The 135,809-nt window shown below is 36.2% G+C and overlaps 2 protein-coding genes and 1 non-coding gene across 4 annotated transcripts; all 3 read right to left on the reverse strand.

Annotated features, from left to right (window-relative positions):
• Positions 1-4,903: 4,903 nt before the first annotated feature.
• Positions 4,904-60,956, reverse strand: LOC122674020 (platelet glycoprotein 4-like). Its single transcript, XM_043872006.1, is given in 15 exon segments — positions 4,904-6,077; positions 8,620-8,782; positions 9,632-9,686; positions 13,300-13,325; positions 13,327-13,374; positions 14,390-14,508; positions 15,669-15,856; positions 17,084-17,153; positions 25,259-25,305; positions 27,525-27,616; positions 29,165-29,344; positions 30,138-30,285; positions 36,542-36,702; positions 46,023-46,227; positions 60,939-60,956. Coding segments are annotated over 13 exon segments (1,413 nt in total). The 5' UTR covers positions 46,143-46,227; positions 60,939-60,956; the 3' UTR covers positions 4,904-6,077; positions 8,620-8,623.
• Positions 60,957-79,714: 18,758 nt separating this feature from the next.
• Positions 79,715-119,305, reverse strand: LOC122674019 (platelet glycoprotein 4-like). 2 transcript variants are annotated; one of them, XM_043872004.1, is made up of 14 exons: positions 119,229-119,305; positions 109,387-109,544; positions 102,494-102,654; positions 99,291-99,438; positions 98,545-98,724; positions 95,447-95,538; positions 93,410-93,456; positions 89,709-89,778; positions 86,825-87,012; positions 85,712-85,830; positions 84,413-84,486; positions 83,759-83,813; positions 82,765-82,929; positions 79,715-80,333 (listed from the first exon to the last, which is right to left on the reverse strand). In XM_043872004.1, the coding sequence occupies exons 2-13, from the start codon at positions 109,504-109,506 to the stop codon at positions 82,765-82,767; spliced, it is 1,419 nt and encodes a 472-aa protein (XP_043727939.1). In that variant the 5' UTR covers positions 109,507-109,544; positions 119,229-119,305; the 3' UTR covers positions 79,715-80,333. The 2 variants fall into 2 exon arrangements, with proteins under 2 accessions (XP_043727939.1, XP_043727940.1); XM_043872005.1 differs by lacking the exon at positions 119,229-119,305 and adding an exon at positions 115,899-116,168.
• Positions 99,980-100,086, reverse strand: LOC122674931. The gene has a single exon (XR_006335095.1). It is a non-coding gene; the product is annotated as a U6 spliceosomal RNA (small nuclear RNA).
• Positions 119,306-135,809: the final 16,504 nt, after the last annotated feature.

Consider the following 135,809-nt stretch of genomic DNA (forward strand, 5'->3'; position numbering starts at 1 on the left):
AAGGAAATGCTTCAATTCAAACCCTTTTGCTGGCATTCTGGCTTGTTTGATAAATGTGTAATTTCATTGCACAAAATGCTCATGATTGTTCTAAACATCCTAAGCACAGTACGCTAACAAAAGAAACCATTAAGCATAGGCCCCTTCTCGGGGTGAGAAAAGCTCCACAAATATTATAGCCACAAATGTGCCTAATAGAAAATAGTTTAGATAGAGATTAGCTGGCGACTTCTTGCAGGTAATTAACTTTTAGACTAAGAGCCTGTTTTGTGCCATATCTGCTGTTTTTGCAATCCTTTGCATTTCTGTTCTGTAAAAATGTAATCCTATCTAGTTCTCATGGAGATGACACCTAATAGAAAGAAAATAGATTAACCACAAAAAATATAGGGTTGGCTACTGAAGTTGCTTAAAGTTGCACCAGGTGCAAGCCATAAATTGTCAACAGGCCTGAAAGCCAAAAGATATTATACATAGAGATTAACCATTAAAAAGGCCCTAATAGGCACAGAGCCCTTTGGGGGGGTGAGGAAGCCCTATTAAAAAATACAAAAGATATTGTTTTAAAAGTGGTTATTAGATCAACGTTTGATTGATGTTAATGTGCTGAGGTTGTGCAGTGGAAACTATTGTTAATATAGTTAAAGATACAGTAAAATAAGAATTTAGCCCTAGTGTAAAAACAATAAGATAATTGTTAATTTTAACCAGGAGTGCGAAACAGGGGCTGCCTCTCCAGAGCCACAGAGTCTGTGTATGTTAAACCTTTTAGATAAATTTAGCTGAGAATTTCTGCAAAAAGACTGACTTTTATGTTAACGAGATTATATTTCTATTATGTTGCAACTTGCTGTACCATGAGACTGCCAATTTTCTGTTTTCTGCTAACCTCAAGGCCAGAAGATAATGTACAAAAAATCTATGGGAAAAGACTCTCGTAAACAAAAAATATACAGAGCACACCTGGTTTCGTGAAGGACAAGCTGATATAATGTTAAACTAAGTCTGTATGCTTATCTGCCCCTTAGAAATGTACCAACTTAGGGTATAAAGGCTACGGTGAAAAATAAAGCAACTGCCAGACTCTGCCGCACATTCCTGGTCTGGTCTCTTTCTCTCTCTGTCTCTCCCTAGCAGACTTGACCCTATCAAGGCGGTTCCTACGTGTCTCTCGCCAACGCCGTTCATCCTGAGGGTTCCTCTGGATCCTGCTGGGGCTGGACCCCGGCAGCCATCTATATGTCTTCTTTAGAGAAGTATCTGTTTAGATATTCTGCCCATATTTGATTGGATTGTTCGTTTTTTTGATGTTGAGCTACATGTGCTGTTTGTACATTTTGGATATTAATTCCTTGATAATTGCTTCACTTACAAGTATTTTCTCTCATTTTGTGAGTTGTCTTTTTATTTATGGTTTTCTTTGCTGTGAAAAGTCTTCAAGTTTAATTAGGTCCCTTTTTTTTTTCATTACTCTAGGAAGTGAATCCAAGAAGATAATGCTGTGATTTATGTCAGAGAGTGTTCTGCTTACGTTTGCCTCTAAGAGTTTTATAGTATCTGGTCTTACATTTAGGTCTTTTAACCATTTTGAATATCTTTTTGTGTGTAGTGTTAGAGAATGATCCGATTTCATCCTTTTACATGTAGCTGTCCAGTTTTCCCAGCACCACTTATTGAAGAGACTGTCTTTTCTCCATTGCATATTCTTTCTTCTTTTGTCCTAGATTAATTGACCATAGGTTCATGGGTTTATTTCTGGGCATTCTGTCCTCTTCCACTGATCGATATTTCTGGTTTTGTGCCAATACCGCACTGATGTGTTGCTGTAGCTTAGGAAAATAGCTTTTAAACCCTCCTAGTTAAGACGTTTTGTCAGTATGTTCTGAGTATCTTTGGATTTTTTAAAGATCCTTCAGAAACAATGATATCTCAGTTTGAGGTGTTCAGTGTTCACTGTGGCACCTAATGTGAGGAGACTGAATTACTCTTGGATTTTAGTAGGAAACAAAGCAATTAAAATTTGTTAATCACTCAGTTGTGTCTGATTCTTTGTGACTCCCAAGGCTTCCCTGTCCTTCACCATATCCTGGAGTTTACTCAAACTTATGTCCATCAATTCAGTGGACTTGATGCCATCCAACCATCTCATCCTTTGTTGTTCCCTTCTCCTCCTGCCCTCAATCGTTCTCAGCTCAGAGGCTTTTCCAATGGGTCAGCTCTTCACATAAGGTGGCCAAAGTATGGGAGCTTCAGCATCAGTCCTTCCAATGATCATTCAGGGTTGATTTCCTTTAGGATTGACTGGTTTGATCTCCTGGCAATCCAAGGGACCCTCAAGAGTCTTCTCCAATGCCATAATTCGAAAGCATTAATTCTTTAACGCTCAACCTTCTTTATGGTCCAACTCTCTCATCCATACAAGACTACTGAAAAAAAAAAACAAAACAAAACGTAGCTTTGACTGTACAGACCTTTGTTGGCAAAGTAATGTCTCTGCTTTTTAATACACTATCTAGGTTTGTCATAGCTTTTCTGCCAAGGATCAAGCAATCTTCTCATTTCATGGCTGCAGTCAACGTCTGCAGTGATTTTGGAGTCCAAGAAAATAAAGTCTGTCACTATTTCCATTGCTTCCCAATGTATTTGCCATGGAGTGCTGGGACCCACTGCCATGATCTTCATTTTTTGAATGTAGAGTTTTAAACCAGCTTTTTCACTCTGTGCTTTCACCTTCATCAAGAGGCTCTTTAGTTCCTCTTCGCTTTCTTCCATAAAGGTGATGTCATCTGCATATCTGAGGTTATTGCCATTTCTCCCAGTTGTGTTGATTCCAGCTTGTGCTTCATCCATCCCAGCATTTTGCATGATATACTCTGCATATTAGTTAAATAAGTGTGTGACAATATACAGCCTTGACATACTCCTTTCCCAATTTGGAACCAGTCCATTGTTCATATCTGGTTCTACCTGTTGCTTCTTGACCTGCATATAAGTTTCTCAGGAGGCAGGTAAGGTGCTCTGGTATCCCCATCTCTTGAAGAATTTTCCACAATTTGTGTGATTCACACACTCAAAGGCTTTAGGATAGTCAATGAAACAGAAGTAGATGTTTTCCTGGAAATCTTTTTCTCTGATCCAACAGATGTTAGCAATTTGATCTCTGGCTTCTCTGCCTTTTCAAAATCTAGCTTGAACATCTGGAAGTTCTCAGTTCACATGCTGTTGAAGCCTAGCTTGAAGTATTTTAAACATTACTTTGCTAGCACATGAAATGAATGCAACTGTGCAGTAGTTTGAGCATTCTTTGGCATTTCCCTTCTTTGGGATGGGAATGAAAACTTACCTTTTCCAGTCGTGTGGCCACTGCTGAGTTATCCAAATTTGCTGGCATATTGAGTGCAGAAGTTTCACAGCATCATCTTTTAGGATTTGAAATAGTTCAGCTGGAATTCCATCACCTCCACTAGATTTGTTTGTGGTGATGCTTCCTAAGGCCCACTTGACTTTGCATTCCAGTATGTCTGGCTCTAGGTGAGTGATCACAGCATCGTGGATATCTGGGTCATTAAGGTTTTTTCTGAGTAGTTCTTCTGTGTATTCTTCCCAACTCTTCTTAATCTCTTCTGCTTCTGTTAGGTCCATACCATTTCTATCCTTTATTGTGCCCATATTTGCATGAAATAATCCCTTGATGTCTCTGATTTTCTCGAAGAGATCTCTAGTCCCTTATGATTATGCAGTGGATGTGACAAATAGATTCAAGGAATTAGATCTGATAGACGAAGTGCCTGAAGAATTATAGATGGAGATTCATAACATTGTACAAGAGGTAGTGATCAAAACCATCCCCATGAAAAAGAAATGCAAAAAGGTAAAATGGTCTGAGAAAGCCTTACAAATAGCTGAGAAAAGAAGAGAAGTGAAAGGCAAAGGAGAAAAGGAAAGATTACCTATCTGAATGCAGAGTTCCAAAAAATAGAAAGGAGAGATAAGAGAGCCTTCTAAGTGAACACCGCAGTTACTAATACTTTGTCCTATAAACTTCTTTGGGTAAAGCACAGACAGAGTGTGGCCTGTCTTCCCTTTCTGTGGAAGGCTGTTTTAGGGGGAGCTCGTGCTCTCTGCCATAAATGAACCCCTGCTAAGGAAAGCGGGGTTACCTAACAATATGTATTCTAGTAAAAAGTAAAGATCCTTCACAGTCTAGAACTTAAGTCCTGTTGCTGAAAAAGATGAAACCAAGTATCCTTTCCTTTTCTTCCAACTTGCTTTAAAAATTAACTTAGAACTGGAGTTCCCTGGTGTTTAAGAATCCACCTGCCACTGCAGGGGACATGAGTTCAATCCCTGGTCTGGGAAGATTGTACAAGCCGCGGGGCAACCAAGGCCATGTGCTGCAACTACCGGGCCCCCACACAGCAACTGTTGAAACATACATGCCCTAGAGCCCAAGCTAGTGGTGAGCAGGGGCTACTGGTTGTGATATGTGGGCTTCTCCTTGTGGCTTCTCTTGCTGCAGACAAGCTCCGCAACAAGAGAAGCTACCGCAAGGAGAAGCCCACACATGACAACTTTAGCCCCTGCTCACCGCAACTAGACAAAGCCTGTGGGCGGCAGTGAAGACCCAGTGCAGCCAAAGATAAATAAATGAATAAATGTTTTAAAAAAATAGTTCAAGAAATGCATTTTAAAAAGGAAAAGAAAATTAAAAACCTTATAAAAATTAATTTAGGAAAATGGGGCCAAGATTGAATTTAGAAAAAATGTTTCAGAAAAAAATACAGATGCATAAAGAAATAAAAATTCAAATAGACGACTTCAGACAGAACATAAGACTAAATGTTTTGTGATACAACAGGAACTAGAAAAAGCACAGGTATAAGAATGGACATCTTTTAATGAATGAAACCAGTCTTTCTGCAGTGACTGTGAAAGCCAGAAATATTACAACAAGTAACTATTAACGCACATTCTACTCCTTGTACCGTTTCACACAATGCTTTTTATTTTCATTTACATCTCTTAACACTAACACAGAATTCTTTTTATTTTTATTTCTTTGTTTTTTGGCTGTGCTGGGTCTTCATTGCTATGTGCAGGCTCTCTCTAGTAGTGGTGAGCAGGGGCTCCTTGTTGTATTACGTGGGCTTCTCCTTGTGGCTTCTCTTGCCGCAGAGCATGGTCTTTAGGTGCGTGGGTGTCAGTGATTGTAGCACTTGGGTTTAGCTGTCTTGCTGTATGTGGGATCTTCCTGGGCCAGAGTTCAAACCTGGGTCCCCTGCATTGGCTGGTAGATTCTTAACCACTGGACCACCAGAGAATTCCTAGCACAGCATTCTGAAATTGCCAAGCATAAGTTGTATGCGGCTGAGTGAAAAGATCAAAATGTACTCAGTTTTCCAGAAGAGCTGATGATCATGGAAAATGACAAAGTCCTTTTACATGTCCATTTACATTATCATTGACAAAAATATAAACATATATTGTTAAAGAGAGCATGATAACAAATAATTCCATAAAGAAAGAAACTGAAGTAATGTATAATAAATGGTTCAGAGGCCAAGCACTTGGTTATCATTCTTAAATGCCTTTCAAAATAGTTGATCCTCATGAAATGCAATGTACCAACAGTCTTGGGGTCTGTGTTGCTGCAGGGACACTGATAAGGGTAATGATATTTCCTCTCTGAGGAAGACAAGTGTTCACGATCCAGGATTTGCTTAGGTTGTCCACTCCCCTGCCATATGTACACCAGGGGACCAATTAGTAAATCAATACCAAATAAAAATGATTGTATCATGAGTAAGTGAAGTCTGTAGAAACTTAAGTGAATTGTGTGTATATGTTGACTTTTAAAAGGTACCTATTTTTGTTCAAAGTGTGAATGGCATCTTAGTAATCCTTCAGAAATGTGCTTATGCTCAGTGCAAAACAAAAACAAAAAATGGCACTAGTTCTTCAACTATAAGATAAGGTGTGCTTGCGAATATAAAGCATATCAAATCTTCATTTTGTAGGTCAGTATTAAGAATGATCCTGATGTAGCTGATGCATGAATGTGAAGACTCATTTGCTCCCTGGAAAGAAGAAAGGTAAGTACTTAGTATTTATCAGAAAGTTGTGAAAAAATAGGTAATTCTGACATTCTTTATATTGAAGATGTCATATTTTTTAGTAATTAGCCCAGCTTCTCAAGCTGGAGAGAAAAATTCTCTGATGCACTTCATGGATAAGACAGATATTTTCCCATTCCAGGGAACATGGAAGGCTCCTTCCCAGCTCTCAAGAGCTGCATGCAGTCAGATAAGGACGGTCACCCATTAAATCTGCTCTGCATGGGCATTCCCACTCTTTTCTGTCCTTTCAGACCATCCTCCATTTAGTGGTGTATGTACTGCTACTTTCAAAAAGACTTGGTTTATTCTTTCTGTGAGTAAAACCACACCATAGCTCTACCATCTTTGCTTTATTCCCTCCTGTACATCCATCTTCTTATTTTTTAATTGTTTATAAATCTGCCCACAGGGATAATTATTACAATATTCAACATGAGGCCTGTTTAAGGAAATCTATATCTGTGATTCTTCTAAATCAAGTAAATCAAGTAACCTATAGAGAACAGTGTTCTCTCTTGTAAAGAATGGCAAAACCACGAAATATTGTAAAGTTATTAGACTCCAATTAAAATAAATAAATTTATATTTAAAAAAAAGACATTGTTGTGTAAAGAGCAGTAGCTTCTCACTGCAACAGTCAGATGTTTAAGAAAAGTCAGTGTACTTGTTGACAGTGGCACATTAGAGAGTTCTCCATCTTTCACCTTAATTTACCCAGGGTATTCAGGGTTCATTAAGCATTGATGAAGTATATCATGTAACAGGTACAGGGAAGAGTACAGAGAAATTTACAACTATTACACTTCATTTTGAAAAGCATATTTTCCCACTAGAACAAGTTTGTTGTAATATGGCTTTTAAGTAGATAATCTTTCTGTCTATTATGTAAATGGTCATGTGCCTTACTTTGTTTAATCATAAGCTGTTTGTTACTTGACTAATGACAGGTCTTAAAGGTGATGCAATATTTCCTTCATTACAATGTGAATATATTAGATTAGCGTTTTGAATATTCTGTTCAGATGGATTATAGGCAGAAGTATTCAGTCTTTTTAGTGAATAAATATAGGCAGAAAGCATCAGAACAAAAGATTGAGTGGTCTTCCTAGGCCCAAGTTCTCATTCTTACATACAGAAAATACTGTTCCCTGTCCTGTTTTACTTTTTTTTAATAATTCAATTTGACTGATGTCACATTTAGAAAATGAACGGATTTGCACTTTTAAAATTTTCTGTAATGTCTCAAAAAGATAGATAGAGTGAATGCTGGTGAATCCCTGGCTACTGGAAATATACAATTTTTTTAGAGATTAGTTGTGATAAGTCATGTAAAATGGTTATCATATTTTGGTGCTTAATAGAAGGTCAGTCATTATCAGTGGCAGCTCCAGAATTTCTGTATAAGACAGCACACAGTCAATCTGATTGAAAATAGGGTGAGAAGACTTGTTTTGAAGTTGTAATTTTTCATAGCAAGTATATTGCTTTTATTTTGATTGTATGTATTTTTTGGTTTTCCTGGGAAGAAGGGTGGAGGGAACCCTATGGGTAAGTGGAAAATCCTCCCCACACCCTACCAGGCCATACCAATGCCACATATGATTATTAAAGGTGTCCATTTAGGGAAGATTGAGTCAGATGCTCCTCTATTTACAAGGGGGCATAGGCGCTAACAACTGAAACACAGACGCCTGAGCCACCTCTTCAGTTTTGCTTAAACTCCTACTGTCCGCATTTACCTGATTTTTCCTGTAAACTCTGAGTAATTTGGTTTTACTGTATTGGCTTGTTTTTCTTCTATTTTTTATACTATTGTATTCAATTTTAGTTAATGAACTGTAATAATTCATCAAGGCTTCAACATTAAACATGTAGGGTACACATTGTGATTTTGTACTATGATTATAGCATATTTTTATGCTACAGTCTTTTATATTAATATGCTATCTTGATCTTAAAATAGCATATTTATCCTATTTTCTTACTATCATTTATTGAGTTTCTGTTTCTCCTTAATTCCTAGCTTATTTAACAATTTTTTCTATTTTCTTTTCTCTTGTAAATTTCAGTCTCCCCAAATATGTATCATTTTCATTTATATATAAACTTTCCTTGTCTGTGATTATATTAATTATTTGTGATTTTAAAATAATTAGCTAGAAATAACCAAGTAATGAAAAGTTAGAACACATTTAGCTTTTGTGCAACATTTCAACTTTTCAAAAGTGATGATTTCGTATTTTAGCCCATTCCTCTCAAAAGAAAGATGTAATGTAGTGATCTGCTTGGTATTACTAGGGCTTATTATTCATTCAGCCTTCTTTTATGTTTTAATTTACATTAAACATCTCAAAACTTCAAAGATATATTAAAAACAATTGTTGACTAGACAGATCCAGAAATATTTGTAGCCTAATTTATAACCTCTTTTTGATAAAATGAAAACAAGTAATATATAAACTAATGTTATAGAAGCTGTATGTAATTTTTATTATATACTTACTTATTTAACACTTCACTTGGCATACACAGTATGAAATCATAAAAGCAAGAAACATCACTGTACCAATACTCCGTAAAATGATTTGTACCAGGCGAAACAGGTTTATTTTTCCAGTGACTTGATCTATGAACATTGCTGCCTTCTCATCACCAATGGTGGCAGTCTGTAATAAAGTTAATAGTGTTTTCGGGGTAGTTTAGTGAAGCAAAATACTCAAAACCCTCAATTTATGTTTCAGTTTTTTTTTCAAAACACTGTATAAGTTTTAGTTATTTTTTTCTATAAAACAAGCTAATGGAAGTCTCTTTGCATGTCAAAGAAGGTAATAAATGCCACGGTGGAATATTTAGAGAAATATAATCATTTCCCTTTAGACATATTATATAGCATTCTTCAATACACTGACTTCTTTGTTCAATACAGTGGTCTTACAGAAATATTTTCCAGTTTCCCAAAGAATCTTAGTGACAGAGGGAAATACCAAGGGTCAGCAGTTTCCTTCCTCTAAAGGCTTATACAATGCATTTCCTAATTCTGTGGCTAATCCATTCCATGATTTTTACACTAAAAATATCTTGTCAGGAGATAAACTGCCTACATTTACTATAATCTCACCTTTATAAACTTGTTTGGCTTTTATTAACACTACAGTATTCACACAATGAGTTATTTGGAATTTCATGTTTGCATGACTCTTCCCCATGACAAGCACTGTGGCAAGAGATAGTGTTTAATAGATGCATTATGGAAATAATATTAGAAGAGAGGAAGTACTTTGTCTTTCTAAAACAAAAACACTGAAATCTAACGTAATCCTGCTATTTCTGCATGGCTTAGTTCTCTCACAGTAATTGATTATATAATTAATAATGTATAAACTTGCCCACATGAGTAATGGAAACTCACACAACTTCAAATACTGTGAACACTTATTCAATTTTCAATCATCCAAGTTTTTTCTATATACAAAGATGTTTGCTATTTTTAGTGACTAATAGATAAAAATACTAACCTCATTAAGCCAAAGAATAGGCACCAAATAGTTGTGCTCCAGATTCTTTAATGCTCTGTAATATACATTGAAAATAATTATAAAATATTAAATAATTATGGAAATAATTATGTATTATACATGCATAACAGAAATGTTTTAATTATCTGTATAAATTAATGTTCAGAAACTAATTGCTGTTGTGTCTTGGTTAAATTCCTTGATTTTTGTTCCATGTGATGAATCATTTAAATTTTAATGTCTGTTTCTGAGATTTATAATCACTCTTAGGAAACTTTCTAATATATATTTCTAATTAGATTCACTTTTTCTAATCATTTATTTTCCCTTTCAACAAGTGATGCTCAGGAAACAGAGAGTCAATTCCTAGGCAGGTTGATAAGTCCGGAGGTCCCCAGGGAGAGAGGGGTCTGGAATTCTCAAGGAGGAGGAAAGGACAAACTTTTTTCCTCTACATTCCTTAGGATTATATAACAATAATGTATCCTGCATGAGGACAGTTTCTGGAAAAAAAGCTTCTGGCTAATCCTGTTACCTTAAAATGTAAATTACGGGAGTTCGTCTAGTAAGGTCTTTGCAACCTCCAGACATTCTTTTGATTCACTGTAATAACTAATTAAAAGTATATAACTCCATTGCTAGCACTAGTGAGGGGGCACTCCTTCTGCCCCCATCTGATGTCTGTCAGAAGCTTTCTCTACCTCTTTTATACTTTAATAAAACCATATTACACAAAAGCTCTGAGCGATCAAGCCTTGTCTCTGGCCCTGGATTGAATTCTTCTCCTCCAGAGGCCAAGAATCCCGGCATCTTTTGTGGTTCGGCAACAACTTTTCAAAACTAAACTTTGAATTCTGGAAACTACTGTCGTAGAAATATTTGGATAGCTAGTGGAATGAGCAATACCACCATACACTCATTCCAAAATGTATGTAAATGCCATTTCAATACAAACTAGATATAATTCTGAATTGCAAATGAAAGTTAAAAGCATTTAACGATTTAATGAATTAAGACAAGTTGAAATTTTATTTTGTATATGTTTTTTCATCATATTGGATTATTGCTGCATGAGTTTATTTGAGAAAACTAAGAAGAAGTGGCAAGAATATACAGAAGAACTATACAAAAAAGATCTTCATGACCAAGATAATCACGATGGTGTGATCACTCACCTAGAGCCAGGCATCCTGGAATGTGAAGTCAAGTGGGCACTATGAACAAAGCTAGTAGAGGTGATGGAATTCCAGTTGAGCTAAATCCTAAAAGATGATGCTGTTAAAGTGCTGCACTCAATATGCCAGCAAATTTGGAAAACTCAGCAGTGGACACAGGACTGGAAAAGGTCCGTTTTCATTCCAATCCCAAAGAAAGACAATGCCAAAGAATGCTCAAGCTACCGAACAGTTGCACTCATCTCACATGCTAGCAAAGTAATGCTCAAAATTCTCCAAGCCGGGCTTCAACAGTATGTGAACCATGAACTTCCAGATGTTCAAGCTGGATTTAGAAAAGGCAGAGGAACCAGAGATCAAAATGCCAACATCTGCTGGATCATCGAAAAAGCAAGAGAGTTCCAGAAAAACATCTATTTCTGCTTTATTGGCTATGCCAAAGCCTTTGACTCTGTGGATCATGACAAATTGTGGAAAATTTTAAGAAATGGGAATACCAGACCACCTGACCTGCCTCCTGAGAAATCTGTTTGCAGGTCAGGAAGCAACAGTTAGAACTGGACATAAAACAGACTGGTTCCAAATAGGAAAAGGAGGACATCAAGGCTGTATATTGTCACCCTGCTTATTTAACTTATATGCAGAATACATCATGAGACACTGGGCTGGATGAAGCACAAGCTGGAATCAAGATTGCCAGGAGAAATATCAATAACCTCAGATATTCAGGTAACACCCTTATGGCAGAAAACAAAGAACTAAAGAGCCTCTTGATGAAAGTGAAAGAGGACAGTGAAAAAGTTGGCTTAAAACTCAGCATTCAGAAAACTAAGATCATGGCATCTGGTCCCATCACTTCATGGCAAATATATGGGGGAACTGTGGAAATAGTGACACTTTATTTTTTTAGACTCCAGAATAACTGCAGATCGTTATTGCAACCGTGTAATTAAAAGACACTTGCTGCTTGGAAGAAAAGTTATAACCAACCTATACAGCATATTAAAAAGCAGAGACATTACTTTGCCAACAAAGGTCCATCTAATCAAAGCTATGGTCTTTCCAGTGGTCATGTATGGATGTGAGAGTAGGACTATAAAGAAAGCTGAGCACCGAAGAATTGATGCTTTTGGACTGTGGTGTTGGAGAAGACTCTTGAGAGACCCTTGGACTGCAAGGAGATCCAACCAGTGAATCTTAAAGGAAATCAGTCCTGAATATTCATTGGAAGGACTGATGCTAAAGCTGAAACTCCAATACTTTGGCCACCTGATGCAAAGAACTGACTCTAGAAAAGACCCTGATGCTGAGGAAGATTGAAGGTGGCTGGAGAAAGGGAAGACAGAGGATGAGATGGTTGGATGGCATCACCAACTCAATGGACATGGGTTTGAGTAAACTCTGGGAGTTGGTGATGGACAGGGAGGCCTGGCATGCTGCACTTCATGGGCTTTCAAAGAGTTGGACATGACTGAGGGACTGAACTGAACTGAACTGATGGTGACAAAGAATATATTAATCCACAGCTTACAGTTTCTTCAGTCAGAAATTCTTGGAGATAGGTCCTCAAATTATTTGATGGTCATACTTTTCTTTAGTAGCCTGTTTTGGCATTCCTAAAGGGGCGGATATTCTAACTTTATGTAGAAATTAGAAAAAATTCTTATCTCTAAATCTTTTAAGAGTAGCAATAATAAAGCTGGTAGCAAGAGTTGAGCTGCAAACCTCTTACAGTGCCAACATGGAAAGATATAACCATGCTTATACAATTTTTCATATCTCCTTTTACATTTTTTTTCTGTGCATATATATTTTCCTTATACAGATTTGTTTATGCAGTCCATTCATTGCCTGTCTTCCTAGTCCAGCTACCTAAATTTCAGTAGACGTTCTTTTATTTCTATTTACCAACATTTTGTTTTATAGAGGTACAGGTAGATTTTTACTTTCATGACTCCTATTGTTATCAGTGCCTTGGGCTAAATAACTCTGATCATCTACATTAGTTTAAAACACAGATTTTTTTTTTTTTTTTACATTGGAGTATAATTGCTTTCCAATGTTGTGTTAGTTTGTACGACAGCATGCATCAGTTGTAAGTATACATAAATCCCCTCCATCTGCAGCCCCCTGCCCCCCGTCTCTGTAATCACAGAGCGCTGAGCTGAGCTCCTCGTGTGATACAGCGGCCCCCCACCACCTGCTTTACACACGGTCCTGTATCCATGTCAGCCCTGCTCTCTGAGTTCATTCTACCCTCTCTTCCCTCGCTGTGTCCACACGTCCGTTCTTACATCCTCATCCCTATCCCAGCCCTGCAAATAGGTTCCTCAGTGTCCCTTTTCTAGATTGCATATGTATGTGTTAATATATGATATTCTTCTGACTTAGAGAAGTTGAATTTAATATTCTTCCCCCTTCTTTTCATAGATATACTCTCATTCTTACAAGAAAATACTAAAAATCATAATGAAACTTGTTCAAGAGACTCACTCAATTTTTTTTTGCTGGTTTAACCAGTATATTGATCTGCAGCCGTCTTGCAAACTGTAAAGTGAATCCAGTTATCCAAAGACAGAACAAACTAAATTAATTATCAATTTCCTTAAAAAAAAAGTATAAATCCAAAATTTATTTTTACTGTTACATAGAACCTAAGGTGAAACTCTACTACTTGAAATTTATTAAATAACTAATTGGACATATTGCATAGTGCACACGTAATTCTCCATAATTAAATTTTGTGTGTACATTAATGGCTGTATACAGATGTATATGCCCATGCATTTACATACACACAAAATTCCTTTGCCCATACTAATGCCTAGGCTTTATTTAAATTTATAATATTTATTTGAACTGGTTTTGAGGTATCCACAACAGTACTGAAACCCAGAACTCATATACTGTCTATAAATCCTGGACTTTGCGTGATTAAGTATGTATCAGTCAGAACCCATATATCATCCTTATAATTATACTACTACTTATTATTCCTTAAACTGAAATGTGACTCCTAAAATTCTGGCATATCATTTAAACTTTGAAAAGGAGAATATTAAATGAAAAGTTGAAAACTGTTACTCTATAGAAAATTTAATAGATTTTTCCCTACACTGAGTATAATGAATCTTACCTCAAATGCATATATACCTGTAAAATCTTTTAATTGCTTGTAATCAATGTCCCTTCATGTGAGCAGTACTTGCAGTTAAGTTATAAAATGATCATAAAATCGTATTTTATACCAAATTGTTTTAAGTAGAATCATTTCTATCATTGCTTTCCCTGACCTATGAACAATTAAAAAGGTCTATAAAATTCCACATGCTAAAAACTAAAACAGAATTACTTCATCTCATAAGCAACAATAGGAAAAAGATAAATTTTCATTGATATAAAAGTAATTTATCAAGATAAATATATGCAATAAATGTGCAATAAATAAATATGCAATAAATGTGCAAAAAATGATGCAATAAATATAACCAATAAATGTGATCGAGAAAATGGAGAGAATTTAATTTTTCTTTCATTAAAAAAATAATGGTAAACCAAATAGGTCAATAATGCAGTTGCTTACAGGTTCAACATCTAAGTACGTGCTATGTTCTTCTTCATTTGGACTTAAGCCTTCAATAGGTTCTGCAATTTCTGGGCTTGCATGTAGAAAATGAGGAAGTGAAATGTACACAGGTTTTCCTGAAAGCAAGTTTTAAAAGACATATGGGATAAATACTTTTTCTTATTATATATCCCTCTCAGAAAAGATTTCGTTGAAGATAAAGCTTTTTAAGTTAAAAATGAAATGCAGAGTTTCCTTTGAATACTAATTGGATGGTGAGGGTTAGAGACGATTACATCATCTAATCACTTTTGAACAATAACAAAAAGAAATGTAACCAGTCATCCCTTATGTGTTTATTTCCTATAAGTAAGGTTTAGCTGGCCTTCCCTGGTAGCTCAGTGGTAAAGAATCCACCTGCCAATACAGGAGATGCAGGTTTGATCTCTGGAGCAGGAAGATCCCCTGGAGGAGGAAATGGCAACCCACTACATTTTCTTGACTGGGAAATTCCATGAAAAGGAGTCTGGCGGGCTACAATCCATGAGGTCGAAAAGAGTCAGATATGACTTAGCAACTATGCAACAACAGCAAAGCTTAGCTGCTGAACACAAAGTTACAACTATATGCCTTCATGTTTCAGGTAGTAATGTGTCTATGGACTGATAATTCTTTAAAGAGATTCTTCTTTCTTTCTTCACACCTACTCCAATATGAAATAGGTGAGCAAAATATGATAAATTGCAAATTTTGAGTCATTTCTTGTTTTGGAGACTTCCTGAAATACACTTATTTTTATTTACCATTTTCTAGGGTAGAAAAGTTAGAAAAATGTTAGATAAGTTGGGATGTCTAACGTATTTTGGTAACTATTTTAATTTTATCCTAAATCTAAAATGAGCACAGAGATTCTGCATAGCAGAGGGCACCATCAAAAATAAAAAGGCTTACCTATGTGATGGGAAAAAATATTTTCAGAACTTGTATCCCATAAGTAAGTAACATCCAAAATATACAAGGAATTCACATAACTCAAAAAAAATAATCAGTTAAAAAATGAGCAAAGGACCTTAAGATTTATTTTCCAAAGTAGCACAGGAAAATATCAGGGTGGTTTTATCTAATAACAACTAACTTTTGCAACAGTGAAAATCAGAACAAAAACAGCTTACCACCTTCTGCCATTGTTGCTTTCTTACTTTAAATTTCTTGCAGAAAGGGATCCTGGGTGAAGTTTACATTTTAAAGAATAATGCAAATTATGCCATGGATTGTGACATTGAGAACTTGAACTCACCTTCTTTGCATTTGCTAATGTCTAGCACACCATATAAGGTACAGTCTTTTGAGATAATTTTTTCTGTGCAGAAACAGTGGTTGTCTGGATTTTGAAGTGGAGATGCAAAAGCCAAGGATGGAAGAGTAAATCTATACACAGGGATTCCTTTCAGATTCATTTCAGCTGTGAACACAGCATAGATAGACCTGAACACAGATACGAAAGAGCTTCATTCTGGGAAACTGAACTTTGTTCTGGAGATCCATTTTCTCCTATTTTAAATTTATGTTATTGCTTTAACTTAGGAAAATTATGTAATCTTGTTAGAATTCCTGCTTAATTCTTAGGGAAAAAAAATCTTGAGAGATTTTAAGGTATACCAGAACTCAATACTTAGATATTCTTACCTTTGTTTTCAAAAGCTTCTGAGATTAATTTCTGTTTGTGAACTGCAATAGAGTATTTATCCCCTGAGATGGGAATGGCAACCATTCTAGTTTTGTTGCCTGGAGAATCGCCCTGATAGAGGAGCCTGGCGGGCTGCAGAGCTGCAGTCCAGAGTCACAAAGAGTTGGGCATGACTGAGCGACTGACCACAGACATTTCTCATAGTTCATTTCTTCTGTGGATTAATTATCGATGCCTCTCTCAAATCCTTAATTTGTGCCCAGTTTAGGTGAGGTAAAAATAAATTTTCAACCCTCTAAAACTTAATCATGGAGAGAAATTCTGCTTGAGTGTGTGCATGCTGGTGTTTAATACGTGCCTTGTACACGCCCATCATTTTCAGCTATCCACCATAACCTCGGCAATGTACTGGAACCCACTATATACTTACTTTCTTTTGATACCCTGATGACCTTATTTGAAGAAATTCTGCTCTCTTCAGTTTTACAGATAAGAAAAGTTTCAGAGATCTTCAAAGCTTTCTCACACCACACAGAATTTAGACACGAAAGGATTCAAGCGTATCCAGTGCCCAGCGTGGGTGTTGATGCTTGTCTGATAGCTACTGCGCCCTGCCAACTTGAATGGGTGCTGCAGTGTCAGCAGAGCACATTAACACAGATCTGTTTCTGGAATATCGTCATTTTAGACATTTTAAGAAAGATTGGGCATGTCTTTCTTGACTGTTACTAAGCATACTACTACTTCAGTAAAAGAGAGGAACAAATAGCTCTTGCCTGGAAATGGCAAAGAAGAAAATGATTTGCATTGTGCAAAATATCCTTCTACATCTTTCAGGTTTCAGAAATGTAATAAACACATTATGCATTCTATATGGTATGTATTCTTAATACATCAAAACATTTCCTTAAATTTATTTTATTTTTTCTAATATACTATTATTGAGTGTGGTCTTCTTGATTTATCTTTTGTCACTTGGGGAAATAATTCTGACTTAGAGAAATACATCAATGTCTTTGTCTTACCTGCAAATGTCCGAGGAGAAGAATTGTAATACCCGGGTCTTCTCAATAAAAGGTGGAAATAAAGCTGCATCTGTTTAAAAGTTGAGCCAGTGGCAAGGGATTAGATGCAGTTTGTGTCTTAAATCAAGAAATCTTGATTTAAACATGCTTGATAGAAATATAATATGAACTGTAGCCGTTGTACATGTAATTTTTTAAACAAATTTATTTTTCTCTTTGCTTTCTCTTTTATTAAATTTTATGTTGGATCAGTTGATTAACCATGTTTTGTTAGTTTCAGGAGTATAGCAAAATGATTCAGTCATACATAAACATGTATCTGTTCTTTTTCAATTTCTTTTCCCATCTAGGTTAGAAAAGAATATTGAGTAGCGTTCTTTGTGCTATACAGTAAGTCCTTGTGGGTTATCTGTTTTAAACATTAATAGTGTATATATGTCAATCCCAAATTCCAAATCTATCTCCCCCTCCAACTTTTCCCTCAGTCACTATAGTTCATTGTCAGTCTGTGAGTCTGTTTAGTAAGTTCATTTGTATCACTTTTTTTAAGATTCTGCATAAAAGCAGTATCACATGATCCATGTATTTCTCTGTCTGATTTACTTCACTTAGTATGATTATCTCCAGGTCCATTCATATGGCTGCAAATGGCATTATTTCATCCTTTTTAATAGCTGTGTAATATTCTGTTTCATATATGTACCACATTTTCTTTATCTGTTCATCTGTTGATGGACATTTAGGTTGCTTCCATGTCTTGGCTATGGTAAGCAGCACTGCAGTGAATCCTGGGGTGTATATAACCTTTTGAAGTACACTTTTATCCAGATACATGCCCAGGAATGGGATTGCTAGATCATATGGTAGCTCTACTTTTAGTTTCTTAAGAAACCTCCATACTGTTCTCCATTGTGACTGTTACCAATTTAAATTCCTACCACAGTATAGAAAGATTTCCTTTTCTGCACATCCTCTCCAGCATTTATTGTTAGTGGATTTTGGGGTGATGGAATCTGACCATTGTTAAGTAATATCTCACTGTAGTTTTGATTTGCATTTCTCTAGTAAATAGTGATTTTGAGCACATTTTTATGTACTTCTTGGCCATATGTATGTCTTCTTTAGAGAAATGTCAACTTAGGTCTTTTGCCTATTTTTTGATTTTTTTAATATAGAGAGAGCATGAGCTGTTGAAAACTTTGGAAATTAATCCCTCATTGGTTGCATTGTTTGAAAGTATTTTCTCCCATTGTGAGTTATCTTTTAATTTTGTTTATGGTTTACTTTGCTGTGCTAAAGGTTTTGAGTTCACTTATGTCCTATTTGTTTATATTTCTTCTTATTTCTATTTCTTTAAGAGGTGGCTCAGAAGAGAGACTGCAGTGATTTATGTCAGAGAGTGTTCTGCTTATGCATTCCACCTATGTGTTCCTCTAAGAGGTTTAGAGTATTCAGTCTTTAGTTATTTAATTTAGTTATTTAATCCATTTTGAGTTTGTGTATGGTGTTAAAGAGTGTTCAGTTTCATTTTTTACATGTACTTGTCCCATTTTCCCAGCACCATTTATTGAGGAGACTGTCTTTTCTCAGTTGTACACTCTTATCCACCTTGTTGTACATTAATTGGCCATATGTGTGTCGGCTGTTTCTGGGCTTCCTTCCCTGCTCCATGATCTGCATTTCTGTTTTGGTGACACTACCATACTGTTTTGCTGACTGTAACTTTGTAGTACAGTCTGAAGTCAGGGAGCCGTGATTCCTCCAACTTTGTTTTCTTTCTCAAGATTGCTTTGGCTAGTCAAGGTCTTTCATGTCTCCATACACATTTAAAATTTTTTGTTCTAGTTCTATGAAAAATGCAGGGATTTCATTGAGTCTTTAGATTGTGTTGGATAATATAGTCATTTTAATAGTGTTGATCTTTGAATACAATAATGTGATGTATCTTTCCATCTGTTTGTGTCATCTTTGATTTCTTTCTTCATCATATAGTTTCAGAGTATAGGTCTTTTGTTTCCTTAGGCAAGTTTATTTCCAGGTGTTTTATTCTTTATGATACAGTGGCAAATGGGATTGTTTCTTTAATTCATCTTTCTGATCTTCATTGTTAGTGTACAGAAATGGAATAGATTTCTGTGTAATAATTTTGTAATAATAATAGTTACATATTTAGTTATCCTGCAACTTTACTGTGCTCAGATGCTCAATTGTGTCTGACTCTTTGTGACCCCATGGACTGTAGACCACCAGGCGCCTCTGTCCATGGGATTCTCCTGGCAAGAATAGTGGAGTGGGTTGCCATTTCCTCCTCCAGCAACTATATTAGAGCTCTTCAATGAATTCAGTGGTTTTCTGATAGCATCTTTAGGATTCTTTATGTATAGTATTGTGTCATTTGCAAGCAATGACAGTTTTATTTCTTTTCCAAAGTAGATTCCTTTTATTTCTTTTTCTTCTATGATTGCCATGACTAGTACTTCCAAAACTATGTTGAATAATAGTGGTGAGAGTCAACATCCTTTCTTGTTCCTGGTCTTAGAGGAAATGCTTTTATCTTTTAACTGTTGAATATGATGTTAACTATATTTTTTATCATATATGGCCTTTATTATGTTCAGATAGGCCCCCTATGTACCCACTTTCTAGAGTTTTTTTTTTTTAATCTTAATGGATGTTGAATTCTGTTAAAAGCTTTTTCTACCATCTATTGAGATGGTCATATAATTTTATTCTTTAATATTCTTTGATGTCATATACCACACAGATTCATGTCCAGATATTGCAAAATCCTTGTATCCATGGTATAAATCCAACTTTATCATGTTGTGTGATCCTTTAATGTATTGTTTGATTTGGTTTGCTAGTAGTTTGTTGAAATTTTTCACATCTGTATTCATCACTGATATTGACCCATGGTTTCCTTTTTTGTCTGGTTTTGGTATCAGGGTGATGGTATACTCATAGAATGAGTTTGAGAATATTCCTTCTTCTGCAGATTTTTCAATAGTCTCAGAAGGATAGGTTTAACCCTTCTGTAAGTTTTCAATAGAATTCACCTGTGAAGCCATCTAGTCCTGGATTTTTTTCTGTTAGAAGTTTTTAAAGCGCAGTTTCAATTTCATTACTTGTGATTGGTATGTTCATATTTTCTATTTCTTCTTAGTTCATTCATGGGAGAGTATACCTTTCTAAGAATTTGTACATTTCTTCCAGGTTTTCCATTTCATTGACATACAGTTGCTTGTAGTTGTCTCTTATGATCCTTTGTATTTCTGTGGTGTTTGTTGTAACTTCTGTTCTTTTTCATTCCTAATTTTATTGATTTGAACTCTCTCCCTTTTTTCCCCTTGATGAGTTTGGCTACAGGTTTATCCATTTGATTATTTTTAAAGAACAAGCTTTTAGTTTTATTGATCTTTTCTTTTTTTTTTCATTTTGATTCTGCTCTGATTTTTATGATTTGTTTTCTTCTACTAACTTTGGGTGTTGTTTGTTCTTCTTTTTCTATTGCTTTACATGTACGGTTAGGTTGTTAATTTAAAAATTTTCTTGCTTCCTGAGATAAGATTGTTTTGCTATAAACTTCATTCTTACAACTGCTTTTGCTTCTTCCCATAGGTTTTGGATCATCATGCTTTTATTTTCATTTGTCTCTAGGTGTTTTTTTTTAATTCTTTGATTTATTCAGTGATCTATTGGTTTCTTAATAACATGCTGTTTACTCTCAACCCGTTTGTGTTTTTTAGTGTTTTTTTTTTTTTGTAGTTGAATTCTAATCTTATAGCGTTGTGGTCAGAAAAGATTCTTGATATGATTTCAGTTTTCCTAAACTTACCAAGGCTCACTTTGTGGCCCAGCCTGTGATCAATCCTGGAGAATGTTCCATGTGAACTTGAAAGGAATGTATATCTGCTGCTTTTGGATGGAGTGCGCTATAAAGTCCATCTAGTCTGTCTTTTAAGGCCTGTATTTCCTTTCATCTTCTGTCTGGATGACCTGTCCATTGATGAAAGTGGGATGTTAAAGTCCCCCAGTATTATTGTGTTACTGTTGATTTGTCTTTTTATAGCTTTAGTATTTGACTTATATATGAGGATCCTCCTATTTTGGGTGCATGTACATTTGCAGCTATTACATCTTCCTCTTGGATTGATCCCTTGATCATTATCTAGTGTCCTTCTCTGTCTCTTGTAAAAGTCTTTATTTAAAGTCTGTTTTGTCTGATGAATGTTGCTACTCCAGCTTTCTTCTGACTTCCATTTGCATGGAATACCTTTTTCCATACTCTGAATTTCATTGTGTATGTGTACTTAGATATGAAGTGGATCTCCTGTAGACAGCATATATACAAGACTTGCTTTTGTATCCATTTAGCTAGTCTGTGTCTTTGGTTGGAGCATTTAATCCATTTACATTTAAGCTAATTAGCAGTGTCTGTTCCTACTTCTATATTCTTTATTGTTTTGGATTTGTTTTTGTAGGTCTTTTTTCTTCCCTTTCTCTTTTGTTCTGTTCTCTTGTGATTTGATGACTAGCTTCAGTGTTGAATTTATTTTTCTTTTTTGTGTTTGTATCTATTGTAGATTTTCAGTTTGCTATTACCAAGAGGATTTGATAAAGCAGTCCATATATAATAAGGTTGTTTTAAGTTGCTGATGTTTTAATTTCAAGTGCATTTCCAATATCCTGCATTTGTGCTCCCTTATTCTCATAGTTACTGGTTTTGATATCATATTTTGCCTTTTTTTGTGCAGATGATTTCCTTTCTTACTTTTTTTTGCCTTTACTGGTAAGGTTTTCCGTTCTTAATTTATTTGTCTCTAGTAGTGACCTTTTCTTTTCTAGGATTTGTTGCAGATCTGGTCTGGTGATAATGAGTTCTCTGTAAAGCTTTTGATTTCTCTGTTGCATCTGAACTATAGTCTTCTTAGGGTATTCTTGGTTGTAGGTCCTTCCCTTTCATCACCTTGGATATATCATGCCACTCCCTTCTGGCCTGCTGAATTTCTACTGAGAAATCAGATGATAATCTTATGGGAGTTACCTTATATGTTATTTGTTGTTTTCCCCTAGTTGCTTTTAATGTTTTTCTTTGTCTTAAATAGTTGTCCATTTAATTACTGTGTGTCTTGGCATATTCCTCCTTGGGTTTATCTTGCCTGAGACTCTCTGCACTTCCTGTACTACACTCACTGTTTTCTTTCCCATGTTAGGGAAATTTTCAGCTATTTACATTCATTTTTCTCTCTCTTTTCCTTCTGAAACTCATATAAATGTGAATATTGGTGTGTTTAACTTTATCCCAGACTTTTAGACTGTCTTCATTTCTTTTTATTATTATTTTTTTCTTTATTCTGTTCTGCAGCAGTGGTTTCCACCATTCTTTTAGTTCACTTAGCCATTCTGCCTCAGGTACGCTGCTGTTGCTTGCTTATAGTGAATTTTTCATTTCAGCTACTGAATTGTTCATCTCTTTTTGTTCTTTTGTTTTTCTAGGTCTATTGTTAAACATTTCTTACATCTTCTTGATCTTTTTATGAGATCTTGTATCATCTTCACTTTCATTACTCTGAATTCTTTTTTTGAGTAGATCACCTATCTCCATTTCACTAAGATGTTATTCCACGTTTTATCTTGTTCCCTCATCTGGGACATATTCTTCTGCAACCTCATTTTGTCTAATTTTCTGTGGTTGTGATTTCTTTTCTGGAGGCTTCAGGATTGTAGTTCTTTTTGCTTCTGCTGTCTGTCCCCTTGGACAAGGCTATCTGAGTCTGAGAGGCTTGCACAGGCTTGCTGGTGGAGGATTTTGTTCCTGCCCACTGGCAGGCAGAGCTGGGTCTAGTTCTTTTGGAGGGCAGGGCTGTACTCAGAAAGCCTGTGTGCTGAGGGATGGGGCTGTGTTCCTGCCTTGCTTGTTTTGCATGAGGTGTCCCGGCACTGGCGCCTACAGGATGTTGGCTGGCGCTAGATCTTGGGGAGGAAATGGTATTCACCAGAACTTCCACTACTAGTTTGTTTGTTTGTTTTCCCATTTTGGGGAAAATAATTATACCACCTGGCAGGTATGGAATTTGGTTTCATTGTGATTGTGATTTTGCCCCTCCTCTGTCTTGTTGTGGTTTCTTCTTTGTCTTTGGATGTAGGGTATTTTTTTAGATGATTCTAGCATTTTGCTAATGTTGTTGTGGATGGTTGTTGAGCAGTTAGTTGTGATTTGGGTGTTTCTGAAAGAAGGGGTGAACTCACATTCTTCTGCCTTGCCATCTTACTGGCCAGTTGATTCAGAAATTTGTATACATGTAATTTTTAAATCCTCCAATAGCCACATTTTAAAATGATAAAAGTCGGTTATATTTAACCCAGTATATCCAAAAAACATCATTTTACACATAATCAATGTAAAATTAACAAAATCTCAAGATCCTGTGTGTACTTAATACGTATGGCACATTTTGGTTTGTACTAACCCTTTTTCAAGTGCTTAATACTGACAAGTGACTAGCTGCTGTCTTATTCAACAAGTCTGTATACTGTACACATTCATTGGTATTCACTTTTGTATTAAATTTTCCACTGTTTAAAAATAAATGAAAGTTTGTTTAAAAAATGGCCAAATCACCTGTTGTTAAAACTGTGATTGTGTTTTCCTACCCTATGAGTAGAGTGGCAATTCCGTTATGTTGAGGTTCCTTTACATGTCCTTTTGGTAAATGTTGTTCTTACTTTTGATTGTGATTCATTCACCTACCCTTATGGCTGATTAATATTTTTTAAATCATTTTTTGAAGTTCTCTCTCTAAGCAGAATTTCATGCAAATAGTTTGAAAATGTATACATCAAAACATAAAAGGCATTTGTTGAGCTTATTGAACCCCTACAGTGATTATTATCCATGGCACACAGTGGATATAAGAAGAAATAACTAGATAATTTCTTCCATTTACTCCACAAATGAGTATCAGCAAAATGAGCTGCTGCTGAATGTGTTTGTTCAAAACAGTAAGACCTAGCCTTCAGTTATGAATACCACATTCTTTTTCTAGTAACAACACAAACTTTGGAATCTTCTTACATTTCACTTATAACAGAAAATCAGTAAACTCGATCCTGCCTTTAAGATAATGGGCTATTGAAGATTAGCTGAAGTGCCCAGATGGGTCTCTGAATGGGCATTGCCTACAACTGCCTTCCCAACACCTTAAACATTAAAGGAAAAGAATACATTGAAATGCTTTAAATATCATCAAAGATTCTGTCATAATGATACCAGCGGTTACCATGTGTCATAACCCTAGGATTGTGCATACTTGCAGGACCCTTTTTTTTAAAAATACATTCAAGTGCAAATCAGTATTTTAATTTTATACCTCTTTAAGCTTATTGGAGAAGGTATGGTAAGTACTTCTATCATGCTAACAACATTGGAATCTATTCTGTTTCTTTACACTGTTTTCCTAGTGTGTAACCAACAATCTCTCTCAAAGGGATTCCGTCAGAATCCTTGGTCTGCCCAATATACCGTTACTCCTAGTATTTTTACTTCTGTTTTTCTCTTAGATACTTTTAACTTCATGCTTTGTTCCCATCTCTAGTTTAGAATGTTCGTTTTTGCATGTTTTTTCATGGTTAGTAACAATATCCAGTACAGGTATGTATTAGTTAACACATATGTAACCTTGATTTTGTTGCTACTGTTGTTCTTTTCTCTGTAATTATGATCATCTTATTCAAAATAGATGGCTCCCCTTGCAAGGTTACTGATTCTTCTTCATACTGAAACCTCCACTTGGATATATGTTTTACCTTTCATAATTATGTTGATGTTAAATTCTTTCAGTTTTAAATTATTATCTATACAGTATGTACAATAGATGTGAACAGTAACTACTAACCTCTTTACTTCTGTGACCAGTAAGTCAGTTAATTAGTCTTTACAAAGCAAACATTTCCCTAGGAATGCAGTAATGGTTTATCCTTAGTGGTTAATCTTGAGACATTCCACCAAATTAGGTAGTTACTAAGACTGTATAGGAATAGAGACCTGAATTATGTTGTAGGGATACAAAGGTAGGTAAAAGCATACCTATTGAGAACATTGTTGGTATGATGATAGATTTGTGGGAGAAAAGAGGGGGTTTCGTTGTGGTGTTATTACAAAACAAATACCCTTACCTGTACCATTAATCATGTCACAGTAACTTGCCCAATAGGAGAGACGCCTTAGGGACAAAAAGAAAAAGGAAAGGAAATTAACATTCACATTCCAAGAGAACCACCTCACATTAATTTGTCTTTTATGGTTCAAGTGGTGGGGTGGTGGTTTAATTGCTAAGTTGTGTCTGACTCTTACAGGAGTCTGTAGCCCACCAGGCTCTTTTGTCCATGGGATTTTCCAGGCAGGAATACTGGAGTGAGTTGCCATTTCCTTCTCCTGGCAATCTTCCTGACCCAGGGCTTGAACTTGTGTCTCCTGCATTGCAGAGAGTTTCCTACATTGCAGGTGGATTCTTTACCGACTGAGCCACCAGGAAAGCCCTACTTCTGCTAAAGTAGTAAATATTGATTAGACTAGATGTGACAAATGCTAAATTTAAGAAATATTCTAAATCATTTGGTCTATGTTTTGTTCGAAGTTTTCATCTTGCTGAGGTAATGAAGTGCCTGATACCATTAAGTGGCCAGATTATAAAATAAAAACTGATAAATGTTGTTAGGAACAACTTGGAACAGACCGAGTTCTTAAACATTTTTTGAGAAATATTTATCAGAAATTTAGATGTCTGTTTAGGATTAAGTTTCTGTGTTCCAGTGAGAGAAGTGGATTGTTGCATAGTATATTGAGTGTTCAACTGAGTAGGAGGAAAATATTAAGTAGGTAACTGATGAAAACTCAGTATGAGGGAGAAGAGGGGAGTGTGGAGGAGCAAAGAAGCAGATGTTTGATTAGTAGTGACTGGAAATGTAGATAATCAATTGATACTTTTCCCCTCTTTTAACTTTGCATGAACTGACATTAAAGTAAAATGGAGTTTATTAATTTATACTCTGGTATCTTCATGAGATATACATATATCTGGAAACAATACAAACAATGGTAGTGATAGTTTCTCTGCAGTCTCAGAAACTTTTTCGTGATAGAAAATGGGTTTTTCACTCTCCTAACATATCATGCCCTAAGATGTCAAGGCAAGCTGTTGCTGCTTTTTGAAACAGAATAAGCTGTCAATCATGCTCAGTCTTGCCATGGTCAGTTAAATTAACCTTATCTTAACCTTAAACTCATGTGAAATTCTTATTCCAATTAGGAGCACTCAGTAACTCCTCAAAACCTCTCTGTAATATTGAAATTAAAGAAATGCTCACTGTACTCAATATATGAACACTGCGATGATATCCCATAAGATGAGCATTTAGATGTGTTTTGTTCCCTCCATTAGATTTTCCTGTAAAAAAAAATGTGACTTTGGACTCTGTAGATGAAAAAGGAATATGAGTAACTATTTAACTGTTTTATGCAAATTTTATATAGGAACTCAGTGTGAGGTAATGCTTGCTTAATTAATAAAAATATTTCATCTCTTGATTTTGATTATTCTTTGTTAGGAAATCATTGATCTAAAACTCATCTTAACTTTGAGGAGAACAGTCTTTTTGCCCTTGGTATTTATTGGGGTTCTTCCTATTTTAGACATACGACAGATTAGATGTACTCCAGATAAGCAGGCAGGAGCTAGAGAAAAGTAGGAAATTGTGGCTATGTGAACATATCTCATTTTACTACTACTTCACAGGATATGTGCTCTTTATTTTCAAGTTCAATATGTCAGTTTTAGAACAGGAAATATTAATTCCATTTTTATATTGATAGGCTTTTTTTTTTAAAGCTGAGTTATTTTAAGAACATTTGAAAGGGGAAAGTCACAAAAGTTGTGGCATGGATTCGTTAAGCTTCCATCTTTATAGACATGTTTAGTCATGTCACTGGAAAGAATGATATTTTTATTTCATGCTCAGTAAAAAAACAATAAAACAACAGTATATTTTCCTAGCTCCTGGATGATGAGTTGACATATTGATATTCTTCCTTTTAATTTGCTGTTATGTAATTGAAGTGTGCATGAAAACTCTGGTTATGCAACACAGATAAAAGCAGCCCCTTTAGATTTCTGTGTATAAGAGACCTATTCATAAAGGTGAACCCTCCAGTGGGGCTGATACTCAGCGGCTATGTACCAGTGTGACTTTTAGTCATCACAACTAAAGGGTTAATGCCTGGTAGACCAGGAGTTTCTAAGGGCTGAGATACAGGCAACTCTGTTCCACAGATTGGTGCCTGTGCCTTACCAGTTGGTAAATAAGTTTCTTGCCTGCCTTAAAGCATCCTAGTGACACACACACACACACACACACACACAACTTACTTTGCCTGTATACTTACTTTTTGCCTTTGTATGTGTCAATTATGCCAACTTTGCTTATGTCATCTTTCCCATTGAAAACTTTATAAACTCCATCTACAGTGTTGTTGTACTGAAGAAACACATACAAGAAAAAACTGCTTCTAAAACAAGCCATGCTTTCCAAATTATAGTATGTAATTAACTGACTTTTGCATTTCTCAGACACTGGCTGTTCACAGTTATTTTATATGATTTGAAATATATAAGTGACGAATTTTTAAATTACTGATTTTTAATATTTTATAAAAGCAAGATATAAAAGGTGCCTAGAAATAAGTGCTAGATGCTGAGAATAAAGGAAGAAAACAACTATCAGAAGCTGACACGATCCAACTCTAGTATTCTCTTGTAATTAAGCCAGAAAGGCCATTTGATCACTAGTCCTGTTTTATTGGGGTGAAGGGATAGTTAACAAAACCTATGAGAAAAATGACAGCTTTCCTGAAGTTTTCTCAATGTTATGATCTCTAATATGTGGTTACTAAAATTTAGGTACACAAAATTAAAAACAGAAATAGCCAAGGAAAGAATTGAGTATTTTAGGTAAATAATAATTGAATGTATTATCCTTTAAGGCTTCTATACTTAAATTTAATTGATATATAACCTTGCAATCCTAAAAATCATCTCAAGTAAAATAATTAAAGAATATTACTGATATCTAATAAAATGCCAAATGAATTCATACTCAATTTTAAAATGCAGTAGTTGTTCTTTTCATGGCTCAAAAAATTAACTAAGTATATCACCAAGTTCACATCTTCTTAAATTTCCTATATGTGATTTCATGACATTTGTAGATGTTTTTATCAACTAACTCTATGAACATATGATATTGCTGATTTATCCTTCTGGTTGTGTGGAATTTCAGGTAACTTTTAAATTTATGTTAAAACAAACTTGTAGGAGGGCTAGAGAAGGAAGAATGGTATGATGAATACATTTCATATAAAAATAGGGATTCAACCTGATTGTTCATAGATAGAAAACCGAAGTCAAAACTGTATTCAAAGTTTTTCCACCCTACAATTTAATTTTAGACAGTTTATATATTTGTCAAAGAATGGAAACTTGATTAAATGCTAGTTGAATTTTAATTAGTAAATTCAGAGAAGTAAATTTTCCCAGCTAGGAAAGATGAAACTATGTGAGATAGACTTTGAAATAGTGAGAATATTTATTAGGGCTAATAAACTAATAGGGTTAAGAAATAGGGTTAACACACTAAATAATAAAACTGTGAATTGCCAATGCCATTATATTTATCTGGTTAAAGTCTAATAATATTGACATTCATATTGTTACTCACGGGATAGAATGAACCAACTGCATTAGTAGGGTGTAGAACCAAATTCAAGAATGGATCCTTGTAGGCCCACTAGTATTTATAGTTCTTTCAAAGTTCTCTTTTGAAACATGAGAATTTGACTTTTTGATAAGTGAATTGAGTATTAAATTTACTTTTTAAACAAAAGTGACTTTTAAGAACTTAGAGTATGTACTCTGAGATCAGAAATATGGTTGACACATTAAATGATAAAAAAATTATGAACTGTCAATATGATTATATTTATCCAGTTAAAGTCTAACAGTATCAACATTTATAATTGTTACTCACAGGATAAAACACACCAACTGTAGTAGCAACAGTATATGGAACCAAATTCAAGAATGGATCTGTATAGCCCCACAATAGTTCTTTCAAAGTTCTGTTTTGAAACATAGAAGATTTTGACTTTTTGATAAGTGAGTTGACTATTACTTGAATAAATGAACTTGTATAGAGATGTGGTACAGCCTGCAAAAAAAAAAAAAAAAATCAGGGTTTAAGACACCGACTGCAGTATCACTTTCTTGACAAATAAATATGAATATAAGAATTAAACTGAATAAAACAAGTTCCAGCTATCTTTAAAATGACTGCCAAATCTAGCCAGGGCTAAAAGTATATTATTTCTTCATCTCTTCATGAGTACATTTCTCTGTGGTTGTGTGGGCCACAGGAAGAAGAGTTTCAAAGTTAAGTCCTACTTTTGGACACATTTTATTTGTTTCTCTCATTGGCTGTTGATTTTGGCTGTGCTGAGTCTTCACTGCTCTGCAGGCTTCTCTCTGGCTGCCTTGAGCAGGGCCAGTCTCTCACTGTGGTGCGTGGGCTTCTCCTGACGCAGAGCATGGGCTCTAGGGTGTGCAGACTTCAGAAGCTGGGGCGTGTGGGCTCAGCAGTTGCGGCTCCTTGGCTCTAGGACACATGCTCAACAGCACAGGCTTAGCTGCTCTGAGGCATGTGGGATCTTCCTGGACCAGGGACTGAACTCACGTCTCCTGCATTATCAGGTTCTTTATCACTGAGTCACAGGGGAAGCCCCATAAATCCTACTTTTTAAAATGATACACATTAAGTGGTCTTCTAATCAGTCTTCAGTTGATTATTCTATGAACTTGTCATCTTTCCAAATGATCATAATTAAAAATAATAGCATAAGAAAGCATTTTTATAAAAGTGAAAAAAAAAGATATCTAATGGTAGTTTTAATCATGAGATTATTTACAGTTGGATTCTAGAGTAATTTTGCTGTTTGTCTACTCACGGCTACAGCCAGGTTGAGAATGGTGAACGTGTCATCCTCAGTTCCAACTGATAGCGAGGGTTCGAAGATGGCACCATTGGGCTGTAGGAAAGAGACCGTGTGGTTCTCAGAGTCCTGGGTTATATTTTCCTTGGCTAGATAACGAACTCTGAAACACAAGAGAAACTAAAACTCAAAACAGTTGTTTCAAATGAATGTCATTCATTTTAACAGAAGTTAAAATTCAAAATAGTTATTTCAAATGAACATTAATTCTCAAATGCCATTCATTTAAGCAGTGATTATTGAGTACAAAGATTATGTCAGAGATTAGACTAAACAAGTAGGTTAAAATGAATAATAGGCCAATGCGGAGCCTCCAGCAAATTAGAGAATCTTAGGTGTGCATAGCAGAGGAGAAGGAATATGTGTCATTGTAGGAGTTTACACAGATTCTGTGGGAAAACATAGAACAGGTACAAAGTCAGGCTAGGGATTATGGTGGGAATAATGGACAGGATACAATTATATTTTAAGTGTTCTGAGTGACAAATAGAAGCTTAGTTAGGTAAAATGGGCTAGAAAATAGCATGTGTTAGGTAAATGTGTTATTTTAGTAATTCAGATGTTTCAATATGGTTGGTTTAAGGAGTAAGGAGAGTGGTGGAAATAAAGTGATTAAAATAGGTTAAGATCTGGACCTTAAAAGGGCTGCATCCCATACTGAAATGTTTAGCTTTTATCCTGAGGGCGAGGAGAAGAAAGAGAGTTTTAAACAAGGGAATAGTAAGAGCATGTTTTCATATAAGAAAAAGACTGTTCAAAGTGCACAGACTTTCCTGTATTGGCTTTTCCATATTTTCCAATGTTTTAATGAGAAATAAAGATGCTAGTGAAATATACTTTCCACTTTACAGATCATTTCCCCTCAATACCTACCCCATATATTGTTAAACTTATTACATCTAGGCTTCTCACTCTAAACACCTCTAGGCAAAGTACCATCTACCTTTAGGAAAGAGGTGAAGGGTGGTTTTATGGGGAAAAAATCTTTTGGAAGTAAAAGACATTTAGTGAGATGAAATAAGGTATACATTATTCATTGCTCTATCATTTATCTGAATATCTATTATGTGAGGTTATGGTGGATATCTGTTGTTATCTGACTAAGGTAAACACTGAGAAAACATGAAACAAGTGTGGAAACAAAAAACAAACCAAAGAAAACCTGAAGTGATTTCAATCAGGTATAATAAAATTGTAAATTCCTGTAGGATAGGTATTATGTGTGTTTTGTATGCCCAAGCAGTATCTGGTAAATGGTAATTTCTTGGTAAATATTTTAGAATAAGTAAATAATGGTTCATATTCTTTAAAAAGTGAATTAACAAAAATATAGAAATATATCTTATTTCCAATATAATTTCATTAAAGCTTTATTGTTCACTATTCTTGGAGTACTGCAGACACATAGAATACAAAAATCGAAAACAGCAGCCAGGATAGTCTATTACTACTCAATTATTATTCCCTCTTAGAAAATTATATTTTAAACATATTACATATCATTAACATTATAATGTTAAAATGCTTTAATTTTCAGGAGATTTATATATATATATATATAATAATTGAAATAATAGCAAAATAGTTTTGACCCTGTTTTCTTAGTTGTAGTTACAACACTATACCAGTAGATGGCAATCACTAAGAGAAAAATCCTTTAAACTGAGGTCTGTGTTTAAAATGTACTTTTAAAAAGAGAACATAATCACTCAATTTTGGTTTAAAAATTAGACTACATACAGGTCCTAGAAAGTGTTGGTTAATGAGATCAAAGGGAGGAGTTCCCCTCTACTTTAGCCCAAGATTGGTTTCTGTGTACTCCTATCAAAGCAGAGGAACTTAAAAAAATTATATTGGATCTGAGAATATTTTGAAGGAATTAACCAGGTCTTCAAAGAATTGGCATAGGTTAGAATAGACATAAGTAAGATCTCAAACAAGATAATTTTATTCTTTGACCCATGTCACATCCTGCCAGAGTTTCATCAACCTCACATTAGCAGCCAAAGCTAAATAAGCCTGTGCTTCTCTTTGAGGAGGGACATCCTTCTCCACTGGAAAAGGTTGGTTTCCATTCCAATCCCAAAGAAGGGCAATGCCAGAGAATGTTCAGACTACCACACGATTGCACTCATTTCACATGCTAGCAAGGTAATTCTCAAAATCCTTTAGGCTTCAACAGTGTGTAAAACCAAGAACTTCCAGGTGTACAAGCTGGATTTAGAAAAGGAAGAGGAACCAGAGATCAAATTGCCAACGTCCATTGGATCATACAAAAAGCAAGGGAATTCCAGAAAAACATCTACTTTTCTTCATTGATTACACTAAAGCCTTTGGCTGTGGATCACAACTAACTGTGGAAAATTCTTCAAAAGATGGGAATACCAAACCACCTTACTTACCTCCTGAGAAACCTGTATGCAGGTCAAGAAGCAACAGTAAAAACTCGGCATGGCAAAAACTGATTGTTTTAAAATTGGGAAAGGAGTACATCAAGGTTGTTTATAGTCACCCTGCTTATTTAACTTATATCACAGCACATCATGCAAATGCTAGGCTGGATGAATCACAAGCTGGAATCAAGATTGCTGGGAGAAATAGCAATAACCTCAGAGATGCAGATGACACCACCTAATGGTAGAAAGTGAAGAAGAACTAAAGAGCCTCTTTATGAAGGTGAAAGAGGAGAGTGAAAAAAAAGCTGGCTTAAAGCTTAACATTCAGAAAACTAAGATCATGGCATCTGGTCCCGTCACTTCATGGTGAAATAGATGGGGAAAAAATGGAAACAGTGACAGACTATTTTCTTGGGCTCCAAAATCACTGTGGAAGGTGACTGCAGCCATGACAGTGACACTTGATCCTTGGAAGAAAAGCTCTGACAAACCCAGACAGCATATTAAAAAGCAGACACGTTACTTTGCCAGCGAAGGTCGCCCTAGTCAAAGCTATGGTTTTACCAGTAGTCATGTTTGGATGTGAGAGCTGGACCCATAAAGGAGGCCGAGTGCCGAAGAATTGGTGCTTTCGAACAGAGATGCTGGAAAAGGCTCTTGAGTGTCCCTTAGACAGCAAGGAGATCAAACCAGTCAATCCTAAATAAATCAACCCTGAATACTCATTGGAAGGTCTGATGCTGAAGCTCCAATACTTTGGCCACCTGATGTGAACAGCTGACTCATTGGAAAAGGCCCTGAGCCGAGAAAGATTGAGGACAGGAGGAGAAGGGGGCGACAGAGGATGAGATGGTGGGATGGCATCATTGACTCAATGGACTTGAGTTTGAGCAAACTCTGGGAGATAGTGAAGGACAGGGAAGCCTGGCTTGCTGCACTCCATGGGGTCACAAAGAGTTGGACATAACTGAGAGACTAAACAACAGTTTTCCTCCACTTCCAGTTTCAACTGAATTCAGGAAATTGTTGGGAAAAGCTATTAACTTTTCCTGAAATGTAGCCAGTCATTTTCCTATTATTTAAGACATCTAATCAGGCACTAAGAACTCCATTTTATTGACCTAATGAGACAAAATAACTCAGTTAATCATAAATTCCTTTAATATTGTTATATATATACAAATTAATTGTTTGTGTGCTTTAGTTGCAAATCTAACTTCTCTTTCCAACCCTCACCTCTTTGCTTCTCCAGGTAAATCAATTACATCTTACTCATTTCACTTTTATACCTTAGAGAGGTTCACACCTCTAAGAATAAAATATATATTAACTGTCACCTATCAGAGCAGGACTAGGAGAGGAGTCAGTATTGAGTTTTTCTGTGCCACCGTTAGTATCCTTAAAAGTTAAAACATAACCTCCAAACAAACAAAAAATTAAACAAAAATCATGGTAAGTTCTCAGATTCGTTATTCTCTTTTCTTACATGCCATCAGTTCACTCAGTTCTGATTTTTAAAGTTATGCTTAGATTCTTATTAGGTCATATGTGAATTCTAGATTTTCAGATGCACACATCATAGCTACAACATTTTTTTTTGAAATAAGATATTCACATAGGCTTTTGATAATGCCATAAGAACTGTAAGACTCTGAAAAAGATAAAACTTTATTTGAAGGTAAGATTTTTTTCTGTAACAATGAAAACCAGGTAATCTCTGAGAGAGTTGTGAATAGTCATAGGCGTATGCCTGGAGCTGGGACACATGGGGATAATTGCTAGGACAGAGTAACACCGCGGCACTCCACAGCTTACATTATGTGTTATGGCAGCAGGCATCCCCTCCCAACTACTCTTATTTCATTATAATTGAGTGTGAGTTGTTGATATAGAAATATATTAATGCACAGAAAGGAAAGAAATTATGTATTTACAGACTAAAACAAGTAAGAAAGTAAAACTATGAATTAGAAGAAACTATTGAAAATATGATATTTTTTACTTGACCATGGCATATAACTAGTTTTAATTATTCTTGAGGAACAATAAAAATTTTTATAACAAATGATACAACAGGACTTTGTTCCCGTATGGGCACCATAAATATATTCCTAATATCATGATAAAGTTAGTGTTTTTGGCACCTCTGTCCCTCCTTTTCTTACTTTGATAGTTAGAAAAAGCATAGTCTATAATTTAGATAGGAGAAATTTACTCAACAGTGTAAGAGTTACTAATTCCCAAGTTTGTATAAATCACTACATATCCCCTGGTTTCAGTTTGTTTAATTTAAAATGGAAATGTTCTGGTTAATTATTTTCCCCTAGTTCTAATAGTCACCCTGCTTATTTAACTTATATGCAGAGGACATCATGAGAAACGCTGGGCTGGAAGAAGCACAAGCTGGAATCAAGATTGCTGGGAGAAATATCAATAACCTCAAATATGCAGATGACACCACCCTTAGGGCAGAAAGTGAAGAGGAACTAAAAAGCCTCTTGATGACATTGAAGGAGGAAAGTGAAAAAGTTGGCTTAAAGCTCAGCATTCAGAAAACTAAGATCATGGCATCCGGTCCCATCACTTCATGGGAAAGAGATGGAGAAACAGTGGAAACAGTGTCAGACTTTATTTCTTTGGGCTCCAAAATCACTGCAGGTGGTGACTGCAGCCATGAAATTAAAAGACGCTTACTCCTTGGAAGGAAAGCTATGACCAACCTAGATAGCATATTAAAAAGCAGAGACATTACTTTGCCAACAAAGGTCCGTCTGGTTAAGGCTGTGGTTTTTCCAGTGGTCATGTATGGATGTGAGAGTTGGACTGTGAAGAAAGCTGAGCACTGAAAAAATTGATGCTTTTGAACTGTGGTATTGGAGAAGACTCTTGAGAGTCCCTTGGACTGCAAGGAGATCCAACCAGTCGATCCTAAAAGAGATCAGTCCTGGGTGTTCATTGGAAGAACTGATGCTGAAGCTGAAACTCCAATACTTTGGCCACCTGATACGAAGAGCTGACTCATTGGAAAAGACCCTGATGCTGGGAGGGGTTGGGGGCAGGAGGAGAAGGGGACAACAGAGGATGAGATGGCTGGATGGCATCACCGACTCGATGGACATGAGTTTGAGTAAATTCCGGGAGTTGGTGATGGACAGGGAGTCCTGGTGTGCTGTGATTCACGGGGTCGCAAAAAGTCGGACACAACTGAGCGACTGAACTGAACTGAGTTCTAATAGTCTAATGTTTGGTTCAGAAGTATGTTGAATTATTAAGGCATATAAGATATTTAGTCTCAATAGTGGATAAATTATAAAAATGAAACTACTGAATAAGTAAAAACACCCTTAAGACCTGGAAAATAGTTTGAAAAGAAATCCTTAGCAGGTTTTGTGGTTATGTAAAATCAGTTTAATGTTGTGGTTCTCAAAATTGAGTATATGTTGAAATCCTCCAGGGTATTTGTACAATTCATCACTGGGGCCAAAACTCAGAGTCTCTATACATTTGGTCTAAGGTGGGACCTGAGAATTTGCATTTCTCCCTAGTTCCCAGGCGATGCTGATGTTACTGGTCCAGGAATCACACTTTAAGAACACTCTTATAACCCACACTTTCAATTTTAGGATTTTAAAATACTCTGATTTTACATATTTTGGATAGATTTTTTTCCTATTTAACCTGCAGGTTTTAGAGGTATTTAGAATATACGTCACAAGTAAAATTCCTATAACTTCTTAAAAGTATGGCAGTTAATTGATGCTGGTAAACTCATAATAAAGTATGTATTTCTTATCATCATTACATATTTAGGGTTTTAAATAGGGAGAAACAAATATTTCAATGTATATTAATGGCAAGAAAGTAACGAGTATGTTCAATACAGCAACAAGTGTCAAGTGAAAGCTTTTTCAGAAATACATATGATCAAGGGAAGAGTGCCACTTACTGTGGGGACTCACTCACCTGTATGTGTAAGGACCCCTTTGCTTAACTTTAATTTTGCTGCTGTGAACTGCCACTTCCTCTGGATTCTGTACATCGAATATCCAGAACTGTCTATAAACACGTGTGTCTGTTTTAACCCAGTTTTTAAAAGCAATTGTACCTTCTTCAAGGACAGCTTCCTGTGAAAAAGAAAACAACTTTGGGTTATTTCTTTGTGGTCAGTATAGGCATTTGTGGGAGTTGCAAACCTTTAATTATCCAGTAAAAGGGCTAAACTCAAGTATCTTGTTCATGAGAACCTTGGCAACCTGCCACATGCTTGCAACAGAAATGTTTTCAGCACTTTATGATAGCAGTCTCTTTTAGTCAAGATTTTACAAAGAGAATCATGTGATATTGCAGACATGTCTGGTTATTGTAAGGCCAACCATTGGCAAGCTTTAGAGTGACCTTATGAAAGTATTGTGAAAGCTTATAATACAATTTATTAAGAAATTTTTATTAAAACTTTTCTAAAAAGTTCTTATCAGGTCAAACATTAACTTCTCTTTTGCCCTCTGTGAGTTGCACTGAGGAAGGAAAGGAAAAAAATCCAATGGTATTGAAGCTTTTTCACTTTTCTACAGAAGCTGGATAATTCAGGAAGAAATCACTTAACATTTGTTAAATTAAGGAAAACACAAATCTGACTTCTCCCTTCAAAATCCTGCTCAGTGTGGCTCCCCTAATTCTCAATATATTTACAGCAACATATTAGTACATATTTCCAGAAATAATGACAGTCTAATTCATTATATTTAGGTTACTACATTTTAGATAAAAGGGCACATGAAGGTTTCTTATTATTCTTTGTGAAGTCCATAAAGAATGTTAAGAATCATGGATGTTCCTTGTAGTAACAATACACAAATAGAGAAAATACCAATGACAGAATCAGAAAACCCTGCATTAGAAATCTCTACCATACTTCAGGAGTTGATACTATAGAGAGTCACCAAACCCTTGTGGGTCAACTTCATTATTTGTAAAAGGAGGGAGTTGTCATAGATGCTCTCCCAGTTTCCTTCCAAGGCTTTCACTCTCTGAGCAGGAAGCCCATGAAGCTCTAGTAGCTAATGCATACAAAGATGACTTTGTAGCAGACAGTGTTTCCAGTTAAGTACCTTGGAAGGAATACTATGGAGGTGAAAAGCTTCAGTTTACCTTAGTCCTGGAGGAAGAGGGAGAACAGTGTTTCACAGAAAACGAGCCTAAAAACACCCGTGAACTCAAGGACAATCTGACTTTTTCATTCACCAGGAAGCATCGGTTCATAGAAAGAGGGATCAGGACAGGACACTGAACATTATTAGCATGTTTTCTGGGAGAGCATGCTGAGGCTGAGAAACCTGGTGTCTGGCCCAAGGGTCACCGAGGCAAGTGCCTGGAGGTAGAATCATGACAAGGATCCTAGGCTCTGGCCCTTTGTTTACTATACTTTTACTCTGTGCTTTTGCTATTTTTTTTTTTGTTGTTGTTTCTGTCATCTCTGCACTTAGTTGATAGTAGTCAAATTAAGTTTCGTATCTTCAGGATACTTTACTTATTGCTTAATGGAGAGAATAGGGAATTCCTTAGAGATGAACAGGGTATTAGCTAAAATACCAGTACAAACACCTGTGCTATCAATCCTTTTACACTGGGTACGTTGCAGCCGCTAAAGCTTTGTGAGACTGTCTTACTTTTTACAAGCAATTGTCCTTGAAGAACTTTTTCTTTGCTCCTAAAAAGTGTTTATTTCCATAGCAAACCCAAAATTAAGACAAAATTACTGCTATTCTTCTAAATGTAAAGATGTTTACCCTAAATGATCAGGGTGTCATAGCTGGAACCTATATGGAAACTGAAAGCTATGTCCAGTTCAGTTCAGTCGCTCAGTCGTGTCCGACCCTTTGCGACCTCATGAATCATAGCTCGCCAGGCCTCCCTGTCCATCACCAACTCCCGGAATTTACTCAAACTCATGTCCATCGAGTGGCTGATGCCATCCAGCCACCTCATCCTCTGTCGTCCTCTTCTCCTATCCCCAATCCTGCCCAGCATCAGGATCTTTTCCAATGAGTCAACTCTTCGCATGAGGTGGCCAAAGTATTGGAGTTTCAGCTTCAGCATCAGCCCTTCCAATGAACACCCGGGACTGATCTCCTTTAGGATGGACTGGTTGGATCTCCTTGCAGTCCAGGGGACTCTCAAGAGTCTTCTCCAACACCACAGTTCAAAAGCATCAATTTTTCAGTGCTCAGCTTTCTTCACAGTCCAACTCTCACGTCCATACATGACCACTGGAAAAACCATAGCCTTGACTAGACAGACCTTTGTTGGCAAAGTAATGTCTCTGCTTTTTAATATGCTCTCTAGGTTGGTCATAACTTTCCTTCCAAGGAGTAAGCGTCTTTTAATTTCATGGCTGCAGTCACCATCTGCAGTGATTTTGGAGCCCCCCAAAATGAAGTCTGACACTGTTTCCACTGTCTCCCCATCTATTTCCCATGAGGTGATGGGACCGGATGCCATGATCTTAGTTTTCTGAATGTTGAGCTTTAAGCCAACTTTTTCACTCTCTTCTTTCACTCTCATCAAGAGGCTTTTTAGTTCCTCTTCACTTTCTGCCATAAGGGTGATGTCATCTGCATATTTGAGGTTATTGATATTTCTCCCGATCATTTTAGGCTATTTCAAATGCTCATGTCAGGGTGATACCTTATAGTGAACGATGTTGGATTTGTGATTTCTGAAGAAGATGTAGCTTAGAGACCAGGGACCAAGCTTCAGACACTCAGAATTTTGTGTGGCAAAGTTTTATTACAATGAAAAAGGACAGAGGAAGCTTCTGACATAGACATCAGGAGAGGAACGGAGGCTGCCCCACTTGCTACTCTTATCAAGGCCTTATATACTTTTTCAGTTGGTTACTAACAATAGAATGATCTTACCAGACTCACTCCCACCATATCCATCTTAAGATAATAGGACTAACAGTAGAAAAGTCTTACCAGACCCCAAAGATGATGTCCTTTTCATCATAGGGGACTGGAATGCAAAAGTAAGAAGTCAAGAGATAACTAGACTAACAGGCAAGCTTGGCCTTGGAGTACAAAATGAAGCAGGGCAAAAGCTAATAGAGTTTTGCCAAGAGAATGCACTGGTATAGCATACACCCTCTTGTAACAAGACAAGAGAAGACTATGCATGGACATCACCAGATGGTCAATACCAAAATCACATCGATTATATGCTGTGATACGAGACTCACTTCAGGTCTAAAAATGCACAGACTAAATTAGAGATGGAAAAGGGTATTTCATGCAAATGAAATGCAAAAGAAAGCCAGAATAGCAATACTTACATTAGACAAAATGGATTTAAAAATATAGACTGTTACAAGAGAGAAAGATATTCCATAATGATCAAGGGATCAATCTAAGAAGATATAATACTTGTAAATATATATTTGCCCAACATAGGAGCACACAAACATATAAGGCACATATTAATGGACATAAAAGGAGAAATCAACAATAACACAATAATAATAGAGGACTTTAACAACCCTCTTACATCACCTCTTACATCATATAGATCATCCATATAGAAAATCAATCAGTAAACACTGGCTGTAAATTACACATTAGACCAAATGGGCTTAATTGATATACGTATGTGTGTATACATATATGTATATACATATATGATATATATATATATATAAACATTCCACTTGAAAACAGAATACACTTTCATTTCAGTTGCATCTGGAACACTGTCTAGGAGAAATTCCATACTAGGTTATAAAAGAAACCTTGATAAATGTAAGAAAATTTAAATACTATTAAGCACCTCTCCCAACAATGTGATGAGACTTGAAATAAACTGAAAGAAAAAAAAACTGCAGAAATTAAGAAAAAAATCACAGAGAAGCTAAACAGTACGATACTAAACAGCCAATGAATCACTGAAAAAATCTAAGAGGAAATAAAAATTACCTAGAGACAAATGAAAAGGAAAACATGATCCAAAACCAGTGGTTTTTAGCAAAGGCTGTTCTAAGAGGAAAGTTTACAAGTTTACCTCAGGAAACAAGAAAAAAATCTCAAACAGCCTAAACTTACACCTAAAGAAACTAGAGAAAGAACGAAAAGTAGAAGTGAAGGAATCATAAACATCAGAAATAGAAACTTAAAATATACAGGTAAAAAAATATATATATACAGGTCAATGGAACTAAAAGCTGATTCTTTGAAAAGATAAAGTTGATAATCCTTTAGTCATACTCATCAAGAAAAAAACAGAAATGATCTAAATCAGTAAAATTAGAAATGTAAAAGTGGAAGTTATCACTGACACCATAGAAGTACAAAAGATCATAAGAGGCTACTGTGAACAACTGTGTGCCAATAAAATGAACAGCCTAATCTAAGAAATAGACAAATTCTAAGATACAGTATCTCAAGACTAAATCAGGAAGAAATAGAAAATATGAACAGACCAATTACCAGTAATGAATTGAATCAGCAAGTTAAAAGCTCCCAACAATAAAAGTATAGGATCAGATGGCCTTGCAGTTGAACTCTGCTAAACACTTAGAGCCATGATAATTACCTCTCCTTCTGAGACTAGTCCCAAAAATTTCAGAGGAAGGAATATTTCTGAACTAATTCTATGAGGCCAGCATCACCCTGATACCAAAACCAGAGAAACCAAGTAAAAGAAAAAAAAGGGAAACAAAAGTCGATCTCACTGATGAACATAGATGTAAACACCCTTAACAATATAGTAATGGAATGCAACAGTACATTAAAAGGATCATCCATGATGATCAAGTGGAATTTATTCTGGTGATGGAAGGATTTTTAGTATCCTCAAATCAACCAATGTGATATGTCATATTAACTAATGAAGAATGAAAACCATATGATAATCTTAATAGTTGTAGGAAACTCTTTAGATAAAATTTGACATCCATTTATGATAAAAATTCTCCAGGAGGTAGGCATAGAGGTAACTTCCTCAACATAATAAAGGCATGATCCATCACAGCTAACATTATACTCAATAAAGAGAAGCTGAAAGTATTTCCTCTAAGATAAAGAACAAGACAAAGGCACACACTATTTCCAATTTTGTTCAATGTAGCTGTACCAATCAAGAAGAAAAGGAAAGAAAAGGAATCAAAATTAGAAAGGAAGAAGTAAAACTGTTACTTTTACAGATGACATATGTTACACATAGAAAATCCTAAACGTGCCATCAGGAAAACTACGAGAGTTCATCAGTGTATTCAGTAAACATTCAGGATAGAAAATTACAGAAATCTGTTGCATTTCTGTACACTTAACAGTGAACTATCAGAAAGGGAAATTAAGGAAACAGTCCTATTTACCATTGCATCAAAAAAGACATAATACCCTGAAATAAATCTACCTCAGGAGATAACAGACCTGTACTTGGAAAGCTGTAAGATAAAGAACACACAAGCAGATACAAAGATACTGTGTTCTTGGATTGGAAGCAGTAACATTATTAAAATAACCATACTACCCAAGGCAGACCAGAGATTCAGTGTAATCCCTGCTAAGTAGCAATGGCAATTTTCAGAGTAGTACAACAAATAATTTAAAAATTTGTATGGAAAGAAGAAGTTCCCAAATAGCCAAAACAATATTAACAAAAAAAAAAAAATGGAGCTGGAATTATTAAGCTTCCTGAGTTCAGAGAATTATACAAAGCTGCAATAATGAAAACAGTATTGTAGTGTCACAAAAACAGACGTACAGATGAAAGGAGCAGAATAGAGAACCCAGAAATAAATCCACACATCTATGATCAATCAGTCTTCAACAGAGGAGGCAAGAACATACAATGAAAGTGTTAGTCGCTCAGTTATGTCCAGCTCTTTGCAACCCCATGGACTGTAGTCCTCTAAGATCTCTGTCCATGGGATTTCCCAGACAAGAATACTGGAGTGGGTAGCCATTCCTTTCTCCAGAGGATCTTCATGACCCAGGAAGGGTCAGGAAGGGACCAACGCAGGGTTGCCTGCTTTGCAGGCAAATTATTTACCGTCTGAGTCACCAGGAAAAGAAGATAGTTTCTTCACCAAGTGATGCTGGGAAAGCTGGATAGTCTCATTGTAAATCAATGAAATTAGAACACTCCTTCATACCATATACAAAAGTAAGCTCAAAATGGATTAACAACTTAAATTTACAGCTGTATACCTATGAAACTTCTAGAAGGAAAGGTAGATAGGACACTCTGTGACATAAATCCCTTTAGCTCTGTCTTCAAAAGCAAAGGGAATAAAAATGAAGATAAACAAATGAGACCCAGTTTTCTTAAAAGCTTTGGCACAGCAAAGAAAAGATTGTTGAAGAGAGTTTACTGAATGGGAGAAAATATTTAAAAATGATAAGACCATGGGTAAGAGGTTAATGTAAAAAATATATAGATATCTCATGCAACTCAACAACAAAAAAAGAAAAAACAGAACAATCCATTTTAAAAATAGGCAAAATAACAGTATATTTTTAAAAATTTATTTATTTTTGCTGAAGTATGGTTGATTTATAATGTTGTTAATTCCTATATAAAGCATGTGTATGTTAGTCACTCATTCATGTCAGACTCTCTGCAGTCCCATGGACTGCAGCCCATTAGGTTCCTCTGTCCATGGGATTCTCCAGGCAAGAATATTGGAGTGGGTTGCCATTTCCTTCTCCATGTAGAGCATAGTGATTCAGTTATACCTCGATATACATTCTTTTTAAATATTCTTTTCCATTATTACTTATCATAGGACTTTTTTTTTCATTTATTTTTATTAGTTGGAGGCTAATTACTTTACAATATTGTAGTGGTTTTTGCCATACATTGACATGAATCAGCCATGGAGTTACATGTATTCCCCATCCCGATCCTCCCTCCCACCTCCCTCTCCACCCGATTCCTCTGGGTCTTCCCAGTGCACCAGGCCCGAGCACTTGTCTCATGCATCCCACCTGGGCTGGTGATCTGTTTCACCCTTGATAATATAGATGTTTCGATGCTGTTCTCTCAAAACATCCCACCCTTGCCTTCTCCCACAGAGTTCAAAAGTCTGTTCTGTACATTTGTGTCTCTTTTTCTGTTTTGCATATAGGGTTATCATTACCATCTTTCTAAATTCCATATATATGTGTTAGTATGCTGTAATGGTCTTTATCTTTCTGGCTTACTTCACTCTGTATAATGGGACATTTTTTAACATTGGATGGTGCTTGCCTTAGAATGTTGTATTAGTTTCTCCTGTACAATAATGTTAATCAGCTATATACATCTGTCCTCTCCCTCCCACTGCCACCCCCATCCCACCCCTCTAGATCCTCACTGGGCACCATACTGAGTTCCCTGTGTTACACAGCAGCTTCCCACTAGCTAGCTGTTTTATACATGATAAAATATATAGATATATGTATATATATCACTGCTACTCTCTCAGTTTGTCCTGCCTTCTCCTTCCTCCACCATAGCCGCAAGTCTCCTCTCTACATCTGCATCTTTATTCCTGCCCTGCAAATAGATTCATCAGTACAATTTGTCTAGATTCCATATATATATGTGTGTGTGTGTTAACATTTGTTTTCTCTTTCTGACTTACTTCACTCTGAATGACAGACTCTAGATTCATCCACATCATTGCAAATGTCCCAGTTTCACTTCTCTTTATGGCTATGTAATATTCCATGGTATATGTGTACCGTGACTTTTTTATCCATTAATCTCTCAATGGACGTCTAGGTTGTTTCCATGTCCTGGCTATTGTAAATAGTGCTGCAGTGAACATTGGTATACATGTGTCTTTTTTTTTTAATTTATTTTTAATTGGAGAATAACTGCTTTACAGTGTTGGGTTGGTTTCTGCCATATATCAACATGAATCAGCTACAGGTATACATATGTCCCTTCCCTCTTCAACCTCCCTCCCACCTTTTCCCCTTCTAGTTTATCACAGAGCGACTTCACGTTAACTATCTGTTTTACATATGGTAATACATATATTTCAGTGCTCCTCTCTGTCCCATATTCTCCTTCCCCTGCTGTGTCCATAAGTCTGTTCTCTATGTCTGAGTCTCTCTTCCTGCCCTGTAAATAGGTTCATCAGTATCATTTTTCTAGATTCTACATATATGCGTTAATATACAATACTTGTTTTTCTCTTTCTGACTTACTTCACTCCGTGTAGCAGGCTCTAGATTCATCCACCTCACTAGAACTGACTCAAATCTGTTGTTTTTTATGGCTGAGTAATATTTCATTGTATATATGTATCACAACTTCTTTATCTGTCAACGAGCATCTAGGTGTTTCCATGTCCTGGCTATTGTAAATAGTGCTTCAGTGAACACTGGGGTACACATGTCTGTTTCATTTATGGTTTCCTCGGTATATATGCCCAGTAGTGGGATTGCTGGATCGTGTGGTAGTTTTTGCCTAGTTTTTAAAAAAATGTCCTACTGTTCGCCATAGTAGCTGTATCAATTTACATTCTCACCAACGGTGCTAGAGGGTTCCCTTTTCTCCACATTCTCTCCAGCATTTATTGTTTGGAGAGGAAATACAGATGGCCAACATCACATAAGATGCTCAACCTTATTAATCATCAAGAAAATACAAATCAAAACCACAATGATATATCACCTCACACCTGTCAAAATGGCTATCAGTAAAAAAGCACAAATAGCTTAATGTTGGTGAGAAAAGGGAACCCTAATTCATTATTGCTGATAATGTAAATTGGTTCAGTCACTGTAGAAAACAGTGTGGAGTTTTCTTACAAAACTGAGAATAGAACTATCATATGACTCAAAAATTATACTCCTGGATATATAGATGAAAAAAAAAACCCACTAATTTGAGAACATACATGCACCCTAATATTCATAGCTGCATTATTTTCAGCTGCCAAGATATGGAAGCATCTTCAGTGTCTATCAACAGATAAATGGATAAAGAAGAAGTGGTATATATGCACAAAGGAATAGTTCTCAGTTACTAAAAAAAAAAGTAATTTAGCCATTTTCAGCATAGATGGACTTGGAGGGCCTTAAGCTAAGTGAAATAAGACAGAGAAAGACAAATACTGTATGATGTCACTTATATGTGGAGTTTTAAAAAATGCAGCAAATCTTGGCGGGGAGGAACAGAAAAGAAAAAACAAAAAAAGAAGACTCACAGATACAGAGAACAAACTAGCGGTTACCAGTGAGGAGAAGGAAGGAGAGGGACAATACAGAAATAGGTGGAAAATGGTTACTATGAGATTATATGAAATCATGTATGTGAAACTTGAAAATTTCAAAGCACAATAGAATTTAAGAATCTTTCAATAAAAATGGTATATATCTATACAAAAAAAAAAGCTTATCAACATATTCTTTGGACATACTTAAAAGCAGTGACATGTTCTTGATACCACTTGTACCTTTTTAACTGTCTTCTCAACAAGCATGTCTCCAACTGTCACTAGAATCCCACCAAACACAGCCAGGACTGCGCCAATGGCAGCACCGGTGATGAGCCCACAGCTGGGGTCGCAGCCCATGCTTCTTGTTCAGGGGAAGCTAAGGCTCAGCACCTGCTTCCTTCAAACTCCCGGGTCTGATGAAGGTGGTTTCCAAGTAGTCCGGCTGTATCATTGGAAGGAGATCATAAAAGAGAAGCATAAATATCAGTACAATTATCAAAGTACGAGGAAAACATACAACTGAAACAGATCATTTTGCTAGTTATAAATAAACAATTTTTTTTTAAAGAAAACTTTCTAGGTCTTACCCTTTTCTTGATTTGAGCTACCTACCAGTGGTAGAAATAATAAATATTGTCACATACAGCGTTTCTTTATACTTTTTAAAAATTTTCCTCCTTTGAATGGTTCACATACTGAAATCTTACCTAAGGAGATCATGCTTACTGTACGCTCACCTTTTGCCTTCTTCTGTCAGCCTGGGACACTTATAGGTAACCTCAGCCTTTATCTGCTTCTACACCCTACCTGGAGTTTTCCTGCAAACTGAATGTGGGTGTACTGATGTGTTTTCCTTCTAAATGCTAAGCAAGTGTGGTGACAAATGTTTTCTTTACTATACATTTTTCACAAGTAGAAAGATATAGATTTTACAAGCAATGATATGATGAGTCTCAGAAGGAATCAATTCTTCTAATAATTGTAAGCTATCAGTTAAAACAAAAATGCATCTGTAAACTGGGAAAGTACATTGTCCAGAAAATTAATACTAGATTGCTCTCTACTATCATCAAAATTGTAAACATTATTTAAAGGAAATTTCATTTTCACGAATATTTAGTTCATACTTGAATTCTTTCTTACACTTGAAAATATTGCAGTTTTAAGAAGACTACTTTATTTTCAATTTCATTTTTAATAATGACTTTTAGATAGTCTAAAGGTGAAAAGAATTTCAAGAGAATATGTAAGTTAGCTGTTGCCGACTTTCTGTGACAGCCTTGTTTTCTTACTAATCTCAGGTGTGCATGTGTGTGTAACACATTTGAGTGGAATATAGTTCTTTTTGTCATGGGCAACTAATTTGTACCAATTCTGTTAAAATCAACTAGATGGTGTCAGTATGTGTTTTACCTAGTCAGGCTATCTTTGGTACATTTATATGATATATGCCTATTTCATAAAAATTGCAAGAAAATACTTATTGGAATGAATAGGTCCTATTGTAACAAATAATTTATTATTCTAACATTTGAAAACATACTCATTTGAGCTATTTTGTATACAGAAGAATTTTTTTAAATCGAGTTGACCTGACATTGATAAACAAGGTGTAGTTTGTAACTTTTAATCAACTATTCCCTACTTCAAAATGCCCCAGCCAAGAAAAACAAAAGTGTCAATAGAATGAAGGCTATAGACAAAAAAAGAGGTACATATAGTATTTTTGTCAAGCTTATAAATATGATATTAATTATATTTTTGTTGTTGTCTTACCTTTTCCCTTCCATAGCTTTGTTGTGGTAGTATGATTCTTATGAATTTATTAGTATTTTTTCCACTTTAGTAATCAGTTTTTTTTCATAATTATTACATATGTGGCTAAGAAAATAATGGTAAGAAAATAAGGGAAATTAGACTTTCCCCAAAATGTGGACAGAAAAAATATTATAAAAATTTTCATGGTAATGTGTTAATTCTTTGCTCTTATTATCTATTAAGGTCTTCCTTTACCTGTCTTAGAATACTCCTACTGTAAATCAGGATGAACAGACTGATTCACACTGATGTCCTGGTGGCTAAGAAGCTTACATGGTTATTAGTGTCATTTTTTTTTTCGAATGTAAATGAAAAACACACAAGCCTAAACAAGTGACTTATTTTTTCCTGCGGAAATTATGTGTCACTAAGCAAGTAGGGTGGGCTTTTTACTAATTTTAGGGTTGAAAGATGAAGAGCAACATGCTGTCTCCTGTGACTTTAGCCAGGGTTATCATAATGCAATGGAATGAGTTTTGTAAACCTGATAATAATGACTATATATTCTCAGGTAGAATCTCCTTTGTAAAGTCTAATTTTACAGCCACTTAAAATGTTCATGGAACATAATCTCTTAAACAGTCATTGTCATTGCTAAATAGAGAACATCATCCAGATATTCTGTACAGATACAAGTGGGATCATATTTGGAGGGGTTATTAAATAATATTTTATTGAATACCCATTTCATAGACTATTCCCCATTTCTCAAATTCATGTTTTACCTAAAGTAGTCAAAAAATAACAAGAATTTTATATTTGGTGTGAGTGAAACTGGTGGACTAACAATGAAACCAGAGCCTGGTTTGCCACCACTGAATCTCTCTATGCCTCTTAATTCCTTATGTGTAACATAAGATGCTAACATATCTGTAGTTTTTAATATAAGCAGCTGAACTGGTTCTTCACTCAAATTCTTACATGGAAGACCAGGCAAAGTGACTTTGATTACAGCAGTGGTGGGAACCCAAGACCTCCATGTTCTTTGCAGGTCTGACAGATGGAATACAAGTGATTTAAAAATTTTTATTATGTCACTGCTAAAAATGGATATATGTGTGTTTATTTGCCCCTTTTCAGATTTTATGCCATCACCTAGTTGAGAATCTATTTTTCCTAGAATCATTCTCCTTTATTCACACAGCCCATGGGCTACAGGGAAGAGTCCCAAGGGAAAAAAAGATCCCAAGAAAGTCCACTGGATGACACAGGGGGCACATGTTCTTCCTTGCCCCCCTCTCTAAACCTAACAGCTCATTGCTAGATATCCAAGGACCCTGAGTCCAGAGATGTCAAGTCATGGGCAGACCTGGGTACTGCCTAGACTCTGTCTGCTTTGAACTTAAAATTGAAGTGAGATAGTGCACACAGCTCACTACTGTTGAGTCAAGTTCATCAGAAAAGAGAAGTGTCAATAATTTATTCTTTTGAATTGCATAGTTAGCTACAAGTCTAATACTGGTCTGGACGATATATAAGCCACAATATAAGTGTTACACTAACATTCCTGCATAGTGTTAGTCACTCAGTAGTGTCCAACTCGAGACCCTATGGACTGTAGTCCACCAGGCTGCTCTGTCCATGGGATTTTCCAGGCAAGAATGCTGGAGTGGGTTGCCACTCCCTTCTCCAGGGGATCTTCCTGACCCAGAAGTTGAACCCGGGTCTCCTGCATTGCAGGCAGATTCTTTACTGTCTGCGCCACCAGGGAAGCCCAATATTCCTGAATACGTGTACTGATATTTTTGACAGAAATAAATTGAGTTTATGTACTTTTTCAAATTTTGAATTGCCTGAGTCACTCTTGTCACCTTGATGTAAGTTTTCCATTTTTTTTTCCTTCTAAGAATATGCGGCATATTTCACATGAGTGTATTCCTCCTTTATCACATCAGTAGCTTTGCTTTCTGTGGTTTCAGGTACCCACACTTAAATAAGGTCAACTGAGGGTAACTGAAACTGCAAAGCAAAATCTTGAATAACGGGGGACTACTTAGGGTTTGGTGCTATCCGTGGTTTCATGCACAAGCTGAAGGTGGTGGAGTGTATCCCCCACACCCGTGGGTAAAGGAGGGATTACTGTACTTGGGTTCATTTATCATGCTTCAGTGCCTGGTCACCATGAGTAAATATTGCTGTCATAGTCATACTTTAAACCTGTGTTCATACTATAAATTCCAAATAGAGTTGATTGACCCTTGAATATCACAGAGGGGTTACAGGCACGGATCCTGTGCACAGTAGAAAATCTAGGTTATAACTATACAACCAGTTCTTCTTATCTGTGGTCCTGCATGCATGGATTCAACCAATCAACCATTGTAGATTGGGCAGTGATGTAGCTTTTATTGAAAAAAATCTGCATAAAATTGGAACCATGAAGTTTAAATCTTTTTTTTTTTTCCCCCAAAGGTCAATTGTAGTTTTATTCATTCAAGCAGTGCAGGAACAAGGTATTATGCCAGACATGCACTGGATACATAAGAGAAAAGTTCAGGTTACTCAGAAGATTCTATTCAACAGCTTTTTCACTTATGTTCATCTTCAAAAAAATGTGGTTTGTCCCCACTCTTCTCTCAAATGTAGCTATTTGTAGCAGGTAAAAAAATGTTCTTGCTTACTTGGTTTTCTTAATAATGCAGTTTCTTGTTAGAAACCATATTTATCATTTCACATACAAATTTTACTCTAACTCCTCTGTGGAAAGTTTATAATCATTTTATAGATACATGTCTTAGAGTATCTACTACACAGTTACCAGTAATGAGGTTACAGTAGATGAAAATATCTGGTGTTTTGTGAAGATGGCTTATTAAAAGAAGAATGATAGTTGCTAAATAGAATGGTATTCAACATAGGAGCCAAAATGTATATTCTATTCTGTTAATTTTTTATTTTGTGTGTTAGTCGCTCAGTCCTGTCCAACTCTTTGTGACCCTGTGGACTGTAGCCTGCCAGGCTGTTCTGCCCATGGAAATCTCCAGGGAAGATAACTTGAGTGGGTAGCCATTCTCTTCTCCAGAGAATCTTCCCAACCCAGGGATCAAACCCAGGTCTCCCAAATTGCAGGCAGATTCTTTACTGTCTGAGTTTCCAGGGAAGCCCTGTTGTTTTATTTTACATATTATGAAAATGAAAAAGAAGAGATAAATACACAGATACTTGAAGATGGTTTCGAGATCAACAAATGAGGAAAATGAGGTCCTGAGAGGGATAATAGTTGTGCAGTGTATTACACAACTATTCTAGAACAACAACAAAAAATTTTTGGTTTTTTTTCCTATCTTGTTCATAGGATAGAAATTATTATTTATACATACAAACATATCAAGAGAGTTAATAACAGAATATTGCAATTTCTTACATGTTAAAATTTTATTTGCTAATTTAGATTAAATTTTGTTGTTTGTTTCATTTTAATAAATGGACAAAATATCGATGTCTCTGGTAATTTATTGCTTGCTTAAAGTACTGAAGTTTAGAAAACAAAGGGGCAGGAAAGAAAACTAATTATTGGGAGTTAACATCAAGAACAGAAAATAAAAAATGTGTCTTAAGATAGCACTAATCACATACTTCTCTTGAATCTGTAGGGAGATCAGCTGTATCCTATCAGTTCATAGATCATAAATTCTATTCCTTTTGTAGAATTCAGGATGTATCTATACGTGGGCTTTCTTTGAAAAAAAGAATATAATTTTTATGTTTCTTCTTCACAATCATATCTACAGAGTGTTTCTAAGATGAACATATAAGTGCTATGCCTTTGCACAATGTTGGCAGCATGGTGGTGGGAACTAAGGCTGAGCTACATGAAGTGTCTCCAATAAGTAGTTCAGAAAATCAGAGAAAGTTCCCAAAGAATCTGTAATTATTCCCATGTGTGAATAGAGCTACAGTCCCTGGGAGACTCCACCTAGAAAAGGCATTGCCCAAAGGTAGAATTTCCTGGGATGTGAACTATGACACTTTAAAACAGTTTTAGATTGCAAGAGTGCATGCTTCTCCCATAATGAATTTATTTTATAATTTATCCCATGTGCCACTGGATCTCTACATAAAAGATTTTTTTTTTAGAGTGAGCTACCTTTGATTTTTTTTCCATTTATTTTTATTAGTTGGAGGCTAATTACTTTACAATATTGTAGTGGTTTTTGCCATACATTGACATGAATCAGCCATGGATTTACATGTATTCCCCATCCCGATCCACCTCCCTCTCCACCTCATCCCTCTGGGTCTTCCCAGTGCACCAGCCCCGAGCACTTGTCTCATGCATCCAACCTGGGCTGGTGATCTGTTTCACCCTTGATAATATACATGTTTCAATGCTGTTCTCTCAAAACATCCCACCCTTGCCTTCTCCCACAGAGTTCAAAAGTCTGTTCTGTACATTTGTGTCTCTTTTTCTGTTTTGCATATAGGGTTATCATTACCATCTTTCTAAATTCCATATATATGCGTTAGTATACTGTATTGGTCTTTATCTTTCTGGCTTACTTCACTCTGTATAGTGGGCTCCAGTTTCATCCATCTCATTAGAACTGATTCAAATGAGTTCTTTTTAATGGCTGAGTAATATTCCATGGTGTATATGTACCACAGCTTCCTTATCCATTCATCTGCTGATGGGCATCTAGGTTGCTTCCATGTCCTGGCTATTATAAACAGTGTGCGATGAACATTGGGGTGCACGTGTCTCTTTCAGATCTGGTTTCCTCGGTGTGTATGCCCAGAAGTGGGATTTTTAAAAATATATTTGTTGGTTTACTTTTGGATGAGTATTTTAAAACAAATGTTTCTTTTACTAGTTTATATAGCAAAGAATTGAAAAAAGTACATGCAAAGATTTTAATAACATCTTTCAGTATGTTACTTGACAGTTCCAGAAGCTATTTGAAATTTTCTCTAGAGAATTTATTATTTACAGTATGTATGAATTTACTTACTATAAGTAAATTAAAACTTTTTCTATAGAATGATTTGTCTTTATTTAAACTTGGTATCATTATTCAAGAAAGTAATTTGCTTTTGTCTGTAATTAGGTTCCTAAATATCCCAAAATATAAATTTTGGTTTATTTTTATTCTACCAAATTGTATATAATTTATACAATTTATTTAAATCAGAATCATTATTTTGAATTAATATAATTCACTATATCCAGTAGCAATTAAAGTGCCCGTGTTCATTAAAAAATGCATAATAATAGCATTTCCAAAATAGACATTGCGTTACTGTGTGGACAAAGTCAAGTTCACCAAAATCTGTGCAATTAAGATAGAAGATTAAACAAACTAATGACTCCCTAAAATAATAATTAGTTAACAATTACATATTGCAAAGCATATTGGTATAAGCATGGCAAGTTATTTGTAGGAACTAATCCTACTATAATGATTTTATTTTCATTATGGTTCTTTTCATTCATAATTTAAATTAAATGTCATGTATAAATAGCCTAAGTAGACAATGAAAATTCCCCAGTAATAAAAATGAATATTACATCATTTTAAATGTTAACAATAAATGTTTACAGATAAACATATGACTTTAAACATCAAAGTGAAGTAACATTGACATTGTCATTGGACAAAGTTTCAATATTTTTAAACATGAAAGGTAAGATTGAGAACTTGGAAAACACAAAACCTAATTTTTAAAAAAAACCCCAATAACTTCAAGACAACATGTCCTGCTTGCTGCTGCTGTTCTATAACTCCTTAAGAGTATTTATATAGTAGTGTCATCTCCTATCATTTGGGAGGTAGAAATCTTTTTATTTAAAAAAATCTTTATGACTTACTTTTAAAAAGGCTAAGAAGGATTTTTCAAACAAATGGCCCAATATTTAAATAGACAGTTATTCTTTGGACCAAATGTTATTCTGCAGAAAATCTCTACAGTGAAGTCCTTATTACCAAAAAAAAAAAAAAAGTGTGAGTTTAAATATACTTAAAAAAATATGTCAGTTCCCAGTGAGTGATCTGTTGCAAAAGAAATTTAAAAAAGAGAAGATAGAAACTTGCATCCTGCTACTGACATTGTTTCTCAAGGTCTGTTTTTCTATTCTGGTGATGACCCATTACTCCATCTGAGATCCTTCAGCAGCACTTTTTCTTTTTTTTTTTTTCCTAACCATTTTTCCAAATAAGTCAGAGGCCAGAGAGATGTAAGGAAATCACTTGCTGAGTGGGCTCTAATATGCTCTGTTTTACTACACAGTCGTTATTCCAGATGATAAACTGGGTCTGTGCTTCTGGGAAAGATTGAAGGCAGGAGCAGAAGGAGACGACAGAGGATGAGATGGTTGGATGGCGTCACTGTTAATGGACATGAGTTTGAGCAAGATTCGGGAGATGGTGAAGGATAGGGAAGCCTGGCGTGCGGCAGTCCATGGGGTCACAAAGAGTTGGTCACAACTGAGCAACTGAACGGCAACAGCAAAATTGGCTCCAGGGGATCAGAAGTACAGATTAGGGAGAATTAGCAAGAGTCTCACTTCCCTGTGTGATTTAGCTTCCAGAACTCATTTCATGAAGTTTAAATAAAATGCACTTTTCCATACAGCACTAATCTAAAATGTTGTGCCTAACACTTGTGAAAATAATTGGGGGCTCTCAGTCATAAAGGAAATAACCTATTTTTCCAACTGGAATCCAGTTCTAACTGGAATTTTTCTGTTAGTTTTACAAAAGTTTCATGACCACAGCAAAATTCTTCTGTGAAAACCAAAAAATATTATTTCTCTCAGATTTTTTAGATAAGAAAACAACTATTAAATAACATTTAAATAGAATTACTATTTAGGATGATATTTTAATATAAAAAGTATTTTCTTAAGTTAACTTTAAAAGGCATTGCACTTGGAGAGGAAAAAAAAGACCCTCCATATTAAAAATACATTTTTTTTACAAAGAAGTTCTCAGAATCATACAAGCAAAATAAAAATCTTCAGAGGTTAAGTTTTCATCTGACAGACAGACCAGCTGAATAAATGCTTCTCAATCAGCCTTGAAAGACAACCTGACAATAATAGGCAGAAATGCATTTAGTTCTTTAGATCATATTTAAACCATGTGTAAGCTCCTTGCATTTGCTAGCTGTGCAACATAGCTGGGAAGGAGCCCAAAGCACTTTTTTCCCTCGAGAATTGTTTTCTTTTTCCAGGGTATTTTGACTACACCTTTATGTAAAAGTTAGTAAGTTATAAAAAAAAATTATATATATTGGGATTTTTTTTTCCAATGTCAGACCACTTAATTATGACAAACTAGAAATGGGCTGTGTAAGCTCATTATACTTTTCATCTAAGAATAACTTACAGAAACTTTACATATTTTAAAAAGATAATTCCCTTATAACTGGGACCTTGTATCTTTGTTGTATTGGTAAGACGGTAGTATAAAGGCTAATTTAACAATTATTTTGATTAAGAAAGTCTATTTTATTGTGTTTAAGCTGCTTTGATACTTTTCCTTCTCAGCCTTAATTCTCACAGATACTCACACCATACACACCCTCCCATTAGCCCACTAACACAGAATCAGCTATTTTAAAACAGCATATCTTAGATATATTGAAAGGTTAATTAAATTATAATGAAAATATGAGCACTAATAGAGGAAGATAATTCAGAAAAATACATGCAAATAGATGCCTAAATTGACAGTGAAGTTACTTGGATCACTGTTTAATCAGTAGCCCGTGCACGCTAAGTCTCTTCAGTCGTGTCGTGTCCCACTCTATGACCCCATGGACTGTAGCCCATCAGGCTCCTCTGTCCATGGGATTCTCCAGGCAAGAATACTGGGACTGCCATGCCCTTCTCCAGGGGATCTTCCAGAACCAGTAATTGAGCTGGTATCTCTTAGGTCTCTTGCATTGGCAGGCTGGTTCTTAACTGCTAGCGCCACCTGGGAAGCCCAATCAGTAGCCTAATGCCATCCAAATTCTCTGTCTCTGGGGAGAAAAATGTCACACGATTCTGTGAGCAGCCCAAAAAATTGTATTTCCATTCCCAGAGACAGCTCTTAAGTGTTTAGTCCCACAAACAAAGTTCTTGAATAGCTTAGCATACAAGACCTGGAAAATGCAGAGCTATGTAAAATCTGCAACCATATATTTATATTTTGAGCAAAATACTCATCTGAAACAGTAAGTCAGAAAATTGCCATATCCATTTCTGAGTAATGTATGTTGAGGTTTCCATTTTAAAAAGATTATGTAAGTATAATATTTTGAAGGGTATGTGTCAGCAGATAATAGGGAGAGTCTAAGAGAACCCTTCCTCCTGGGCCTTGGTTCTTGATAAAGACACAAAGAAGAATCTGAGGTCTTACCCATAGCAGAAATAAGTTTATTGCAGAAAGAACAGAAAGAACACCTCAAAGAAGTGGGAAAACCAAGAAAGGCACTGTCCTGGAATGATGAGGGATGGGGTTTTTCAAGTCAGGGCTTTTGTGTATTCATCTAGGTAGGCGTGGATTGACATTTTTGATTGACAGTTGCAGCTTACATAACAACAGGCTCTATTGTGCATGTCTTCCCCATACTTGAGGACACAGCTCTGCATTAAGGAAGCATGTGGTGGAGTTGGAGAAGTCCCTGTGGTTAGTTTGTCTCTACTGTGCCCTGGGTCACATAACCTGGGTGGAGTTGGAAACATTTCTGTGGTTATTTGTAGCATATCTGTGAATTCTTCCTCAGCCTCACCAGGCCTGTCTGGATGGGGTTTAGAGATTAGCTTGAAACTTTTTCAGCTAGGCCACCCCTCTGTTGCTCATGCCTAACTTTCTACCTAACAATATGTTTTATATGAGGGTAAACCTTCAGTTCAGTTCAGTTCAGTCACTCAGTGGTGTCCGACTCTTTACGACCCCGTGAATCACAGCACGCCAGGCCTCCCTGTCCATCACCAATGCCTGGAGTTTACTCAAACTTATGTCCATTGAGTCGGTGATGCCATCCAACCATCTCATCCTCTGTCATCCCCTTCTCCTCCTGCCCCCAATCCCTCCCAGCATCAGGGTCTTTTCCAGTGAGTCAACTCTTCGCATGAGGTGGCCAAAGTATTGGAGTTTCAGCTTCAATATCAGTCTCCCCAGTGAACACCCAGGACTGACCTCCTTTAGGATGGACTGGTTGGATCTCCTTGCAGTCCAACCTTAACCTTGTGTAAACCCATTGCAGGGGTCCCCGACCCTTGGGCCGTCTACAGGTGCGGGACCTGTTAGGAATGGGGTGCGCAGCAGAAGGTGAGCCGCAGGGGGCAAAAAGGTTGGGGTCCACTGCAGAGCACTGGACAAATTTAGTAGAATGAAAGCTAAAATTGTCTATATGCCTAAGACACCTTGAGAACAGTGCTTTGGGAATGCTTTTTTATACTTTTTTTTGGAGGACCACTTAGAATTTGGAATCAGACAGACGTAACTGACTCCTGATGTTACCACCACTAGCTTTATTGACTGGGGATTTGGAGTTTAATAACGTATTTTCTTAATCAAAAAAAAATGGAGGAAACTCAATTAAAGAATCATAATAAGAATTAATTGAGTTGTGTGTAGCACTTGACAGGTGCCTGATTACAAGCCAGCAAAATGCTCCCCTTTCCATTTTTGCCCCTGGCCATTTTCTCCTCTTTTCTGTTTCCTGGAGATTACATATCTCCATCAGACATACATTTGATTGATTTTTTTTTTTTTGGTCCTATAGCTGCGTCTATTAGAATGTTAGCTCTACTGTGAGGGGAAGGGGGACTTGTCTGCTTAGTGCACTGCTGAAGCCCCAGAGCACAGAGCAGGCTGGTAGCTGGTAATCAGTTGAGTGAATGGAAACATACATGATTATCATAACTACAGTGATGTGTTGAAAGTAATGAGAATGACCAGAAATGAGAGGTTATTACAATGCTAGGTCATATCAAAAATATGCTTGAAATGAAGGGCCTGTGCTACGGAAGTAAATGGACAAGAGTTGAAATTTGGAATCCATCCCTTGCTACAGTGTGTGACTTGTTACTGCTATTCTCCTTCTCTCTCAGTCGTAGTGGAAATAGTTTCTTCTCAGGATAGTTGTAAAGATAAAGAGTGGTAATATGAAGGACTTAGCATACACCGTGACATCAGAAAATGTTTATCTTATAGAATGTATTAAGGTAATATGGAATAGTAAAAAAAAAAATGAAAACAGTAAAAAAAAATATTAATCACTGAAATCAGTTCTTCAGAAGTGACCAACATTAAGTATGTCCACATCCTCCTAGGACTTATATAAATTTAAAAAATATATATGTGTGTGTATGTATATATATGTATGCATGTATATATATAAAGTTATAAACATATACTTGTCAGTTTATAACACTCACACAAATATATGTATGTGGCCCAGCGGTAAAAGAACTCGCCCACAATGCAGGAGTTGTGGAAGCAGGACCAGGCTTGATGCCTGGGTTGGGAGGATCCTCTGAAGAAGGAAATAGCAACCCACTCCAGTATTCTTGCCTGGAAAGTCTCATGGACAGCCAGCCCATGGGGTCACAAAAGATTCAGACACAAATTAGTGACTAAACAACAACGGACTGAAGTATATACTGAGTCACACTTTTTGCAACTTGTCTCTTTAATATGAAGATCCTTGGAGATATTCTCATATCATGGATAGTGTTAATTCTTTTAACTTTTTTTTTCCATAATAAATGTAGTATTCTCTTTTAAATGACCATTATCAGGAGATCAGTCCTGGGTGTTCACTGGGGAGACTGATATTGAAGCTGAAACTCCAATACTTTGGCCACCTCATGCGAAGAGTTGACTCACTGGAAAAGACCCTGATGCTGGGAGGGATTGGGGGCAGGAGGAGAAGGGGATGACAGAGAATGAGGTGGCTGGATGGCATCACCGACTTGATGGACATGAGTTTGGGTAAACTCCATGAGTTGGTGATGGACAGGGAGGCCTGGTATGCTGCGATTCATGGGGTCGCAAAGAGTCGGACACGACTGAGTGACTGAACTGAACTGATCATGTTTAATGTAACTTTTGTTTTTTCTAGTTCTCTGATCTTACAAAAATAATGCTAAAAATTTGTGTCTATGCAGTTTTGTTTATGTACTTGAGCACTAGTAAACAGCAGAAAGTAAAGTTTTTGGATTGAAAATATATAAATTTTTTGGTATAGAGAGTTTTTACCAAATTTCAGTTAAAACAGATAAAAGCAATGTTTGAAAATGCCTGTCTCCATACATAACTCACACTGGTTTATACTGAACTTTGTTTTTAACAAGTATGTATTTTATTATTAAGTATTTAATTGAGTGAAGTTTAACCTATTTTCTATCTGTATTGGCATTTACAGTTTTAAATATTAGTGATAATAATTCTGTTCATCTTTTTTCCCTCTGTAGGTTTTACCCTTCCTTATTAATTAGTAAGGAAATAGCCAGTCTTCTTAATTTGACAGTTAAAAAATGTTTGGACTATTTAAAAATGTTTTTTGTATTTTTAAATTACTGAAAAATTTAAACTTTTATGCCATTGACTTTCACAGTGATTCCTTTTAAGTATTGTGTCATGTTTTGAAAGGCCTTCTAAAAGAATGTGAAAAATAATAAACAAGCTTTCTTCTACCATTTGTATATTTTCAAAAGAATCATTTAAAACAGTATTTCTAGAGAACCTCATTCATGGAGTTTATCATTTGTGAAGTAAAAGAGGAAGAATAAAGTGTAGTGATTTTAAGTGAAAAAGAAGTGTTAGTTGCTCAATTGTGTCTGACTCTTTTGCAACCCCATGGACTGCAGCTAGTCAGGCTCCTGTCTGTGAAATTATCCGGGGAGGAATATTGGAGTGGGTTGCTATTCCCCTTTCAAGGGGATCTTCCCAACCAGGATCAAACCTGGCTTTCCCACATTGCAGACAGATTTTTTACTGTCTGAGCCACCAGTGAAGCCCGGAACACAGATGACAGATGCATATTAAGAGTTTTAGAAGAGGAATCTCATGGCCCACATTCTGACCACAGCTCTGTTAATAATAACAGGTTTTGCAAACTGGCAGCACACAGTTATACTTCTGATTTCCTTTCTTGTCAAAGAGAATAACTATACTGTCTGCCTACATCCTTAAGCTGAAGATCAAATCATATGGTAGATTTAAATTTTAAAATGTGAAGCTATATGTGGATTCTGTGTGGCTGTAAAAATTTGTAGAGATTCACTTCTTTACACTTCAGTGAATGAAAAGAATTTTAATAGCATGTGCCTTGCAATTTTAGGTTGTATGTGTAAGCAAATATCTATAAATTATAATACAGTAATAGCATTGATTTATATTGGAGACTTACTATCTGTCAGTTGTCCAAATAAGTGTCTCACATTTATCCATATATTTATCCATAAATATCTCCATATATTATCTTGTTGACCTATCATATCACCTTAGTATGTTCTTTAGACAACTAGTTGAGGTCACACAGCTAATATGTGCCAAAACAAGGATTAAAACCCAGATATACTGACTGAGAAGCCTATGTCCTTTTTGGAAAGAAAAAAATATGTACATATACACACATACATATAAATGAGTTCTTGATCAGGATCTAGGCTTACATATTCTTTTCAAGACATTTGTACAGATTGAATAACAATTTTTAAAATGCTATTATTAGAAAAGAAAATAACTTAAATACAGCAAACACAGAATGAACAATGACAATATTCTTTAAGTGGCAAGTAATAGAATTATTTTGAGATTAAAACCAAATTCATTCTAAAGACCTGTAACACATACATTGTACACATACACTGTAAAGTATCTCAAAATATTAGTTACCAGTGTAAGACCATAAGGTAAAAATATACTTTATCACTTTAATCCTTGGGATAACTAATCATGGAGATTTACTGACACATATTTATGCACATACATAACACAGATGACTGTGTGTCTGTGTATATGCATAAAGGAACTTCTATTTTTTAACCATTGCCTTTTTCATTTATAGAAATATTAAACCAATGGCAGGTTATATCTGCTTTATATGGCGAAGAGGGGCTTTATATGCAGGAATAAAAATAAACACAAATGTGCATAATTTAGGAAGTGAATATTGAATACAAAATACAAAGCAGGATATGATAATGCCAGTGAAAGCCTGAGTGATTAAAATAGAGGTTTCTAATATCATCTTTAAAAGAAAATTTAAAGGAAACCATTAAAGATAAAATGTAGAATATCAGTGTCATTAAAATTTAGAGTTAAACCATGTAGTTTAATGAATCAAACCATAGGATGAAAGTAAATGTACTGCATTAAAGATATAAAATAAACTTACCCAAATGTTTTATAGAAGCCGTGGTAGGAGCTGTGTGTGAAGATTTAAAAAAAAGCACTTCTTTATATGTAGATGGTTCTCATGTGGGCGGGGCCAAATCAATATGTAAATTTACTGGGCCTGCTGAAAGTGTTGGCAGACCTAAACTTTTCTTGAACTTTTGCAAAGCTGACTTAACTCTCTAAGAGAAGAGGGGGGAGAATTCATTTTTATGATCTAGTCTTTATACAAGGCTTTCTTGGTGGCTCAGACGGTAAAGAATCTGCCTGCATGCAGGAGACGGGTTCGATCCCTGGGTCAGGAAGATCCCCTGGAAAAGGGAATGGCAACCCACTCCAGTATTCTTGCCTGGAGAATCCCATGGACAGAGGACCTGGGGGGCTACAGTCCATTGGGTCGCAAAGATCAACCAGTTGATCCAAAAGGAAATCAGTTCAGTTCAGTTCAGTCACTTGGTTGTGTCTGACTCTTTGCAACCCCATGGACTGTAGCATGCCAGGCCTCCCTGTCCATCACCAATTCCCAGAGTTTACTCAAACTCATGTCCATTGAGTTCGTGATGCCATCCAACCATCTCAACTTCTGTTATCCCCTTCTCCGCCTGCTTTCAATCTTTCCCAGCATCAGGGTATTTTCCAATAAGTCAGTTCTTCATATCAGGTAGCCAAAGTACTGGAGTTTCAGCTTCAACATCAGGCCCTGCAATGAACACCCAGGACTGATCTCCTTTAGAATGGACTGGTTGTACCTCCTTGCAGTCCAAGGGACTCTCAAGAGTCTTCTCCAACACCACAGTTCAAAAGCATCAATTCTTTGGCGCTCAGCTTTCTTTAGAGTCCAACTCTCACAGCCGTACAGACTACTGGAAAAACCATAGCTTTGACTAGATGGACCTTTGTTGGCAAAGTAATGTCTCTGCTTTTTAAAATGCTGTCTAGGTTGGTCATAACTTTTGGTCCTGAATATTCATTGAAAGGACTGATGCTGAAGCTGAAACTCCGATACTTTGGCCACCTGATGTGAAGAACTGACTCCTTGGAAAAGACCCTGATCCTGGGAAAGATTGAAGGCAGGAGGAGAAGGGAATGACAGAGGATGAGATGGTTGGATGGCATCACCAACTTGATGCACATGAATTTGAGTAAGCTCCAGCAGTTGGTGATGGACAGGGAAGCCTGGTGCCCTCCAGTCCATTCAGTCACAAAGAGCTGGACATGACTGAGTGACTGAACTGAAGTGAACTGAGAATGTCATACAAGTGGATATTGTCATATAATATGTGGCCTTTTGAGAATGAGACTTTTCACTTAGCATAACACATTTGAAGTTTACCCGTGTAGTTGGGTGTATCAGCATTTTCTTTCTTTGCTGAGTGCTGTTTCGTTGTGTAGTTAAACCACAGTTGGTTTATACACACAATGAAAAAGAATATATTTGTATATACTTTTTTAGATTTTTATCCATTATATATTCTTATAAGATGCTGAGTATAGTTCCCTGTGCTATATAGTAGGTCTCTTCTCTATGGTTATCTATTTTATTTATAGTAGTGTATATGTTTTAATTCAAAATTCCTCATTTGTCCCTTCCCCCTTCCCCTTTGGTAACCATAAGCTTGTTTTCTGAATCTGTAAGTCTATTTCAGTTTTGTAAATAAGTTCATTTGTGTAAATTTTTCATATTTCACACATAAGCAATGTTAGGTAAAACTTGTCTTTCTCTTGTCTGACTTACTTCACTTAGTATTATAATCTCTAGGTCCATCTATGTTGCTGCAAATGGCATTATTTCATTCTTTTTATGTGTGAGTAATACTCCATTATGATTTTATACCACATGTTCTTTATGCATTCATATGTTGATGGACATTTAGGCTACTTACATATCTTGGCTATTGTAAATAATGCTGCTAAGAATATTAGGATGCTTGTGTCTTTTTAATTATAGTTTTCTCTGGGTACAACCCCAGCAACGGGGTGACTGGTAATATGGCAATCTATTTTTTTTACGGAAACTCCATATTGTTCTCCACAGTGGCTGCATTAATTTACATTCCCACCAACAGTGTAGGAATTTTTCTCCACACCTTCTTCAGCATTCATTATTTTTATGATGGCCATTCTAACTGGTATGAGCTGATACCTCACTGAAGTTTTGATTTGCACTTCTCTAAGAATTAGTGATATTGAGCATCTTTTTATCTGCCTATTGGCCCTCTATTTGTCCTCTTTGGAAAACTGTCTATTTAGATATTATGCCCATTTTTTAATTGGGTCTTTTGTTTTGTTTTGTTTTTTGATACTGAATTGCATGAGCTGTTTGTATATTTTGGATATTAATCCCCCGTCAGTTACATCATTTGCAGATATATTCTCCCACTCATAGGTTGTCCTTTTGTTTTGTTTATGGTTTCTTTTGCTGTGCAAAAGCTTTACATTTAATAAGATCCCACTTGTTATTTTTGTTTTTATTTCCATTACTCTAGGAAATGTATCTAAAAGGTGTTGCTGTGATTTATGTCACAATAATGTGCCTATGTTTTCCTGTAGGAGTTCCATAGAATCCAGTATTACATGTAGGTATTAAGCCATTTTGACTTTATTTTTGTATATGATGTTAAAAAGTGTTCTAATTTCATTATTTTATACATAGCTGTCCAGTTTTCCCAGTAACATTTGTTATAGAGATTATCTTTTCTTCATTGTGTATTCTTACTGCCTTTTTTGTAGATTAATTTGTCATTAATTGGATGGGTTTCTTACTGGGCTTTCTATTCTATTTTGTTGATTTCAGTATCTGTTTTTGTGCCAGTACCATACGGTTTTGATGACTGTAGCTTTTTAGTATCATCTCAATCAGGGAGTCTGACTATTCCATCTCTAATCTTCTTTCTCAAGAGTGCTTTTGCTATTTTAGGGTCTTTTTGTATTTCCATACAGTTTTTTTCTAAATTACTTTTTCTGTGGAAATTACCATTGATAATTTGATAGGGGTTGTACTGAATCTCTAGACTCCCTTGGGTAGTACAGTCATTTTAACAATTTTAATTCTTCCAATTTAAGAACAAGGTATATTTTTCTGATTGTGTCATCTTCAGTTTGTTTCATCAGAGTCGTATTGTTTTCCAAGTGCAGGTCTTTTGCCTCTTTAGCTACATTTATTGGTAGATATTTGTTCTTTGTGATCTTATGGTAATAGGACTATTTCCTTAATTTACCTTTCTGTTATTTTGTGGTTACTGTAGAGAAATGCAACAAATTTCTGTATATTAATTTTGTAAACTGTAATTTTACCAAATTCATTGATGCAGATGAACATGATACTGTAGATAGAAAATCATAAAGTTGCCACCAGAAAAATACTAGACCAAGGGATATTATATTCATGGATAGATTAAGTGTATTACAGTGATTTTTGTTAAAAGGTCAGTAAACAGAGACAAGCAAAATAGCAGCAGCCAACAGTCCTTTTGAAAAAACTGCAATTGGTATTCTTAAGTAAAAGAAACTCATGGTCATAAAACTTAGGGAAATACTGAACAGTAAATTTTTCTTCTTGGAGATTTATAGCACATTAAGAACCTGAAAAACATTCCAAGAAGAAATCAGTTTAATATCACTAACCAGAAGTTTATCAAATTTTTTATCATAGAGCTAAAAAGAGTAAAAATAATAATAACCTGTCACACATGGCTGGGTAGGGTATATAACTAAAGGAAATTGTAGCTGTTGGGTTTAGGTCTGCTGCATATTCTGCTGGTGCACCAAAAGGAAAGGCCCTCACTGCTCATACATGGGCCTTTTCTTGGGCTTATGTTTTCAGTGGTGAACCTGCAAGAATGAGATGATGTCTTACTCCTGCCCCCAAACCATAAGAGGCATTGCTTACTGCTTGCTGTGAAAGTGGTGCATCCCTCAAATTTAGGCTTCATGAGCTGCAGTGCAGTCTCACTATGTGCACCCCATCCATTTGACCTTGTTGTATCTCCCCTGTGAGACATAAGGTCCAAGGATGTGACAGCAAGTAGGCTGATACTTATGGTTTTTCCAGCAGTAAGAAAACTTGTCTTTGTCCCAGGAGTATCATGTGTCTTCTGCCAACATCCATATACAGTTTAGACCAATTTATTAGCTTGTAACTAGGGTAACTTCAAATCCAGGATGTAATATATATAAGAATAAGGCAGTAATAATAAACTTTCAACTCTTTGCTAAGTCAGTTAATTTGAGTAATTTTTCCAGGGCTAAAATTTTGACAGAAGAGAAATATGAGTTACCTGATAATCAACTCACATTTACTACCTACCAACGTTACAGCTTTCCAGGGTGTGCGGTGGTAAAGAATCTGCCTGCCAATGCATGAGATGCAAGAGACACGGGTTTGATCCCTGGGTTGGGAAGATCCCCTGGAGTAGGAAATGGCAACCCACACCAGTATTCTTGCCTGGTCAATTCCATTGACAGTGGAGCCTGGCAGGCTACAGTCCAGGGGGTCACAAAGAATCAAACACGACTGAGCAAGTAGGCACCAAAGTTACAGGGTCTTCATTCACTTTGGAAAACACTTGACATACATTATTTATTAAATTAATCGAAGATACTCCATGCTTTAGGTATCAGTATTTTCATTTTACATGTAAGGGGACTAGCACACAGGGCTTAATTAATTTTCATAAGGTCATGAAAGTGGTAGGCCTTACCTACCAAAGTAAATGGTAGGCCTTGAATTCAAATCCCAGGCACCAAAACCAAATTTCTATCCATCACATTTAGAGAAAGAAGGTTATAGGAATTTTAAATTTATTCACAATAGAAAAAAGAAACGTTTTCACAAAAATAATAAAAACTAAATTGAAGATTTTTTTAAAATATTAAAAGCCCAAGTTTGACGATGTTTGCCATAAAAAGAAAAGCAAAATAAAATGCTGTTGTCCAATAAATATAAATAATATCTGACAAGAGAGCAAAGGAGTTTTGAAGTCACTTTAGTCATGTCTGACTCTTTACCACCTTACGGACTATATGGGATTCTCCAGGCAAGAATACTGGAGTGAGTTACCATTTCCTCCTCCAGAGGATATTCCCAACCCAGGGATCAAACCCACGCCTCTTACACCTCCTGCATTGATGGGTGTGTTCGTTATTAGTAGCATCACCTGGGAAGTCCTAACAAGTGCTCTGCCTGATATCTAATGAGTCACTTTAACTTCCACACTTGGTTTCATATGTCCTTGTTATTTATTCTCTATTGGCTGAGGTAATGGAGAAGGAAATGGCAACCCACTCCAGTATTCTTGCCTGGAGAATCCCAGGGACAGAAGAGCCTGGTGGGCTGCCATCTATGGGCTCACACAGAGTCAGACACGACTAAAGTGACTTAGCAGCAGCAGCTGAGGTAAATACACTTAAGAATATTGTATAGTTGACACACAGCCGTGTCTTCATATCCTTGGGTTCCCTAACCGCAGGTTTTACCAGACTTGGAGTTCAGTTTGTGCTTGGTTGAGTCTGGAGATAGGAAGGGCAGATGCTTGGTTGAATCTGAGGATATGAATGGCAGATACGGAGGATCAATTGCACTATGCCACTTTATGTAAGGAACCTGAGCCTCCCTGGATCTTGGTATTCATGGAGGTCCTGGACCAATCCTGTGCAGATACCTAGGGCTGACAGTATAACATTACCTTAGTTTCAGATGTACAGCAAAGATTTGGTTTATATGCACTGTGAAATAATCACTAAAATAAGTCTAGTTAACAACTATCACTGTAAATAGTTACAGTTCTTTATTCTTGTGATAAACACTTAAGGTTTACTATCTTAGCAGCTTTCTAATGTGCAATACAAGATTATTTACTGAGTTTTCATATTGTACAATATATCCCAAGGATTTAATAACTAGAAGTTTGTATCATTTTGACACATTTTGCTGACTCATCTACCCCCACTCCTTGCCTCTGACAACCACCAATTTGTTTTCTGTATATCTGAGCTTGACTTTTTTTTCTTTTTTCTTTTGGATTCCACATATAAATGAAATCATACTGGGTTTGTCTTTTTCTGTTTGACTTATTTTACTTAGTATAATGCCCTCAAGGACCATCCATGGGTCACGAAGGTCAAGATTTTACTTTTGTGGTTGCATGATGGTCTATTCTGCTGCTGCTGCTGCCAAGTCGCCTGAGTCGTGTCCAACTCTGTGTGACCCCATAGACGGCAGCCCACTAGGCTTCACAGTCCCTGGGATTCTTCAGGCAAGAACACTGGAGTGAGTTGCCATTTCCTTCTCCAATGCACGAAAGTGAAAAGTGAAAGTGAAGTCTCTCAGTCGTGTCTGACTCTTAGTGACCCCATGGGCTGCAGCCCACCAGGCTCCTCTGTCCATGGAATTTTCCAGGCAAGAGTACTGGAGTGGGATGCCATTGCCTTCTCCGAGTCTATTCTAGATAGACAGAAAAATCAATCGATCAATCAATTGATTGATTGATCTTGGTTATTGTTAGTAATGCTGCAGCAATATCGGGAATGTAGAAATCTTTCAAAATTGGTGTTTTTGTTTTCTTCTAATAAATACCCAGGAGTGGAATTGCTTGATATTATAGCATTTTTAATTTTTTTGAGAAACCTCCACCTGTTTTCCATGATGGCTGTTGTTCAGTTGCTCAGTCATGTCCAACTCTTTGTGACCGCATGGACTGCAGCATGTCAGGCTTCCTTGTCTTTCACTATCTCCTGGAGTTTGCTCAAACTTATGTCCATTGAGTTATGATACCATTCAGTCATTTCATCCTCTGTTGCCCCCTTCTCCTCCTGCCATCAATCTTTCCCAGTATCAGGTTCTTTTCCAGTGAGTCAGCTCTTCGCGTCAGGTGGCCAAAGAACTGGAACTTCAGCTTCAGCATCAGTCCTTCCAATGAATATTCACAGTTAATTTCTTTTATGATCAACTGGTTTGATCTCCTTGCTGTCCAAGGGACTCTCAAGAGTCTTTTCTAGCACCACAGTTCAAAAGCATCAATTCTTGGGTGCTCAGCCATCCTTATGGTCCAACTCTCACATTCATACACAACTACTGAAAAGCCATAGCTTTGACTATACAGACCTTTATTGACAAAGTGAGTTCTCTGCTGTCTAGGTTTGTCATAACTTTTCAACTAAGAAGCAAGTGCCTTTCAAATTCGTGGCTGCAGTCACTGTCCACAGTGATTTTGGAGCCCAAGAAAATAAAATCTGTCACTGCTTGCATTTTCTCCCCCTCTGTTTGCCATGAAGTGATGGGACCATATGTCATGATCTTAATTTTTTGACTGTTGAGTTTAAGCTAGCTTTTTCACTCCTCTTTTTACCTCCATCAAGAGGCTCTTTAGTTCCTCTTTGCTTTCTGCCATTAGGGTGGTGTCATCTGCATATCTGAGGTATTGATATTTCTCTGGGAAGTCTTGATTCCAGCTTGAGCTTCATCTAGCCTGGCGTTTCACATGATGTAGTCTGCATGTAACTTAAATAAGCAGGGTGAAAATACACAGCCTTGACATACTCCTTTCCCAATTTTGAACCAGGCTGTTATTCCATGTTGTTCCATGGTAGGTATGCCAACGTATATTCTCAACAACAGTACACGAGAGTTTCCTTTTCTCCATATCTTTGCCAGAAGTTGTTATTACTTTACTTTTGATGACAGTCATTCTAACAATGTGTGCAGCAGTGAGATCTCATTGTGGTTTTGATTTACTTTCACCTGATGATTAGTGATATTGAATATCTTTGCACATACCTGGTAGGCCATTCATATGTCTTCTTTGAAAATGTTTGTTCAGATCTGTGAAAATTTTAATCAGATTTTTTAAGCTATTCAGTTTGAGTTCTATATTCTTTATATATTTTGCATATTAATCCCTTGTATATATGATTTGCATGTATTTTCTTCTATGTTGCATTTTGCCTTTTTATTGTTTTCTTTTACTCTTCAGAAGCTTTCAAATTTAATGTAGTTCTATATATTTGTTTTTGCTTTTGTTGTAAAACTTAAAAAATTATCACCAAGATTAATATCAAGAAACTTACTGAATATGTTTTATTCCAAAAGTTGTATGTTTTGAGGCTTAATGTTCAAGGCTTTAATGCCTTTTGAGTTAATTTTTGTGTATGGTGTAAGATTGTGGTCTGGTTTCATTCATTTGCATGTGACTTTTCAGTTTTTGCAGCAACATTTATTGAAAAGACTGTTCTTTCGCTGTTATATATTCTCCACTACTTTGTTGTAATTTAATTGGTCATATACACATAGGTTTATTGCTCCTGTCTCTATTCTTTTCCATTAATATGTGACTTTTTTGCTAATAACATCCTGTTTTGTTTACGGTATAATACAGTTTGGAATCAGTGAGTATGATGCCTCCAGCATTGTTCTTCCTCCTCAAAATTCCTTTAGCTATTTCAGAGTCTTTTACAGTTTGGTAGAGGTTTTAGGATGATTTGCTCTATTTATGTGAAAAATGCCTTTGGAATTTTGAGAGACTGCATTGAATGTGTAGTTTGCTGAGTAGTATGAACATTTTAACTATTAATTCTTTCAGTTCACGATCATGGAAGATATTTGTGACTTACTTATTTCATCAGTGTTTCATATTTTTTAGTGTACAGAATTTAGGAGAAAGAATTTGTCTTTCATCACCTCAGTTAAGTTATTCCTATGTACATGGTTCATCTCGAACCAATTGCAAATGGGATTGTTTTCTTAGTTTTTGTGTCTGAGAGTTTATTATTAGTGTATAGAAAGGCAATATTTTTGTACTTTGGTTTTGTATCATGCTACTTGATGAATTTGTTTACTAGTTCTATTTTTTTTTCTTTTTTGGTAGAATTTTTAGGACTTTTTGCATATAATATCAAGTCATTTGCAGAGACAGTTTTACCTCTTCCTTTCCATTTTAGATATCTTTCATTTCTTTTTCTTATCTGATGGATGCAGCTCAGACTTCCAGTACCATGTGGAATAAAAATTGTGAGTGGTTAGCCTTGTCTTGTTACTGATCTTAGAAGAAAGTTTTTCCGCTTTTCACCATGGAAAATAATGTTAGCTGTGGGTTTGTCATAAATGGCCTTTATTATGTTGAGGTACATTTCCTGTAATTCTGTTGGAAGGTTTTATCATAAGTAAGTGTTGAATTTTGCCAAATGCTTTTTGTGTATCTATTGAGATAATCATCATTTTTATTTTTCATTTTGTTAATGTGGTGTATACCATGGAATGATTTGTGCATGTTGAACCATCCTTGTGTCCTTGGAATAAGTTCCACATGATCACAGTGTATAATCATTTTAACATGTTGTTGAATTTGCCTTGTTAATATTTTGTTGAGAATTTTGCGTCTGTGTCTACCAGGGATATTGATCTATAATTTTCTTGTGCCTTCCTTATGTGGTGTTGGTACGATGATTTTGCTGGGCTTGTAATATGAGTTTGGCATGTTTCCTCTTCTGTTTTTGGGAAGAGTTGAGAAGAATTTATATTAATTCTTGTTTGAACGTTTCGTAGAAATTTCCAATGAAGTTGTCAGATCCTGAACTTTTGTTTGGTGAAAGGTTTTAGATTTCTTAATTCAAGCTGTTTAATAGTAATTGGTGTATTCAGTTTTTCTGTTTCTTTATGATTCAGTCTTGGTAGGTTGTATGTTTCTAGGAATTTATCTCATTTCTTTTAGGTGATCAAATATATTGACATATAATTATCAATATTAGTATCTAATTAACCTTTGTTTTTCTATGGTATCAGTTGTAATATTTCCTCTTTCACTTGTGATTTTATCTGAATTCTATCATATTTGAATTTGTTTTGGTGCGTGTAGCCAGGGTTTTTTGTTTTGTTTATATTTTCATAGAATCAGCTTTCAGTTTTGTTGATCTTATCTACTGTCTTTTAGTCCCCATTTATTTCTGCTCTATTTTTATTTCTTTCCTTCTGCTAACTTTGCACCTCATTTTTTTCATTTTCTAGTTCCTCATGGATGACAGAAACATTGACTTTCAGATCTAGTTGTATTGTGTGCTCATCTCCCAAGTGCAGTTACTAGATGTTAGTATGCTGATGTGGAGTTTAGACTTTTTCCTCCTTAGGGGGATGCTCCAGGTTAAATTTACTCTTGACCATTCTTGACAATGGCAGGATTGTTTTGCAGCCTCTTCTACCTGCCCTGATGTGTAGTTTTTCTCACTCGTTCTATGTGTCAGAAAACTTGCTCAGCTAATTTTTAGTTTTTCTGGAGAAAATTGTTCTTTACATTGCTGTAGGTATGAAGTGTCTGTGGGAGAAGGTGAGTTCAGGAATTTCCTGAATTGCCAGCTTCAGCTGGAACCAGAGTTAAATATTCTGATAACATAAATAACGAAGCAAGATAACAGATTTTGGCAAGAAATTATTTGTAGAAAAATTTCTGAATCCTTGTCACTCAGCTGTCCATTCAGTTGATTACTCCACTGGTTCCCCACCTTGTACTTCTCTAAACATGCTGCTCATGTGCTGGTGGCAGGGCTAGGGTGGGAAGGAAATAGGGATAAGCAAAAGGAAGTTAACTGCTAATACAGATAGGTTTCACAATCTAATGGAGCCTTTAATTTAAAAGGGTTGTTAAGATATCTGTGGAAAAATATGCAACATAACAGATGTTAAAATTTCAAAAAAGTTTCAGAAATAAAAGTTTTAGAATCCTGCTCCCTAGTCTCTATTAGAAAGTGAAATATTTAATAATTTATCACAATTCAAATTTCCATTTTAAGAAGTCTTCTTAAAAGAAGATTCCTATGAAGGTTCCTATGAACCTTCCATAGAAGGTTCTATGAAGTCTCCAGCAATTAAATTCTCCTCTTTAATACTTAGGAAGTGGAGTTTATACCAACCACTTATTTCCAGTCGTTCACGTAGGCCTATCTTTCCATAACGAACGTAGTCCTCAACTGTGTAGAATGGGTGTAGTATTAGCAGTAGAACAGTAGCTGTAACCATGACCCTATGAGCCTAGGTAGGTCCGAGCTCAGTTCTCTCCCCTGCACTGGCCTTATTTATGCTTCTGTTACTCTACAGATGCTCATTCTTCCCTAGAAATAAGCCCTTGTCTTTGTATTCTCCTCTCTTGCCCTTTATGCTTCTCCCTCTCTAGACGTCTTCCATGTAGGCCATCCAGCCTGTTGTTTTGCCCAGAGTAAAGCTCTGTTCAGTTCAGTTCAGTCACTCAGTAGTGTCTGACTCTTTGCAACCCCATGGACTGCAGCACGACATGCCTCCCTGTCCATCGCCAACTCCTGGAGTTGACTCAGGCTCATGTCCATTGAGTCAGTGATGCAATCCAACCATCTCATCCTCTGTTGTCCCCTTCTCCTCCTGCCTTCAATCTTTCCAAGCATCTGAGTCTTTCCCAATGAGTCAATTCTTTGCATCAGGTGGCCTAAGTACTGGAGTTTCAGCTTCAGCATCAGTCCTTTCAACGAATATTTAGGACTAATTTCTTTTAGGATGGACTGGTTGGATCACCTTGCTGTCCAAGGAACTCTCAAGAGTCTTCTCCAATACCACAGTTCAAAAGCAGTTTGAACTCTCAGCTTTCTTTATAGTCCAACTCTCACAGCCATACATGACTACTGGAAAAACTGTAGCTTTGACTAGATGGACCTTTGTTGGCAAAGTGATGTCTCTGCATTTTAATATGCTGGCTAGGTTGGTCATAACTTTCCTTCCAAGGAGTAAGCGTCTTTTAATTTCATGGCTGCAGTCACCATCTGCAGTGATTTTGGAGCCCCCAAAAATAAAGTCTGTCACTGTCTCCACTGTTTCCCTATCTATTTCCCATGAAGTGATGGGACCAGATGCCATGATCTTAGTTTTCTGAATGTTAAGCTTTAAGCCAACTATTTCACTCTCCTCTTTCACTTTCATCAAGAGGCTCTTTAGTTCTTCACTTTCTGCCATTAGGGTGGTGTCATCTGTATATCTGAGGTCATTGCTATTTCTCCCGGCAATCTTGATTCCAGCTTGTGCCTGATCCAGCCTGACATTTTGCATGATGTACTCTGTGTATAATTTAAATAAGCAGGGTGACAATATACAGCCTTGACGTAATGCACTCCTTTCCCTATTTGGAACCAGTCCACTGTTCCATATCCAGTTCTAACTGTTGCTTCCTAACCTGCATACAGATTTCTTAAGAGGCAGATCAGGTGGTCTGGTATTCCCATCTCTTGAAGAATTTTCCACAGTTTGTTGTGATCCACATAGTCAAAAGGCTTTGGTGTAGTCAATAAAGCAGATGTGTTTCTGGAATTGTTTTACTTTTTCAATTATCAAACGGATGTTGGCAATTTGATCTTTGGTTCCTCTGCCTTTTCTAAATCCAGCTTGAACATCTGGAAGTTCATGGCTCACGTACTGTTGAAGCCTGGCTTGGAGAATTTTGAGCATTACTTTACTAGCATGTGAGATGAGTGCAATTGTGTGGTAGTTTGAGAATTCTTTGGGATTGCCTTTTTTTGGGACTGGAATGAAAACTGACCTTTTCCAGTTCTGTGGCCCCTGCTGAGTTTTCTAAATTTGCCGGCATATTGGGTGCAGCACTTTGACAGCATCATCTTTTAGGATTTGAAATAGTTCAACTGGAATTCCATCACCTGCAATAGCTTTGTTTGCAGAGATGCTTCCTAAGGCCCTCTTGACTTCACATTCCAGGATGTCTGGCTCTAGGTGAGTGATCATATGGTTGTGAAGATCTTTTTTGTAGATTTCTACTGTGTATTCTCTCTACCTCTTCTTAATATCTTTTGCTTCTGTTAGTACAATTTCTGTCCTTTATTGTGCCCATCTTTGCATGAAATATTCCCTTGGTATCTCTAATTTTCTTGAAGAGATCTCTAGTCTTTCCCATCCTATTGTTTTCCTCTATTTCTTTGTATTGATCCCTGAGGAAGGCTTTCTTATCTCTCCTTGCTATTCTTTGGAACTCTGCATTCAAATGGGTATTCTCCTTTTCTCCTTTGCCTTTTGCTTCTCTTCTTTTCACAGCTATTTGTAAGGCCTCCTCAGACAAGCATTTTCCTTTTTGCATTTCTTTTCCTTGGGGATGGTCTTGATCCCTGCCTCCTGTACAGTGTCACAAACCTCCATCCATAGTTCTTCAGGCACTCTGTCTATCAGGTCTAATCCACTGAATCTATTTCTCACTTCTGCTGTATAATTGTAAGGGATTCGATTTAGGTCATACTTGAATGTTCTAGTGGTTTTCCCTACTTTCTTCAATTTAAGTCTGAATTTGGCAATCAGGAGTTCATGATCTGAGCCACAGTCAGCTCCTGGTCTTGTTTTTGCTGGCTGTATGGAACTTCTCTATATTTGGCTGCAAAGAATATAATCACTCTAATTTCAGTATTGACTATCTGGTGATGTCCATGTTATAGAGTCATCTCCTGTGTTGTTGGAAGAGGATGTTTATTATGACCAGTGCATTCTCTTGGCAAAACTCTATTAGCCTTTGCCCTGCTTCATTCTGTACTCCAAGGCAAATTTTGCCTATTACTCAAGGTATTTCTTGACTTTATATTTTTGCATTCCAGGCCCCTATAATGAAAAGGACATCTTTTTTGGGTGTTAGTTCTAGAAGGTCTTGTAGGTCTTCATAGAGCCGTTCAATTTCAGCTTCTTCAGCATTACTGGTCGGGGCATAGGCTTGGATTACTGTGATATTGAATGGTTTGCCTTGGAAGCGAACAAATCATTCTGTTGTTTTTGAGATTGCATCCAAGTACTGCATTTCAGACTCTTTGTTGACTATGATGGCTACTCCATTTCTTCTAAAGGATTCTTGCCTACAGTAGTAGATATAATGGTCACATGAGCTAAATTCACCCATTCCTGTCCATTTTAGTTCACTGATCCTAAAATGTTGACGTTCACTCCTGCTATCTCATGTTTGACCACTTCCAATTTGCCTTGATTCATGGACCCAACATTCCAGGTTCCTATGCAATATTTTTCTTTACAGCATTGGACTTTACTTCCATCACCAGTCATATCCACAACTGGCTGTTCTTTTTGCTTTGGCTCCATCTCTTCATTCTTTCTGGAGTTATTTGTCTTCTCTTCTCTAGTAGCATGTTGGGCACCTACTGACCTGTGGAGTTCATCTTTCAGTGTCCTATATTTTTGCCTTTTCCTACTTTTCATGGGTTCTCAAGGCAAGAATACTGAAGTGGTTTGCCATTCCCTTCTCCAGTGGACCACATTTTGTCATAACTCTCCACTATGACCCATCCATCTTGGGTGGCCCTACACAGCATGGCTTGTAGTTTCATTGAGTTAGACAAGTTGTGGTCCATGTGATCAGATTGGTTAGTTTTCTGTGATTGTGGTTTTTATTCTTTCTGCCCTCCAGTGGAGAAGGACAAGAGGCTAATGGAAGCTTCCTGATGGGAGAAACTGACTGAGGGGGAAACTGGTTCTTGTTCCTATAGGGGGACCATGCTCAGTAAATCTTTAATCCAATTTTCCTTTGATGGGTGTGCCTGCTTTCCCTCCCTGTTATCTATGGGGCCAAACTGTGGTGGAGGTAATGAAGATAACGGGGACCTCCTTCAGAAGGTCCCGTGCAGGCACTGCTACACTCACTGCCCCCAACCCTGCAGCAGGCCACCGCCAACCCACACCTCCGCCGGAGATTCCTGGACACTCACGGGCAAGTCTAGGTCAGGCTCTTGTGGGGTCACTGCTCCTTTCTCCTGGGTCCTTGTGTACGCAAAGTTCTGTTTGAGCCCTCCAAGAGTCTATTTCCCAGGTCTGTGTAAGTTCTGGCAGCTCTACGGTGGGGCTAAAGCTCTGTGGCTGGGGAAGGAACTGGCAACCCACTCCAGTATTGCCTGGAGGATCCCAGGGAAGGGGGAGCCTGGTGGGCCGCCGTCTATGGGGCCACACAGAGTCAGAGACGACTGAAGCGACTTAGCAGCAGCAGCAGCAGAGCTCTGTGGCTGTTGATATATTTCTTATAGTTTATGTGATATATAAAACTCCAGGGTCCTGAAGAGTGCCTTTATTCCAATGCATAATTTCCATCTCAGATAAATTCTGGTGAGTATCTCCAGAGTTTAGTATCTCTTCCCTACCTGTGACCTATCTCCTACTTTACATACAGTAAATATGAATATTTGTCATGTATATTGAAAGCAAAGCAAATAACACGTTTCAGAAATCTTAAGTTACTGCCACCTCACCCTGTCCTCTACCATAATGAACTTACAGATGCCTGTTACCATCTGAATATGCTCAAAGATTGCTCAAGCTACTGCACAATTGCACTCATCTCACACGCTAGTAAAGTAATGCTCAAAATTCTCCAAGCCAGGCTTCAGCAATACGTTAACCATGAACTTCCCCATATTCAAGCTGGTTTTAGAAAAGGAAGAGGAACTAGCAATCAAATTGCCAACATTTGCAGAATCATCAAAAAAGCAAGAGAGTTGCAGAAAAACATCTATTTCTGTTTTATTAACCGTGCCAAAGCCATTGACTATGTGGATCACAATAAACTGTGGAAAATTCTTCAAGAGATAGGAATACCAGACCACATGACCTGCCTCTTGAGAAATCTCTATGCAGGTCAGGAAGTAACAGAGCTGAACATGGACAACAGACTGGTTCCAAATAGGAAAAGGGGTACATCAAGACTGTATTTTGTCACCCTGCTTATTTAACTTATATGCAGAGTACATCATGAAAAATGCTGAGCTCGAGGAAGCACAAGCTGGAATCAAGATTGCCGGGAGAAATATCAATAACCTCAGATAGGCAGATGACACCACCCTTATGGCAGAAAGTGAAGAACTAAAGAGCCTCTTAATGAAATTCAAAGAGGAGAGTGAAAAATTTGGCTTAATGCTCAACATTCAGAAAACTAAGGTCATGGCATCTGGTTCCATCACTCCATGGCAAGTAGATGGGGAAACAGTGGAGACAGTGACAGACTTTATTTTTGGGGGCTCCAAAATCACTGCAGATGGTGACTGCAGCCATGAAATTAAAAGATGTTTACTCCTTGGGAGGAAAGTTATGACCACCTTAGCCAGCATATTAAAAAGCAGAGACGTTACTTTGCCAACAAAGGTCCATCTAGTCAAAGCTACAGTTTTTCCAGTAGTCATGTATGGCTGTGAGAGTTGGACTCTAAAGAAAGCTGAGCATCGAAGAATTGATGCTTTTGAACTGTGGTGTTGGAGAAGACTCTTGAGAGTCCCTTGGACTGCAAGGAGATCCAACCAGTCCATCCTAAAGGAGATCAGTCCTGGGGGTTCATTGAAAGGACTGATGCTGAAGCTGCAGCTCCAATACTTTGACCACCTGATGCGAAGAGCTGACTCATATGAAAAGACCCTGATGCTGGGAAGACTGAAGGCAGGAGGAGAAGGGGACGACAGAGGATGAGATGGTTGGAGGGCATCACTGACTCGATGGACATGAGTTTGGGTAAGCTCCAGGAGTTGGTGACAGACAGGGAGGCGTGTTGTGTTGCAGTCCATGGGGTCGCAAAGAGTCGGACACAACTGAGCGACTTGAGAGTGTAGAGTGGAGCATTTCTGAAATTTGTGCACATAAGCTTACTAGCATCTGAGAACAGTTGGGAAAAGAAAATAGGAGTTAGTAAGTCAAAACTGATATATAGACGGAACAGCAAATATACAATTATAGTAGCATATCAAACAGTATTGAGGTAAAGCACAGTTAAAATTATGAGTGGAAAGAAAGTTATTTTCTAATAAAGGGAGTTTTTTATTTTCACAAATATTTGAAACTGCAGCTGCCTTTGAAACAGGAAAGGAAAAAGCAGAGTACGCCTATATGTTGATACCAGTATTCAACACCAACTCCTTATTAGTTCTTTAGCTAAGCTTGCAAATAATTCAGAAAAGCAGTCATAGGTAATCCCATTTATATATGCAGAAATATGTAATGGACAGTGATTATTGAAGTGGAGTGGTTAGTTAGAGTTGTAGATGGACCTGAAGAGGCAGACAAAGAGAAAGCAGCCACAGTGTATCTAATACATTGCACATCAACCAGAAACGCTGAACTGACAGTTGAAACACACCTGCAGCAAACTCCAGCTCTAAATATGGTCAGTGTGTAGTTCAGATGTTGATAATGGGTTAAGGTTGACAGATTATTGCATGTGTAAAATTCCAAATGCAAATATCCAGCATGTTCACAAGAACAAATTTTCATGGATAACCAGTTTTCCTTATTACTACACCTTTTTTCCCCTGAAATTATACTTCTTTTCCTGAAAACTGAAAGTTGTATAGATTGTTCTCTTTCTTCACATTCCTTTCAGCACATACCCATTTTAAGATGCTATAGATTCCTAACTTAGGTTAACTCCTTTGCACATGCTATTCATTTTCAAACTTCAGTTTTGAACAACTGTAGTTTAATAGAGATTAAGCATACTTTAGAATGAAAATGTGCCACTTTACCAAATAATACAGATTTTCTATGGAATAGAGAATGAAGATTCATCTGTGTGTACAGGTACACTTTGCCCTGGTCAAACAAGTCACATGCTTAATACGTTTTCAAAAATGCCACTCCCGACTCAGCACACGCACATTCACACAGAAACATACACACATCCAAATCCATTTTTCATGTAAAATATCTATGTCTCACGTATTAAAGGAAGTATATTTTCTATTGGGTATTTTTTATGTATTTTACTAATGTTTGAGTATGAGTTGTTGTTCCTTTTATAAATAATATATAGAATTTAGAAAAAACATGGTGAGAAATGATAGAGTTTAGAATATGCATGTATTTACCTATAGACACGTAAGTCAAAATCATTTTCCTTATACCTACGTACAATGGGATACATTTCTGTATGAAAATTTAAAAGTGAATCGTTGATTGGTTATGCAGTTCTGCCATGAGGTAGATATGTAATTTTCATCCACTTCTTTTGAGGAGTTTCTACTTTACAGCACCCAGTCCTACTTAGTTTAAGAAGTAAAGTTTCCTTTGTATTTCTCTTAGACTAGGATGTCCATAGGTATCCTAATGCAAAGAGAGTAGACTTTTTTTTCCCATTTATTTTTATTAGAGGAGACTTTTAAGTATCTGAAGAGAATGTCTCAGATCGTACATTTCCATACATTGGGAGGTTACTTTTTCCCTCCCAATTAAATGCAAGGACATTTCATCAATATGTTTTGAGTATCTTCAGATTTTCAAAATATCATTCTGAATTGGTGGTATCTCAGTGTGAGGTTTTCAGGGTTTAGCCTGGCAGCTAACATGAGGAAACTAAATTATTCTGGATCTTATTATCCGAGCAGACTAGTTACCAACAGTTTATGCTATAAACCTGTGTGTGAAACCCAGAGAAGAATGTGGTCTATCTTCCTTTCTATGGGGAGCCTTTTTAGGAGGACTTGTGGTGTCAACCAGTAGTGAGCCCCTCCTGAGGAAAGCAGGGTTTCCTACCAACATGTCATCTAATGAAAAGGAAAGATCCTTCATAATCAGATTTTAAGTCCTGCAACTCTAAAGCATGGCCAAGTATCTTTTTATTTCCTTTTCCCCCAACTGGCTCAAAAATTAGCTAAGAAAAAATCTTGTTAAGGTTGAATTTAGAAATAATGTTTCAGAAGGAAATAGAGATTCATAAAGAAATAAAAATTCAGGTAGAATAATCAGATAGAAAACTAGAGTAAATGTTTTGTGACACAGCAAGAATTGGACAAAGCACAGGGTTTTGAGAACAGCATGTTTTAATGTTTGAGACCAGTCTTTCTGAGGTGACTTGAAAGCAAGAAATATTACAACAAATAACTATGGATGCACTTTATATACTTGATGATCTCCCACACAATAATATCTGCATTATCATTTACACCTCTTAGTACCAGCACAGCATTCTGAAGTTTCCAAGCATAAGTTGTATGCAACTGAGTAGAAAGATGAAAATTAGCTCAGATTTCCAGAAGAGCTGGTTTTTCCTGGTGGCTCAGCTGGTAAAGAATCCACCTGCAATGCAGGAGACCTGGGTTTGATCCCTGGGTTGGAAAGATCCCATGGAGAAATCAAAATACTGGATCGTACCCAAGCCACATCTGCAGAAACTGAAATCCATTCCATTGTGAACATGTTGAATTTTAAAAGGTGCTTTTATTGTTGTTCAAAGTATGGATTTTAATGGCATTTTAATAATCCTTTGAAATGTGCTAGTACTCAGTGCCAAAAAAAAAAGAGTGATACCATTTCTTCAACTATAAGGTATTTTCCAAAAATAAGCCATATTATATCTTCATTTTGTAGGTCGATATTAATAATGGTCCTGATGTAACTGGTGCATAAAGACTCATTTGCTTCCTGGAAAGGAAAAGAAAGGTGAGTACTTACCAGAAAGCCATGGAAAAATGAAACAGGTAATGTTTAAATTCTGTATACTGAAGGTGTCATTTTTTCTAGTAATTAGCCCAATTTCTCAAGCTGGAGAGAAAAATTCTGTGATGCACTTCATGGATAAAACAATTATTTTCCCATTCCAGGGAACATGGAAGCTTCCTTTCCAGCTCTTAAGAGCTGCACACAATCAGATAAGGAGGGTCACTCATTAAATCCACTCTGAATGAGCGTTTCCACTCCTTGCTGCCCCTTCAGAGCATCCTCCGTTTAATGTGTATGTACTGCTACTTTAGAATAGACTGTTGGCCTACTCTGTTTGTGATCCATTGAGTAAAACCACACCTTCACTCTGCCATCTTTGCTCTATTCCTTCTAGTACATCCATCTCCTTATTTTTCAATTATCTATAAATCTTCCAAAAGGCATAATTATTGTGATATTCAAAACCGAGGCTTGTTTAAGAAAATCTGTTATCTGTGATTCTTCTAAATCTAGTAAATAAATTAATCTACATAGAAAAATTTTCTTCTCTATCTGTAAAGAAAAAAATATGTCATTGTGTAAAGAGCAGTAATTTTTCCTTATAACAATCAGATGTTAAGGGGAACCAGTATATTAATACATGTTGAGAAAGGAACTCTGGGAAGTTTTCAGCCTTTCACCTTCATATAGCCAGGTACAGACCATGATAACTGATGTTCAGGGCTCATTAAGCAATGATGTAATTGTTCATGTAATTTCAATAGAGAACAATATAGAAAAAAAATTACCACTATTGCACTACATTTGGAAAAGCATGTTTTTCCACTTGAACAAACTTTTATTATGTTTTGATTTTTCAGTGGATGATGTTTTTGTTTATTATATAAATTGTCTGGATTACTTTGTTTAATCATAACTCATTTGTTATTAGACTGGTGACAGGTCTTAAAGGTGATGCAATATATCCTTTATGTGTTATGATGTGAGTGTATTAGTTTAGCATTTTGAATACATTCTTATCAAATGGATTGTAGGCAGAATTGTTCCATCTTCTTTTTAGTAAGTAGTGACAGAAATCAGAAAGAAAGATTGAGGTGCCTTCTTAGGTTCAAACTCAAAATCTCAATCCCCCAAAAAAATATTGGTCCAAATTTTCCACTTCATTTTTTTTTTTACATTCACTTTGACTGATATCACACTTTGAAAATGGACAATTTTGCTCTGTTTAAATTTATGACTTTCTGAAATGACTCCATAATTTACAGTGGATGCTGATGAATCCTTGCTTATTGGAAACTCATAAAATATTATTAGGGAATAGCTGTGATAATTTGTGTAAAATAGTTACCCTGACTTTGGCACGTACTAAAAGCTCAGTAATTATCAGTAGCAGCTCCAGAATTTCTACATAAGACAGCTTAAAATCCACAGTTGGATTGGAAGCATATAGCAAGAAGACTTGTTTTAAGTTATAGATTTTTTTATAGCAAGTATATTGCTTTAACTTTGATTGTATATATTTTTTGATGTTCCTGGAAAGATGGCAGATAGAAACTATGGGTCATACCTGTGCCATGTATGATTATTAAAGAAAGGCTTAGGGAAGATACATTCAGGCATTCATTCCTCTATGTACAAGAGAGCATGTGCAGTAGTACCTAAAACACAGAGGCTTAAAACACCTCTATAGTTTTTGCCAAAACTCAAATCTGTCTGTATTTATCTGATTTTTCCTGTAAACTCTGAGTAACTTAATTGTACTGTGTCAAACATTGTTTGTCTTCTGTTTTCTTGTACTGTTATGTTCAATTTAAGCTCATGTATTGTAATCATTCATTAGGGCTTCCACATTACACATTTGTGGTGCACACTGTGATTTTGGATAGCATGTATATATGCAACAATCCTGTTTATATTAATATGCTATTTTCATTTTAAAGTGGCATATTTTATCTTATTTTATCTCTACCATTTATTGAGTTTTCATTTCTCATTAATTTTTAGCTTATTTACTTTTCCTTTTTATTTTCTTTTCCCTTGTAAATTCCAGTCTCCCCAAATATCTATCATTTTCAATTTTACATACATTTCCTTAGTTATCTGTTAATTAGCTGTAATTTTAATATAATCAACTAGCTAGAAATAAGAAAAAGTCCATATATAGCTTTTGTGCAATATTCTTTGTCGCACATTATGTGACAATTTCCTATTTTAGCCCATTCCTCCCAGATTCATTGATGTTTTAATTTTCATTAAGCATCAAAACTTCAAGAATCTATCAGAAATGATAGTTGGCCAGACATGTGCAGTAATATTTACAGCCTAACTTGTAACCCCTTTTTGATGAAATAGCGAGTAATATATAAATGAATGTTACTAAAGCCATATATATATTGTTATATATTTTACTTACTTATTTTGCATTCTTCAATCTACATGCACAGTATGATATTGTAAAAGCAATAAACATCACTGCACCAACACTCATTAAGATCATTTCTACCAGGCCAAGGAGGTTTATTTTTCCAGTTACTTGATTTCTGAACTTTTCTGCCTTCTCATCACCAATAGTGGCAGTCTGCAATCAAGATAACTATTAGCATTATTTCATTTCATTAGCTTATTAACAAGTTACTCAAAACTCTCCACTTTTATATCAGTCCTTTTTCAAAACACTGTGTTAGTTATCTATAAGACAAGCCAATGAAAGTCCTTTTGCGTATCAAAGATGGCAATAAGTGTCAAGATTGAATATTTAGAAAGAGAAATACAATTTTCCTCCCTTGAACATGTTATATGCACTGACTTTATTGATCTATACAACAGTCTCATGGAAATATCTTTGTTTTCCAAAGGATGTTTGCTAGTGACAGAGGGAAATGGCAAAGGTCAACAGTTTCTTTCCTCTAAAGATTTCTGCAGTGCTTTTCCTAATTCTGTGGTTAATGGACTCCATGATTTGTACTAAAAATATCTTGTCAGGTACTTGGATAGACTGCTGACACCTACTCTTACTTGGTCATTGTAAGCTTGACTTGCTTTTATTATCACTGCAATATTCACAGTGAGTTCTTGGAGTTGCATATATCCATGCCTCTTTCCTAGCACAAGCAGTATGACAAGAAAAATGTTTTCTAGTCATATTATGAAAATAATATGAAATTCTAGGAAGTACTTCATTTTCCAGAAATAAAAGCACTGGAAACTAATGTAAACCTTGATATTTCTGTGTAGCCTGGTTCCTGAAAATATTTATATATTTAATAATATATAAACTCTCTCATATAAGTAATGGAAGCATATACAACTTCAAATTCTATACATGTATATTCTGTTTTCAAACATTGAAAGCTTTTTCTATGTAGGAAGTTTATCATTTTTGGTGACTAATAGATAAAAATACTAACCTCATTAAGCCAAAGTATAGGCACCAAATAGTTGTGCTTCAGACCCTTTAATGCTCTGTAATAAACATTGAAAATAATTATGAAAATATATACTAATATAATAAAAATATTTAATACAAATGTTAGTAACTGCTAGTGTAAATAAGTGTTCAGAAATTTCTGAACATTTTAAAAATTCTAAAAAATTACATTCTAAAAAATTACAAATTACTAAGTTTCTTGACTTTTTGTTCCCTGTAATGAATCATTTAAATTTTAATATGTCTGTTTCTCAGATATCTTTCATTCTTATAAATCTTTCTAATACAGGTTTCTAACTAGATTAACTTTTAGTAAGTGTATATTTTCCCTTTTGACAATTTATACCCAGTAAACTTGAATTGTAAAAACAATTGTTATGGAAATATTTGGACAGCTAGCAAGATGAACAGTGTCACAAAATACTAACTCCAGAATATGTATAAATGCCATTTCAATATGTACTAGATATAATTCTAAATTACAGATAAAAATCATAAGCATTTAGTAATGATTTCATGATATTAAGCCAAAGAGAAGTTTTAATTTTATACTATTTCCATTTAATTTCATACATGTACTCACTTTCTGACAAGAAAATTCTAAAAATTGAATGAACCTGTTTAAGAGACTCACACAATATTTTTTGCTGGCTTAACTAGTATATTGATCTGCAGCCGTTGTGCAAATTGTAAAGTGAATCCAGTTATCTAAAAAAAGAGAAACTAAAATCATCACCAACTTCTTTTAAATAATTCATTTATAATATGCAAAACTTTGTTACAGAAACTAAGGTGAAACTGTAGTACTTAAAACTTATGAAATTAATTAATTAATGGAACATATTAAATATTATGTACATAAAACATCATAATTACATTTTATGTACATATGCATGAGTATATACACACATGTGTATATATGCGCGCGCACACACACACACAATTTCTTTGCCCAGACTGCTATCAAGGTTTTAGTTAGATTTGTGATATTTATCTGAATTGGTTTTGGGAAATCAACAATAGTAGTGAAATCTAGAACTCATATAGTCAGTTTAAATCCTGAACTATATATGGTCTAAAATATATTCAGTCAGAACCCATGTATCATCAGTATAATTACAGCATTACTTCTAGTATTATTTAAAATGAAATGTGGCTATTAAAATTCTGGCATACCATTTAACTTTTGAAAAGGAAGAGTATTTGAAATAAATTAAAAGTTGAAACTGTTACAGTATAGGAAACTTAATAGATTTTTCTTTATGCTAAGTATAACATATCTTGCTTTAAATGCACATATACCCAAAAAATCTTTTAGTTCCTTGTAATCTACAGTGTCCCTTCATATAAGTAATATTCACAGTTAAGTATAAAATGAGCATAAAATTGTAATTTATACTAAATTGTTTTAATTCAATTAGAATCATATCCATCATTTCTATTCATGCATTATGAACAATTAAAAATGCTTATAAAACTTTATATGTTGCAAAACTAAAATAGAATTACTTTGGCATTTCATAAGCAGCAATAGGAAGACAACCAACATTATTTTCCTTGAAGCAAAAGTAAGTAAATATACACACGTCACTCTATGTAGAATAGATAATCAATAAGAGCCTACTATATACCACAGGGAATTACACTAGGAATTTTTTAATAAGGGAAAAGAATCTGAAATATATATCTCTATATATGTAATATATATATAAGTATATGCACATATATATATAAATATGACTAAACCACTTTGCTATACACCTGCAATTATATGGCATAGTAAATCAACTATAATTCACTAAAAAATCAATTTATCTAGATTGTGATGTAATAAATATGATCAATAAATGTGATTAACAGAAAGAAGAGAATTTAATTTTTCTTTCAGTAAAACGTACTAAACCAATCAGATCAATAATATATATTTGCTTACAGGTTCAACATCTAAGTATGTGCTATGTTCCTCTTCATTTGGACTTAAGCCTTCAATAGGTTCTGCAATTTCAGGACTTGCATGTAGAAAATGAGGACGTGAAATGTACACAGGTTTTCCTGAAAACAGTGTTCAAGAAACATTTGGGATAAATTGTTTTCCTCATTTCACATAGCACTCAGAAAAGATTTCCTTGAAAATAAAGCTTTTTAACTTAAAAAGAAAAAGAAACATAGAGTTGCTTTGAATAGAAATTGAGGGATAAGGGTGAGGGAAAAGTATCACATCTGATCACTTTTGATCAAAAATAAAACATAAACTTCTGTTGTTCATCCCTTAAGTGTTTATTTTCAATATATAAAGCTTAGCTACTGAACACAAAGTTATTAATACAACCATATACCTTCATGTTTCAGACAGTAATATGTCTTTGAGAATTTATTTAAGAGGCTTTCTTTATTATCACCTACTCGGCTTTTCTTTCTTTAGTCTCACCTACTCCGACATGAAGAAGGTGAGCAAAATGAGAGAGACTCCCAATTTATTGATTGAATCAACTTTTGTTTCAGAGACATCTTGAAATATGCTTACTTTTATTTACCATTTCCTAGGGTAAAAAAAGTTAGAAAAATGTCAGATAAATTAGGATGCTCAGAGTATTCTGGGAATTATTTTCATTTTGCTCTATATCTGAAAGGAGCAGAGATTCTGCACAGAAAAGGAAACCATCAAAAATGAAAGGCTGCCTATGGAATGGGAGAAAATATTTGCAAAACACATGATTAACATCCAAAATATACAAGGAATTCACACAACTGAAAAAATAACTTAATTAAAAAATGAGCATAGGACCTAAAGAAACATTTCCAAAGTAGTTCAGGGAAGTATCAGTGTGGTTTTATCTAAATGAAGTTTTGCAACATGGAAACAACTGGGGCCTTGAAAGTGGGACAACGAAAAAAAAAAAAAAAAATCCTACTATTACACTTACTTTCTGCCCTTACTACTTTCTCACTTTAGATTTCTGGTAAAAAAGGAATCCTGAGTGGAGTTTACATTTTAAAGAATATTGCAGATTAGGCCATGAATTGTGACATGAGAACTTTTGCATACCTTCTTTGCATTTGCTAATATCTAGCACACCATATAAGGTGCAATCCTTGGAGATAATTTTTTCTGTGCAGAAACAATGGTTGTCTGGATTTTGAAGTGGAGATGCAAAAACCCTGGGTGGAAGAACAAATCTATACACAGGGATTCCTTTTAGATTAATTTCGGCTCCAAACACAGCATAAAATGACCTAAACACAGATAAGAAAGAGCTTCATTTAGGGAACCTCAACTTCATTCTGGAGATTCTTTTTTTTTTTTTTTCCCCTTATTTTAAAATTTATATTATTGCTTTGAATTAGAAAAACTGGATATAATCTTGTTAGAATTCTTGCTTAATTCCCTAGAAATAAAGTTTTTGTGATCCTCTGTCCATGGAATTCTTTCAGGCAAGAATACTGTAGTGGGTAGCCATTCCTTTCTCCAGGGCATCTTGCCAACCCAGGGATCAAACCCAAGTCTCCTGCATTGCAGGCAGATTCTTCACTGTCTGAGCCACCAAGGAAGCCCATTTTAAGACACACCAGGGCTCAATACCTGAGTATGAACTATTTTTACCTTTGTTTTCAAACTCTTCTGAGAATAATTTTTGTTTCAGAATTACTATGGAGTAGTTATATTGAAGGTATTTTCAGAGCTAGTTTCTAATATTTATGTGACTGGGCTTCCCTTGTGGCTTAGATGGTAAAAAATCTGCCTGCAGTGCAGGAGACCTGGGTTTGATCCCTGGGTTGGGAAGATCCCCTGGAGGAGGAAATGGTGATCTACTCCAGTTTTCTTGCCTGAAGAATTCCCTGGACACAGGGCTACAATCCATGAGGTTGCAAAAGAGTTTCACATTCTTTTTCAGATTCTTTTCCATTATAGGTTATTACAAGATATTGAGTATAGTTGCCTGTGGTTTACACTAGGACCTTGTTGTTTATTTTATATAGAATAGTATGTCTATGTTAATTCCAGACTCCTAGTTTATCCCTCTTCCACTTTCACCTTTGGCAACTGTCAGTTGATTTTAAATGTTTGTGAAACTATTTCCGTTTTGTAAATGAGTTTATTTGTACCATTTTTTAAGATTCCACATATAAGTGATATCATATTTGTCTTTCTCTGACTTACTTCACTTAATATGGTAATCTGTAGATTCATCCATGTTGTTGTAAATGGCATTGTTTCATTCTTTTTATGACTTGAGTAATGGTCCATTGTATATATACACCAGGTCTTCTTTATCCATTCATCTGTTAATGGGCATTTAGGTTGCTTGCATATCTCGCCTGTTATAAATAGTGCTGCTAAGAAATTGGGGTGCATATACCTAGAGTTTTTGTCTTTTTTGGGTATATGTTCAGGAGTAAGATTGCTGGCAACTCTTTTTTTTTTTTAAGGAACCTCCATTCTGTTTTCCGTAATTGCTGCACCAGTATACATTCTCATCAACAGTATAGAAGGGTTCCTTTTCCTCCACATCCTCTCCAGAATTTATTATTTGTAGATGCTTTGATGATGGTCATTCTGACTGGTGTGAAGTGATACCTCACTGCAGTTTTGATTTGCATTTCTCCAATAATTAGCAATGTAGAACATTTTTTTCACATGCCTGTTAGTCATCTGTATGTCTTCTTTGGAGAAATGTCTATTTAGGTCTTTGGCCCATTTTTTGATTGGGTTCTTGTTGTTTTGATATTGAGCTGTGTCAGCTGTTTGTATCTCTTCTAGACTAAGCCCTTTTGAGTTTGATTGTTTGTGAATAATTTTTCCCAGTCTGCAAGTCCTTTTTAAATTTTGTTTATGGTTTCCTTTACTATGCAAAAGCTTGTGAGTTTTATTAGGTCCTATCTGTTTATTTTTGCTTTTACTTCTATTGCCCTGGGACACTAACCTAAGAAAACATTGCTACTATTTATGTCTGAGAATATTTTGCCTAGGTCCTTTTCTAGCAGTTTTACGGTGTTGTTTCTTATATTTAGGGTTTTAGGCCATTTTGCATTTATTTTTGTGTATATTGTGTGTGTGTTCTAGATAAGTTAGTTTGTTTCAGATTTTTCTTATTTTTGAGGAAGATCTGTATTGCTATAAACATCCCTCTTATGACTGCAGTTGCTGCATCTCATAGATTTTGTTTGGTTATATTTTCATTGTCATTAGTCTCAAGGTATTTTTAATTTCCTCTTTGATTTCATCATAGATCTTTTTTTTTTTCCATTTTTTAGTAGCATGTTGTTTAGTCTCCATGTAATCATCTTTTCTCATCTCTCTTTTTGTGGTTGATTTCTAGTTTTATGCCATTGTGGTCATAAAAGATGCTTAAAGTAATTTCTAAGCATCTTAGAAATTGTTACATTTGTTTGGGCTTATTATATGTCTTAGTATGTGGTCTACCCTTTAGAATGTTCCATGTGCACTTGAAAGGAATACACAGTAGCCTGGTTATCTTAGGATGTAATGTTCTAAAAATACCAATTAAGTCTAATTGCACTGTTATATCATTTAGTATCTCTGTTGCCTTATTGATTTTCTGTAAGAACAGTCTGTTTCTTGATGTTTATAAGGGTGCTGTGAACACACTGAGAATGAGGCTGCTCTGATGGGGCCATGCCCTACCATTTTACTAGTTTAGCAAAAGAAAGAGAATGTCTTGCTTAGAAATGAAAAAGTAGAAAATGATTTGCATTATGCAAAATATTCTTCTACAACTTTCAATTTTTTTAAAAAGCTTAATAACATATTATGAATTCTATATTTATTTTTTAATACATCAAGAAAAACTTCCTAGAGAATACATTTTATTTTTCTCCAATACTATGATTGTTAAGTATGAACTTCTGGGTCTGTGTTTTGTAACTTGGTGAAAGAATTCTACAGAACTATATCAGTGACTTTGTCTTACCTGCAAATGTCAGAGGAAAAGAATTGTAGTACCCGATTCTTCTCAATGAAAGGTGGAAATGAGGCTCCATCTATTTAGAAATCAAGCCAATTGCAAGGGATTAGGTGGAGTATGTGTCCTAGAAAAATCTAGAAATCTTGATTTCAGCTTGGTTAAGAGAAATATAATGCAAACTGTACTATAACATTGATATTCTCCAGTAGTCACATTTTAAAAATAAAACAAGTATCAGGTATATTTTATCTCACCCACCATATCCAAAATATAATTTTAACTTGTAATCAACATAATAATTAATGAAACTCCAGATCTAATATTTACTTACAGCCTATCTCCATTTGTACTGGCTGCTTAGGTGTGAATATGGCTAGTAGCTACCATATTCAGCAAGTCTATCTACTATACACATTCACTGGTATCCATTCATATTAACTTTTCCTACTCCTTAAAGTTTAAAATGTGTACAATGGCAAAACCACATGTTGTTAAAACTGTGATTGTGTTTATTTTTTGAAATCCCCACCATATATGTAGAGTAGCACTTTTCTTACCTCGAGGTTCATTTGGAACTCCTGTTTGGTAAATGTTGTTCTTATTTTATATAGTGATTCATTCATCTGCCCTAACAGCAGATTAATATTTTTAAGTCATGTATTGAATTCTCTCACTAAATAGAATTTCCTGAATGTGGTAGGGGAAAGCACACATGAAACTAAAAAGGACATTTGCTGAGTTTATTGTATCTCTGCTCTGGTTATGAGGACTTCCCAGGTGGCTCAGGGGTAAAGAATCTGTCTGCCAACCAAGATGTGTGGATCCGATCCCTAGGTCAGGAAGACCCTGTGGAGAAGGAAATGGTAACCCACTCCTGGGAAATCCCATGGACAGAGGAGCCTGGCAGGCTCCTAGGTTCATATGATTGCAAAGAGTTGTACACAACTTAGAAAGTGAACACTATAGTTATAATCCATGGCATACAGTGGATATAAGAAGAAATAGCTAGATAATTCCTCCATTTATTCCACAAATACATATCAGCAAAATGAGCCACCACTGAATGTGTTTGTTCAAAACAGCAAAACCAATCCTTCAGTTATGAATACATGCTGTTTTTTGGCAACCGTGCTAACCTTGTGATCTTATTTCATTACCCTTACACTCTTATGATAAGTGAAATACAACAGATGATCGCAGTGAATTAGATCATGATATTGAGAGAATGGAATATTGAAAATTAGCTTAAATTCCCAAGATTGTTCCTGAATGGGCATTGTCTGTGACTGCCTTCCCAATACCTTAGTCATAAAAGAAAAGAATGCATTGAAAATCTTTAAAAAAATCATAAGAAATATCATTGAAGATTATGTCATAGAGACCAGCAATTACAGTGGGTCATGATCATAAGAAGACTGATGTTAGCCAGGCTCTCTTTCTTTAATACATATAAATCAAATGTAAATCAATATAATCAGTTTATGTCTCTTTAAATTTGTTGAAGAAGGTAGAGGAAGTGCTTCAAAATCATGATTAAAACTCCTTAGAGCCTTTTCATTTCATTAGTCTCTTTTCCTAGTGCCGTAACCAAGAATCTCTTTCACAGGGTTTCATCAGAGACCCTGGCCTGTACAATCAACCTTTGCTCCTAGTTTATTTTACTGCTGTTTTCTTCTTACTTTTAACTTTGTGCCTGGTGCTCATGTATTTATGTTATTGTCATTAATAAGTTCTCTACCTCCTTTTTTAAAAAAAAATGTCTTTGTTTCTTAGTTTTGGACAAAAAATGTTTAATATTTTTTCTTAAATCCATGAAGACCCCTTTACTATTTAGGAGAAGCACAGTATATTTCAACTTCCCAGGTGGCTCAGTGGTAAAGAATCTGCCTGCAATTCAGGAGATACAGGTTTGATCCCTGGGTCAGGAAGATCCCCTGGAGAAGGAAATGGCAACCCACTCCAGTATTCTAGCCTGGGAAATCCCATAGACAGAGGAACCTGGTGGGCTACCGTCCATGAGGTCTCAAGAGAGTCAGATAGAACTTAATGACTAAACAACAGTATATTTCTGTCTGTATCTGAGGGTACAGTATGAAGTTTATGCTTATGAAATTACTAGAGTTAGTGGTATTGGTACACTTGACAATTTATTGGCAGAAAGAACTGCTTAAAAGGAATTTCTTCATATACTTCATGACTCAAAGTGCACTACAAAGCAAAGTTAATAATGGTTTTGCTGCTTTTTTCTATGAGTGTTAAAAATTAAGGAAAGTAGAAAATTAAGTAAACATGCAAAACTCATCAGCACATTTGGAAAAGTAAACATTTCCCATGTTTGCTTTTTATTCCCTACCTTTTATCTAATTTTGTATTTAACATTTTTCATCTTCATTATATTACTTTGCTATAAAGTATTACCTAACTGACTTTATAAACATTATATTGTTCTTCGGGGCTTCCCTAATAGCTCAGTTGGTAAAGAATCCGCCTGCAATGCCGGAGACCCCCATTTGATTCTTGGGTTGGGAAGATCCCCCAGAGAAGGGATAGGCTACCCACTGCAGTATTCTTGGGCTTCCCTTGTGACTCAGCCGGCAAATAATGTGCCTGCAATACGGGAGACCTGGGTCAATCCCTGGGTTGGGAAGATCCCCTGGAGAAGGGAACAGCTACCCATTCCAGTATTCTGGCCTGGAGAATTCCATGGACTGTATAGTCCATGGGGTCACAAAGAGTCAGACATGACTGACTCTCACTTTCTGCTTCTTAGCAACTGAAAGCTCACTTCATGGCATTTGATTCATCTAGCTTTTTATAATTGTACTTCTTCAACTAGTAGGCATATATTTGCTTTACTTCAAGGAGAATAATAAACTGGATCTAACCATACTCTAAATCTAAGTACATAGTACTTTTTCCTAACTCTAATTCAGAATGTTCATTTTTGCATACATTTCTCATGGTTAGGGTACAGGCAACCTTATTTTTGTTGCTGTTGTCCTTTTCTCTCTCTTTCTGACCATCTTATTCAAAATAGAGCTCTGCTTGAAAGTTCACTGATTCTACTTCAGCTTGAAGTCTTTGGAGGCATAACTTACCTTTTGTAATTATGTTGATATTTTAATTCTTTCCATTTTAAATGATTATCTATACAGTATCTACAAGAGGTGTAATCACTACTCTAAACGTCTCTAATGTTTTACTTCTGTGGTCAGGAAGGAATTTATTACATGTGTACAAAGCAAATGTTTCCCCGGAATGAAGTAAAGGCTCATCCTTGATGGCTAATTTTGAGAAATTTCATCACATTACACATGCATTTACTAAGCCTACAGAAAAATAGAGACTCTGAATTACGTTGTAGGGATACAGAGATATGTAAACGCATAACCTCAACTCCCAGAACATTGTAGATATGGAAGTGGATTTTTGGGAGAAAGCAGTTGGTTTCACTGTGATTTTTACCACAAACCATATGCTCTTTTGGACTTCCCTGGTGGCTCAGATGATAAAGAATCTGCCTGCGACATAGGCGACTCGGATTCAATCCCTGAGTCAGGGATATCCCCTGTAGAAGGGAATGGTTACCCATTCCAGTATTCTTGCCTGGAGAATTCTTTGGACAGAGGTTGCCGTCCATGGGGTTGCAAAGAGTTGGACCGGACTAAGTGACTAACACTTTCTTTTTCACTTTCATATACTCTTACCTGTACCATTAATCATGCCACAATAACTTGGCCAATAGGAGAGATGCCTTAGGAATAAAAAGAAAAAAAGAAAATGATCATTTGAAGAGCACCTTTCTCACACCACTTTTTCTATTATGATTCAGTAAGTCTGACAAAATAACAACTATTTATTAACCTAGATGTGACAAATGCTAAGTTTAAGAAATGTTTTAAGCCATTTGGCCTATGTTTTGCTTGAAGTCTGCATCTTGTTGAGATAAAGGAAGTGCCTGAAACCATTAAGTGACCAGATTATAAAAGAAAAACTGCCAAATGTTGTTAATTAGAAACATGGAACAGAAACAGTTCTGCAAAAAGAAAATTGAGAAATATTTGTCCAAAATTTTGACCTTTTAGGAGAAAGATCCCCACTGAGGGAGAAATGGATTATTTGATAGTATGTTTTATTCACGCTGAATAGGATGAAGATATTAAATGGTTAACTGATATAAACTCAGTATGAAGGGTAAGAAGGGAGTCTGGAGGAGGAAAGAAAGAGAAGCAGATGTTGGATCAATAGAAATTAGAAACATGGATAATCAATTTATACGTTCCACTTCTTTTAACTCTTGTGTGTACTGGCATTTAAATAGGGCAAAGTTTATTAATTTATACTGTGGTACCTACATAAATTTTATGTGTATATATATATATATATATTTATATATGGAAACAATGAAAACAATAGTGGTGATAGTTTCTCTGCACACCCAGACACTTTTTGGTGATGGAAAATGAGTTTTTCACACTCCTAACATATCATCCAGTAAGATGTCAAGGCATGTTTTTGCTTCTTTTTTAAACAGAATAAGCTGCTCAGCCTGCCATGTTTAGTCTTGCCATGGTCAGTTAAATTAACTTGTCCTAATCTCAAACTCTTGTGAAATTCTTACTCTAATTAGGAGCACTTAGTAATTCTCCTCAAAACCTCTCTCTAATATTGAAATGGAAGCAATGCTCACTGTCCTCCATATGCAAACACTGATGTGATTCCCCTAAAATGAGCATTTAGAAGTGTTTCTTTTTTTCTCCATTAGACTTTTCTATTAAAAAAGAATATGTGATTATGGTCTCTCTAGAAGAAAAAGGATTACATGAGTATTTAACTGTTTTATGTGATTTTTTAAATAAGAACTCAGTGTCACATAATGATTAATCTATAAAAATATTTCATCTCTTTTGATTTTGATTACTTTATTCTTTGTCAGGAAATCACTGATCTAAAACTCATTTTAACTTTGAAAAGAAAATTCTGTCTCCCTTGATATTTATTAAAGTTCTTCCTATTTTAGACATATGATGAAAAATAGGCAGGAGTTAGGGAAAAGTAGGAAATCACGGCTGTATGAACATCTCATTCTAGTACTGCTTTGCAGGAGGTGTGCTTTTTATTTTTCAAGTTTAATATGTCAGTTTTAGAACAGGAAATAATAATTCCATTTTGTGTTGATAAATATTTTAAAAAGCTGTGTTATCAATAAAATCATTTCGAGAAAATTTTGAAAGGGAAAGTCATGAAAGCATTGGCCTGGATTCATTAAGCTGCCATATTTATAGACATACTTTGTCATGTCCTGGGAATGAGCAGTTTTTATATTTCATGCTCAGTAAAAAATAAAACATCAGTAAGATATACTGGATGCTAAAATGATGAGTTGACATATTGAGTTTCTTCCTTTTCATTTGCAGTTATGTAATTTTAGGGTGTATGATAATACCAGCTATGCAGCAGAGACGGAAGTAGTCCCTTTAGATTTCTTTATGTAAGAAAACTTGTTCATCAAGATCAGCCCTCCAGTGGGGCTGATACTCAGCAGCTATGCACTAGTGTGATGAGTTGTCACAACTAAAGGGTTAATGCCTGATAGACCAGGAGTTTCTAGGGCTGACATACAGGCAGCTCTGTTCCATAGGTTTGTGCCTGTGCCTTACCAGTGGTAAATAAGTTTCTTGTCTGCCTTAGAGTAGCCTAGTCACACACACACACAGACACACACACTTTGCTTGAATACTTACTTTTTGCCTTTGTATGTGTCAATTCTGGCAACTTTGCTTATGTCATCTTTTCCACTGAAAACTTTATAAACTCCATCTGCAGTGTTGTTGTACTGAAGAGATTCATACAAGAAAAAATTACTTCTAAAACAAGTCATGCTTTCCAAATTATAAAATATGTAATTGACTCACTTTTGCATTTCTCAGGCACTGGTTGTTCACAACTATTTTATGTGATTTGAAATATATAAGCAAATAACTTTTTATAATTACTGATTTTTAGTATTTTTATAAAAACAAGGTACCTAGAAACAAGTGCTAGATGGTGAGCCAAAGGAAGCAAGCATATCAGAAGCTGACATGGTCCAGCTCCACTGCTCTCTGTTGTAATTAAGCCAGAAGGTCATTTTGATGACTAGTCCTGTTATATTGGGGTGAGAGGATAGGGAACAAATCCTATGAGACCATGTCATATTTCTAGAGATTTTCTCTATGTTATGATCTTTAACAGTGGTTGCTAAAGATTAGATGGGCTTCCCAGGTGGTACTAGTGGTAAAGAACCTGCCTGCCAATGCAGGAGATGTAAAGAGAGGCAGGTTTGATCCCTGGGTCAGGAAGATCCCCTGGAGAAGGGAATGGCAACCCACTCCAGTATTCTTGTCTGGAGGATCCCATGAACAGAGGAGCCTGGTGGGCTACAGTCCATGGGGTCACAGTCAAACATGACAGAAGTGACTTAGCATGCATGCAAGCACACAAAGATAAAATTGTTGTTGTTGTTCAGTCACCCAGTTGTGTCCAGCCCTGTGTGACCCCCTGGACTGCAGCACGCCAGGCCTCCTTGTCCCTCACCATCTCCCGAAGTTTGCCCAAGTTCATGTCCATTGCATTGGTGATGCCATCCAGCCACCTCATCCTCTAATACCCTCTTCTCCATCTGCCCTCAGCTGTTCCCAGCATCAGGGACTTTTCCAATGAGTCAGCTGTTTGCATCAGATGACCAAAATATTGGAGTTTCAGCTTCAGCCTCCATCCTTCCAAAGAGTATTCAGGGTTGATTTCCCTTAAGATTGACTAGTTTGATCTCTTTGCTGTTCAAAGGACTTACAGGAGTCTTCTCCAGCACCATAGTTCAAAGGTATCAATTCTTTGGCATTCTGCCTTCTTTACAATCCAGCTGTCACAACTGTACATGACTACTGGGAAGATCATAGCCTTGACTATACAGACTTTTGTAGCAAAGTAATGTCTCTGCTTTTCTACACACTGTCTATGTTTGTCATAGCGTTCCTGCCAAGAAGCAATCACCTTCTGATTTCATGGTTGCAGTCATTGTCTGCATTGATTTTATAGCCCAAGAAGAGGAAATCTGTCACTACTTCCACTTTTCCCCCTTCTATTGTCATGGAGGAATGGGGCTGGATGTCATGATCTTGGTTTTTTTTAATATTTAGTTTTAAGCCAGCTCTTTTACTCTTTCACCCTCATCGAAAGGGTCTTAGTTCCTCTTCACTTTCTGCCATTTAGAGTGGTATCATCCACATATCTAAGGTTGTTGATGTTTCTCCCTCCTATCTTGGTTCCAGCTTGTGGAATCCAGCCTGGCGTTTCTCATGATGTGCTCAGTGTATAGGTTAAACAAACAGGGTGACAGCAGACAGCCCCATCACACTCCTTTTTTGATCTTGAACCGGTTCATCAGTTGTTCTATACAGGGTTCTAACTGTGGATTCTTGACCCCCATCCAGGTTTCTCAGGACAGGTAAGATGGTCTGGTATTGCCATCTGTTTAAGAATTTTCCATGGTTTATTGTGATCCACACAGTCAAAGGCTAGAGCACAGTCAGTGAAGCAGAAGAAGATGTTTTTCTGGAATTCCCTAGCTTTCTCTAGGTTCCAATGAATGTTGGCCATTTGATCTCTGGTTCCCTTCCTTTTCTAAACCAGCTTGGACATCTGGAAGTTCTTGGTTCACATAATGCTGAAGCCTAGCATGCAAGATTTCAAGCATGACCTTACTAGCACGGGAGATGAGCGCAATAGTCTGATAGTTAGCACGTTCTTTAGTTAGCTCCTTCTTGGGAACTGGGATGAGGATTGACCTTTTCCAGCCCTTTGGCCACTGCTATGTCTTCCAGATTTGCTGACATATTGAATGCAACACCTTGAAGGCATCATCCTTTAGGGTTTTGAATAGTTCTGCTGGCATCCATCACATCCACTAGCTTTATTAACAGCAGTGCTTCCTAAGGCCCACTTGACTTAAAGATTGGATACACAGGATTAAAAATAGGATTAGCCAAGGAAAGAATTAAAAGTATTTGAGTTAAATGCTAGTAACTGAATTTATTATCTCTTAATGCTTTCTTAATATATAACCTTGTATTTCTAAAAACTGTAGTAAAATAGCAACAATGAACTGGAGACTATAACTATTTTGTATAGTGACAAGGACCATCATAGTCAAAATTTCAATTCAGTAGTCAGTTTAGCCTATTTGTAACTCAAAACATTAAGGAACAACTAAGTTCATCACCAAATTCACATTTTTTTTCTTAATTTCCATACTGTCATTTCATCACTTCAGTAGATTACTAATCAGCAATTAATAATTCTGTGAAAATGTAACATTGCTGATGTATCAGGCTCATTGTGCTCAATTTTGGCTAAGTTTTAAATATTCATTTAAACAAATTTGCAAGAAGTCTAGAGGAGGAAGAATGACATGATGAATATATTCAACAGAAATAAATAAAATGCGGCATTACGCTTGATTTTTTTAAGATGGGAAGTCGAAACTGAAAGATTGCTCAAAGCCTTGGAAGCTTACATTATAATTTTAGACAGCTGTATATTTATTGGAGTAGAAACTTGATTAAATGTAGCTTTCTTAATTTTAAATTTAATTGTTAAAAATTAACTTGTTTCATACAGGTAAGTTAATTTTCCCAACTAGGAAAGCTAAATTCATGTGAATAGAGATTTTAAAAACTTACAGTTATGTATTCCCAGATCATAAATAGGGTTAACATACTAAATGATAAGATTATGAATTGCCAATGCCATTATATTTATACAGTTAGAGTCTAGCAATATCGATGTTCAATTTGTTACTCACAGGATAAAACACACCAACTGTGGTAGGAATAGAGTATGGAACCGAACTCAAGAATGGATCCTTATAGCCCCACAATAGTTCTTTCACAGTTCTCTTTTGAAACATAAAAGAGTTTGAGTTTTTGATAAATACATTGAGTATTATCTGAACAAATGTGCTTGGATAGAGATGGGGTGTAGCCTATAAAAAAAAAAAAAGCACTGTATAAGACACCAGTTGCAGTATTGATTTTTGACAAGAGATGGATAAATAGTACATCTAAGTTTAATAAAATTTTTAATTGTATCTCTAAAATTACTGCCATATCTTTGGAAGATTAAAAGTGTAATGTTTCTATTACATTTCTGTCTTGGTGTGAGCCACAGGAAGAAGACGTTCAGTTAAATTCTACTTTTTAAAATGATACACTTTTTTTTTCTTTTTTTAATTTATTTTTATTAGTTGGAGGCTAATTACTTTACAATATTGTAGTGTCAAGTGTGAAACAGATCGCCAGGCCAGGTTGGATGCATGAGACAAGTGCTCAGGGCTGGTGCACTGGTAAAATGATACACTTTAAATGGTCTTCTCAATTCAGTTGATTATTCCATGATCTTGTCATATTTCCAAATGATTGTAATTCATAAAGTCATGAGAATACATTTTCATCAAAATTGCAAATGATATCTAATGATCATTCTAATCATGAAATTAATTACAGAGGATTCTAAAGTATTACACAATCAATAATTTTGTTGTCTACTCACTGCTACAGCCAGGTTGAGAACAGTGAACGTGTCATTCTCTGTTCCAACTGAGAGCGAGGGTTCAAAGATGGCACCTTTCGGCTGTAGGAAAGAGATTGTGTGGGTCTTAGAGTCTCGGGTTATAATATCCTTGGCTAGATAGCGGACTCTGAAAAACAGAAGTAAACAAAAATTCAGAAAAAGCATTGTCACAAATGCCATTCATTGATGCAGTAAATAATTTTTTTGAGTATGTAGATGCTCAGAAATTAGGCTAAACAAGTAAGTTAAAAAGATATATATACCAAATGCTGAGTCTTACAAATTAGAGAAGGTCGGGGAGAGCTGTCTTAGTTGTGCATAGCAGGGAAGAAAGAATGTGTGTTATTATAGGAATTTACATAGATTCTGTGGGAAAACACAGAACAGGTACAAACCCAGGCTAGGGGTGGTTATGGTGGGGATAATGGACAGGATACAGTTCCACATAAGTAGGCTGAGGGACAAACAGACGTGTAGTTAAGCAAAATAGTGTTGAAAATAGCACGTATAAGAATTAAGAACATGGTGTAATTTTGCACATGCAGATGTTTCAATATATTTGGTTTACAGAGTCAGAGTAAGGAGAGTGGTGGAAATAAAATTACTAAAGTAAACAAGACCTCAAACATAAAAGGTTGTACCTCATACTCAAATTTTTTTTTTTTTTTTTAAATATGGAACGCTTCACGAATTTGCGTGTCATCCTTGCGCAGGGGCCATGCTAATCTTCTCTGTATCGTTCCAATTTTAGTATATGTGCTGCCGAAGCGAGCACAAATGTTTAGTTTTTTATCCTGAGGTTCAGGAGGAGACAGTAGAGAAATTGAAGGAAGGGACAGTAAGAGCACATTTCCTTATTAGATAGTCTGTTCATAGTGAACAGACTTTCCTGTACCGCCTTTTTCATAATTTCCAGCATTTTAATGAAAATTAAAGATACCTAATGGAATATAATTTCCACTTTACAGGTCAATTTTCCTCCATCCCTTCCTCATATAGTGTATACCTATTAGTTCTGAGCTCCTGACTCTAACATCTCTAGGCAAAGTACCAACCACTTTTTTAGGAATGTGATGAAGGGTTATTATGGAAACAAAATCTTTTGCAATTACAAGGTATTTACTGAGATGAAATAAGGTATACATTGCTCTATCCTATATTTGATTGTCTATTATTTGAGGTTAAAATAGGTATCTATTATTATCTAAGATAAAGACTAAAAAAAAATCATGGGACAAAAATGTTTAAAATGTAACAAATAAAAAAAATCACACATTTCAATCAGGTATAATAAAAATGTAAAATTCATGTAGGGTAGGTTTTTTATCCCCAACTGCAGTGCCTGGTAGTTGGTAAGTTTTCAACAAAAACTTTTTGAACAAATAATTAATGTTTCACATTATCTCAAAAAAGAATTCAGAAAAGATAGAAATATATTTTATGCTAATATAATTTCTTCAAGGTTTTATCATATACTTTTCTGTGAGTCCTGTAGACATGCAAAGAATATAAAAATCTGAAACAGCATCCAGGACAATCTATTATCAGTCAATTACTGTTTTCTCTTAGATAGTTGTATTTTAAACTTAGATTATCTATTATTAACATTTAAAATTAAAGTGCTCTAATTTTCAGGAATACTTAATGTGTTTATAATAATTGAGATGACAGTAAAACAACTGTGACCAAATTCTAATTTTACTTAGTTGTACTTACAACACTGTACCAGTATATGGCACTCACTAAGAGAAAAGTCCTTTAAACTGAGGCCTGTGTTTAGAATGTACTTTTAGAAAGAGAACATAATCGCTCAATTTTTGGTTTAAAAATTAGAATACAGGGAATTCCCTGAAAGTCCTTTGGTTAGCACTTAGCAATTCTACTTCAGGGGAGCACAGGCTTGATCCCTAGTCAAGGAACTAAAATCCTAATCCTTGGCTAAGTTTAGTCTCTTTTCTTACTTTCATAGTTAGAAAAGTCACAGTCTTGTAATTTAGATATGAGAAAATGTACACAGAAATGTTAAGAGTTACCAGTTCCTAGGTCTGTGTGAACATGGTAAGTCATTTCACAGCTCTTAGAATGAGTTTTTTAAATTTACAGGATGAAACTTTCTGGCAAATTATTTCCCAGTAGTGCTGATACCTAAGATTCTTTTCAAAAGTGTGTTAAACTGTTAAGGCATGCAAAATAAAGGTACAGCTTATTCAGTCTCAGTACTGGGCAAAATGAGACTACTAGCTGAATAAAAGTACCCTGGAAAATAGTTTGAATAGAAATCCTTAGCAAGTATTGTAGTTATGTAAAATCAGTTTAAGGCTGTGATTCTCAAATTTGAGTATGTATTGAAATCCCCAGAATTTTTGTCAAACTCATTACTAGGCTCAAAACCAAGAATATCTGATACATTTGGTTTAAGGTGAGGCCTGAGAATTTGCATTTCTATCTAGTTCCCAGGTGATGTTGATGTTGCTGGTCCAGAAACCACATTTTGAGAACCACTCATATAACTTACATTTTAAGTTATAGGATTTTAAAATACTCTGGTTTTTAAATTTTCAATAGTTTTTTAAAATTTAGCTTGCATATTTTAGAGCTGTTTTTAAAATTTTCTATTTTATTTTTTAATATTTATTTTATGTAGGAGTATAATTGATTAACAATGTGCTAGTTTCAGTTTTACAGCAGTGATTCAGTTATATATGTACACACACACAGACATATATGTAATATATACACGTCTATACATATCTATTCTTTTTTCAAATTTCTTCCCCATGTAGGTTATTACATAATATTGAGCCGAGTTACCTGTGCTATATGGTAGGTCATTGTTTGTTATCTACTTTAAATATAGCAGTGTGGATGGGTTGGGAGCTTGGAATTGACCTGCAGACGTTGCTACAGTTGAGAACAAATGCCACAAGGGTAAAACACTAGTAACTTCTTAAATATAGATGTTAATTGATGCTGGTAAATTCATAATAAAATCTGTATTTCTTATACTCATTAAATCCTTAGATTATGGTTTTATTAATACATTGGCAGAAACAAATATTTCAGTGTATGTTAATGGCAAGAAAGTAATAAATACATTTCAATACAGTGTCATTTGTCAAGTGGAAGCTTTTTCAGAAATACATGTATTCAAGGAAAGAGTGCCACGTATTCGGGGGACTCACCTGTACGTGTAAGGACCTCTTTGCTTAACTTTAATTTTGCTGCTATTAACTGCCACTTCCTCTGGATTCTGCACATCAAATATCCAAAATTGTCTGTAAATGTTTGCACCTGCTTTAACCCAGTTTTTAAAAGCAGTTGTACCTTCTTCAAGGACAGATTCCTGTGAAAAAGAAAACAAGTTTGGGTTACTTCTTTGTAGTCAATAAGGGCACTTGTGGGAGTTGTAAACCTTTATTAGTCAGTGAAAGGACTAAGCTCAAATACCTTGCATATGAGAACCTCTGCAACCTGCCACATGAAACAGAAATGTTTTCAACACATTATGGTTGGCAGTCTCTTTTAGTTGATCTTTTACAAAGAGAATCTGTGTGTAATATTATACACATGTCTGATGATTGTAAGGCCAACCACTGGCAAGGTTGAGAGTGATCTTATTTCAATACTGTAATAGTTTGTAACAATTTATTAAGCAAATTTTATTAAACCTTTTCCAAAAAGTTCTTACCGGGTTGAACATTAACTTTTCTGCCCTCAGCAAGTTGAACTGAGGAGGCAAAACAGAACTGAGAGAAAAATCTAGTGATACTGGAAGTATTTTCATTTTTCATGCTGTCACAATCGTTTTACATTGTGTACATTGGAGCTGCTACAGCAAGTGAGACCCTGTTATGTTTTACAACCAATTTTCCTTGAAAAATGCTCAATTGTATCTTGACATCTTATTTCTATAGTAAGCCCAAAATAAAGACAAATTTTTTTTCTTTTTTTTTAAGACAAAATTATGTATAGAAAAAGTATTATGGCTTGTTTAAATGTAAAGGTATTGTGAGGATGTTGAGGCTGAAATCAGTCCCAAAAAAGAATTAGCTGTTACTTCCCATTTCAAGGAAGTACATGGACATATACATTATTATTTTCACATTGTAAGACTCTTAAAGACTAATAACAGTTGTTTATCATGTAAACCCAAGGCACATATCTTATTAGATGTTCTTAATTAAAAGAACTTCTAAGTAGTTATAGAATTGAAAAGGAATTCTGATAGAATATACCTGGCATGACAGAAAATTTATTCATTCTAATGCTTATACATTTACTGCCAAAACACAGTATAAGCATATCATGTTTTTCTTTTAAAGGCTATGAATCATTTTGCCTTAATAGTTCATTTGTAGATTGTTTTTCAACTGGGAAAGTGGAAATACAAAACTGAAATGAATGCATTCAATTATCAGATGTTAGAGTTAGGGTCACCTAATCCCATCCATTTTTTTAGAGTTATATAGAAAACAGGTGTCTGATTCAATGCTGTATGACAACTTAGTAGTGGATAATGGAGAATGCAAAGAATGGAGGAAAACAACAGAGTGGAAAAGGCTAGAGATGTCTTAAAGAAAACGAGAGATACCAAGGGAACATTTCATGCAATGATGTGCACAATAAAGGACAGAAATGGTATGGATCTAACAGAAGCAGAAGATACTAACAAGAGGTGGCAAGAATACACAGAAAAACTATACAATAAATATCTTAATGACCCAGATAACCACGATGATTATCTAGAGCCAGACATCCTGGAGTGCTAAATCAAGTGGGCCTTAGGAAACACCACTATGAAAAAAGCTAGTGAAGGTGATGGAATTTCAGTTGAGCTATTTCAAATCCTAAAAGAAGTTGCTGTGAATGTGCTGCACTCAGTATGCCAGCAAATTTGGAAAGCTCAGCAGTGGCCACAGGTCATAAAAAGGTACATTTTCATTCCAATCCCAAAGAAAGGCAATGCCAAAAAATGTTCAAACTACTGCACAGTTGCACTCATCTCACATGCTAGCAAAATAATGCTCAATTCTCCAAGCTAGGCTTCAACAGTACATGAACGGAGAATATCCAGATGTTCAAGCTGGATTTAGGAAAGGCAGAGGCACCAGAGATGAAATTGCCAACATCCATTGGATCATCGAAAAGCAAGAGTTCCAAAAAAACATTTACTTCATTGACTATGCCAAAGCCTTTGACTGTGTGGATCACAACAAACTGTGGAAAATCCTTAAAGAGATGAGAATGCCAGACCACCTTCTGTGCCTCCTGAGAAATCTGTGTGCATGTCAAGAAGCAACAGTTAGAACCGGACATGGAACAGAATGGTTCTAAATTGAGAAAGGAAAGGAGTACGTCAAGACTGTATATTGTCACCCTGCTTATATAACTTCTGTGCAGAGTACATTATGTGAAGTGCCAGGCTGGATGAAGCACAAACTGGAATTAAGATTTCCAGGAGAAATATCATTAATCTCAGATATGCAGATAACACTGACCCTTATCACAGAAAGTAAAGAGGAATTAAAGAGCTTCTTGATGAAAGTGAAAGAGGAGAGTGAAAAGGCTGGCTTAAAATTCAACATTCAAGAAACTAAGATCAGGGCATCCCATCACTTCATGGCAAATAGATGGGGAGACAATGGAAACAGTGAGAGACTTTATTTTCTTGGGCTCCAAAATCGCTTCAAATGTTGACTGCAGCCATGAAATTTAATGATGCTTGCTCCTTGGAAGGAAAGCTATGACAAACATAGACAACATATTAAGAAGCAGAGACATTACTTTGCCAACAAAGGTCTGTCTAGTCAAAGCTGTGGTTTTTCCAGTAGTCATATATGGATGTGAGAATTGGACCGTAAAGAAGGTTGAATGCAAAAGAATTCATGCTTTTGAACTGTGGTGTTGGAGAAGACTCTTGAGAGTCCCTTGGACCTCAAGGACATCAAACCAGTCAATCCTAAGGGAAATCAGTCCTGAAGATTCATTGGAAGGACTGATGCTGAGGCTCCAATACTTTGGCCATTGATGCGAAGAACTGACTCCTTGGAAAAGACCCTGATGCTGGGAATGATTGAAGGCATGAGGAGAAGGGGATGACAGAGGACGAGATGGTTGGAGGGCATCACCGACTCAATAGAAGTGAGTCTGAGCAAGCTCTGGGAGTTGGTGATGAACAGGGAAGCCTGTAGTGCTACAGTTGATGAGGTCCCAAAGAGACAGACACGACTGAGTGACTGAACTAGATGGACAATCAGATCTTCCACTCCAGTGTTGTGTTGTTTCCACTAGTAAACTTTGACTACTATTATTATACAAATCCTATCCACCCTAGAGGGGAGACCTCTAATCTTATTTACTTTCTTAGATTGCTTTAACTACTTTGTTCTTAGCATTGCTGTATAAACCAATTATGTGGCAATAACTGTGTAAAATTATAACAGTTCTTTCCCTGCTGTTTTATCATTTTTATGTTTATTCTCCATCCAGTGAAATTAAAGCTTCTTAAAAAGCAGAAATATACTGATAATACTTTTCATCTCCTCTCCTCAGTACCAAAATATTCTGTTTGCGATCACTTGCAAGCAGTTTCCGTGTTCAGAAAATTTTCTTATATGTGTATGCATTATGAACATGTATGTGTGTTCATGTTGAGAGAAACAAATCCTTAATTCCTTTCTTTGTGTTCTATAATTAATATCATAGGGAAATTTAAAAATTATGTAAAGTTACTTTTGTTATACAGTAGTCACTAAACATTTATCAAATGATATGAACAATGTCAAGGTAATGAATTATCCTTCATAAAAACTGGCAAATTTTTCTCTTTTTCTAAAGTCTTTGACAGTTTCTGCTTTCCACATTCATGGAAACTCATACCATTGACTTTTAGTTTATCTAGCAAGATTGTATAAGCCTGCTATCTCCACATAAATTTGCTATGAATCATAGTATAAAATATTGTTAGAAAAAAGTTTCTACCATGCAGTCCTTAAAAAGTTGCTTAGAAATAAAGAGTGTATATATATATATATATATACACACACACACACATATATATATAATATTTATATATAAATTAATTGTTTTAGGCCATTTCAAATGCTAGAGTCAGGGTGTCATCTTTTAGAATTGAAAGGTATCATAGAGTCCCAGATCTATACTTTAAAAATTAGATAACATCATGAGATGATTTTCTGATATGTTAAAATTAGGTACTTTAATTCTACTTCCTTTTTTTTTTAATGGTGTTTGTATGCAGATAATAACTTTCCAATTTGATATTAGTCCATTAAATGAAGCTAGTAATGGTAATGCTTTCAATGGTAAACTGACCAGCACTAAAACTTGTATATATTTGTAAAATAAACAGCATTAAACTCAGTGCCCTTGAGACAGCGGTAAGGCACTCGGCTCACTGTGGTGGTGATGGTTTAGTTGCCAAGTCATGTCCAACCCTTGTGACCCCATTGGCTCTGGTCCTCCAGACTCCTCTGTGCATGGGATTTCCCAGACAAAAATACTGGAGAAGGTAGCCATTTCCTTCTTCAGGGATCTTCCTGACCCAGGGATCAAACCCATGTCTCCAGAATTACAGGTGGATTCTTTACTGCTGGGTTTACATAAAATTCAGAAATCCAACTCCTACTGTTGGCCAGTTTCTCTGACCTTTTGTTTCTATGTTCAGACTCTAGAGAGCAAACCTACTGTTCAGTTTTATATGTAATCTCTATAGTAATGATAAAATCTGTCTGAGCACCGACCTTTGAAATACATACTGATGTTCATATCAAATTACTTGTAAAACCTCTGTCTTTTATTCTTCCAGGGAATACATTTCCTTCAGTAACTCAACTGGATATCTTACAGTTTGCATTTTTTACTCCTCTCTCTCCCTATTTAATCCTTTTATCCCAGTGCATCCCATCACCCATCAGTTCTGTGTATTCTACCACACTAGACCAGAGTGCCTCTTGTTAGTACAGACTGAGCAGTAATCTTTCTAAAAGGGAGTCTTAAATGGCATGAAAAAGAGCCACAAAAACAAGCCATGTGGAGGCTAAATAATATGCTTCTTAACGACTAATGGATCTCTGAGGAAATATAAAGTCACCCAAAGACAAATGAAAATGAAAACATGACAATTCAAAACTTAAGGGATGCAGCAAAGCAGTTCTAACAGAAATGTATAGCTATACAGGTTTACATCAGGAAACAAACAAAAAAATCTCAGTTAAGCAACCTAACCAGACTCCTAAAGGAATTAGAAAAAGAGGAATAAACAAAACCCAAAGATAGTAGAAGGAAAGATATCATAAAGATAAGAGCAGAAATAAATGAAATCGATACTAAAAAAAACCCCAGTGAAACTAAAAACTAGCTCTTGAAAACAATAATTAAAAATGATAAGCCTTTAGCTAGACTCATCAGAAAAAAAGAGAAATGACCCAAATTAATAAAATCAGAAATGAAAAAGAAGTTACAACCAACACCACAGAAATGCCCAAAATCTTAAGAGACTACTATGAACAACTACATACCAATAAAATTGATAATCTAGACTAAAAAATGGAAAAATTCTTAGAAAGATACATTCTCCCAAGACTGAGCCAGGAAGAAATAGGAAATATGAACAGACCAATTACCAATAATGAAATTAAATCAGTAATTTAAAAACTCACAACAAAATTTGAGGATCAGATGGTTTTACAGGTGAACTCTACTAAACATTTAGAAAATAATTGAAACCTATCCTTCTCATACTATTCCAAAAAATTGCAGAGGAAGGAATACTTCCAAACTCATTCTATGAGGCTAGCATCACCCTGATCCCAGAACTAGACAAATATATTACAGAAAAAGGAAATTGAAGGCCAGTATCTCTGATGAACACAAATAATAAATGTTGGTGAGGATGTAGAGAAAAGGGAACCCTCATACATTGTTGGTGAGAATGTAAATTGATTCAGCAAGGGTGGAGGTGTCCACAAAATCTAAATAAAGAACTCTATACGACCCAGCATTTCCATCCCTGGATATGTATTCAAGAAAAACAAAAACACTAATTTGAAAAGATGCATGCTCCTTAATGGTCATAGTTGCATTATTTACAGTTGCCAAAGTATGGAAGCAACCTACATGTCCACCAATAGATGAATGGATAAAGAAGATTTGGTATATATACACAGTGGAATATTACTCAGACATAGAGAAGGAATGAAATTTTGCCAATTGAAGCAACATGGATGAATGTGGATGGCATTATGCTAAGTGAAAATAATCAGAGAAAAACAAATACTATACAATATTAGGAAAAGTAAAAGCGTTTGTCACAACTCATGTCTGACTCTTTGCAACTCTATGGACTGTCACCCACAAGGCTCCTCTGTCCATAGAATTTTCCAGGCAAGAATACTAGAGTGGGTTGCCATTCCCTTCTCCAGGGTGTCTTCCCAACCCAGGGATCAAACCCCGGTCTCCTGCATTGCAGGCAAATTCTTTACCATCTGAGCCACCAGGGAAGCTCGTGATAGTACTTATAGTGGAATCTAAAAAAATACAGCAAACTAATGAGTAAAACAGAAAAGAAACAGGTTCGTGGATATAGAGAACAGAGTGGTTACCAGTGAGGAGAGAAGTTGGGGCAACATAAAAATAGTAGAAAATGTTTATTATGGAATTATATGAAATCATGTATGTGAAACTTTTGAAAATTTTAAAGTACTGTAGAATTTAAAGAATATTTCTTTCAATAAAAATGATATATATGTGTACAAAAAAGCATATCAACATAATGTTTGAACATAATTAAAAGCTGCTACTTCTACTTACCTGCATACCTATAATAGTTTTTTAATCAAAAATTGGATATTTAGATTTAAGATGACAGTGCATTAGTATAGAATATGAATCATACTATGACCATTTCTCTATAACATAGAGTTTCAGTGGTTTATTATGTTGGAGGCCAAAAATTGCCAGTTAAAGTAAAATACAAAAAAGTCACCCTAAGCAAAATGGGCATAAAAATGGAATGAATCAAAGTGACAAGAAATATTCTTGATAGTACTTGTACCTTTTTAACTGTCTTCTCAATAAGCATGTCTCCAACTGGCATTAGAATCCCCCCGAACAGAGCCACAACTGCACCGATGACAGCACCAGTGATGAGCCCACAGTTTCGATCGCAGCCCATGTTTCTTGCAGGGAAATTCTAAGTAGAATGAGTAGATCCTGTTGTAACAAAGAATATATCATTTTAATATCTGAAAACATATTCATCTGAGATGTTTTGGTTGCAACAGCATTTTTCAAAATGGGGTTGACCTAACATTGATAAATGGAATGTGTTTTGTAGCTTATAAACAACATTTCCCTACTTCAAAATGCCCTGAGAAAGGAAAATAAAAATGCCAACAGAATGAATGCTACAGACAAAAAAAAAAAAATTTTTTTTCAATCTTGTGAGGATAATAAAAATTATAATGTGTTATGATCTCAGGTTTTCCCTCCCTAGCTTTGTTGTGGTAGAAATACCACTATGATGATTTTATTACTATTTCTGTCCACTTGAAGAACCATCTAGTTTTTTTAAAGAATTAATTGCATAGGTAAGGAAATAAGAAAAATTAGATTCTCCCCAAAATGTAAAAAGACAGAATTATAAGCAGTTTTTCATGGCAATTTATTTATTTTTTATCCATTATGATTTCCCTCGCCTGTGCCTAATACCTAAGATTCTTCCACTGTATATTAGGATGAACAAACAGATTCACATTGAGGTCCTCATGAAATGTATATCATCATTAGTTCCACATGATTTTTCCAATGTAAACAAACACCACACAAGGTTAAACAAATGATTCATTTTTCCTGTGGAATTGTATGTGTTCCTAGGCAAGTAGAGTGGGGTTTTTTATTAATTTCTTGGGGATAGAGTGTTACCTTTTATGGCTTTGGCCAGGGTGGTCATAATGCAATGAAACAAGTTATGTAAACCCTGATAATAATGACTAGATAATTCTCAGGTAGAATCCCCTTTGCTAAGTATAATTGTACATCCCCTCACAGTTTTCATGGAACCATAAAATTAGTCAATATTAATGTCCTTTGCGACTCTGACAGATGGAATATGAATTGTTTTAAACATTACTGAACTACTGTTTCTAAAATGGTATATATGTGAATATTTGCCTGTTTTGGGACTATATGCTGTCATAGTCGAGAGTATACAAGACCTATCCCTGAATCATTTCCCTTTACTCAAGCAGCCCCATGGACTACAGGGAAGGGTCCCAAGAACGTCCACTGGATGATCCAGGGAGCAACGGGCTCTTCAGTGTCTTCCTCTCAAAACCTGAAAACTCATTATTATGCCTTTCAAGGACCCTGAGCCCAGAGATATCAAGTCATGGGCAGACTGGGTGCTGCCTAGGTTCTGTCTGCTTTGACCTAAAATTGAAGTGAAATAGTTCACACAGTCCACTGCTGATGAGTCAAGTGCAAGAAAACAGTCAGTAATTTATTCTGTTGAGTTGCATGGTTAGATAGTTACTAGCCTAACACTGGTCTCGATCATATAAACAAAGAAAGAAGTTTTGCTGTAACATTCCTGCATACATGTACTGAAAGGTGAGATTGAATTTATCTACTTTTTCAAATTTTGAACTCCCTGACTCACTTTTGTTACCTTGATATAAATTTACATTTTTTTTTAAAGAATAGGCAAGATATTTCTCATGAGTTTTGTCCTGCTCTCTCAGCAGCTTTGCTCTCTATGGTTTCACTTACCCACGGTCAAACAAGGTCAACTGAGTGTAATGAAACCATAGAATAAGGGGGAGTTCTACTTATGGCTTGGTGCTATCTGTGATTTCAGCCACACGATGAAGGTTTTAGAAGGTATCTGCCCACACCTGTGGAAAACACCTGTACTTGTGTTCATTTATTATGCTTCAGTATCTTGTCACCATGAGGGAATGTTGCCATTCTAATCGTACTTTAACCTTATACTTCATACTACAAAATTCCAAATAGACTTGACCCTTGAACAACACAGAAGGGCTACAGACATGGACCCTGTACACAGTGGAAAAAAAATCCTGTCTAACAAACAGTGTAGCCCTTCTTATCTGTGGCTCTGCATCCATGGATCAGCCAGCTACATATTGTGGATCAGGTAGTATTGTGATATTTACTGAAAAAATTCTCTAAAAGTACACCCACAAAGTTTAAACCTGCTATGTTCAAGGGTTACCTGTAGTTTTATTCACCTGCAGCAAAAAAGGGACAAACACATTATGCAAGACATACACTGAGTACATAAGAGAAAAGTTCAAGTTACTCAGCACATTCTACTCAGCTGCTTTTCCACTAATGTTTATATTCAAAAAGCAGTGTTGTTTCTATCCACTCTTCTCTCAAATGCAGCTATGTAGAGCATATAATATTTCTACCTTACACGATTGGTTGTCTTAATAATGTAGCTTCTTACATATTGAAATTTGTTTTACCTGCTAACTTTAAGTTTTGTTCATCATTGTTATTTCTTTGTCATAAGAAACAGTAAGATATAGATACCTGTAGCAATTTATTGCTTGCTTAAAGTGCTTAAATTTAGGAAATGGAGAATAATCACAGGTTTAGGAAAGAAAACTAATTATTGGGACTTAGGTCAGGAAGGAAATGGCAACACACTCCAGTATTCTCCCTTGGAGAATCATGGACAGTGGAGCCTGGCGGGTTACAGCCCATGGGGTCGCAGAAGTCGGACACGACTTAGTGACTAAACCACCACCACCAGGTCAAGAAGAGAAAATAAAAAGGCAGATTTGATTTATAAGGTATCACTATCTTATACCTTTCTTGAGTCTGTAGGGAAATTAGCTCTACCATTTCAGAGATTATACATTTTATTCCTTTTGTAGAATTCACGAGTATATCTACATGTGGGCTATCTTTAAAAGAACTAAGAGTTTCTCTGGTTTTTCTTTTCTGTCAAATCAATGGAGTGTTTCTGGAATGAACTTACGAGCATTATGCCTTTCCTCTATGTTAGAAATCCGGTGGCAGAAACTGAGACTGAGCTATAAGAAGCTTCTCCAATGAATAGGTCAGAATATTAGAGAAAGTTGCCTGAAAATCTGTAATAACTCAGATATGTGGATAGTGCTTTGTTCCCTGGGAAATGCCACCAAGGAAAACCTTGAAGTGAGTGTTAGTCGCTCAGTCATGTCCAACTCTGTGACCCAATGGTCTGTTCATGGGCTTCTCCAGGCAAGGATACTGGAAGATCCCCTTCTCCAGGGGATCTTTCCAACCCAGGGATCAAACCTGGGTCTCCTGCATTGCAGGCAGATTCTTTACCATCTGAGCTACCAGGGAAGCCCAAGAAAAGTCTTGGCCAGAAGTAAAATTTCCTGGGTTGTGAACTACAATACTTTAAAACAATTTCGGGTTACAAAAGTTATACTTGTGCCATCAATGAATGCCAGGATCTAGATGACCCAGTTTTAGAGTTTTGGTTATGATTATTGCAACAGCAGGTGGAATATGAATGATGAAAGTTGCTTTTCACAGTCTTACATGATTTCTAGGTGTGTTTACAAAGCTATGATTCCCTAGCCATGAATAAGATGTAGATTCACATCCAGCTAGTTAAATCAGTCGTTTAAATCTTGTGTTTCAGCATGTGGAAACACAAAGTCATTAAACTAATACTTATTTTACACACAATCCCAGTATACAAAGATAATTAAAAGAAAAGCTATTCTGGTCAAAGTATGGACTCTGAGTCATCCCCAAAGAACCCAAGGGCTCTGTGGAAAATGTTTAAATATTTAGGTTAGGGGATCTCCAACACCTTTTCTCATTGAAATTACCAAAAACCTTCCAATTTACTTGTGCATTTCTATCCTATCAGAATATATGGAGCTAAAATATATAATAGAAAAAAAAACATAGACATAAAATGATACACTTCACTAAATGGTACCTCTCACATATTAGAACTTACAACTGTTTTGGTGACAGTCTTAAAAAATTAAAACAAGAAATGCATTGGACTTCATGTAGTATACTAAAGATTCTTCTAGAAGCAATCTTATCTTTTAGAGTACTTTTGGAATACTTGATTACCGGGACTGCTATAAGCTTGAAATGATTCGCTTGGATTCATATTGGTTTAAATAGAACTGTCTGAAGCCATTTTTGATGTATCCAAGATGAAAATACTATTAGCTTTTTTTTTCTACCTCAAGTTTTACTGTAAGTTGTAAGATACTATACAGTCTGCAGGAATTATACTGATTCTGGGCTTTGAAGTCAAGTAATTTAGGTCAATTCTGAGTTTTAATATTATATAGTTTCTCTGTGGCTCAATTTTCTCTAACTGGATATGATATATATCATGTAAGCTTTCAAATGTCAGTTCAACTCAGTTGTGTCCGACTCTTTGTGACCCCATGGATTGCAGCACACCAGGCTTCCCTGTCCATCACCAACTCCTGGAGCTTACTCAGACTCATGTCCATTGAGCTGGTGATGCCATCCAAACATCTTAGCCTCTGTCATCCCCTTTTCCTCCCACCTTCAATCTTTCCCAGCATCAGGATCTTTTCAAATTTCAAATGTCAAATCAGATTAAATGAGATAAAAATTCCTATCACACCATGTTATTTTTATTTCAAATGTTATTATGACGTATTATTTTAAACAATCATAAGAGTAAAATAGTATTGCATATTGACCAAGTATTATTTTTGTAAATCTCATAAACATAGTTTACACAAGTAGGAATGATTATTTGCAAAACACTTGAGACTACCATAAAATCTGATGAGATGATTTGTCCTTTATATATACAGAAACTAAGACTATCATGCAAATAGAATTGCAGCTTCTAGTTTAGAACAGTGCTCTTTGAAACTTCCAGGTATGACTTGGGCCAGTGAACCAAAAAAAAGAAAAAGAAAAACACCTTGTGATTGAATCAGAAGATAGAGAACCAGTTCCCTCAGGACCGAAGAGTCCACGACTCAAGTATATGTGAATAAACTTCAAGGCAAAGTACAAATATTTCAGTACACTCTGGCCTAATACCTCTCTGGTTATAATTTTGAGATCCTCCCAGGTTAATCTTGGAGAAGGCAATGGCACCCCACTCCAGTACTCTTGCCTGGAAAGTCCCATGGACGGAGGAGCCTGGTAGGCTGCAGTCCATGGGGTCGCGAAGAGTCGGACACGACTGGGCGACTTCACTTTCACTTTTCACTTTCACTCATTGGAGAAGGACATGGCAACCCACTCCAGTGTTCTTGCCCGGAGAATCCCAGGGATGGGGGAGCCTGGTGGGCCACCGTTTATGGAGTCGCACAGAGTTGGACACGACTGAAGTGACTTAGCAGCAGCAGCAGGTTAATCTGATCTCTGGTGATTATGTATTGGATTTATCTTTATGGTCTTATAATGATTCTGGTAAATGAAAAAAAAGTCTATGTATTTTTTTTCTCAAAATCCAGTTGACCACTGGACTTTCCACATGACAAAATTTTTGCAATTTTTGAACTGATATTAAAAGCAATGTTTCTTTTACTATTTTAATACCACATAGTGAAGAAAAGACTGAAAAGTACTTGCAAAGTACTTGCAAAAGTACTTGAAAATACCTTTCAATATATAACTTGATAATTCTGGAAACTGAGATACAGAAAATGTATGCCATTGCAGTTATGTATGAATTCCATTACTAATTAAATTATAACTTTAAATTTCTTCAAAATGATTTATTCTTATTTAAATTTGGTATCATCACTCAGGAAAATAATGCACTGATATTTGTCATAAGCTTCCTAAATAGCTAAAATCATTCATTCTGATTTGTTTTTATTATGTTACCAAGTTTTATATAATTTATACAAAATTATTAAATTTAGAATCATTATTTGAAATTAATATAACCTAACATTCCCAGTAGCAATTATAATAGCTCTGTTCACTTAAAAATAACATGTCCAAAAACACATTGCATTTCACCATGTAGAAAATGTCAAATTCATCAAAAATGGGGTAATTCAGATAGAAAGTTAAACTAATAACTCTAAAATAATAAGTAGTTAATAATTGCATAGAAGGAAGCATGTTGGTATAAGGGTAAGAAATCACTTATAAGAAATAATTCTATATTTATTTTCATTAATGCTGATTTTCATTCATAATTTAAATGAAAAATCATATATAAATAGCTTAAGTAGACAATGAAAGTTCTGCAGTTAATTGCATTGGATAGTACATTATTTTAAATATTCACAAATATGTACAGATAAACATAAGATTTTAAACAAGAAGCAAAATGCCATAGACTAGTGGACAAGGTTTTAATATTTTTTTTACAAATAAAAGTTAAGAAGATTGATAAGTTATAAAACAACACAAACCTAATTTTTTTAAAAAAGCCTGATGACCTCAAGAAAATTCCTTCTTGCTATTGTTGTTCTGTAACATCTTAAAAGTTTTTATATAGTAGTGTCATCTCCTACCATTTGGAAGATAGAAATCTTTTATTAAAAAATGAAAAAAACATTGACTCACCTTTAAAAAAGGTTAAAAAGGATTTTTCAGTCAAATGCTCCAACATTTGAACAGTTAATTCTTAGTAGGATCAAATGATATTCCCTAGAGAACCTTACACTGAAATCCTGATTTCAGTCTATGATTACATAAAGTTTGAAAGTTTAAATATGCTTTAAGGAAAAAAAGAGAGAGATAGACAATGCCACATCTCAGTGAGTGTTTCGTTGCAAGAGAAATTTAAAAGAAGAGAAAGAAACCCACATTCATCTTAATACTGATGTGGATCCTTAGAGTCTATTTTTTGTATTCTGGTGAAGATCCATTGCCCATATCTGAGATCCTCTGAAGCTCTTTGTGTGCGTGTGTGTGTGTGTGTGTGCACACGCGCGCTGTTTTCCATCCAAGCCTATCAGCTGCCAAAGAGACAAAAGGAACTAACTTGCTGAGTGGCCTTTAATACACTCAGTTTTACTACACGATCATTATTTCAGATGATAAACTAAGACCTGGGGATGGATAGGAAGTGCAGATCAGAGAATTATCAATCTGACTTTCCTGCATGATATAACTTGAAAAACTCATTTCATGAAGTTTAAATAAAGTACACTTTCCCATACAGCATTAATCTAAAGGGTGCTGAGGCTAATAACTGCAAAACAAAACTGGAGACTGTCAGTCAACAAGGATGACAGACAGACTTTAAAAAAGGAAATAGCCTATTGTTCTAACTGGAAGCTCTTCACTATCATTTTCTGTTCGTTTTACAGAAGTTTCATGACCACCGAAAAGTTCTTCTATGCAAACTAAAAATCATTAAATTTATCTTCAATCTCTTCAGATAAAAAGACAACCATCACATAACACTTAAATAATTCTACTATTTAAGATGAATTTTTAATGTAAAAAAAGTGTACACATAAGTTACTTTAAAATAGTCATTATTTTAAAATCTAACCAAATAAAAGGCCTTGCTCTTTGAGAGAAAGACCCTCCCAGGTGGCGCTAGTGGTAAAGAACCTGCCTGCAAGTACAGGAAACATAAGAGATGAGGGTTCGATCCCCTAGAGGAGGAAATGGCAACCCATTCCAGTATTCTTGCCTGGAGAATCCTATGGATGTAGGAGCCTAGCAAGCTACAGTCCTTGGGATTGCGAAGAGTTGGATATAACTGAAGCGACTTAGCTTGCCCACAAACTTATATCCATATATATATGGACTAGTGCATACAGTGAATCATAACTTCTGCTACTTGCCTCTTTTAATATCAGGTACCTTGGAGATATTCTCATATTATGAATAGTAGTAACTGTTTCTTTTCAATTATTGAAAAATAGTCCGTAATAAAAGCGTATTGTGTTTTAAATAACCCATATCATATTTAATGGAACTTTTGAGTTTTCCTGTTTACTGAGCTTACAAAAACAATGTTAAAAATTCATATGTGTGGTTTTATTTATGTACTTGGGCCTAGTAAACAGCAAAAGTGAAATTTCTGGATCAATAATACATACTTTCTTTTGGTAGAAAGAGTATTAGCAAATTTCTTTTTATACATGTACCCAGCAGTGTTTGCAAATGCCTGTCTCAATATCACACACACTGGTTCATACTGAACTTTTTTTTTAACAAGTGCTTATTTTATTGGTAAATAATTTAGTGAAGTTTAACCTATTAATTATATTGGCATTTGTATTTTAAAGTAATTCTGCTAATATACTTGCTCATCTTTTTTTTTCCTTGGGGTATGTTTGTCCTTATTAATTAATAATGAAATAGCTACGCTTTTAACATTTGACCCTTTAAAAAAGATTTTTTTTAATTTTAAACTTTATTTTTAAGATTATTTAAAATTCCAGTTTTTATAAACTTTAATAAATAAACTTTCTTCTAGCTTTTGTATGGTTTCAGAAAATCCTTTAGGACAGTATTTCTCAATCAGCTGAATCATGGACTTTATCCCTTGTGAAGTGAAAGAGGAAGAGTAAAGTACATTGTGTAATTGTAAATATTACAACATATTTAGGAAGCAGATGACAGATGCATAATAAAGAGTTCTAGATGGGGGATCACAGAGTCCAATTTCTGACAACAGCGCTATTAATAATAATAGGTTTTGCGAACTGAGCCTCATATAGTCATCATATTCCTGATTTTCTTTCTTGTTAAAGAAACTAACTCTAGAGCCTACATACAGTTTCAAGCTGAAGATTAAATCATATGGTAGATTTAAATTTAAGATGTAAAGATGAATGCAGATTTTATATAGTAGATAAAAATGTTTAAGTGATTCATTCTTTTTTGTAGTCTAACAAATGAAAAGAATTTTATTATATGCTTTGCATTTCTAGATTGTAAGGGCAGTCAAAGACCTATACATTTTAATAATGATACGGTCACAGAGTTAACATGTATTGGGAGCTTACTATCTGTCAGTTATTGAAAAAAGTGTTTCACGTATGTTATCTCATTGACCTTGTATGTTCTTTAGACAACTAGTTGAGGTCACACAACTAATATATGCCAAAACAAGGATTAAAACCCCAATCATCTGACTGAAGAGCCCATATACTTTTCTGAAAGAAAAAATATATATACATATATAAATGAGTTCTTGGTCAATACCTAACTTTACATATTCTTTTTAAGACATTTGTACAAAACTGAATAACAGTTTTAAATAACCTGATGTTAGAAAGTTGTATCTAAATTCAACAGACAAGAAATGAAAATGAATATATTCTGTATGTGGCTAGTAATAAAATTATTTTGAGATTAAATAAATTTTATCCTAAAGACCTGTAAAGTACACAGTACACATACACTGTAAAGTATTTCACAGTATTAGTTACCAGGATAAAACAATAAGGTAAAATTTGTGTCATCACTTTAATCCTTGGGGTAACTAATCATGGATATTTACACACACATATTTGTGCATATGTGTGTATAGCACACATAATTATGTGTGTATCTATATATACATGAACACCTATATTTTCAATCACTACCTTGTTCATTTACAGAAGTATTAAGCCAGTGGTAGGCTCTACCTGATTTATATGGTGAGTAGGGGCTTCACATGCAGGAATAAATATTATATGTACGTAGTTTAAAAAAAGAATATTAAATACATAAAGCATATTAAGTACACAATAATGCCCATGAAAGCTTGAGAGATTAAAATTGAGGTTTCTATACAACTTTTAAAAGAAAATTTCAAGGACATTGCTAAAGATAAAATCCATAATATCAAGGTCGTTAAAGTTTAGACTTAAGCCATGTAATCTAATGAATAAAAACACAGGATGAAAGTAAACCTACTTCATCAAAGATATAAAATAAACTTACCCATGTATTTCATAGAAGCTGTGGTAGGAGCTGTGTGTAAAAGACAGATTAAAGCGAGAGCGCCTCAGTGTGTGTGGATAGCTCTCATGTGGGCAGAGCTAGATCAATATGTAATTTCAAAGGCTACCTAAAAATCTTGGCAGACATCATCTTTACTTGTTTGCACAGCTGACTCAACTCTCTAAGGAGAGGGAAAAAAATCATTTTTATGTTCTTATCTATATATACATACATATGTATGTGCACACATATATGCACGTGTGCACACACATGCATGCTTATGGGTGTGTATACCTTGTCCTTCCCTTTGTTTATCTGCCTCAAAATTTTATATGTAACAGGAAATGTTTTTGTCTTTTAGACTTTTTAGTTTGTATTGGGATGTAGACCAGTAAGAAACAATGTTAATTGTTTGATAGTTTCAGGTGAACGGGGGAAGGAACTCAGCCATACAGGTACATGTATCTGTTCTCCCCCAAACTCGCCTCCCATCCAGCCTGTCACATAACACTGAGTGGAGTTCCATGTGCTTTACAGTGGGTCCTTGTTGGTTATCTATTTTAAATATAGCAGTGTGTACATGTGTACATGTCCATCCCAAACTCCCTAACTATCCCTTCCCCCCATCCTTCCCCCAGTTTCTCTGTTGGTCTCTTTCTGTTTTGTAAGTATGTTCATTTGTATAATTTCCTTTTATGTTCCACATATAAGGAATGTCATATGATATTTATCCTTCTCTGTCTGACTTACTTCACCTATTATGACAATCTTTAGGTCCATCCATGTTGCTGGAAATGACAGTATTTCATTCTTTTTAATGGCTGAGTAATATTCCACTGCATATATTTCTTCTTTATCCATTCCTCTATTGATGGACATCTAGGTTGCTTCCATGTCTTGGCTATTGCAAACAGTGCTGCAATGAATATTGAGGTGCATGTATCCTTTCAGATCACATTTTTCTCTGGATATATGCCCAGGAGTGGGATTGCAGGGTTATATGGTAGATCTATTATTTTTGGTTTTAAGAAACCTCCATACTATTCTCCCTGGTGCCTGTACCAATTTACATTCCCACCAAAGTATAGGAGGGCTCCCTTCTCTCCACATCCTCTCTGGATTTATGTAACAGAAAGTTTTTGTCAGGACTGAGAAGTTAAGGTTCAAATTCTTTAGGCACCCACTCAAATAAATGATTCCAGTTTGGAGCTTGAATGCTGCCAGCTGAAGTTGAGGGTTATCCTTGTTTGTTTCCATCCAAGCACTTTATTAGGAGTAAAGAGGCTTCCTTTTTGAGCCAACATATAACCTCTTTATCTTCCTTATATTGTGCCCATTTATCTGAAGCTCTTGAAGTATACGAAATACACATAATCCCTCTATCACTTAGCAGCCCTATTGAAAAGAAGTACTAAACTTTTCCCAATGTAAGCTTTCCAAAATTAGAATTCTTTAAGTTGCTACCCTAAATATTGAATGGAAAAACTGTGTTCCATGCTTATGTTTAGAGAACTGGATTGAAGGAATTATCGGTGGAACATATGTCATGCTTATATGTTTGGTGACTCCTTAGAAGGGCTATTTAGTTTGCAATATTTCCCAAATATTTACCCAGAGAACCAAATTTTCCCATATAGTATCTGTTATCATACCCCAGAACTGGTGTTCTAAGTTATACCATTTAGTAAATGTTACTACAGGATATTTTAGTCCTTAAATATAAGGTTCTTCAAGGTTTCCAGATTATTACACAGGTAATATATAGGCTCTTGATGACTTCAAAGAGAACCATAAAAACTTTGCCTTTGAGAGGGCCTTTTGTTATTTAAAGTTGGGTTTTTTTTTTAATGATAATATAACTTAGCAAACTCTCCATGGCTTAACATGACAGCAATTTCTTTCTTTCTCATAACACTTTCTGGTGAGGCAGCGCTCCACCCCAGGGAGTCTTGCTGATGGGAATCTCTGCATGCTGTCAGGCATGGCAGCAGGTGATAGAACCTCAGTGCTCTGCCGTGCTTCCTAGAGAGCATCGTGTGGCACTTCCTAGGAAGCGTTGCATGGAACTTCCATCCATAGACTGTCAGCCAGAATTTATTACAAATTGCTTCTAATTGTAGGGGTCTGAGAGATGCAGGCGAATGGACAAAATATTTGGGGCCACCTCTGTCTCTGCCACAGCAGACAACACTCCTTATCTCCTTTTTGTGAAGAAAATTGCCATGGCATTAACAGATTGATATCTTCTGAATTTCATAATAGTGTAAATCTAGATATTGTACAGTGGTGAATATAGAGTTTCCCACAGAATGAGGATGTATTCAATGTGAAGGAAGATTGAATCATTAGTATTTCACATTTAAGGGAAGTTTCAGAAAGTTACTGAAGGATATTGAAGTCATGTTTAGAATTCGCTTAATTGGTAGCTATGTAGTTACAGGAAAGTGTCATGTGATACAAAAAGTTAATAAAATAGTGCAGTTACTACCATAATCTGATGATAAAAGTTAGCATGCCAGTGCAAGCCAAAGAACAGAGGAAACAACTATTTCAAATATTGAGAACATTTTGTGTACCTCATTCTGCCCTTACGTTATTCAGTCACTCAGTCGTGTCTAACTCCTTGAAGCCCCATGGACTGCAACACACCAGGCTTCCCTTTCCTTCACCAACTCCTGGAGCTTGCACAAACTCATGTCCATTAAGTCAGTGATGCCATCCAACCATCTCATCCTCTGTCATCCCCTTCTACTCCTGCCTTCAATCTTTCCTAGCATCAGGGTCTTTTGTTGGCTCTTCTCATCAGGTGGCCAAAGTATTGCAGCGTCAGCTTCAGCATCAGTACTTCTAGTGAATATTCAGGACTGATTTCCTTTAAGACTGACTAGTTTGATCTCCTTGCAGTCCAAGGGACTCTCAAGAGTCCTCTCCAACACCACAGTTCAAAAGCATTAATTCTTCGGCACCCAGCTTTCTTTATGGCCCAACTCTCACATCTGTATATAACTACTGGAAAAACCGTAGCTTTGACTAGATGGACATTTGTTGGCAAAGTAATGTCCCTGCTTTTTTTTTTTTTTCTTTTTGTCATGTCCCTGCTTTTTAATGTGCTATGTAGGTGGGTCATAGCTATTCTTCCAAGGAGCAAGTGTCTTTTAATTTCATGGCTGCAGTCACCATCTGCAGTGATTTTGGAGCCCAAGAAAATAAAGTCTGTCATTGTTTTCCATTGTTTCCCCATCTATTTGCCATGAAGTAATGGGACCAGATACCATCATCTTCATTTTTTGGATGTTAAGTTTCAAGCCAGCTTTTTTCACTCTCCTCTTTCATCTTCATCAAGAGACTCTTTAGTTTCTCTTTGCTTTCTGCCATAAAGGTAGTGTCATCTGCATATCAGAGGTTATTGATATTTCTCCTGGCAATATTGATTCCAGTTTGTGATTCATCCAACCTGGCTCTTCACATGATGTACTCTGCATAGAAGTTAAATAAGCAGGGTGACAATATACAGCCTTGACATACTCCTTTCCCGATTTGGAATCAGTCCATTTTTCCATTTTCAGTTCTAACTGTTGCTTCTTGACATGCATACAGATTTCTCAGGAGGCACAGAAGATGGTATGGTATTCTCATCTCTTTAATAATTTTCCACACTTTGTTGTGATGCACACACTCAAAGGCTTTAGCATAGTCAATGAAGCAGAAATAGATGTTTTTCTTGAATTGTCTTGCTTTTTCTATGATTCAACAGATGTTGTCAATTTGACTCTGGTGCCTCTGCCTCTTCTAAATTCAGCTTGAACATCTGGGAGTTCTTGGTTAATGCACCGTTGAAGCCTAGATTGGAGAATTTTGAGAATTGGAGAATTATTTTGGGATTGAAATCAAAACGCCTTTTCCAGTTTTGTAGCCACTGCTGAGTTTTCCAAATTTGCTGGCATATTGAGAGCAGGACTTTCACAGTATCATCTTTTAGGATTTGAAATAGTTCAAGTGGAATTCCATCACCTCCACTAACTTTGTTTGTAGTGATGCTTTCTAAGGCCCACTTGATGTTGCATTCCAGCATGTTGGCTCTATGTGTGTGATCACACCATCATGATTATCTGGGTCATGAAGATCTTTTTTTGTATAGTACTTCTGTGTATTCCTGCCACCTCTTCTTAATATCTTCTGCTTCTGTTGGGTCCATACCATCTCTTTCCTTTATTGTGCCCTTATTTACATGACATGTTCCCTTGGTTTCTCTAATTTTCTTGAAGAGATCTGTAGTCTTTCATATTCTGTTGTTTTCCTCTTTCTTTGCATTGATCCCTTAGGAAGGCTTTCTTATCTCTCCTTGCTATTCTTTGGAACTCTGCATTCAGATGTGTGTATCTTTCCTCTTCTTTCTATTCTTCACTCGGCACTTTATATTCCTGTACAGATTCAGGGTATTACAATGATTTTTCTTTTAAGACCAGGAAATAAATTATGTGAAGCAAGCAAAATAGCAACATCCAACAGTATTTTTGAAAACTTCACTTTGTATTCGTAATCATTATTTTTTAAGATTTCCTTTAAAAATTGTTTTTTAATTTTTACAATGTTGTTTCATGAATCAGTCATATTTATACTTACCTTGCCTCCCTCTATCCCACTCCTGCAGATCATCACAGACACCAGTCTAGGTTCCATGTGCTTCCACCAGCCATCTGTCTGACACCTGATAGTATATATTTCTTGATGGTACTTTCTCATTCATCCCATTCTCACCTCCCCCACTTTGTCCTTACGTCCGTTCTCTACATCTCTGTCTCCATTCCCTCCCTACAAATAGATTAATCAATGCCATTTTTCTAGATTCTTCTTGTTTTTCTATATGTCTTGCTGAATGTGCTAAGAAATAAATCTCCTAGCTGCTTGTTATGTGGGCCTTTTCTTGGGCTTTTGTTTGCAGTAGTGAACCTGGAAGAATGATGTAATCCTGCCCCTAAACCATGAGAGGTGTTGCTTACTGCTTGCTGTTAAAGTGATGGATCCCTGAAACTCAATCTTCCTGAGCTACAGTATAATCTTACTATGTGCCCAACAGCCATTTGAGCTTGTTGCATCTCCCGTGTGAGACTTGAGGTCCAGGGGAACTGACTTGTGCTTTTTACTGAACTATAGCAGAATCTTTTGTCTCTGATCCAGGAGTATCATGCGTCTTTTGCCAGCATCCATGTACAGTTTAGATTAACTTACTATCTTGTAACTAGGGTAAATTCAAATCCAGGGTAAAACAGTTACAACATGGTAATAATGAACTTTCAGTGCTTTCCATATTAAGTTGAATAATCTTTCCAGGGCTACTAATTTTGACAGAGAAGAAGTATGAGTTATAAGACAATCAACTCACAGATATTATAACCTATCAAAGTTACAAGGTCTTAATTAACATTTGAGTGCTTACTCTATATATTCACTGTGGAAAGAACTAAAGTTCTTTAACTTGTTTAATGCATTAACTTATTTAATCCTCAAAACCACTCTATGATGGAGATATGAGTACCTTCATTTTACAGATGAGGAGACTAAGAAATGGAGGGGTTAATTAATTTTTATAAGGTCACACAGTAAGTGGTAGGCCTGGAATTCAAACCCCAGGCACCAGAAGCAAATTTCTATCTATCATATTTAAAGAAATGAGATAAAGGAATTTTAAATTTATTCATAATAGAAACAAGAACAGCTGTCACAAAGCATAAAAACCAAATTGAAGAAGGATTTTTAAAATATTAAGAACCTTAGTTTGCAAATATCTACCCATAAAAAGGAAAGCAAATCTAAATGTCATTGTCCAACAAGTATAAGTAAAATCTGGGAAGAGAGTAAATAAATGAGTTTGGGCCCCACCAATTCAAGATATGATTAATACTCCTTATTTAATCATTCAGATAGCAGAGCAGTCCCATTCAGATGTTAACATGGATCTCTAACCCCCAAAGTCAGGGTTCTTGTTTGTGTGGCAAAGCAGTTCAGTCAGTTGAAGAGAATCTATTTTGTGTAGCCCCAGCTTTGTGTGACATATACTTTACATAGCTGTAATGTGTGTGCTAGTCCCTCAGAAGTGTGAGACTCTTTGCAACCCCGTGGACTGCCATGCTTCTCCATCCAGGCTTGTCCATCCATGGGATTCTCCAGGCGAGAATACTGGAGTGGGTAGCCATGGCCTCCTCCAGGGGATCTTCCCAATGCAGGGATCAAACCCAGGTCTCCCACACTGCAGCCAGATTCTTTACCATCTGAGCCCCCAGGGAAGTAATGTGTTAGTATAATTGTAGTGTTCCAGGAAACTATCGGGTTAACCAGGCTGCTAAAAATGATTACTCACGATACCAAGATCCATACAACTTAAGGACCTTCTGCTGCAGGGGTCACCCAACCATGAAACATAGGCCAGTACTGTTCCACTCTGTGTTTTATAAATAATTGTTTCTTGGAACACAGCCACGCCCAGTTGCTGGGTGTTGTCTATAACTGCTGTTGTGCTCCAGTGACGGAACTGAGTGGGGGCAACTGCCCCAGAGGCCGTATGACCTGCAAAGCCTGCAGTATTTCCTGTCAGGGCCTTTGCAGAAAAAGGTTTTAGATTCCTATTTCGGTGCCTTAAACACATGTTCATCAATGACAAATATGTTTTGTCTTTAGTTTTTACTAGAATATAGTTGATTTACAATGTTATGTTAGTTTCTGCTATACAACAAAGTGAAACAGCTATACATATGCCCACTCTTTTTTAGATACTTTTCCCATATGAGACATTGTAAAACATTGAGTAGAATTCTCTGCTATACGGTAGGTCCTTATTGGTTATATAAAACAGATAACAGATAATTGTGTATATCTCAGTCCCAGCCTCCCGATTTATCTCACCGCCCACTTACCCCTTGGTAACCGTGTTTGTTTTCTTCACCTGTAACTCCTATTTCTGTTTTTTGTAGATATTAATAAGTTCACTTGACCCTTTTCTAGATTCTGCATATTAACAATACCATGTTATTTAAATATCTTTACTTAAGATATCTTAAAAATACTTAAAAATATCTTCTTACTAAGCATGTATATAAAAGTAAGTGAAACATGCTTCTTAATGTTAAAAAGTGAACTCCTTATTGCCAAATTCAGACTGAAATTGAAGAAAGTGGAGAAAACCACTAGACCATCCAGGTATGACCTAAATCAAATCCCTTATGACTATACAGAGGAAGTGAGAAATTGATTTTTTTTTTTTTAGTATTTTTTTTTAATTACTTCACAACATTTCAGTGGGTTTTGTCATACATTGATATGAGTCAGCCATAGATTTACACGTATTCCCCATCCCGATCCCCCCTCCCACCTCCCTCTCCACCCAATTCCTCTGGGTCTTCCCAGTGCACCAGGCCTGAGCACTTGTCTCATGCATCCCACATGGGCTGGTGATCTGTTTCACCATAGATAGTATACATGCTGTTCTTTTGAAATATCCCACCCTCACATTCTCCCACAGAGTTCAAAAGTCTGTTCTGTATTTCTGTGTCTCTTTTTCTGTTTTGCATATAGGGTTATCGTTACCATCTTTCTAAATTCCATATATATGTGTTAGTATGCTGTAATGTTCTTTATCTTTCTGGCTTACTTCACTCTGTATAAGGGGCTCCAGTTTCATCCATCTCATTAGGACTGGTTCAAATGAATTCTTTTTGACGGCTGAGTAAAATTCCATGGTGTATATGTACCACAGCTTCCTTATCCATTCATCTGCTGATGGGCATCTAGGTTGCTTCCATGTCCTGGCTATTATAAACAGTGCTGCGATGAACATTGGGGTGCACGTGTCTCTTTCAGATCTGGTTTCCTCAGTGTGTATGCCCAGAAGTGGGATTGCTGGGTCATATGGCAGGTCTATTTCCAGTTTTTTAAGAAATCTCCACACTGTTTTCCATAGCGGCTGTACTAGTTTGCATTCCCACCAACAGTGTAAGAGGGTTCCCTTTTCTCCACACCCTCTCCAGCATTTATTGCTTGTAGACTTTTGGATAGCAGCCATCCTGACTGGCATGTAATGGTACCTTATTGTGGTTTTGATTTGCATTTCTCTAATAATGAGTGATGTTGAGCAAAATTCCTTATGACTATACAGAGGAAGTGAGAAATTGATTTAAGGGACTAGATCTGATAGACAGAGTGCCTGGTGAACTATGGATGGAAGTTCCTAACATTGTACAGGAGACAGGAATCAAGACCATCCCCAAGAAAAAGAAATGCAAAAAAGCAAAATGGATGTCTGAGGAGGCCTTACAAATAGCTGTGAAAAGAAGGGGACTGAAAAGCAAAGGAGAAAAGGAAAGATATTCCCATCTGAATGCAGAGTTCCAAAGAATAGCAAGGAGAGATAAGAAAGCCTTCCTCAGTGATCAATGCAAAGAAATAGAGGAAAACAACAGAATGGGAAAGAATAGAGATCTCTTCAAGAAAATTAGAGATACCAAGGGAATATTTCATGCAAAGATGGGCTCAATAAAGGACAGAAATGGTATGGACCTAACAGAAGCAGAAGATATTAAGAAGAGGTGGCAAGAACACACAAAAGAACTGTACAAAAAAGATCTTCATGATCCAGATAATCACGATGGTGTGATCACTCATACAGAGCCAGACATCATGCAGTGTGAAGTCAAGTGGGCCTTAGGAAGCATCACCATGAACAAAGCTAGTGAAGGTGATGGAATTCCACTTGAGCTATTTCAAATCCTGGAAGACGATGTGGTGAAAGTGCTGCACTCAATATGCCAGCAAATTTGGAAAATTCAGCAGTGGCCACAGGACTGGAAAAGGTCAGTTTTCATTCCGGTCCCAAAGATAGGCAATCCCAAAGAATGCTCAAACTACCACACAATTGCACTCATCTCACATGCTAGTAAAGTAATGCTCAAAATTCTCCAAGCAAGACTTCAGCAATACATGAAGCATGAACTTCCAGATGTTCAAGCTGGTTTCAGGAAAGTCAGAGGAACCAGAGATCAAATTGCCAATATCCGCTGGATCATCAGAAAAGCAAGAGAGTTCCAGAAAAACATCTATTTCTGCTTTATTGACTATGCCAAAGCCTTTGATTGTGTGGATCACAATAAACTGTGGAAAATTCTGAAAGAGATGGGAATACCAGACCACCTGACCTGCCTCTTGAGAAACCTGTATGCAGGTCAGGAAGCAACAGTTAGACCTGGACATGGAACAACAGACTGGTTCCAAATAGGAAAAGGAGTACGTCAAGGCTGTAGATTGTCACCCTGATTATTTAACTTATATGCAGAGTACATCATGAGAAACGCTGGGCTGGAAGAAGCACAAGCTGGGATCAAGATTTCTGGGAGAAATATCAATAACCTCAGATAGGCAGATGACACCACCCTTATGGCAGAAGATGAAGAAGAACTAAAGAGCCTTTTGATGAAAGTGAAAGAGGAGACTGAAAAAGTTGGCTTAAAGCTCAACATTCAGAAAACTAAGATCATGGCATCCGGTCCCATCACTTCATGGGAAATAGATGGGGAAACAGTGAAAACAGTGGGTGACACTATTTTTCTTGGCTCCAAAATCACTGCAGATGGTGATTGCAGCAATGAAATTAAAAGACGCTTATTCCTTGTTAGGAAAGTTATGACCAACCTAGACAGCATATTAAAAAGCAGAGACATTACTTTGCCAACAAAGGTCTGTCTAATCAAGGCTATGTTTTTTCCAGTGGTCATGTATGGATGTGAGAGTTGGACTATAAAGAAAGCTGTACACTGAAGAATTGATGCTTTTGAACTGTGGTGTTGGGGAAGATTCTTGAGAGTCCCTTGGACTGCAAGGAGATCCAACCAGTCCATCCTAAAGGAGATCAGTCCTGGGTGTTCATTGGAAGGACTGATGCTGAAGCTGAAACTCCAGTACTTTGGCCACCTGATACAAAGAGCTGACTCATTGGAAAAGACCCTGATGCTGGGAAAGATTGGGGGCAGGAGGAGAAGGGGATGATAGAGGATGAAATGGTTGGATTGCATCACCAACTCGATGACATGGGTTTGGGTGGACTCCAGGAGTTGGTGATGGACAGGGAGGCCTGGTGTGCTGGGGTTCTTGGGGTCGCAGAGTCAGACACAGCTGAGAGACTGAACTGAACTGAACTCTATTATTACTATACTGAACTTTTTTTTTCATTTCTACAATGTGACAGTTTCAACTAATTGACCATAAATGTTTATTCCATTTAATGATGTCATTGGTTAAAGCCAGACATCAACTTGCTCATTTATAGTTATGTTTAGGGATTTTTTTCTTCCCCGACATTTACATGAATTTTCTCACGTAATTTTTCTCATGATATACTTTTACTAACTCTTCATGGCCTTTTGTCTACACAGATCTTGAACTGTCTATTTATTTTTCTCAATCTGTTTAAGTCTTTCTCAGCCAATTGATTTTAAGCAACTACAATCAAATAGATGTTGAAAGAAACTTATTTGCCATCTGGGCCTTATATGGCATATGATACTTGTTTGTTTGTTTTTTTTTAATTTAGCAAGTCTGTTGAATATTTTCTTCATATTTTGCATCCCAAATTATTTCAGATAAACAGACACTTTTTTTTTATCCCAGCAAAGAATCTATAAAGTTGTGTAAAAATTACCTTGATGCAACAGTGTCTTCCAAGCACATGTCTAGGCACTCTCCCAGTGGTCTTCAAACCAAAAAATCCCCAAACTTTAGATGGTTGAGTAGTATAATTTTAAGATCAATATAAAAATACACAGTGAGAAATTAGGGGAGAGAGATGTGCTAGGTTTACAAACAAGAAAGGATGCACGCAGGATGAAATCCTCACTGTACATGAATCCTGAGGCACATGATCGAGGAGCAAGTGAGTCTAAAATACTGAAAATGCTTGGGGTCAAATTCTGCCCTTTTATTCTTGTACTGGAGAGACACAGGGACAGGTATGGCCACAGCTGTGGACAAGTAGTGACCTGATGGATGGCACAGCTTTTTGTTTTCTACTTGTTACTGACAGCAGACAAACGGGACACCTCTGTGTGTGCGTGCATGCTAAGTTGTTGCAGTCGTGTCCAACTCTTTGCGACCCTGTGGACTGTAGCCTGCCACACTCCTCTCTTCAGGCATGAATCCTGGAGTGGTTGCCATGTCCTCCTCAGGGGATCTTCCTGACCCAAGGATCGAACCTGGGTCTCCTACATTGCAGGCAGATTCTTTACCGCTGAATCACCAGGGAAGCCCAGGATACCTCTTTGCCTCCTATAAATGTAGAATCTTAAACATTTACTGACTCATGTTTATTTGGTGTTTCCATTCCTTCTATTTTCAACAAATACTCTGCATCTGATGAGGCATACTGGCTTCTACCCTCAGTTTCATCTATCCTTGTTATTTGTTCTTTGGTTAGCAGAACTGAATACCCTTTTTAAAAAAATTGTACAATTTACACAAAGTTGTCTCTCCATACCCATGGGTTCTGCATCCACAGATTAAGCTATGTTTGGAGTTCAGTATGTACTTGCTGAATCTTGGGATGCAGAGAGTGGACATAGAGATCCAATTGTACTGTGCCATTTTATGTAAGGGCCTTGAGCTTCCCTGGATTTTTGTATCCATGGAGGTCTGGGCAAATCCCCTGCTAAATACCTAGGGATGACTGTATAACATTACCTTGGTTTCAGGTATGCAACATAGTTATACAGTGTGGTGATCACACCATAATAAGTCTGAAGTGAAGTGAAAGTTGCTCAGTCATGTCTAACTCTTCCCGACCCCATGGACTGTAGTCACCAGGCTCCTCTGTCCATGGGATTATCAGACAAGAATACTGGAGTGGGTTTCCATGCCCTTCAGGGGATCTTCCCAAGCCAGGGATCAAACCCGGGTCTCCTGCATTGTAGGCATATTCTTTACCATTTGAGCCACCAAGAAAGACCCTACTATAAGTCTAGTTAACTACTATCACTGTAAATAGTTACAGTTTTTCCCTGTGATAAAGACTCTTAAGATTGATTGTCTTAGCAGCTTTCACATGTGCAATAAGGTATTACTAACTAGAGTCATCATGCTGTACATGTTCAAGGCTTATTTTATAACTGTAGGTTTGTACTTTTTTACTTTCTTTCCTGACTTCACCTATGCCTACCCCTTGCCTCTGGCAACCACCAATGTATTTTCTGTATTTATGAGCTTGATTTTTTTTTATTTTGGATTCTGTATATGAATGAGATCATACCATGTTTGTCTTTCTCTCTTTGACTTATTTCACTTAGCACAATGCCCTCAAGATTTGTTCATGTCATCACAAATGGCAATATGTCATTTTTCATGACTGAATAATATTCCATTGTGTTTGTTTATCTATCACAATTTCTCTGTCCTTCCATTCCTCAGTGAACACTTAAGTTGTTTCCTGATTTTGGCTTTCGTCAATAATGCTGCAACAATATGGGGAATGCATATATCTTTCAAAATTAGTGTTTTTGTTTTCTTCAAAAAATGCCTAGAAGTAGAAATCCTGAATCTTATGGTATTTTTAATTTTTTTGAAGAACTTCCACTGTTTCTCCATGTTGTGTGCTCCAATTTACATTCCCAACAACAGTGCACAAGGGTTTCCTTTTCTCCATATCTTTTCCAACACTTGCTGTTTCTTGTCTTTTTAATGACAGCCATTCTAATTAATGTGCAGTGGTATCTCATTGTGGTTGTGATTTGCAGTTCAACTACCTGTTAGGCCATTTGTATATATTCATTTGAAAAATATCTATTCAGATCTTCTTCCAGTTGTTTAACCAGATTTTTTTTTCTATTCATTAAGAATTTTTTATTCTTTATGTATTTCACATATTAGCCTCTTATCAAATACATGATTTGCAAATATTTTCTCCTATTCCATAGTTTGTCTTTTCATTTTATTGGTTTCCTTTACTCTACTAAAACTTTTGAATTTGATGTAGTTCATTTGTTTTCCTTTTGTTGCAAAATTTGAAAAAAAAAAAATCAAGATTGTTGTCAGAGAGCTTACTGCATATGTTTTCTTCCAAGAGTTGTATGGTTTCAGGCCTAACATTCAAGTATTCAGTGCATTTTGAGTTAATTTTTGTGTATGGTATGAGATAGTGGTCTAGTGTCAGTTATTTACATGTGGCTGTCAAGGTTTTGCACCAACATCTATTGAAGAGATTATTTTTTCCCTGTTATATATTCTGAACTACTTTGTTGTAAATTATTGACCATATATGCATAGGTTTATTGCTGCAGTCTCTAGTCTGTTCCATTAATATATGTCTGTTTTTATGCTAATAACATCCTGTTTTGCTTTGTAATATAGTTTGGAATCAGGGTGTATGATGCCTCCAGCTTTGTTCTTCTTTCTCAAAATTGCTCAAAATTCAGAATTTTTATGGTTCAACAGAAGTTACAATATTTCAGGTATACAGCAAAAGATTTAAACACACATATTGTTTTTCAGATTCATTGCCATTGTAGGTTATTATAAGATATTGAATATAGTTCCCTGTGCTATACAGTAGGTCCTTTTTGTTTATTTTATGTATAGTATCATGTATCTGTTAATCCCCTATTGCCAGTTTATTCCTCCCCTCTTTGTCCTTTGCTAACCATGAGTTTGTTTTCTCTGTGAGTCTATAGTACAGTTCTCTTTCTCTGACATACTTGTCTTAGTATGATAATCTCATAGATCCATCCATGTGACTTCAAATGGAATTATTTCATTCTTTTTTGTATGCCTGAGTATATATTCTGGTATAAATCATACACGTTTACATTATCTAGTGTGATCATAGTTTTATGCCCTTTTGGCCTGCAAAGTCAAGTGTTCTAGAGGTGTGCTTTGGGTGGCACTTGCAAAAATCAGGGCTCCAGACAAGGAAAATAGTTCTTTTCTGAAAGATACTGGTGAGGTATAGTGAGGCAGAATGAGAGCACAGAGATGGTGTTTGCCAGCTTATGTTCAATAGGCCTCTAGATAAATGCTAATCCTGAAGTCTGCCCCTGAGGTCAAAGCTCCAGATCAGGCAAAGAGGTCTCTTTCACAGAAAGAACAGGAGTATTTCAGTCTGCTGAATGTGCAGTGTCCTTGGCATGGTAGTCTGCCAGGAGCTGTCAGTTCAAATGATATAGTCCCATCAGAGAAAGAGAAGCCCCACTGGCCTCTAGAGCCAGGCAATCAAGAGCTATCCCCAGGGAAGCACTCTCCAAATCCAGAGCACCAGATATAAAAGTCTAATCACCAAATCTGGGTTAAAGGTCCCCTCTGAGAGACTTTGCCAACAAAAGTCCATCTAGTCAAAGCTATGATTTTTCCAGTAGTCATGTATGGATATGAGAGTTGGACTATAAAGAAAGCTGAGCACTGAAGAATTGATGCTTTTGAACTGTGGTGTTGGAGAAGACTCTTAAGAGTCCCTTGGACTGTGAGGAGATCCAACCAGTCCATCCTAAAGGAAATCAGTCCTGAATATTCATTGGAAGGACTGATGCTGAAGCTGAAACTCCAGTACTTTGGCCACCTGATGTGAAGAACTGACTCATTGGAAAAGACCCTGATGCTGGGAAAGATTGAAGGCAGGAGAAGAAGGGGACAACAGAGGTTGGATGGCATCACTGATTCAATGGACATGAGTTTGAATAAGCTCCGGGAGTTGGTGATGGACAGGGAAGCCTGGCATGCTGCATTCCATGGGGTTGCAGAGTTGGACATGACTGAGTGAATGGACTAAATTGGGAGATACTGGTTCTCCTCAGCACTGCAGAGGGAGAATGTGAAATTGGCACCTGCTGGCTGGAGTAGGGCAGAGGGGTAGCATAGCATGATGTCCAAGGTGGGACAGGGGAGGTGGCCCCTGCCTGCTAGAACAAGGCAGAGCAAGTGTGTGAAGATGGTGTTGCAATCCTCTCTCCCCAGAAGGCCTGTGTGTGTGTGAAATGAGATGCCTGCCACACAGTCTGACATTTTAAGGTTAGCAATTGAGCATCTTTCATATGCATTTTGCGTGCCTCTTGTTCTGCTGCTTCTGTACCTGGCCCTGGGGCAGGTGAATCTGCACATGTGAGGCCTTTAAGGGTCATTTCTCATTTTGTTATACCTTTGTGGGTCTTGTGGACGCAAGACCCATTGACTTAGAAAGCTGTATGTTCAGGGGGCTCACCTCTCAGTTGTAGATCTTAAAGCTTAGGGTGCCCAGTTGTAGAGTCATACTCTTTGCTCCTTAGGAAGCAGCTGTGAGTTTTGAATTTCTTCCTGAATGATGATAGCTGAGCTAGGTGTTGGGTTTATGGCAAAATTATGTCTCAACCTCTCCTACCCGCTTATTGTTGGATTTTTCCCATTTGCTCTATGTTTCAGTTCAGTTCGGTCACTCAGTCATGTCCGACTCTTTGTGAACCCACGGACTGTAGCACACCAGGCTTCCCTGCCCATCACCAACTCCCAGAGCTTGCTCAAACTCATGTCCATTGAGTGGATGATGCCATCCACCCATCTCAATCTCTGTTGTCCCCTTCTCTAACTGCCTTCAATCTTTCCCAGCATCAGGGTCTTTTCCAAGGAGTTAGTTCTTCATATTAGGTGGCCAAACTACTAGAGCTTCAGCATCAGTCTTTCTAATGAATATTCAGGACAGGTTTCTTTAGGGTTGACTGGTTTGATCTCCTTGCAGCCCAAGGGACTCTCAAGAGGCTTCTCCAACACCACAGTTCAAAAGCCTCAGTTCTTCAGCACTCAGATTTCTTTATGGTCCAACTCTCACATTCATACATAACTCCTGGAAAAAACTATAGCTTTGACTAGATGGACTTTGTCAGCAAAGTAATGTCTCTGCCTTTTAATATGCTGTCTAGGTTTATCACAGCTTTTCTTCCAAGGAGCAAACATCTTTTAATTTCATGACTGCAGTCACCATCTGAAGTGACTTTGGAGCCCCCCCCAAATAAAGTCTCTCACCATTTCCATTGTTTCCCCATCTATTTGCAATGTAGTAATGGGACTGGATGCCATGATCTTAGTTTTATGAATGTTGACTTTTAAGCCAGCTTTTTCACTCTCCTCTTTCACTTTCATCAAGAGGCTCTTTAGTTCCTCTTCGCTTTCTTCCTTAAGGCAGGTGTCATCTGCATATCTGAGATTATTGATATTTCTCACTGCAATCTAGACTCCAGCTTGTGCTTCATCCAGTCCAGCATTTCAAATGATGTACTCTGCATATAAGTTAAATAAGCAGGGTGACAATATACAGTGTTGGCGTACTCCTTTCCTGATTTGGAACTAGTTGGTTGTTCATGTCCAGTTCTAACTGTTCCTTCTTGACCTGCATACACATTTCTCAGAAGGCTGGTAAGATGGTCTGGCATTCCCATCTGTTTATTATTCATGGCTTATTGTGATCCATAAAGTCAAAGGCTTTGGCGTAGTCAGTAAAGCAGAAGTAGATGTTTTCCTGGAATTGGCTTGCTTTTTCTGTGGTCCAAAGGATGGTGGCAATTTGATCTCTGGTGCCTCTGCCTTTTATAA

This window comes from Cervus elaphus, chromosome 18, assembly GCF_910594005.1.
Source record: "Cervus elaphus chromosome 18, mCerEla1.1, whole genome shotgun sequence".
In the NCBI taxonomy this organism is placed as follows: domain Eukaryota; kingdom Metazoa; phylum Chordata; class Mammalia; order Artiodactyla; family Cervidae; genus Cervus; species Cervus elaphus.

Excerpts from the sequence above, each read along its gene's own strand:
- LOC122674019 (XM_043872004.1), bottom strand. The coding sequence starts at position 109,506 with ATGGGCTGCGATCGAAACTGTGGGCTCATCACTGGTGCTGTCATCGGT. Across the intron at positions 95,539-98,544 it reads CAGTTGGTGTGTTTTATCCT|TACAACAACACTGCAGATGG; the intron begins GTGAGTAACAAA and ends GAATCTCTTCAG. Across the intron at positions 84,487-85,711 it reads CATACTTAGATGTTGAACCT|ATAACTGGATTCACTTTACA; the intron begins GTAAGCAAATAT and ends CTCTTTTTTTAG.